The 116,756-nt window shown below is 43.9% G+C and overlaps 3 protein-coding genes across 9 annotated transcripts; 1 reads left to right on the plus strand and 2 right to left on the minus strand.

The window, feature by feature from the left end:
- The first annotated feature begins 4,116 nt into the window (after positions 1-4,116).
- Positions 4,117-51,654, plus strand: NPC1 (NPC intracellular cholesterol transporter 1). The gene is made up of 25 exons (XM_060121822.1): positions 4,117-4,257; positions 14,974-15,096; positions 16,020-16,126; positions 18,068-18,243; positions 24,492-24,659; positions 25,227-25,476; positions 27,271-27,344; positions 27,903-28,273; positions 29,706-29,932; positions 32,662-32,762; positions 34,952-35,054; positions 37,714-37,903; positions 38,356-38,538; positions 39,314-39,428; positions 41,210-41,337; positions 41,433-41,573; positions 42,976-43,065; positions 43,469-43,659; positions 43,977-44,092; positions 44,744-44,873; positions 46,853-47,053; positions 47,942-48,173; positions 49,148-49,261; positions 50,079-50,241; positions 50,846-51,654. Exons 1-25 carry the CDS (start codon positions 4,201-4,203, stop codon positions 50,926-50,928), a joined length of 3,834 nt encoding a protein of 1,277 aa, XP_059977805.1. The 5' UTR covers positions 4,117-4,200; the 3' UTR covers positions 50,929-51,654.
- On the minus strand, positions 51,350-72,392 carry RMC1 (regulator of MON1-CCZ1). Of its 5 annotated transcripts, XM_060121823.1 has the most exons (20): positions 72,196-72,392; positions 71,431-71,507; positions 68,676-68,760; positions 67,774-67,830; positions 66,554-66,640; positions 62,726-62,866; positions 62,317-62,420; positions 60,652-60,741; positions 60,456-60,561; positions 59,642-59,753; positions 56,726-56,770; positions 56,422-56,475; positions 55,662-55,790; positions 55,072-55,178; positions 53,514-53,633; positions 53,124-53,201; positions 52,720-52,824; positions 52,565-52,633; positions 52,248-52,473; positions 51,350-51,515 (listed from the first exon to the last, which is right to left on the minus strand). In XM_060121823.1, exons 1-20 carry the CDS (start codon positions 72,295-72,297, stop codon positions 51,436-51,438), a joined length of 1,974 nt encoding a protein of 657 aa, XP_059977806.1. In that variant the 5' UTR covers positions 72,298-72,392; the 3' UTR covers positions 51,350-51,435. The 5 variants fall into 5 exon arrangements, with proteins under 5 accessions (XP_059977806.1, XP_059977809.1, XP_059977808.1 ...); XM_060121826.1 differs by lacking the exon at positions 60,652-60,741; XM_060121825.1 differs by lacking the exon at positions 53,124-53,201.
- Positions 72,393-74,169: 1,777 nt separating this feature from the next.
- RIOK3 (RIO kinase 3) lies at positions 74,170-109,931 on the minus strand. Of its 3 annotated transcripts, XR_009544315.1 has the most exons (16): positions 109,711-109,931; positions 101,907-102,022; positions 101,145-101,290; positions 100,944-101,051; positions 100,648-100,757; positions 98,833-98,976; positions 98,029-98,156; positions 92,380-92,577; positions 91,012-91,171; positions 89,216-89,296; positions 89,038-89,127; positions 88,034-88,141; positions 86,810-87,065; positions 82,921-83,090; positions 76,413-76,578; positions 74,170-75,271 (listed from the first exon to the last, which is right to left on the minus strand). XR_009544315.1 is itself a non-coding variant. In XM_060170207.1 (13 exons), exons 1-13 carry the CDS (start codon positions 109,771-109,773, stop codon positions 86,958-86,960), a joined length of 1,560 nt encoding a protein of 519 aa, XP_060026190.1. In that variant the 5' UTR covers positions 109,774-109,931; the 3' UTR covers positions 83,379-86,957. The 3 variants fall into 3 exon arrangements, 1 of the variants encoding a protein (XP_060026190.1); XR_009544316.1 differs by lacking the exon at positions 76,413-76,578 and having other exon boundaries at positions 74,170-74,584; XM_060170207.1 differs by lacking the exons at positions 74,170-75,271; positions 76,413-76,578; positions 82,921-83,090 and having other exon boundaries at positions 83,379-87,065.
- Between the last annotated feature and the right edge of the window lie 6,825 nt (positions 109,932-116,756).

Here is a 116,756-nt window from a genome sequence, read left to right on the forward strand (position 1 = left end):
AAAATAATTCCAGATGGATCAATATCTTCATGAAATCATTAAAACTCTAAAGGAAAACATGGAATAATTTTTTATAACCCTGTAAACTAGTAAATTATTAAAAGTTTCTGCACTGCATTTGCTATACCAACAGGTGAATTTTCTTAATAAATAGTTTTTACAAATCAATATAAAAAAACTAACAGAAAATGAAGAATACAGAAAAAGAAATAAAATTTATAAGTGTATGAAAAGATTCTTAATCTCACTTATAATTAATAAAATACAAATTAAAGCATCATAATATTTTTTAAAATAAGAAACAAAATAATTAAAATCACAGATACTATTTTTCACCTAACAGAATGGCAAAGATAAGTGTTGGCAAAGAGGTGGAATCAAGTACTTCCATATGTTGTTAGCAAAGGTGTCAATTACAATCTCTTTGGAGGGCAATTTGGCAATAATCAAAACTAAAATACACATTTCGTTTGATCCAACAATATATACATTTTTCCGACAGTTCTATTTGTATATGATTGTAAAGATTTAGGTACAAGGATGTTCACTGCATCACTGTTTCCTGTAACAAAAGTGACAAACCAAACATAAAACAGGAGATTGATTAAATAAATTATGTAATGGATCAAAAACTATTAACAGACTATTTCTAGCCTTGCCCTTCCATCTGCTAGGTAAAAAGAAATTTGTTTTGGGTCAACGTTCTCATCTCTCTCCCTAAGGAAAATGTTCAATAGCTTTTAGACTTCTGTGATGCAATACCATGAGGAAAGCAGAGGGCACAGAAAGATGCAAAGCTTTGTGGAATCCAGACAAGCTCAGGAATGTGAGGAGGCATAAGAAAAAGAAAGGTGAATTTATACAATATTACTAGAGATATACAAACCCTTCCCATGTTTCAGAAATGCAATTTTGAGGCTTAAGTCATTTTGAAATACTTTTTGGTGGTGAAATCTATTTCATTGACTTAGGCACAGCTCTGAGACTGGCCTACAGTGCTAGCTTCAGAAATGTCATATACAGACAATGAAATCCATAAAGCTAGTAAAAGTATTGAGGTGGAAAAGCATATTGCTAAATGTAAAAAGTAAGCTGTAAACTGTATACCGTATGCTCCCACTTGTTTAAAAAGCCCATCCATATATTATTCACGTACATGTTTTTGAATACATAGGTGTTTTCTGGAGGATGTTTCTGCACATTTATAAAGATGCATACATGTAATAATTTCATTGACCCTCTTGTTTTGTCCTTTATTTTTATGCAATCAATGCTGAATGGTGTTTATAATGACAGTGGTATTGAGTATTATTTAAACAAAAAGTCTCTCTTAGGACCTCAACCGTGTGTCAACTGAAATAAAAATGCACAATGTAGGACTTCTCTGGTGGCACAGTGGTAAAGAATCCACCTGCCAATGCAGGGGACACTGGAAGATCCACATGCCACGGAGCAACTAAGCCCGTGAGCCACAACTACTGAGCCTGTGCTCTAGAGCCCTCGAGCCACAACTACAGAAGCCCACGCGCCTAGAGCCCATGCTCTGCAACAGGAGAAGTCACTGCAATGAGAAGCCCACGCACTGCAATGAAGAGTAGCCACCCCCCCCCCCCGCCCCTTCAACCCCTGCTCACCGCAACTAGAGAAAGCCCATGGGCAGCAACGAAGACCCAACACAGCCAAAAACAAATAAATCTATATTTTTTAAAAAACGCACAATGTAAATGTTGTGAGTCAAGTTTTATTTGGGGACCTTACTGAGGACCAGAGCCTGGGAGACAGCCTCTCAGAGAACTCTGAGAAACTGCTCCAAAGAGGTAAGGGAGGAACCAGGATGTATGTGAACTTTTCTGCTTGGAAAAAAACTTGTAATCAAGCATAAAAAGATCACTGCTAATCACAAAGAACGGACATTTCAAGTTAATGATTTTAGTGCTTTTCTAAGTAGGGGAAGATGAAAGAATCTAGGGTCTTTTTGAAATTTTTCCTTAGCTACGTATCTTAGCTACCTAGTGGTCAGTATATCCGATGCACAGAATACTTCCAGTTTTTCTCCATCCTGAATTCCCCTCAGGGTGCACACATTAGCAACTGCAGTGGTTAAAGGCTTAATCCTTGTAGAATTGGGATGGCAGGCAACTTTTTTTTCTTTATGAGTGAAAACAATTTTCAGAGAAGAAGAAAATACACCATGATGTGACATAGATTATCCATAATGATGGAATTATATATGACTTTTTTATTCTTGTCTGTAAACTTTTGTGTATTTTCAAAGTTTCCACCATGAGCATGGATTACTTTATCAGCAAAACAAATTTCTCTTCAAAATATGATAGTTTATTTTTAAAATATATTCTAGCCTTTTGGATATTGTCAAAGCTGTACAAAAAAACAGAACCAGAAAAAATATATATAGCTAAAAGATCTTTTAGTTACTATTTTGGTGAATAGTAGACAATTTGTTGGGTATCAAAATTTCTGCCCATCCCGGAAATGTTTCATGTGGTGCTTAAAATTACCTTTATTCAAGTCAATTATTTAGTAAAGGTTGTTTGTTTGTTTCCCCCATAAGGACTTTGCTAATATTGGAAGGGTAACTAACCCACCAGGATCCAGGGAATACATTACAGAGGTAGTTCTTGAATTGGAATGTGAATTGGAACCACCAGGAGGGCTTGTTAAACTAAAAAGGGCAGCTTCATCCCCTAGGCTTTCTGATTCGGTGGGTCCAGGGGGGACCCATAATTTGCATTTCTAACAAATTCCCAGGTGGTGGTGCTGCCAGCTGGTTCAGTGACAACAATTTGAGTATCTCTGCATGAAGCATACTACCTTATCATCAGCGAGAGCACCAGGCACCTGAGAGCAAGCAGATGCCTGAGGCCAGGGGGTCGTCATGGCTGAAGGTCCAGAGGGAATCCCTATAGTTTCAGTGCCCAGCCAGACAGGTGGACATTTCAGGGCTGAGGAGGTGGGGAGGCAAATTGGTAACTGAATCAGAGGCTTTGTAGAGTAGGGATGGGAATGTCACCTGCATCATGGTCCTACCTTCACTGGGTTTGTTTATTGCTACAGATGGATATTTAGTCTTTTCATTGTAAATTGGCTTCCACTGTGCGGAGAAGAGATACATACATGCATTTCCTTACCTTCAAAATGGAAATCACTGATGCTTCTGAGTGGTTTTAATAAGGGAAGGAAAATGTTACCAGAAATACATATAACAAAAATAAATGTAAAAAGATTATAATAAGTGTAAGACTTAAAAACGTAGATGCTTCTTTATCTTTGTTACTTCACTTCACCTAGAACTTAACGGACTCTGGTCCCACCTCTGGGTCAAACCTCCCCCCGGGCTGGTGGCGGGCTCTTCTGACGTCCGCACATTCCCTGCCACGCTTGGCTCCGCCAGCAGATGGTGCGGTTCTAGCGCTTTTCCAAAAGTGGGCTGAGAGGACAGAAAAACAGAGATTGGGTAGCTCTGAGGCATCGTCCACAGCCACGCACTGCCCGTGGAGCTCTCGGATCACAACACTGTCAGGCCACTGCGTGGCGCCGCCCCCCGCTTTGCTAGAAGTGCCCAGGCATGGATTCCTTTTGGGTGACTGGGTTTGGAAGGAGAACTTGCTTAGGGTGCTAATTGGACCCGCTGAGAAGTAGGGTCTTAAGTGGGAAGATAGTCCGCACGCAATCCCATGTGCTAAAACCTCGCCCACCGTCTCCAATCGAGGAAAGACAAAAAGGGGAGAAAGGAGTTAAACCATCAAAACCACACGCCGTTGGGACAGCTCCAGAAGTATCCTTCCCGGATATGCTCAGGGGCCCGGGTCTGCGAGTCCCTGGCCTGAGGCTGCGCTCCCAAGCGCCGCAGGACGGAGAAGTGCCGAGCTGGGACTGGGGAGGGCGCTGTGGGATCCGGCGGTCGGGTCCCGACTAGCCCCGCCCCTGTCCCGCTCCCCACCCCGGGCCGGTCCAGCCCCAGGACAGGTCTAGGGCGGGTCCAGGCAGTGCCGGCAGCGGCCCCGCCCAAAAGTGGGAGGAGCCGACGACGCCATCGTCATTCCTGACCTGCGCGCGCAATCAGCCGCAGCTGGCGCTTGTTCCCTCCCTCAGGCGGCGCCAGACCCCGACAGACTCGGACGCCGATCGGAGCCTGGCAGCCTACCCTCGCTGACGTCTGCAGCCCGGCGCCAGGGCAGCATGAGTGCGTGCGGCCCGGCCCTCGGCCTCCTCCTGCTGCTGCTCTGCCCGGCGCAGGTGAGCGGCCGCCGGCGACCCGGGCAGGCTGTGGGGGACGTGGTGAGGCCGCGAGGCGGGGAGGGCTGCGGGCTGTGCAGAGGCTCAGGCGCCTCCGGCCCCAGAGAGGACCAGCCGCGGGTCCAGCGGATCCCGGGGAAGTTGGTCTAGCGATGGAGCCCCTGGAGGTCCCCCCACAGCTCCCCGGTGCCTTTCTCCGGCCACGCGGTTTTCCCTGTGGTCTGGAAGACGGTGGCAACTGGGGGCTGCTTATTTGACCTGTTCGGAGCTCCTTTCACCTGTGGTCACCTCGTTTCTGGATTTAGGGTATGGGGTGAAGGGAGGAGGAAGAACATGGGCGGAGAGGAAATAGGGTTCGTATTATTTAACCTGCCTTTCCCCCCTTAATTCTGCCAGAGGCACGCGAATTCTTTGTAAATGTGTTTAGAAGATCTGACCACTTTATTTCTTCTCCTCCTCCCCTAAAGGTGAAGGAGGGAGGGGAGATAAAGTTAGCAATCCGTCAGGCCCCAGATTGGAACAGCCCTAAGTACTTTACAGAAGGCAGCTTGGTCTTCTAAAGAGTGCAAGTTACTTCTTACCCACTCCCTTTACGTCTCTAGAAGCTGAGGCCGACAGGTGCGCGGGTTAATTGGATTTCGCAATACCAGCCGTGGAGAGGAGGGGCCTGGAACTCCCTGGGTCGGCTTTCCCCTGGTTTGGTAGAAGCCCTGGGCATGAGCGCCTCGCTGCTATTTGTGTGTCTACAGTTTTATCCTTTAAAACTGTGGGTGTCCGGAGGGATGTCTAAGGATTTAGTGCTGATTAAACCAGATCCGGATGGGAATCCCAGGTTCTCGTGCCCACTCATAGGTGTGTCAGTGATGAGGGGGCAGTGAATCCCAGGGGAAGGCAGATCAAGGGGTTTCCTGCACCAGGAAAAGCTCTCCTGAGGCGTCTGCATAGTTCTCAGCAGGGGGGTAGGTGTGGCTGACCGGGAAGGGCCTCCTGTGTGTGCGTGTGGGCGTCGCCAGGGGTGTGGGCTTGTGGAAGAGCACACACCTGGTGGGGAGGGGAGGCAGAGGAAAGCAGGTTTCGGGGAGGTGCTTTGGAATGGGGTCAACCGGTAGACCGCCTGCTAGCTCTGTGGCTTTGGGCTCATTACTCTTTCAAGCCTAACTTTTTCTGAAGATAAGCAATTCCTCATACAGTTATTGCGGTCCCTCCATGCATAATAATGTTTGGAGAGATCGCATCACTGTAGTAAAAACTCAATAAATAGCAGCAGTTATTTGCTTTGAAAATACAGCTATTCAGTTTCCCGAGAGTTTTAGGTTAGGATCTAACAGGCAGGCTTCACATGGTTAAGTAGCTTTAATTTATCTCTGAAATCCTTTTACCTCAAGGTAGCAGCCAGGGCTGATGGTAAATGAGTGCCTCTCCTCCTAGGACTTTTGGGATAGGTCAGGGGTTGGTCACAAGTTTCTTGCAAAATGCCTGGAAGCCTTGAGAGGGTTTGCAAATATGAACTGGAGACCCTCGTGTTGATATTTTTAAGATTAGCTCCCTCATGTCTGCAGAGGCTTTCAGTACCTGCATTTCCTCACACCTGAGATGTGATGGGGGGGGGGGGCGGGCGGTTCCCGCTTTTAGAATTCTCACCAGTGATGAGCAGCTCGTCTGGGTTGAGTCTGAGCACCAGTAAAGTTCTGTCACGGAATTGCAGACTAACTGTCCTTCATAAAGTCTGAAATACCTTTGTGGGGTGGGGGATTTTTGCTTTCCTTAACTTTTAAGTTTTACAGATGATGAAATCACATTACTAAGACTGCGTGGTTTTTAAACCTTGTGCTCATCCAAATAATGTGTGCAGTTTTGAGAAGTAGTACGCATCTCTCCTGACTGTAATATTTATAAGCTTTTTCTTGAGGGACTTGCACCATAATGAGGCCTGGGTAGGAATTAAGCCATTAAAACTGCTTTTCCTGAGGAGATCGGGAATGGGTTAATCTTTCAGCCTGAGAGCATTGAAGAATAACTTTCTGAAACTGGAGCGAATGTGGGTAATCTTCCCCAGTCTCTCCCATTCCTTGATTGATGCTGTGATCAGTTATTTTACTAACATAAGTAATCAAGGGAAAATGAGGCTTTTTATTATTAGCAAGTGGGCAGAAAGAAAACGCCTTGCTGAATAGGTCTTTGTATTCCTTCAGTGTTTGTCATATTACCCAGAACAAAGAATCCTCTTTCCTGGGTAACCCTTCCCCTCCCTCCACTCCTCCTAAAAGGGGTGCTTTCAGGGGTGTGTTACAGATGACACATTACCTGTGCGGAAGCCTGGAGTGGGCCGTCTCTAACCTGATCTCAGGTGCCTCGTCTGCTCTTTCACCTACAGATCTGTGAAGGGCACCAGCTCTCCAGCCAAATAAACTACTTGCTGTCAAAACCCTGCCCATCTTCCAAGGCCCAGTTCAAAAGCATCTTCATCTGTGACATTGTTACTCTGTTCCCCCAACTAGAATGCCTTCACTCTGAAGTTCTCAATCTTTGTTTAAACTGCTCCAGCAGCAGCAGCGTTTACGGCCTGGCACAAGACTTGGAGTTAAAAGACCTGGTGTGGGTCTTGACTCTTCCTCTTACCAGGAGTGATCTTGGGCAAAGGCAGTCTCCTCCTCTGTAAAATGGGGTTAACAACTTCACCTACTCCTCAGGGTGCTTGTGGAAAGACAGAGAAATATTGTTTGAATGAACTACCGTGCTGCAGGCTCCTTGAGGGCAAGCACTATATTTACCATCTCCAGCAGGGCCTGAATCAACAAATCATTGGCCTTCATGGATGTGGGTGAGGGGATAAGATCGGTGAGGCATTCCGAGGCTACTAGAGATCAGAATTGGATTTGCCTTTGTTGTCTCCGTGATTGCAAAGATCAACGGTGGCCCGACAGGCTTTCCTTTGCTTGGAACATGCTTGTTATTTTCAGTCTTTAGAATATTTGCTTTGGCAAGAAAACTTTAAAACACACACACACACACACACACACACACACACACACACAAACCCAAAAAACCCCTGCTCTCTCTGATGCAAGTGTGCTCTTGGGGGATTTGTGAGGGAATCTTTAGAATTGGGCCACGGAGGAACTCAAATTACCGTCATTCAGTAATTTCATAAATGTGAAGTGAGTGCAATGTAGGATACACTAGTAGATCGAAAGAATCACCTAGTCAGAAAGTGGTCTGTCTACAAACTGTAAAGTGCTATGTAAAAGTTAGTAATTACTATCCCTGTCTTGTTCATAGTTGATGGGAGCACGAGTGGATACACAAAAAAATTACAATGCAAAGAAAAGTGTGCTCTAATAAAGGGACAGAATGTGATGGGGAGTCCATTTTTGGCTGAGTGTTGGAGGGTGAATTAATGCTTACTGGGCGGATGAAAGGAAAACTGGAGAAAATAGGGGGGAAAGTTACCCAATTGTTACTAAAAACCATTAAACTGTACACTTCAATGGTGAATTTATGGTATGTAAATTATCTCAATATTTTTAAGTGGCATCCTGGATTACAAAAGACTAAGGAAAAAGGAATTACCTAATTTTTGCATAGTACTCCATTGCGATGACACCTTTGGTCTTGTTTTAACCTCCCAAGATTCCTTAAGATAGGTGTGATGCTGTTTTTTCTGTTTTACAGATGTGGATATTAAGGCTGAAGTTTGTCTCAAGGTCATAGTTGGTAAATGGCAGACTGGGGCTTGAGCCACTGTCTTCTGACTTCCGGGCTCTGCTTTATTCAAATTCAGAATATTGCTGCCAGGTTATTCATATTTAGCAAGCTCTGTTGAATGGGTGTTTAGCAGATGTTCTACTTGGCCAGTAACGTTCAAGGCATGTTGCTGGCTCCAGTGTGGCTTCTCCAAAAGCCTGTGATAGATCAGGGGTGGATTTAGCCTCCTGGCCTGACCCTTGGTTCAATTGTCACGTTGTGTGAACATTCCTTAGGAAGACACCTGCGGACAGTATACACCCCCATCCACTTTCATGGTTTTGATTTAGCCTTGTGGCTTTTGGATTATTTTTCAAACTTGTGAGTGCGGGAGCTCAGAAATGTCTAAGACTAATTAATAGTGTGACCTTAGGCAAGTCAGTTAAACTGCAAGCTGGAGGGGTTATCTGTAAAGTGAAGATTGGCTGAGCCCATCTAACTCGAAAAATATATCTAAAATACCCATCTAAAGGCATGCCTGGTGCTCACACAAATTATCCTTTGTTATGTGGATACGTCTACCCCAGGTTGGCTATGAAACAGAGTTCCAGAGAATTCCGTCAATAAAAGTCAGAGTAGACCAGCCTCCACCCCAAATGTCCTGTCATATTTGTTTGGTCTGCATACCTGACCCCAAAGGACACAGTAGGCAGCTTAATCTCTGGACAGGATTCTCTGGGCCATCGCCTCCTGGGTTATCCTGACTGGCCAGGCCAGCCCCTCAGCTCCACCCCTCGCCAGAGCTGCAGCTGGGTGTGTCTCCAGGTTCCATCGTGAGCTTTACTCATCCAGGACAGCAGCAGAGATGAGGGGCCCAGGCCCTGCACTGCATCTGCATGGGATGGCCAGGTACAGGCCTGGGGCTGAGGACAGTCACTGGTCCTGAGAAAGTGAGTCAGGACTTGACAGCTGCCTAGAGTTGTATGTAAATGGTAGTCATTAGTCCTGCAGCTGAACAAGGCTGTGTGGAAAGAGGGACACCTGTGTAGGATGATAGTGGAGGGGACAGCCCATCCCTAGCACATTGTCACAATCTAAGGATACGTCCATGTACAAACTGAGCTGAAGTTTGAACAGTGCAGCAGCTGATGGGGTGGGTATGGAGGTGAATAGGAGGGAGAATGCTTAACTTGGCATTCAAAATCTTGTTTCTCATTACTGGTTTTCTCACTTATGAGCCATGTGACCTCAGAGAATCCTCTCTGAGCTCCAGTTTCCTTACCTGTAAAATTCTGTGATACTACTATTCCATGGGGTGTCTGAGAAATAAACGAGGCAATGAGGGAGAAATCACTCAACTTTGTGCCTGGCACTCAGTTGATGTTCATTAAGCATTTGAACATGAGTTAATATTCACCCTGGAGTATAGAATTCTGTTGCTGATGTTCAGAGCTTCTCCCTGTGATAAGATGTGCTTTCAGGGAGCTCCCAATTAGAGTCTGTTTAGCAGCTGCTAGAGTTGCTGACACGTAGCAGAAGGGGCATTTTTTTTTTAACTTTCCTGAACTATTCCTATTATTATTGAAAGATGCTTCCCTGTGCAGTCATATATCCAATAATTAAACTCTAGAGCATGTTGTGAAATAACCATGTGGCCTAACCTTTAAAAGCAGAGATAGCCTAGGCTTGTCACTACTAAATTCTGGGTTAAAGCCAAAGCAACTTCTTACGTAATCCAGTCAAGCTCCTTTAACTCATCTTGTACGTTTTGACAGTTTCTGAATGAGTGAACACTGGATGAGATACTATAGAAAATTTCAAAGGAAGTATAACACCTGGGCTCTGCCCTTTAGGATTCTGTGGCCTCACAGGGCATTCGAGACCTAGGCAAGAAAATACTCTTGCAACTTCTGCCTTCATGCACAACTTTGTGATACTCATAAATTCTCCTTGATCTTAGAGCAGGAGCCAGCAAATTATGACCTGGCTAGAGCCTGTAGCTGTGGATAGTTTTCTTGGGACACACCCACACCCATCTTTTACCCATTGTCTGTGGATACTTTTGAGCTACAGCAGACAAGGTTGAGTATGTAGCACAGAGACCTTAGGGCCCACAAACCTATCATATTTAATATTTGGTCCTCTAAGGAAAAGTTTATCCACTGTGTCCTGGTGGATCCCCAGGGGAGCTTGTGGAATGTAAGTCACAGAGAAATGGTTCGCCTGAGCTCTGGGTGCAGGACACCTGCTGACTCAAGCAGTGAGGATGGATGCCCGTGAGCACCAGCCAGGTGCTGCCTGGGGCCAACCTGCCTCTGCCCAGGACAGCTCATCCGACGGGGGAGCACCATGACCAGATCCAGGTGATAGGAGTCAGAGTTAAATTTAGTGGAGGCGGTGAGTCTTGGGGGAGGCTTGTAAACGGGGAGGCCGTTCCGAGATGGGGGTGGACTGAAATGTGTGGAGAAAACAAGGCAGGGCAGACACGGGCTGGAGTCCGGCCTTGGGGACCCCGAGAAATACATGTAGAGGCAGTTCAGGTAGAGTCAACAGCCAGTCACGGAAGGTAGTAGAGATTATGTAAAAGTTACTGCATTTGTGTGTGTTTACGTGGATATATCTCTACAGGTTTGCCTGTGGGAGGGAATTGAAAGCCCGGAAGACCTAGATCTAATAAGTTAGCATTGGTTAAATCTGAGGAATGGGGTGGCAGTGGAGAGGTAAGGGGGAGCTTCCAATGTTATCTCATGTACACCTGTAATGTTTGAATATTTGTGATGGGTGGGTGCTCTGTAATTAAGGAAAATAAAATACACTCATTTAACATTTTAGGAATCAGTCAAATGTTTAAATGCTTAAATAAGACAGTTCTTGTGGTCATGAATAGCTCTGTAAGACTGGTCAGTGCTCATGAGATGAACTGTGAAGAATCATCATTCTTTGAACTTGTCCCCCACTGACCCCAAGTGGAGCTTTGACAACACCGGTTATTAGAGACTCTGGCTGTGTTGCATGACACTCAGACCCATGGTGTTTCAACTGACGGTCACCCTTCTCTGTTTAATCTCAGTGTAACCAAGAACGTGCTGTCTGCAGTCCTTGCCACTGGGCTTTTCTCTTACATGGTGAAGGGCATCCGAGCTCATGTATTGTGATAAAATACACATAAAATCGACCATTTTAAGTTAAAGTACAGTTCAGGGACATTAGGTACAACACATGTTGTGCAACACATGTTGTGCATTTTAAGTTAAAGTACAGTTCAGGGACATTAGGTACAACACATGTTGTGCAACTACCACCGTCCATCTCTAGAGCTGAGCTCACATGCAGTCTGGTGCCCTTTGGGCTCTGTCAGACCTCCAGCCTTGGTGGGTTTATTTCAGTATCGGGCAGGATATGTCCTTCCCCAGGTGAGTACCATTGGTGTGAAGTCAGCACCAGTTGTTCTTGTATCAGAGCAAAGGCAGCTTTCACCCAGACACCTTGCTTCCCTGAGAAAGGAAGTACGTGGCCTGTACCTGAGCCCTTGATTGCTCGGCGTGCCCTTAGTCTTGGTGTCGGCTTGTGCTGCCCTGACATTCCAGGACATCTCCCAGGGATCTTGAGGTGAGCCATTGTCTTCGTTGATAAAGTCCGACCGCTGGGCCGTGGCACTTTGGAGCCTGGAAACCCCAGTTGTTCGGATGTCAGCTAGGTTCTTGACAGGCTGCATAGATGAGCTCAGTCTAGTGAGTGGTCCGCTGAGGAGTGACCCTCGTGCAGCATAAAGAGTAAGAGCTCCAGCTTGCAAACCAGCCAGGCCTTGGGTCGGGTCTGGCTCTGCCATTCTCAGATGTGGCCTCAGATGGGTCACTTTACCTGTGTAACCCTCAGTTTCCTCATATGTGAAATGGTGTTATTTTAGTGGCAGCCTCACAGATCTGCTGCGGGATTGAGGTGACAGGGGCACCCTTATCCAGTGCCTGGGTGCCGTGGGCGTGGTGTACCCCCATGGGAGCAGACCACGTGGTGGGAGGTGATGAGGTGGACAGAGGATGGCTGTGGGCTCGCAGGGAAGGGGTTGGGGGGGAAGGGGTGAGGGAGGCTGCACCGGCGAGGCTTCCTGGGAGGTTGGTGGGAAAGGTACCTGGGCCTGAGCCCCTGATGAAGAGGGCCTGGCGATGGAGGAAAGACTGGTTTCCTTTTGAGCACCTGGGCTGTGCAGCAGGCGGTTGGAGGTGCAGCTGGAGAGGAGTTGGGGGTGGTCTGACTGAGCGGGAGGGTGAAATGGAGCAGCTTCATGGGCAGGAGCAGGTGAAGGGACCAAAACAGAGATGAGGTTGAACACGTGGGTGAGGAGGAAGCCAGGTGGTGGAGGTCCCCAGGGGCCTCGGCACCAGCGGGGCCTGCGGTTGAAGGAGATGCTCGGGTTTCAGCTGTAGGTGAGCCGAGGGGAGTCGGGGAGAGAGACTCGAGGTGGGGAAGAGGCCTCCCCACCTGTGCAGCCGTGTGAGTGAGTGCACAGGCGCACCGGCCTGCACAAGGGATGGGTGATGGACCCCCTTGAGGGAGGACCTTAATTATAGGGTTGATTATATCTTATTGAGAGTCTGTTTCTGGAACTAGAATGTTCTGGTTTGAATCCTGGCTCTGCTGCTTTGGGACAAGTTATTTAGCCTCTCTGCCTCTGTTTGCTCATCTGTAAATTGGGCATAATAGCACCTCCCAGGACTTTCCCTGGCGGTCCAGTGGTTAAGACTCTGCGCTTCCACTGCAGGGAGTACGGGTTCTATCCCTGGTCGGGGAACTAGGATCACGCATGCCGCGTGGTGTGGCCAAAAAAAAAAAACTTCCCTCGTGCATTTGTTGTAAGGATTCATTGGGTTAATATGTAAGAACAGTTAAAACAGTGCCTGGCACACAGCGAGTGGCCTGTGAGTACATTTGGGCCCCGCCGGTTCATGCTTCTTTAGGTAGGTGACTTGGGAAAGCAAACCTAAGAGCAGTGACTCAAGCCCAGTTTTTTCCTGGCCCCAAAGAAACCACGAGCAGTTTATTTTCTTCAGGTCTTTGGATCCTCTTTGGTGAGGTCCCAAACAGTTGGAAGACATTAAGAATAATTCCTTACGTTTGAGTGGTAGTGCTTTCTAGTTTCCTAAGCACTTCCTCCTTTATTCCCGCATTCAGTGTTCACACCAGAACTGTGACGTAAGCGGGGTTTTGAGTGCAGTTCACAGGTGGGAGACTCCTGCTCTTCTCAGCCAGGTTACCTGCTCCAGGTGCAGCCAGGCTCAACATTTATTGAGGAACCCAGGACTCCTGATCTCCCGCCCCTCAAGCTCAACCCTCAGCCCTTCCTCCCTACCCCACCCCCCGCCCCATCTCTTCTACTTGGTGGGTGGAAACAACTTTGCTTTGAAACAAATGGTGTAGATTATAAAGGATGATCTTGTAAATAGGGACCAAACAGCATTGGGTCGTCTTTATTTTCCCGTAGAGTGCTAAGTGCTGAGGAAGGGGAACTTAGACTCCAGATGTCCGTCCTGTTAGTCCTGCCAGAGTTGTGCGTTTCTTTGACTGGATTCCTGCCACTCCTGTGGGTGACGTGCCAGAGTGCCCCCTGGCCGGGACCTGCTTGCCCTGTTGGTCTGTTGAGAATTCTGTGAGGGGGAGTCCAAGGGACGTGTCCCTTGTGTGTAAATTACGGGTCAGTATCAGCAGTTGTCACCCCTCCGCAGCTTATTTGCCTTTTCAAACTTCAGTAGATGGATAATGACCTTTTAGTGGGAAACCCAGAGTTTTGGAAAGGGCAGTACTTTCTCTAGATTCGCTAGGTTTATGGACATAATCATGAGTCTTCTTATATAGAAATGGTGGAATTTTGCAACTTCTTGCCAGAGGTTTGGGATGTGGTGTTGTTAAATGCTTGTTGCTTCCTCATTTGTATAATTTCCCTTCCTTGTGGCCTAAACATGTGACTTTTAATGAAACAAGATGGGGTAAGTCATAATTTCTGTTTTAAAAAATCTGAAGAATGAATTCAGAGACAAGTCATTTGGGCCCTTAGATTTCCTCTCAACACCCCTCAACCTCCTGCCTGTTTTTCCTTTCATGTTTTCAAGGCCTGTTGTGGGATTTGTGTCTTGATGCCGGCGACCAACACAGCCCAGCTTAACTCCTTGCAGTGTGCGGCCCATGTGCCACTGCCCCTGGAGAGAATTCACTCTCTTGCTTCTATGCCGATTTTTTTAAAATGACTTTTCCAACAGGTATCTTGGGATCCATGGTTGCTTCTCAACAGTCCCTGTTTCCCTACACGATAGCTGATTGCAGGGTCATGCCGGCCGTGACCCTGGCCAGCTTGGTGGAGCTCGGTGGCCTTGCTGATGGGATGAGTCACATGGTGCCCTCCTCCCCGCAACCCCACCGTGTGACTCACGTGGGGAATAGGAGTGGCTCTTGAGAAATCTTTACACAAGAGGTTTTATGTTTTTAAGATTCTGAGGGGATTTTCCTTAAAGTGAGCACATGTCTTGCCTTTTACTTAAATCTCGAGGACAAGGTATTCATTCTTCTCCTCCTTACGGTCTTTTCTTCACATTACTCATGGTGTGCTGATATTAATTAACCTTAACAGATACGCAAATGATCTTTCATTATTTAGACCTGACACAGTTCTTTATACAGATGTGCAAAAATAGAGCCTTAGTAATCACAGACTCACATACTATCTTGCTTTCTTCTACACTGATTGTTAGTGACTCTTATGTGGAACTGTAGCTTCCTCTTATTAATAAATAATAAGGAAGTAGAAATCATGTAAATAAGGAATTTCTGTTACCTCCTTCGCTGACTGACTTGACAAGTCCATTTTGGTCTATTTTAATATTTGTCAAAATGTTAAACTAACCAGTGCCTCTTGCTGTTACTTGGCTTTGCAGGTAACCTTGGAAGCTTCTGTGAATGGGGCTTGAGTGGGTGCCCTTTGCTGTTGAACTTTGTGTTATCCCTGAGGCCCTAATGAAGCGAGTTTTGGGTTGACTTTTGTAGGTATTTTCACAGTCCTGTGTTTGGTATGGAGAATGTGGAATTGCATCTGGAGATAAGAGGTACAATTGCAGATATTCTGGGCTACCAAAGCCGTTGCCAGAGGACGGCTATGACCTGGTGCAGGTGAGTGAGTTGTCTTGGGCATTGGGAACACAAAATGCTAATCAGATATCCTCTGCAATTATACCTTAAATATTACCGTGGGGTGGGGATAGAGATGAAATGAATGGGCTTTTCTCATCCCAAACTCTTATCTGTAGCACAAAGAAGGTAACGTAACTCCAGAGGCGTGATTTTGGGGGGCTTACTATACCTTGCTCATAAAGGTTCCCATTATCAGGTTACTACTTAGGGACTGATCTTGGTACCTCAGATGTTGCTTTAGCAGCTTCTTCAAAATACACTCAGAGTTAACTCTTTTTGTTCCTAGATTTCAGGACTTGAGTGGACGAGGCTGCTAAGTGGCTGTGACTCCCTTGTCCTCTGTTCACTTTAGTGATTCCTCCGGTTTCCACCAAGAGCCTATGAACTTTGGCTGCTACCAGGAATCTGTTTCCTGTTGTCTCTTTCACCATCCCTGATACACAGGGATATTAGAAAAGAACTGGAAATATCCAGGTGGAAAGACTGGTCTTAGAGGCTGCAGTTGACACGATAGTGGGTCACCTGGACTTACTCCTTTCATCAGAATTATTAAAGGCATTTGACATTCCCTGGAGTGACTGATGGAAAGAGTAAATAGCATTCTGGTTAAACTTAACCAAATAACCTAAAAAGAGGTAAAATGATTGTCAATGGAGGAAAGTGAGCTTCCCAATTAGAAAAAAAAAATTAAAATGCCTCTACTGCCTCTACTTTTGTGAATCCTTAGTTATAAACAGTAAATATGATAGCCTTTTAAAAGAATTCTGCAAGCACTTTGCATATAGGTGTCTCACCCTTGTGTACCTAAAAAGGGCAATATGAATAAAATGGTCTTATATTTGAGGAATGCTTGTCCTTATTTAACTGTGCTCCTCTGATGTCCGTGCTTTCTCACCCAAAAGGAACTCTGTCCAGGGTTCTTCTTCGGCAACGTCAGTCTTTGCTGTGATGTTCAGCAGCTTCGGACACTGAAAGACAACCTGCAGCTGCCTCTGCAGTTTCTGTCCAGGTGGGTTGACCGCCAGGCATGCAGGAAAAATAGGTTTAAAAGTTAGCTCTTGTTTTAAGAATGCTATCTTATGACTTCTCAGAAATAAACAGTAACTTCTGATAAAGTAATAATTATCAGACTCAGTTCTCTCTTTACATTCAGAGTTGCTACTTGGTTTTCCTGTGAGATGTCTTCATCCCAAAGGGGACCTGCACTGGGGTCTGGGTCCCTTCAGACTTGAGCCCCTTCGTGCTGTGGGGAGGAGAGGGGTTCCTGCCCATTTCTCTGACCTGAGACCCTCCTCCGTGCAGTCCTCTGCATTGCCTCCCTCCCCTGCTTTGTGCGTGGTTCTCTCTTCCTATGGCGACCCAGGCCTCATAGAGCCGGCCTTTGGTAACTGCTCAAAGCTTGTTTTGGCAGAGTCGGCTGGTTTTGTCAAAATTAGTTTGCCATCCAGTGTGTTCTGTGTGACCGGGGCAGTGAAAAGGGCTTCGTAATACATGTTCTCTAAGCTTACCCAGCAGTTCTCGAATGTGCAGAAGAACCAACTGGTGGTGGTCTTTAGATCAGCATGCTGAGCACCCTGATAAAGGCAGATGGGAAGGACATGTGCTTCTCTATGCAGGTGTCACTGCAGGTGACAGGGCACAAGTCGGTGTCCACTCGGAAACTTAGCTTCTTCTCAGATTTTCAGTCGGCAATGTAGAGTGAAAAACCATCTGTAAATTGTTCTCTGAGGACAACAAACAATATAATAGATCAGAAAGTTGAGACTCTAATCAGACCAGCTTATCTTGTGGAAGGAAGCCTAGTCGATGTTGCTGTAGCCAGATTGGAGCTGTCAGTTAGCCAAAATATAGTTATCTAGCACCTGCTCTACGTGAGGTATTATGGGCGTAAACATCAAAAGATAACCAAGTTTTCCCCGTGTTGTCAGAGGTAGCAAAGCTTTATTTATAATAGCAAACAGTGAGATGCTAATATGGAATACTATGCAGCTGTCCAAACTGATGATTGTACAGATTAAATGGAGTAACATAGAGGTTTGTAATTTATGGAAAGTAGTAGAAAACTGTGCACCCCAAGAGCGAATTCTGTTTGAATGGTGTAATTGTCGTTCCTGTTTGTCACAGTAAAGCACGGAACTCCTGAAAGCAAGTCAGTGTGGGTGTCTGCTCCTTCACTAGACCAGAGGCTTTGAAGGCTGGGACCACAGCTTCCTTGTTCTGTATCACGTGTGGTCGTCTGGATGCGTTCAGAATAGAGAGGAATCCTGATTGGTTTTGTTGCAAGAATGCAAGTCTGATGAAGCAATAGCTTTTACAGATAACGGTGAACCAAAGAGGAGAGAGAGGTCTTCTGCCACATAACTGGTCAACATTAGAAGCTTAAACTTTGAACCTGGAAGACAGCAGACAGTTGTGGTTCTTAAGAAAACCCAGGTGCTTCTGAAATGCATGCAGCCAGAGGACACCACTGCTGTTCTCTTTATCTTCTCATGTCACAGGGAAATCCTCTTGTGTTTAGAGAGAGCCTAGGATTATCTGGGGATCGGAAGAGAGCCCTTCAGTAGGTTATAAGATGAAAACTAATGTGTAAATCTCATTTTTTCCCTTTTTTCTTCTCAATCAGAATTGCCACCATGATGCTTCTAAGTCCTTCTAACTTCAAGACAGAGAAAACATGTCTGAATTATAAAGTGCAGAATCAGAGAGCATTTGTCTCTTTTTGAAATTACATCTGGGCAGCACAAATGTAGTAATTAGGGCAGTTTCTAAAGAGGTGTCTTTATTTTAACATGAGGTTTTAGGTTTGGAATTGCTGGGTTTAATATGTCCTCATGGTAATCCATTTGCCATTTTACAATAAATTTTAAACATTCTTTGTCTATTTTAAATCATTTTTTTGCTGGCCCTATTATCCGTGAAAGCATACAGAGCAGTTTACTTTTCCTTTTAGATGTCCATCCTGTTTTTATAACCTAATGAACCTGTTTTGTGAGCTGACATGTAGCCCTCGACAAAGTCAGTTTCTGAACGTTACAGCAGTGGAAGATTATGTTGATCCTGTTACAAACCAGACAAAAACAAACGTAAAAGAATTACAATACTATGTTGGAGAGAGTTTTGCCAATGGTAAGTAAACTTTTAAATTATTCCTCTTTTATATTTGGTATCAGGACAGTGGATCAAATTGTCCCTTTTTGTTGTCCTGTCAACTCTGTGAAAATGACAGTTTTTAGTTCCATTGGCCTTGAAATGTGAGTTGTTGCTTTGCTTGTATCCTGGGACTTGAGCTACAACCTTTTATACAATCTCCTTAAAGTATTTGCTTTAACTCCTTCCTAAGTATAAGTTCCCACATGGAAATTTTTAGTATGTGCAAGCTTATTTCTATACATTTTAGAAACCATTGGAACTTTGGTTCTAGTGGACATGAAAGGCATAACTTCATGAATTACTGCAAGACTGAGGAGATGGGGTGGAAGGTAGAACTAGTTGGCAGAGGAGAGATTTTTGACCTTGAAGAAACAGATCACGAGAAGAGAAAGTAAGCAGGTGTAACAAATAGGAGAAAGGGTACCCCAGCAACTAGAAATCATAGAACAATCTGAAAAAGACCATGTCATGTTTGTTGAAAATGACTGAAATGAAAGAATTCTACAAGAATAGGACACTAAAGAAAAAGAATGAACAGATTAGAAATAGAACTATAGGGCTTCCCTGGTGGCACAGTGGTTAAGATATATAACAGGCAGGCAGTGGTTAAGAATCTGCCTGCCAATGCAGGGGACACAGGTTCGAGCCCTGGTCTGGGAAGATCCCTCATGCCACGGAGCAACTCAGCCCATGCACCACAACTACTGGGCCTGTGCTCTAGAGCTGTGCGCCACAACTACTGAGCCTGTGCGCCACAATTACTGAAGCCTGTGTGCCTAGAGCCTGTGCTCCGCAACAAGAGAAGCCATTGCAATGAGAAGCCCACGCACTGCAACGAAGAGTAGCCCCCACTCACCACAACTAGAGAAAAGCCCGTATGCTGCAACGATGACCCAATGCAGCCAAAAATTAAAAAAAAAAAAGGAATCGTCATTTAAGTAGATTAAAAGATTAGATGCAGCTGAATAAAGAATGTGCCCCAAAACAATAAATAAAATAAGAAAATAATTCATCAAAGTTGTTGACTATAAGAGCAACATATAAATTTAATTATAATCATCAGTTAAAAACGTAACAAAAAAACTTACTAGAAAAAAGATCCCATTCACAAAAGCAACAAAAAGTAGGATACCTAGGAATAAATCTACCAAAAGATGTGACGTAAAAGACAGCCTGACAGGATGAAGAGAGATCATTCTGTGTAGAAACAGAACCATCCATGTGGACAGTTGATACCGGTGTGTTGTTACAAATCATTAAGGGAAAGAGTGGGCTAGTTGATAAATGGAGTGAGAAATTAATTATTCATCTAATTTTTATTTTTGATTAACAAAGTAAAAATCCTAATCTTGGAAATTTTTAGGAGTAAATATAGAATGTCTTTATGACTTTAAGGTAAGAAAGGATTCTAGACAAGAGAGGAAAAGCAGAAACCAGAAGTGAAAGGATTTATAACTACAGATAATTAGCATCTGTAGCAGTCAGTGAAATGCAGATTAAAACAGTGAGCTACCATTTCATGTATCAGATTGGCACAGATTTAAAAATTGGTCAACTCGAAATATTGGTGAGGATGTAGAGGCAGAGGAATGCTAATATACTACTCCACTGGTAACTGTAACTTGGTGTGAGTGTTTGAAAACCATTTGAAAAATAGTTTTGCAATACCTGGTAAACTTGAAGATAAATAAACCCTCACCGCAGAAATTCCACTTAGAGGTGCCTACCTTAGAGAAACTCTTAATGCATGTAAGGAGGGAGAACCATATAAAAACGTTCATTGTAGCATTTCTGTGATCATGAAAAATTGGAGACATCAAGAGAATGAGAAGACAAGCACAGACAGGGAGAAAATATTTACAAAAGACATAATCTCATAAAGGACTGTTACCCAAAATATATGAAGAATTCTTAAAACTCAACAATAAGGAAGTGAACGACCTGATTGAAAAGTGGGCAAGAGACCTGAACAGACACCTTACCAAAGAAGATACATGAATAGCAGACACTAAGGGCTAATTAAGAGGAGAACAGATCAGTATACTGGAGCATAGTCATAGTCTGTTATGTTAAAATGGATGAATTAGGATTGTGTCAGTCACGTGAATGACACTTAAAAATACTGAAAGTAACAGAACATATGTAGTATGTTTATACTAAACAGTACTACATATTTATGGATACAATATATCATAAAAGTACACAAACGTGCGTGGGAAAAATAAACATCAAACTCAGGATTGTGATTACCTTGGGGAAGGGTGGATGCCCATAGGAAGGGATAGTGAGGGAGCTTCAGCTATATGTATAATGTGTTTTTGTTAATGTTGAGGCAAATGTTGTAAAATAGTAAGATCGGTAGAGGTGGGTGGCAAGTACATGAGAATCATATTCTCCATATTTTCGTATCCTTGAAATATTTGATAAATTAAAACCTGAAAACCAAATGGTTAGCTGGAAGATATGAGGGAATTACTCAGAAAACAGCATAGAGATATAAAGTTCTGGAAATCATTAAAAGTGACATATGGGGGTAAGAGAGCTGGGGAGAGACAGTAAGCAAAAGGATAATGGCTGGGGATTTTCCAAAATGGATGAGAGATGAATCTTCAGGCTTATGAAAAGAAAATGAGTCCTTAAACCAGATAAATTAAGAAGAAATAGAATAGGGGCTTACCTGGCAGTCCAGTGGTTAAGAGTCCTTGTTTATACTGCAAGGGGCGTGGGTTTCATCCCTGGTCGCAGAACTAAGATCCCACATACTACATGGCGTGGCCAAAAAAAAAAAAGAGAGAATATATATATAAATCAGTTGTATTTCTATTCACTTGGAATGGACAATCTGAAAGGGAAATTTAAAAAAAAATTCCATTTACAGTAGTATCAAAAAGAATAAAATGGACTTCCCTGGTGGCGCAGTGGTTGAGAGTCCGCCTGCCGATGCAGGGGACATGGGTTCGTGCCCCGGTCCGGGAAGATCTCACGTGCCGCGGAGGGGCTGGGCCCGTGAGCCATGGCCGCTGAGCCTGTGCGTCTGGAGCCTGTGCTCCGCAACGGGAGAGGCCACAACAGTGAGAGGCCTGCGTACCGCAAAAAAAAAAAGAATAAAATACTTAGGAATAAATGTAACAAAAAAAGTGTGAAACATATTCTAAAAGCTAAAGAACATTATTAAAAGAAATTAAAGAGGATCTTTATAAATGGAAAGGCATCTTGTGTTCATGGATCAAAGACTTAATATTGTTATAAGATGGCAGTACTCCCCAAATTGATCTACAGAGCCAGTGCAATCCCTATCAGAATCCCAACTGACTTCTTTGTAGAAATGGACAGGCTGATTTTTAAATTCACATGAAATTACAGGGGACCCAGAATAGCCAAAACAATCCTAAAAAAGAAGAACAAAATAGGAGGAATCACACTTCCCAGTTTCAAAATTTACTAAGCAACCAGTGGAAATCAAGATGGTATGGTACTGGTATAAGGATAGGCATACAAAGAAATGAGACAGAATTGACAATAATCCCATACATCTATGGTCATCTGATTTTTGACAAGGGTGTCAAGACCATTCAATGGGGGAAAGAATAGTCTGCAACAAGTGGTCTTGGACAACTGGATAGCCACATGCAAAAGAACAAAGTTGTACCCTTACCTCATACCATGTACAAAAATTAACTTAAAATGTTTGCAGCAACATGGATGGACGCATTATGCTAAGTGAAATAAGTCAGACAGACAAAATTAAATACTGTATGATCTCACTTATATACGTGGGATCTAAAAAATACAACAAACTAGTGAATATAACAAAAAAGAAGGAGACTCAGATATAGAGAACAAATGTGGTTACCAGTGGCGAGGGGGGGCAGCATATAAACCCGGGGGAGTGGGAGGTACAGAATATTGGGTATAAGATAGACTCAAAGATGTACTGTACAACATGAGGAATATAGCCAGTATTTTGCAGTAACTTTAAATGGAGTGTGACCTTTAAAAATTGCATTTAAAAACTTAAAATGGATCAAAGACCTAAATGTAAGAGCTAAAACTAGAAAACTCTTAGAAGAAAACATCAGGATTAAAAATTAAAAAAAAACAAAACATCAAGATAAATCTTCATGACCTCAGATTTGGCAATGAATTCTTAGATATGACAGCAAAAACATGAGCAAACAAAAGGAAGAAATAGATATCTTGGACTTCATCAAAATAAAAAACTTGGGCTTCCCTGGTGGCGCAGTGGTTGAGAGTCCACCTGCCAATGCAGGGGACACGGGTTCGTGCCCCGGTCCGGGAGGATCCCACATGCCGCGGAGCGGCTGGGCCCGTGAGCCATGGCTGCTGAGCCTGTGCGTCCGGAGCCTGTGCTCCGCAACGGGAGAGGCCACAACAGTGAGGGGCCCGTGTACCGCAAAAAAAATAAATAAATAAAAAAAAAACTTGTGCTTCGAAGAACACCATCAAAAAGAGGCGAAAACAATATTTGCAAATCATGTATTTAATAAAGGATTTGTATCTAGAATATACAAAGACTTCTGAGAACTCAATAAGTAGATAACCCAATTTAAAAATGGGCAAACGATCTGAGTAAACATTTCTCCAATATGTTATACAAATGGTCGATAAGCTCATGAAAAGATGCTTGAGATCATTAGTCATCAAGGACATGCCAATCAAAACCACAATGAGGTACCGCTTCACACCCACTAGGGTGGCTAGAATCGAAAAGATAACAAATGTTGGCGGGGATGTAGAGAAATTAGAACCTGCATACACTCTGGTGGGGATGTAAAATGGTGCAGTCACTTTGGAAAACAGTCTGGCAGTTCCTGAAACAAACATAGAGTTACCATATGACCCAGCAGTTCCACTCACAAGAGAAATGAAAACATATGTTCATAATAGGTGGAAACAACGAAGATATCCATCAACTGATACATAGATAAACAAAATGTGGTACATCCATACGATGCAATATTATTTGACCATAAAAAGGAATGAAATATGGATCCATGCTGCAACACGGATGGACCTTGAAAACATCATGCTCAGTGGTAGAAGCCAGTCAAAAGACTATATTATATGATTACATTTATATGCAATGTCCAAAATAGGCAAATCTATAGAGACAAAAGTAGATGAATGGTTGCTTAGGGCTTGAGGGGATGGAGAGATAGGGAGCATTAGTTAAAGATACCAGGTTTCTTTTTTTAATGTGATGAAAGTGTTTTAAAATTGACTGTGGTGGTGATTGCACATATCTATGAATATGCTGAAAGCCATTAGATTTTAACTTTAGATTGGTGAATTGTATGGTATGTGAATTATCTCAATAAAGCTATTTAAAAAAGGAATCCATACCTAAATATAGCTCATGAAAACTATAAAATTCCAAAGACAAATATCAAGTAGAGAAAAGATAGAAATCACTTCAAAGCAAGTAGAGAAAAGATAGAAATCACTTCAAAAGAATGACAATTGGAGATTTTCTAACCAGCAATGATAGAGGCCTGAGGGCAATGGAATTATCATAGTTCTAAAGAAGCTACTATCGCTCTAGCTAAATTGTCTTTCAAGAGTGAGGATAAAACACAATGAATTTATAAGTATCTCCTTAAAGTTTGGGGGAAGAAGGTCCTGGGAAGTTTCTAACAAGCAGGGACTGGTAATTGAATATTAAGATAGGACCCATTACCACTGCTTCCTTATGTGCAACATGTCATTGACATTCTTATTTCGTGTGTTGTCTTTATGCATACTAAAATAAAACCCAAAAAGAGAGTGGTATTGGGGTCATTCACATGTGAAGTCTGTCCTGAAACCAATTTTTACCCTGGAAGTGCCGTCATTCTCCAGCTGTAGAGTTTCCTGGAACCAGCTTTGCTGGCTGAAGAGACACTGAGGTCCTTAGCTTCTCCTTGCTCGGCCTTCAGTATGCTGTTGCATGCACTGGGGGTGATACTGGGATGACGTAAGCCTTTCCTGTCTTTGACTTTTAAGTTGCTTGGAATCTGGCCTGATGTTACTTGTAGGGTGACAAGCTGGTTTCAGAGGTGACCTCCGTTCCCGCCCTTAGTGTTTACTGTCCCGAGTCCCAGCCCAAGGCTCCTGCTTGCAGTGTGTCTGGATTTCCAAGGTCACACGTGAGAGGCCTCCGGTAAGATCTCATCTGGTGAATTAAGGCGGCTCAGCTTCAGTCTTTTCCCTTCCTCCCCTGCCAGCCATGTACAATGCCTGCAGGGACGTGGAGGCCCCCTCGAGTAACGAGAAAGCCCTGGGGCTGCTGTGCGGGAAGGAGGCCGAAGCCTGCAACGCCACCAACTGGATTGAGTACATGTTCAACAAGGACAACGGCCAGGCGCCTTTCACCATCACGCCCATCTTTTCAGGTGGGGATGAAGACCTCCACGTTTGGTGTATTGTACTTAGGATTTTTTTAAAGCCCAGGAACCTTAACCTGCAGTAGGAAGATAAATTCAGATCACTAGGTCCTAGAGTTTCCTCCAGCAAGAGAGGTAACTAGAGCATTTATCCTGCCCCTGGTTGGTTAGGGGCTGGGCATGGGAGTGGAGATAGAAGAATTGCCTTCAGGTGTTGCTACAGAATTGAACGAATAAGCTGTTTATTAAAAAAAGCTTTTTCAAAAGCTCTGCCATAGCATTAGACTAGCTCCTCAGTGGAGATAAAACTTGATTGGAGGTTTACCGTGGAATGTGGTGGACTTGGATCTCGGTGACAAACCCTATGCCCAGAGTTATTGAGGTTAGCTTAAAATTTTACAGGACTAAGCAGCAAAACATAACTTGATCACCCAGAAACCTCCAGTCCTTTTTATTCTTCCATTTGTGTTACTTTCAGTGTGCTTATCATTGGGTTTAAATATAATTTAACACAAGCCTTGTAGTGTTTGCTTTTTTTGTAATGGAGATTCTCACTCAACACAATCCTTCCCACAGATCTTCCAGCCCATGAGATGGAACCCATGAACAATGCCACCAAGGGCTGTGACGAGTCCGTGGATGAGGTCACGGGGCCCTGCAGCTGCCAGGACTGCTCGATCGTCTGTGGGCCCAAGCCCCAGCCCCCCGCCCCTCCTGTTCCCTGGAGAATCCTGGGTCTGGACGCCATGTACGTCATCATGTGGAGCACCTACATGGCATTCCTGCTCGTGTTCTTTGGTGCATTCTTTGCCGTGTGGTGCTACAGGTAATCCGTTTTGTTTTTCCTCCAGGACAAGAAGAGCAAAATTACCCAAGTGGCACTTCTAGCTTTCGCTCGGTAGACTTTGGTTCATTAGAATAGGAAACGAATATCTGCATGAAGAGCGTTCCATGAATTGCTTGTGCCCTGCAACTAGTCAATAATCAAAAGCCTATTTAGCTGTTGAAACATTGGAAGTCAGTTTCATTGATTTATTCAAAATGGCATGTGATTTAAAGCAGCCGTTCTTTAACACAGAGTCTCATGAGCCAAATCTGATTCACATCGTTTCAGATGCAATACTGTATCCTATTCAAATCCTTTCAGATGCGATACTGTACTTTTTAGACATCTGCATCTTGACTTAGGACAGCACATGTTTTTTTTAACTTTTTATTCTGAAATAATTTTAGACTCACCAAAAGGGTACAAAAATAGTAGAGTTTATTTATATCCTCTACCGGCTTCCTCTAGTGTTACAACGCACATCACCCATGGAATATAATTTAATCAAAACCATGAAAATAACATTGGTATACTGTTGTTGGCTAAACCACAGTCTTTTTTCAAGTTTCACCAGTTTTTTCTCTAACACCCTTTTTCTGTTTCAGGACCCCATGTCACGTTCACTTTTTGTTTTATTCATCTCCTCCAATCTGTGACAGTTTCTCATCTTTCCTTTTCTCTTATGGCCTTGACACTTTTGATGAGTGCTGGTCAGTTATTTTGTAAAATGTGCCCCAGTTTGGCTTTATCTGATATTTTCTTGTGATTAGGTTGAGGTTAGGTGTTTTTGACAATATCACAGAAGTGACGTGTCTTTCTCAGTGTATCATATCAAGGGCTTATGATGTCAGTATGTCTCATCACTGGTGAGGTTAGCCTCGATCGTTAAGAAGGTGTCTGCTGGGTTTTTCTACTACAGTAATGGTGAAGTTACTATTTCTCCCTTTGGAGTTGATAAATATCTTAGAGGAGGTATGTTGAGACTATGTTAATACCTTGTTTCTCCTCAAACTGTCGCCCACTGATTTTAGCATCCATCCGTGGATCTTGTCTTCAACACTTATTTCCTGTGGTGTTTGCCTGCTGGTGCCTTTGTATTTCCCTCGTTCCTTCCCCATTTACTAACTGGGCTTACTCTGTACAGAGTTATCCTTTCTCCTCTACTTATTTATTTATTCAGTTACGTTTACATCATGGACTTTTAAAAAAAATTCTGTGGTCTCTGTTCAGTATCATCATTTATCTTATTGCTCAAATTTTCCCAGTTTCAACCACTGGGAGCATCTTCTGGTGGCTCCTATGCTTTTTTAAGTATGCCCCACCCCCACCCCCAATTCTCAAGCTTGTTCTTATTTTCTGGAATCACAAGATGTTCTCTTATTTTCCCTGCTCCAGCCCTAGAAGCATCCTCTTCTGCAAGGAGTCCTGGTTCCTTTCATTGGAGAGTGGTGTTTAGAAACCAAGATCTAGGCACTAGATGTGCTCATTGCTCCTGCAATATAGTGTTTACTGTGTTTTTAAAGAACCTAAAACTTTTAAATGTAAATGAGGGCTACAAGGTGAAATTATACTTTATTATTATTTTTTTTAATACCCTCATAAATTCTCCTCTGAGACTGATGAGCAGAGAGACCCAGAGCAAGAGAACTTAAGGGAAGGCAGGCACCAATTAGGGAGGAAGCAAACAGGATGAGGAAGTGAGCTTTCAATGGGAAAGCTCGTGTGGGAATGTCAGAAGAACAGCCTCACTGTGCTGAGGTCCACGAACACGACTTGCATGCTTTTATTTTCCAGAAAACGGTATTTTGTCTCCGAGTACACCCCCATTGATGGCAATATTGCTTTCTCTGTAAATGCCAGTGACAAAGGTAGGCACGTTGGTACTTAACTAAAAGGGTTGGGACCATTTTGGCACGAGAGTGTTCATTTCCTCAACAAACGTTTATATGCCTGTTCCAGGAGAGGCCCTGAGCTCGTGCCGAGGGTCCTTGCCTTTGTGGCACTAACAACCTGGTCAGGGTGGCAGATCAGAACCACGCAGTTAATAATTGCAGTAGAATGATCCTGGCCTGGGATGAGAGCTGTGGAGGCGCCAGCGTGGCGGGCTGAGAGCCGGGGTAGCAGGAAAGGTTGGAGGGAACTGCTCTGGACAGAGTGCTGAGAGCACGTTGCTTTTCCGAGGCTTGTGTGTGAGCACCGTTCCTCTAGGGGTGGGGATAGGTGTGGGCAGGTGAGCAGGGCCGCTTCCAGAGCAGACAAGTAGCTGGTGGGGGGCGGGCAGGGGATCGTCCTGTGCACGTCCCGGTGTGTCCTGTGTGGGCGCTAGTCCCGTTATGGGCAGTGGTAACTGATGCTCTCCCCGTTCCGACTTTCAGGAATGGCTTGGCTCTTAACCTCCACCCTCTCTTCCTATCCCGCTCTTCCAGGGGGGCCGTCCTGCTGTGACTCTCTGGGTGCCGCCTTCGAAGCCCGTCTACAGCGGCTCTTCACACGGTGGGGCTTGTTCTGCGTCCGACACCCCGGCTGCATCGTTTTCTTCTCCGTGGCCTTCATCGCCGCCTGTTCTTCGGGCCTGGTGTTTGTGCAGGTCACGACAGACCCGGTGGACCTCTGGTCTGCGCCCGGCAGCCAGGCGCGCCGGGAGAAGGAGTACTTCGACACACACTTCGGACCTTTCTTCCGCACCGAGCAGCTCATCATCCAAGCCCCCCTCACCCAGCCGCACATGTACCATCCCTACCCCTCTGGAGCCGACGTGCCCTTTGGGCCTCCACTTGCCATAGACATCTTGCACCAGGTAATCTGCTCTTTGCAGAAATCAATTCCGGGGGACGCGGCACTTTGTCAGCTGTTGACCAGTTTACTTGATGTGGGTTTGGGGCTGAGTGTGGTGATTTATCTTGTGAACCTTAATGATAAAGGTAAAGGCGCTTTTCACTTACTTTTCAAAAAAGTGATAGCTGTTGAATTTAATGAAAAATTTACTGTAGACCGCTTTGGTATTTATTTCATACAGATGGTCTTGCTTGAAATTGAGATGAGCATTTCTCTTTTGAAACAGAATGTATTTATAATTCACCTAGGAACTTATGGATTTTTTCCCGTGATAATTAAAAAGTAATACACCAGGACCCAAAGGGATAAAGCCTCTTACGCTGTCCTGGGGACCTAGGAAGGAGCTGCTGGATCACTGCTGATCCGCCTGCAGGAATGAACTTAGTGTTGCCTGAATGTGGGCTCCCTGCCTGCATTTGGTGGGAGGTGCATTTGGAACGAGATCCATCCCGTGCTCTTACAAAGGCTTTTAAACCTGCCCGTTCTCCCTTATCACACTTATCTGTAACTAAACTGCATCCGCTTATTTTTTAATGAACAGTTGCACAGTTGCATGGTTTTTCCTTTAAACATTGCTGTTGCCCTACAGAATGTCTTGATGGCTTGAAAAAACATCAAAATATTCTCAAGACTTGAGTAGGATCTTTTTTCCACCCAATGACTGTCTGTTGCTTTTTCCTAGCTTGTTGCAAAAGGTGCAAATGTTGTCATTTACCTCCTGGAATATATTCTCTATTAGAAAGTACGAGAATATACATAAATAACCATAGTATGGAGGAAGGTGGTATTTGTTGGTGAGGGGAGGGAGTGTCAGGAAGATCAGGCAGATGACCCCAGGCTGCCCTCTGTGGCCTCGTGGGTCCTTGTGGAGAAGGGTGGGAGGGCAGATGTTCGTGTGTCCTGCGCTGGGATCTGACCTGTCGTGGTGCCCCCTCCTCTCTCTGGGTGCCTGTAGGTGGGGTCTCCATCCCAGTTTGCTGTTCCTCGCAAAAATATGTTTGTTTTCTTTTTAAGATTTTTTTTTTTTGATGTGGACCATTTTTAAAGTCTTTATTGAATTTGTTACAGTATTGCTTCTGTTTTATGTTTTGGTTTTTTGACTGTGAGGCATGTGGGATCTTAGCTCCCCAACCAGGGATTGAACCCTCACCCCCTGCATTGGAAGGTGAAGTCTTATCCACTGGACCGCCAGGGAAGTCACCAAAAATATGTTTTTAAAAAAAAAAATTTTTTTTTTTTTTTAACCGTCATGTGTCTCAGCCTTCCCTGTCTCAGGAAGGATTTTCGCCAAACCCTCTTTACCTTCTGACTCCTCCAGGCGATAACGGTTAGTCAGCCTCTGAGGGAAAACTGATACATTTCTGGGTTTGTTTATTTTAAAAATCATCCTTCAGGTTCTTGACTTACAAACAGCCATCGAGAACATTACTGCATCTTACAACAATGAGACTGTGACACTCCAGGACATCTGCTTGGCCCCCCTCTCACCGTATAACAAGCACTGCACCATCATGAGCGTGTTAAATTACTTCCAGAACAGCCATTCCGTGCTGGACCACAAAGTAGGAGACTACTTCTTTGTGTACGCGGATTACCACACACACTTCCTGTACTGCGTTCGGTAAGTGGCGGGGACAGTCCTTCCTTCATTCCTCCAACACTGGAGCCCCTGCTGTGGCCACACGCCGTTGAAGGTACTGGAGCCCCAGCAGGGATAAACAGGGGGATCCTCCCGGCAAAGCCTTCCTTCTAATGAAGGGAGGCAGAGGGTGAACAGTAGCCGCTGGCCCTGACGCCGGGTTGAGGCGGTGCCAGGTCGAGGCGATGCAGTGGGGAAAGGAAGCTGGGCGAGGGCAGGGAGTGCAGGGGGCATGCCGCTCTCGGTGCAGCGGAGACCTGGTCAGCAGAAGGGAAGACGGAGGCCTGGGAGAGTTGGGGTGAGGGGGTGGGGTTCCGTGTAGACGGGCAGCAGGTGCAAAGCCCCTGGGGCGAGGCATTCATGGTGTGTCATTGAGGAACGGCAGGTACCGCTCAGCCCCTGACTCCCGCCTGGATTGATAACACATAGTTGCACCGCCCCAGGCATTCCTGAGCTGGTTAAATAGTGCAAAAATAGAAGCCTGTAGTGCTTTTTCTTGTCTTTCAAGTATAAATTTATTTCATGATACTGAGTTTCTAAAATGTGCAGCATCCCCTCGAGGAGTGGGGGCTGGATTAGAGTGCAGTTAGATCGGAGGGCACTGAAGCTGCTTCGCCTCGGAGGCTCGACTGGCTGGGCAGGGTGCGTGTATGGTTTGAATTAGACACAGAAGCCATGCTTGGTGACCTGTGAGGTGATCTTTAGGCCTGTCCCGCGGCAGGAGGAGCGGCTTGCGGCTTGCGTCTGCCGTCTCTGGATGCCATCCATGTACCTTGGCCTGATCTGGCCCAGAGACAGTTGTTCAGCCAATCAGACCACCACTGTGGCTGTTTCTTTTTTATTTTTTTGCGGTATGCGGGCCTCTCACCGCTGTGGCCTCTCCCGTTGCGGAGCACAGGCTCCGGACGCGCAGGCTCAGCGGCCATGGCTCACGGGCCCAGCCCCTCCGCGGCATGTGGGATCTTCCCGGACCGGGGTACGAACCCGTGTCCCCTGCATCGGCAGGCGGACTCTCAACCACTGCGCCACCAGGGAAGCCCTGGCTGTTTCTTCATTATGGAAGCAGAGAAATTATTCCTTGTCACCTGTGAACGTGCTGCTCAGTTAACCACATCTTGACAGCTCTAGCTTCTGGCCTGGTTTGGTGACCTTAGGTTCCGTCTCTTTTTGTTACTGTAATATGACTGACTCTAGATGGTTGGGCTGTGTTTACTCTCTTCAGGATGTCACATCTATAAACACAAGCCCGTGAAACAATAAGTGTAGCCCGTGTACCCGAAGCAGTGTTCTCCGAAGGACAGGTGGTACAGGGTGGCCACTGGCAATTGGAAAGAAAGGTTCAGTATTATTTAACTTTAATATTTAAAGAAAAAAGTTATTTTCTCTCTGTTTGTTTTACAAAATAAAATATCAACAGAATTTTGGCCACAGGGGAGACACATGAGATGGGTGTTTTGCCTGAGGGGAGCGTGGTTCACACAGGTGTGGAAACACCACCGTGAGCACCTCCTCTCCTGCGCGGCAGAGGTGTGTGTTGTCTGTGGTTCCGCTTGTGCGTCCCCAGCTCTCAACTCCCTCCTCACCCTCCACCTTTCCCTGGGCTGTTCCGCCTGGGGGCACGCAGGCCCTGCAGGAGCCCGGCTAGCCCAGAACCAAGCACAGACCTCCTGCTTCCCCCGATCACATGATGGCATCAACGCCTACCGCTTACGGGCTGCCTGGACTCTTCCTCACGTAGCCCGTATGGGTTTTAACCTCAGCATGAGCCCTCAAGCCCGCAGTGTTGCAGCAGAGCCCCACATGTATGGGTCGACAGGGCTCAGCTTCTATGCAGCCCTGCAGCCCTGCCGTTTGCCCCCAGCAGTGACCTGATCCCAGGACCTGAGCCCGTCCCTTGTCCCTCGGCACTGAAGGGCGGTGGTTCACATTATATACGAGGACCTTCACTTGTGCCCAGCGTCCGCCTGACTTCTGTGCTGAAATGCTGGTTCCCTGTCACCGGTTGTCTGTCTCTCCTGCACTGCTGGCGTCCCTGGCCTGGTCTCCCTGCTTCTTTCTTTCCTACTTCCAGACCTCCTTCCGCTTTGCCACCCGAGTTATCTTTGTCAAACAGCTCATGACCTCCCTTTTCCCCAAATCTGATCGTTCCCTAGTGTCTACAGGATAAAAATCCAAACTGCTTAGCATGGCGCCTACCCCTTTTTCCCACTGCTTCCCTCTTCCTTCCTAGCCCCACCCCCTGCCTGGGAGGCCCCCCTTCATGGGTACCCCATGCTCTAGACCCAGGACTTCCTGTGGTCCCTCAGGCCGCCGTCCACTCTATCCTTTCCTGTACCTGTCCTCACGCTCTTTCTTCTCTTCCCACCAGTGTGGTGTGTGGAAGCCCTCACTTCTTCCCTCCCAGGTGAATCCCCCCTCAGCCTTAGAGACCTGGCCTGTACAGCTCTTTTCTTCATGGTGGCGGTTTTCCCCACGTATTAGCGCCCCCCTCCTCTGTGCACCAGGTGACATCAACCACATTGCACTGTATGTGCCTGCCTCTCAGTGATGCTGAGCTCCCACAAGCAACTACTGAACTGTTATTATTCATCCAAGGAACCAACCTCAGGCCCACATTCCTAATCCGCCGCATGACTGCTGCGTAAGCGTTTCGGTCTCTGTGGCGTCTTAAGGTTGTTCTAATTGGGTGGTGTTTTCTGCATTCTTGGCAGGGCTCCCGCCTCCCTGAATGACACCAGTCTGCTCCACGATCCTTGCCTGGGGACCTTTGGTGGACCAGTGTTCCCGTGGCTTGTGTTAGGAGGCTACGATGGTGAGAGAAGCTTCTACTTTCCCTGCTAGATAAAGTAGTCTTGGTTCTGTCATTAACAGTCAAGTGGTAATTACGAAGATTTCATCAATCGAGCACTCTTATTATTTACCCAGTATATGGGGTCCCAAATATAGTATCTCCTTCAGCTTTGGGTTTTATTGTGCATTTGAAGGAAGTGGTGTTAGCCATTTTTAGGTTACTCTTGGGAAAGCTGTTGACAGCTAAGGACGTTTTCCCAGAGTAATGCCATTGTGTACATCCACGTAATACGTTGCTCAGTTTCAGGGAGTTCATGGAACCCTTGAAACTCGTTGAGAGAGCCCCTGTGGAGTCTGTAGCCCTCTGGTTAAGAACATCTGTAATGGGGGAGAGATAATATGTGAGATGGGGGAAAAGAAACAAAGTGGATAGATTTTTTCCTTCTAAACCAGTTGGCTAAGAACTCAAACACTTTTATAGTGGGAGAGGCGGTTGGTTTGCTCTTTGCTGGTTCCTGCAGCACCTTGGAGCAGATTCTATCAGGTGTGATGGGGTAGTGAATCATGTGACAGCTTTGGCATCTGAAGCCTAATTACAGGCAGCCTAACAGTTTTTCTCCAGCCTAAAGAAGAAGCCAGATGTTCTCCTCATCCAGTGGGAAGGGAGAAGTTGTGAGCTGTAACTTTTACTCTGCCTTATGTAACACCGTGTGGTTTCTAATCAGTGGGGAAAAGATGGTGTCACCAGCTGGGTAGCCACAGCCGTCAAAATTAAATTTGTTCTCTACCTTATTCCCTCCACCAGAGTAAATTCCAGTGGAACAAAGACTACAATATAAGAAGTGAAACTACTAAAGTACTAGGAGAGAATGCAGGGTGAATTTTTTAAAATAATTTTTAAATGGAGAAGGCATTCCTAAGCAGGACACACAATGCAGAAGCCACAGAAGGAAACACTGATGAATTTGACTGCATGAGAATTTAAAATTCCTGTGTAGAGAACAAACAAAGTTTAAAAAACAAACAGCAAACTGGAGAAAAAAAAAAGTTAGTGTACATAACAGACAGCATTTCCTTAATACGTGGAGAGCTCTTGGGGAAAAGAGAGATGGTCAGCCACCCAAAGGAAAAGTGGGCAGAAGCCATATGAGTGTTAACAAAGGAAGAAATGCAAGTGGCTTTCAGTTATATGGGGAAAATGCTGAACCTCACTCCAAATTAGTGAAATGCCTCTCACTTCAATCTTTTACATAAGAGATTAGCAAAGATCTAAGTGTTTGATAAAATCTTTTGTGGATGAATGTGGGGAAACCACATTGTTGGTGGAAGTATAAATGGTTACTGGAATATAAGCTCCGGGAAGACCGAGATTGTTATCTCCTTTGCTCACTGATGTATCCATAGTCTCTAAGATAATGTCTGGCACAAAGTAGGTCTCAGTAAATATTTTGTTGAAGAAAGAAATGAAAAACAGGAGGCCTCTTTGGAGGGCAGTTGGGGGGCATCTATCAAAATTAGAAATGCACATATTTTTTGATTCTGTGATTGTACTTATAAGAATTGATTCTACGAATTACATTGTACATATTGGAAATATCAGGTTATTCTTTGTAGTAATTCTGTATATAATACCAAAAAGATTTGCAAAGATAGCCATCAACTGGAGATTGGTTAAATTATACTAGGAAATATCATACAGCAGAAAAAAGAATAAGGACACTCTCTGTGTACTAAAACAGAGCATTCTCAGGATATGCCTTTAAAAGCAGCATTTGCAGAAGAGTGTGTCACTGCTTGTGTAAACAAGGAGGGAAGGGGAGACTGTGCTTATGCACGTGGACCGTGGCTGGAAGGAGTCACAGTGCCATGGTGTGGGGAGGAGAGCTGAGACACAGACGGGGACTGAGGGAGGAGAGAGGCTTTTCCCTGAACACCTTTCCGCTCTGTTTGAAATTGTCACCATGCACGTGCCGTGTAGTAATGATGATATGAATGACAACTGTGCCTACTTCCACACGAGGGTCCTTTTTCTTCACTAGCTGAACTACACAGGCACCAGATCTCCTGTTGTGTTCCTCGAGTTCAGGTGTGTGTAGGCTTCAGCCCCATGAGAAACCAGGCACCTAACTGGCTTGTGATTTTCCCCTCGTATTGATCTAGTTTTCTGCACGCTTGTAATCTGCTTTTTGATGTCACCTTTTTCCTTTCTAGATGAAAACTACAATAACGCCACAGCCCTTGTGATTACCTTTCCTGTCAATAATTACCGTAACGATACAGAGAAGCTCCAGAAGGCCCAGGCCTGGGAAAGAGAGTGAGTTGCTCACAGGGTCTAAACAAGCTGTCCTTTCTGTGGGAAGGTGGACCGTAGCAGAAAGCATTTACAGTTAGTTCAACTACATTAACCAACAGTAGATCTAAGTTATGCCATTTTTTTCACTTGGTACTGGTGGTGCTATGAAAAAAAAAATCTATTAATAAATTTACCTATAAACATTCTTTTAATACATATCCCTGCAACAAGAATGCAAAAGTATCTATGCAGAAATGTTCCTTGCATTCTTTTCTAACAGCGAAACCTGAGCAAGCTGAGTGTACGTTAGTAGGGAGAAGTACAGTAGAATATTATTTCGTCATTAAAGATGGTGAGACAAATAAATGGTTCAAGATAGTGACTAAAAACTGCAGTCAGCATGTTTGGACAAATATATGCTATGCATGCCATCCATGCCTAGAAAAGATATCAAACAAGTGACCTGGGAACCGGTTAGCTGTGGTATAACCTCTAGAGAATGGGAAGAGGGGACCGAGGAAGACAGGGACTCTGAACAGCTTTGTTGGGATATAATTCATATACCATACAGTTCACCCATTTAAAGCGTACAGTTCAGTAGCTTTTACTATATTCACAGATGTGTGCAAACATCACCATGGTCAATTTTAGAACATTTTCTTTACCACAGAAAGAAATCCCATCTCCTTTATTGGTCACCCTCCTAACACCCAGCCCTACCCAGCCACCAATCTACTCTCTGTCTCTAGATTTTCCTATTCCAGACTTTCATAGGAATGGAATCATGTACGTGGACTTTTGGGTCTGGCTTCTTTCAGTTAGAATAATGTTTTCAGGGTTCATCCAAGTTGTAGCCTGTGTCAGGACTTCGTTCCTTTTTATGGCTGAAGAATATCCCATCCTATGGATATACCACATTTTGTTTATCCATTCATCAGTTGATGAACATTTGAGCTGTTTCTACCTTTTGGCTATTAGGAATAATACTACAAACATTCATATACAAGTTTTTGTGTGAACATGTTTTCATTTCTCTTGGTTGGTATATATCTAGGAGTAGAATTGCTGGATCATACGGTAACTCTGAGGAACTGGCAGACTTTTTTCCAAAGCGACTGTACCGATGGGACTTCCCTGGTGGTCCAGTGGTTAAGGCTCTGCTTCCACAGGTTGGGGAACTAAGATCCCACGTGCTGTGCGGCGCAGCCAAAAACAAAAAGTGACTGCACCATTTTACATTCCCACCAGTGTATGGAGGTTTCAGATTCCCCACACCTCGCCAACACTTGTTATTATTTGACTTTTTGATTCTAGCTATCCTAGTGGGTGTGAAGTGGTATCGCATTGCAGTTTTTTTGTTTTATTTTGTTTTTTCGGCCACACTGCACAGCTTGCGGGATCTTAGTTCCCCAACCAGGGCTTGAACCGGGCCACGGCAGTGAAAGCACCAAGTCCTAAGCACTGGACCACCAGGGAATTCCCTCATTGCAGTTTTGATTTGCATTTCCCTGATGACTAATGAATTTGAGCATCTTTTCATGCACCGATTTGTATAACTTTCTTTGGAAAAATGTTTATTCATATCCTTTGCCCATTTATTTCACTGGGTTATTTGTATTTTTATTATCGAATTATAAGAATTGCTATATATTCTACAAGTCCCTTATATATTCTACAAGTCCCTTATCAGATGTATGATTTGCAAATATTTTCTCCCATTCTCCAATCTGTGTTTTTGCCTTTCTTGATGGTATCCTCTGAAACACAGAAGTCTTTAATTTCAGTAAAGTCCAATTTATCTATCTTCTCTTTTGTTATTCGTACTTTTGGTGTCATAGCCAAGAAACATTGCCTAACCCAAGGACCTGGAAATTTACACCTGTGTGTTCTTCTGAGAGTTTTATAGTTTTAGCTCTTACATTTAAAAGGTCTTTTATCCATTGAGTTAAGAGTTAATCTTTATACATGGTGTGAGGTAAGGGTCCACCTGCATTTATTTGTATATGGCTCTCCAGTTGCCCCAGACCATTTGTTGAAAAGATATTCTTTCCCCCATTAATAGTCTTGCCACCTTTATTGAAAACTAGGTGAAGGCAGATACATATTGGCATATTTCTGGACTCTTAATTCTGATCCTTTGATCTGTATGCCTGTCCTTGCCTTGTGCTTGTAACCACACTGTCTTGATTCCTGTTGGTTTGTAGTAAGTTTGAAATTGGGAAGTGTGAATCTTCCTACTTTGTTCTTGAAAGAGAAGATTTGGGCTATTCTGGGCCCCTCGCAATTCCATGTGAATTTTAGAACAGCTTGTCTTTCTACAAGGAAGTCAGCTGGGATTCTGATAGGGATTGCATTGAATCTGTAGATCAACTTTTAAAATTTTTGTTCCATGAGCATATGTCTGTAGTATAATATACTTCCTTTAGAAATCATTTTTAGTAAAAAAAGAAGTGAGACCATGAAGCAGTTTTTAAACTTGTTCTAAACCTGTTTTAAATACTGGAAAACTCAGCATGTCTGGAACTTCGTAATCTGGAAGTGTCCTACCTTCTACTTGCCAGTGTAGAAGGTCCTAACGAGGTTAAGTGTGGCTTTTGTGTCGTAGAAGTTACGAAGAAGTTCCTTACTTAGTTGTCACTAAGTTTTAACTAAAAATACAAAATTTTGCTTACCCTTTTAGGTTTATTAATTTTGTGAAAAACTACAAGAATCCAAATCTGACCATTTCTTTTAAGGCTGAACGAAGTATTGAAGATGAAATAAACCGTGAAAGTAACAGTGATATCTTCACTGTTCTAATCAGCTATGGCATCATGTTTTTATATATTTCCATAGCCTTGGGGCATATCGAAAGCTGTAGCAGGTTTCTGGTAAGTGGGGTGTGTAGGTGTGTGTGTGCATGTGTGTGTGTATGTGTGTTAGAGGGAAATGACAGTACACAGCGTGATGGCATGTTTTTGCCTCTGCTTAATCCTAATTCATTATGTTCAAAACTACCTTAAATTGTCCTGTGTTTTACTTGTTTGTCACATTTTCTGCTTCCTGCATCTGTTTTCTTCAGTTCCAATTTCTTATCTTCAACTTAAAGTTTATTTCACATAATCCAGTTTTTTTTCTAACTTGCCATCACCTAAGAATGTAAGCTGATAAAATATGTTGCTAGGGAAGACCTAGACAACTTTTCATATCTTGTCTCAAACCGGGAACCGTACTTTTAAATCTAGATGGGCAATATCCAGGTAAAGAGGTGAAAATGAGGACCTTTTAGGAACAGGACAGAAAACACCCTAAATGAGGATCTATGTCTTTGTGGCGTCTCCAGGTGGATTCGAAAATCTCCCTGGGCATTGCGGGCATCCTGATCGTGCTGAGCTCGGTGGCGTGCTCCTTGGGCATCTTCAGCTACATTGGGATCCCCTTCACCCTCATTGTGATAGAAGTCATCCCATTCCTGGTGCTGGCCGTGGGAGTGGACAACATCTTCATTCTGGTCCAGACCTACCAGGTGCGTTTCAGAGTCTCACAGCGACTGACCAAGTACCAGGCTCCACATACGGCTGTTCAGCTCCATGTGGAGTATTTGAGTGTGACACGTGGAGACTTCGTTTCCGTTCCTCTGTGTTGCTTATTGGTGCCTGTAACTTGTTCTGGACATTTTGAGACCAAGAAGATTGAGACCAACATTCTCTTTGGTTGGTGGCATAGATATAAAGTGAGAATTTGGTTTTAAAATATGTGCAACATGTGTGCAAAAAGGGCTAACACGCTTGTAGAAAATATTTTGGGCACAACAGCTATTAAAATGATTCTCAATATAGTGTAAAGAATGAGGGATTTGTCAGAGGTGCCACTAAAAGGCAAAAGGTCAACACAGGACCCACTGATGTAAAAAATGACGTCAATCCGTTGGTTTTCCCAGGGTCCCTTGTCCTGTAGCGCTTACCTGGGCAGAGACCCAGTGGCATGTAGGAGTGTTATTTAAAGGTCCAGCCACCTGCAGCCTGCGTTGCTTGTATTTTCCTGATAACCTGATTCAATCCTTCCTTTAGATTCTCACCTGTTACCTGGCTCCGGGCTTCAGAAATATCCCAAATGAATCAACATGAGAAGTTTGGGGTCCTCACTGCTTTATTGTATAAAGTTCACAAACAACAAGTAGATGCTGCTAATCATTATTTTTTACCATCAGGTTAACACAAGGCACCAAAGAAGCAAAGAGGTGGCATTGTAATTGAGAAACTTTAATGTCGCGTGTTTAACTTTTTTTTTTTATTTTTAAGAGAGATGAACGTCTCCAAGGGGAGACGCTGGACCAGCAGGTGGGCCGGGTCCTGGGAGAAGTGGCCCCAAGTATTTTCCTGTCATCCTTTTCAGAGACGGTAGCATTTTTCTTAGGTAATTACTCTTTGAATCTGCCAACCCTGAGGTTTGCTGAGCCTGGGTGTATCAGTATATGACCCTTTGCGCTCTTTTTTAAGTTTTATTCTGTGATTGGAAAGTATCAGAGTGGACCACGAGAAAAATTGGTGGCAGTATCTTGGATGCCATTAGCAAGTGTCTTCTTTTTTTTAACTACATTATTTATTTATTTTTAATTTTTAATTTCCTAAAATTTTGGCCACACCACGGAGCATGCAGGATCCTAGTTCCCCCACCAGGGAATTCCCAGCAAGTGTCTTCCTTCTCACATTGTTTCAGGATGGTGTTGATGTTGGGGTTCAGATACCTGGGACTCCTGCCCCTGCCCGTTTAGGGCATCCATGGCAAGTGCTGGGGTTTGAAAATAGCACTCTTGAAGGACAGCCACAGGGTCCTTCCCGTCACAGCACTCTCGGCAGCAACTCCAAAATCACAGGCGTTAGCTCGCAAGGTGTTTGCCACTGTTCCGAAAGGCAGTCTCCCCGCCTCTGCGCACACGTCTCACTGGGAAGCAGCCTCGTCAATGAGCAGGAGTTCTTCAGTCTTCCCTCAACGCAAGGAGCCCGAATAAACTGGCACAAAACCCAGCACTTCTGTATTCTTTCATGTGGAGAAATCGGCAGCCTTACTAGCAGGGCACTGCCCACCCCCCTGTCTGGCATGTAGTAAGAGAAAACTGATCACATCCTCTGCAGAGGATGCTGATTAGAACCGCCCAGTAAGTCCAGGGAAGACACACGATCCGTGGGTCCCAGTGGAAATGCCTGCAGGGGCCACCAGGTCATCTTACAAGGGGCCATGGGAGGGACGTCGTAGGTGTGGTCTTTGGACACAGACACGCCGTTAGCATATATCATCCCCCGTCTCCACGAAGCAGTGCACTGTGAAACAAACCTGTGGCTCTTGTGGTTTCTCTTTATGGATACAGATGCAAAACGGTTACTTCCTCTTTTTCTATTATAAAAAAAAAAAACAGTGCAAGTATGTTGGTGATAGCAGCTGACCCTGGGCCTCAAGGTTGGAGTGACTTTGGGGGGACAGGAGGAGCAGCAGGGACCGTGGCACCCAGAGTCTGGGGTCCCATCTGCAAGAGGCAGCTATGTGTTGCTGGCCCAGTGCTGCCAGGTCCAATTTTTTTCTCAAGCGACGCTGTGAATCTAGATTTTTTTCCTCTCAAGTGACACTGTGAATCTCATTGTTAAATATTGGCTATTTATTTTTTAAAAACTGTTTTTAAATTCTAAAATGGGTTTATATATATCTGGCCCATGGGCAGCCAGTTTTCAGCTTCTGAGTCTTAGCCTGGAGGACGCTTGGAGCATCCTCATTTGTAACTAAACCGAGAGACTGACTGGATGTATAATAGCATATGGGAAATACCATCCCTCTTGTGGACTGAAGTGTAGCAGGTACTATAAGAAATGGCCTGTGTTAATGGATCTCAAATGTGAAAGTGCATGCATTTGCTTGGAGAGCTTGTTAAAGTATAGAGTTGGGATCATAGAATTCTGAACAGCAGAATTGGGGTTGAATTCCCATTGTCTTGATAAAGTAGGAGGGGGCCCGGTCCCTGGAACCCCAGGTGGTTCTGGTGTGACACCCGCAGATTGTGGAGAGTGCCTTTGGGTGGGAGGATTGGGGGGATTATTCTTGTAGGATTGGCCTGCTCTGGTGCCGCGTGTTCATACGTGCACGTGCCTGTGAGGCCTGCTGAGCCCTCAGCTGGGAAGGACGTGGCTGCTCTCTTCTCCCCGCAGGAGGCCTGTCCGTGATGCCGGCTGTGCACACCTTCTCTCTCTTTGCGGGGATGGCGGTCCTCATTGACTTCCTCCTTCAGATTACCTGTTTTGTGAGTCTCTTGGGGTTAGACGTTAAGCGGCAAGAGGTAAGTTGTCATCAGGCGTGCAGCCTGTTTCATTTGAGTCTAGAATCTAGATGAGGCGGCTGGAGGGTGACCTCTGTTCCTCTTCATCCCCTCAGAAGAACCGGCTGGACATCCTCTGCTGTGTCGGGGGCGCGGCAGACAGAGCAGGCATCCAGGCCTCGGAGAGCTGCTTATTCCGCTTCTTCAGAGACGCCTATGCTCCATTTCTGCTTAAGGACTGGATGCGGCCCATTGTGGTAGGAGCCTGTCTGTGGTTTTTCTCCCCAAAGTTGTCACATGCCTCCTAAGAAGTCAGAGTGCTTGGGAAGGATTCTGACAGCTGTTAAGTGTGTGTGTGTGTGTGTGTGTGTGTGTGTGTGTATATATATATATATATATATATATATATATATATACACATACACAAGAATGCAGAAGCAAATATATACAAATATAAAATATTTTTAGCAGGCAATATAAGCAAGAGTTTCTGTCTTAAGTTGGTTGTTTTGTTTTTAAATAATTACAGATTCATAGAAAGTAACAGAGGTAGTGCAGAGAAGGACCCAGCTGCCCTTTGCCAGTTTCCTCCCAAGGTCTTACGTAATTGTAGTTCAATATCAAAACCAAGAGTTCGACATTGGCACAATGTATGTGTCCAGTTCTGTGTCAGCTTATCACATGTGCAGATTCGTGTTAAGCACCAAGATATAGATCTGTTCCATCACCCTCGTCCTGCACCTTCAGTGTCACCCACCTCCCTCCCCTGCACTGTCCCTCATCCCCAGTAACCATGCAAGAGCGTTTTGTAGTACAGTTTACACACTGGATACAGCCAACAGCTATAATCTATCACATCTCCACTAAAAGAATGTAAATTCATTCCAGTAAAAGTAATAGTGGGCTTCCCTGGTGGCACAGTGGTTGAGAGTCCGCCTGCCAATGTGGGGGACACAGGTTCGTGCCCCGGTCCGGGAGGATCCCACATGCCGCGGAGCGGCTGGGCCCGTGAGCCATGGCCACTGGGCCTGTGCGTCCGGAGCCTGTGCTCCGCAATGGGAGAGGCCACAATGGTGAGAGGCCCGCGTACCGCAAAAAAAAAAAAAAAAAGTAATAGTAACACCTAACATTTATTGAACACTTAATATCTGGTATTGTGCTCAGAACCGGGTACTACGCTAAATTCTGGATTATCCCTAGAATTTTCTCATTTAATCCACAAAATTATCTGATGTTACAAGTCTTATTTTTCCTGTTTTATTGAGGAGGAAATAGAAGCTAAGAGAGGTTAAGTGACTTCCCCAGGGTCACTCAGCTTGTAAGTGGCAGAGCCAGGATTTGAACCCAGGTGGCTTTACTATTGAGACCGTGACCTCGGCTACTGTCCCAGACTCCTTGTTTTCTTAGCGTGTCATTTAAACTTGCTTTTCGTTTAGAAAAGTCCTGTTTTGTGTGTTTAAGATTTGATTTAGGGAGTTCCCTGGTGGTCCAGTGGGTAGGACTCAGCGCTCCCGGTGCAGGGGGCCTGGGTTCAATCCCTGGTCGGGGAACTAAATCCTGCATGCAGCCATAAATAAATAAAATAAATAAATAGATAAATAAATGATTTATGTTTTTAATCATGACAACTCTAACTCTGTAACTCACTTCACATTCTAGGTAGCGGTATTTGTGGGCGTTCTGTCATTCAGTATCGCAGTCCTGAACAAAGTAGAAATCGGCTTGGATCAGTCTCTGTCAATGCCAGATGTAAGACGCTTTCTTTTTTATTCTAACTCATTTAGCCCATGGTGAATGCATTTTTCAAAATACTCACGCAGGTGTTTCAGCTGATGTCCGCTTCTAAACGTGGGTGCTGGCAGGCTCTCCCGCATTGCAGGAACCTCGCCAGAGCTCTGCCCATGAGGCCCGGGCCTTCTGAGCTCACAGGCCTTGGGCATGGCTGCAGAACACAAGCAGCCGGTCTTGACCTCGTGAGGTGCCCTGCTGACGGTGGGACCAACTGGAAAAGCCCCTGGGCCCAGGGTGGGGAGGGGGCGCTGGCTGTGGAGGGAGTCAGGAACCTGGGCTCGAGGCGTCTCGGCCGGGAGCCCCCCTCTCGCTTGCACAGGACGTTCACACTGTGTCCTGTTGTCCTCTCTCTCTCTCTCAGGACTCCTACGTGACGGATTATTTCCAGTCCCTCAGTCGCTACCTGCACGCGGGCCCGCCCGTGTACTTTGTCATGGAGGGAGGGCACGACTACGCTTCTCTGAAAGGGCAGAACATGGTGTGCGGGGGCCTGGGCTGCAATAACGACTCGCTGGTGCAGCAGATCTTCACCGCCGCCCAGCTGGACAACTAGTCAGTACCCCAGCTGCGGACGGGCTCCTGGCCCGGGACCTCGGCCTGAAACCTCTCTCTTAAGATAGCTTTTCCTGGAAAATCTATCTTGCCAAATGTGGGTTGAATCTAGCTTTACCTGAGCAAAACCTTTTAAAGGGCAAATTTACCACCTCACGTTCTGAAGCTTTTCCCGTTAAGCACTAACGTGGTTTGTCTTCTGACTGGGTGGCATTAAAAGGTCTAGAAAAGGAAGTTTTGGATTTCAAGAAAAGGGACTGAAACTGAAGACTTCCCCCTTGTGGGGGCATCAGTAACCCTTTCTCTCCTTTCTCTAGTACCCGGATAGGCTTTGCTCCCTCGTCCTGGATTGACGATTATTTTGACTGGGTCAAGCCACAGTCGTCTTGCTGTAGAGTCTACAACAGCACGGATCGGTTCTGCAACGCATCGGGTACTTGATCCTTTTCCAGATCTTTCCCTCTTTTCTGAAGAACTTTAACATTATAATTTAAAAGTCATTTGCATTTTGCCTCCACGTCCACCTGTTTGTCTGCCATTGCTGCATCTCATTCCCCTTGGCATCATCCCCTTCCTCCATTGTGCACTCTGGGGATACCTTGTTGTCCCCTTTCCAGCCCCCGATGGGGCTGCAGGCTGAACAAGGCCCAGGTCAGGGGACCCTGGTTTTCAGGTTTGTCATCTTTTCCCGACAATGCTGTTGGTCTCTCTTGATTGGTATCTGGCCGTAGCTTCTCATGGGAGTGCTTTTCTTTGTTTATCACTATTGCCATATGGTTTTGTAAAAGTGTTGAGTCTGTCCTAGGATTTTCTTGATAAAAACATGGACGTCCTGGGCTCTGATAATAACATACTGAGGTTGTCCTTAAAGCAGGAAACCTGCTTCAGGGAAGAAAATTTGTACAGCCTGTGTTAGATGAAGATGGGACCTCAAGTTTGACTGTGAAAACCATGTGTTTGAAGCTTTGGGATAAACAGAAGGATTCAGGAAAAGAATTCCCGTCACTTCTTTATCATTATTTTTAAATGTTTTAATATGGAGACCCATCCTTCTCACCGTGGCTCCCCCAACCTGTTTGCACAGTGGTTGACCCTGCCTGCGTCCACTGCCGGCCTCTGACTCCAGAGGGCAAGCAGAGGCCTCAGGGTGCAGACTTCATGAGGTTCCTGCCCATGTTCCTCTCCGATAACCCGAACCCCAAGTGTGGCAAAGGGTAAGTGACACGGAACCCATTCAGCTTTAATTTGCACTGGGAAGCTGGGGAGGGCTGGGGTGGGAATGGTGGGTGGGAAGGTCCTCTTCTCTGCCACTCCCCACCCTGTCCCGCAGAGAAACCAAAACGCCTTTAAAGAAAACTCCTCATCTTAAAAGAAGATGGTTCTGGAGAACTTAGGGGCAGGATAGGAATAAAGACACAGATGTAGAGAATGGACTTGAGGACCCGGGGAGAGGGAAGGGTAAGCTGGGATGAAGTGAGAGAGTGGCATGGACATATATATACTACCAAACGTAAAATAGGTAGCTAGTGGGAAGCAGCCACATAGCACAGGGAGATCAGCTCAGTGCTTTGTGTCCCACTAGAGGGGTGGGATAGGGAGGGTGGGAGGGAGATGCAAGAGATATGGGGATATATGTATACGTATAGCTGATTCACTTTGTTATACAGCAGAAACTAACACAACATTGTAAAGCAATTATACTCCAGTAAAGATGTTAAAAAAAAAAAAAAAGAAAGAAAACTCCTCCTCATTCTGACCCGATTCCATCCTGGCTTGAGCATTCTGTCTCACACTCCCCTCCTGGCGGCATGAAGGACACAGTCCTGTGCAGACCACCGGCAGGGCAGATTGTGGGGAGGGATGCGGGCGATTCAGGATGTGAAAGGGTTTGTCCAGTTGTGTCTGGAGCATATGGGGCACTGCAGCTCTGCTCTGGTGACATCACCCGGGATGAAGGTTTAGATTCTTTTTTTTTTAATTTTATTTATTTATTTTTGGCTGCAGTGGGTCTTTGTTGCTGGGCGCGGGCTTTCTCTAGTTGTGGCGAGCGGGGGCTGCTCTTCGCTGTGCTGCTTGGGCCTCTCATTGCGGTGGCTTCTCTTGTTGCGGTGCATGGGCTCCAGGCATGCGGGCTTCAGTAGTTGTGACCCACGGGCTTAGTTGCTCTGCAGTATGTGGGATCTTCCCAGACCAGGGCTCGAACCCGTGTCCCCCACATTGGCAGGTGGATTCTTAACCACTGTGCCACCAGGGAAGCTCTGAAGGTTTAGATTCTTTTAGCCCCACTGTGCTTCTTGCCAGCCTGTCTGTACATGAGGTTATGGGCTGTCTGACTCCCCCATCTAGCCAGGCAGCCAGCTACTGTGGGAACAGGATCTCTGGCCCAGAAATAGCAAAGATGACTGAAGTCTGGAGTTGGGCGGATTTGGATGTTTTGGTAGGAAGGTGAGTGTCCAGGTGTACATTAGGTAAACGCTGGACATCCCTGTTCTTCGTAAGAATACATAATGTGACCAGAGTCCCGTCAGTCATACATCTCACGTCTGTGTTTTGAGACCTAGACTAGGTACCATGGGAGGCCTGTCCCTAAAAATAAAGAAGAAATGAACCCCGTAGCTTGGTCTCCTGGCAGACTGAATGCTCGGCTACATAAAAGAAGTCAGAATGAATTCAACTCGTAGGAGGGCAACAGACAGGGAGCCTCCTGTGTGCCAGGATCGTGCCAGGCACCTCACTGACACTACTTCACTGACTCACCACACAGCCCCATGAGTAGGTGGTGGTACACCCTTTGCAGATGATACTGCAGCCCAAATTTAGTAATTCTGCTCAGGGTTCCAGGGCCGAGGTCGACCTCATGGCGGTCTGACTTCAGGGCCCTTGTCCGTTTGCGCCTCCTGTTACACAGCACTGCTGAGCAAACCCTGTAGAAGAACACACTGGGCTGTGAGCAGAACCAGCTACAGAAACAGTAGCGGCTACGCATCAAAGAAACCAAAGCAGCAAAGAAAAGCCAGTGTGGGAAGGAATGAGCTAAACCTTCATCGCGCCTTTTCAGGGGCTTCCCTGTCCCTGAAATTGACAGCTGGTCTGATCCCTGAGTCCAGGGTCAGGTGACACCACTCAGCCTTGATGCTCAGATTCTGCAGGTACGGCATGAGGTGTTGCCTTTGATACCACTGTCTTCTCCCAGGGGACACGCCGCTTACAGCGCGGCAGTTAACATCCTCGGCAACGGCACGGGCGTCGGAGCCACGTACTTCATGACCTACCACACGGTGCTCAAGACCTCCGCTGACTTCATCGACGCCATGGAAAAGGCCCGCCTCATCGCCAGCAACATCACCAGAACCATGGGCCTGGAAGGAAGTGATCACCGTGTGTTCCCATACAGGTAACGTGTGGATTTTGTAAATGAGGGTGTCCTGGGGAAGTGCCCACACCCTGGGGTTCCCTTGCTGGGGGGGCCGACACTCGGTTTTCCTTCTGAACCTGGCTCCATCCTGAGCACAGGTGAAGCCTGTCTCAGGAAACGGCACCTGGGCCAGAATCTGAAGCACCTACTGAGGTCTCGGGGCTGGAGCTCACACCCTGCAAAACAGGCGGGGGGCACGGGTCGCGGCACCTGGGGAGCAGCTTCACAGAGCGGGCCTGGCAACTGATCGCTGGGGACAGTGACTTTATGGAGGTTTCTCTTTTTTCATTTATTGTTTTCCTTTTTTTTCCTCATAAAGAAAATATTTTATGAAATACTGAATTTAGAAAATATAGAAAAGTAGGAGAAACAAGTGATTTTCCCCCCAACCCCTGTAATCTCACTGAAGGGAGTCTGGACCTGTTCCTGGCAGGAGGACAGCCTGTTTTCCTGTGGAAGGAGTTCTTGGAGTGGGTGTCCTGACTCCTTAGAGGAGCTGGTTAACTTTGCTGAAAAAGCATTTTCTTCTCAGGCCCTGCATAGACCCCGTTTGGCTGGGGTTAGCCCTCAGGATAGACCAGGGCTTGTTTTCCCAAAATACCACGGAATATTCTTTGTCAATAAATGCCTATAAAGTTGGGCACATGAACAAAAACCTTATATAAAATACATATCTCGGAGGCCCTTCTTTGGGTGTCAGTGGCCAGAGGTCCAGCTTAACTGCTGGAGGTGAGTCTTGCACAAACAGGGAGGTTTTGTGTGAGGATGTCTCTCAAGGTAGTTTCTGTTTTGCAGTTGTGGCAGGATGAGGAGTAAAGATTCCGGAAGCAAAAACAAGCTGTAACAGAACCTTCTCCCCCTCTCCAGCGTGTTCTACGTCTTCTATGAACAGTACCTGACCATGATTGACGACACTCTCTTTAACCTCGGTGTGTCCCTGGGTGCCATCTTCGTGGTGACCGTGGTTCTCCTGGGCTGTGAGCTGTGGTCGGCAGTGATCATGTGCGTCACCATTGCTATGATCTTGGTCAACATGTTCGGCGTCATGTGGCTCTGGGGCATCAGTTTGAATGCGGTTTCTTTGGTCAACTTGGTTATGGTGAGTCCTGGTCCACTCAGTTTGTCCCTCACTCCTTATGTCACTGCTGTACATTGTTTCTTGGGGTGAGAGATCAAGGCCAGCTCCTGCTCTTGGCGCACATGGTCAGGTGGGGTCAGTGGCAGGTGGAGTTGGACGTGGGTGGTACGTATAGCAATGGAAATGTGAGGTCATGGTCTGGCTTAGGCATTCTGCCTTTAAATTATTATTCTGGGGCTTCCCTGGTGGCACAGTGGTTGAGAGTCTGCCTGCCGATGCAGGGGACACGGGTTTGTGCCCCGGTCCGGGAAGATCCCACATGCCGCGGAGCGGCTGGGCCCGTGAGCCATGGCCGCTGAGCCTGCGCGTCCGGAGCCTGTGCTCCGCAACGGGAGAGGCCACAACAGTGAGAGGCCCGCGTACCGCAAAAAAAAAAAATTTATTATTCTGAAGGGTGCTTTGCCAAAGTATGTAGCCTGATGACAGCATGATGTTCAGTTTTCAGTTAGAAAAACTGCCCCTTCTCAGTGGAATTTTCTGACCAAGGCCTTTTGCCTTCCATGTGGTTGCCAGGTGCTTTTTAATAGTCTTGAATATGTGCACATTTGAGAAAGTATTAACAGAAAACAGACACAGTGCATCTGCTCTTCAGATACGAACTGAACGTGGCTTCAGGGGGAGTGGTAGTGAGGCCCAGCTAAAGAAATGACAGTGTGCTGGCTGGCTGGGGGTTGGGGGGAACTTGAGAGGTTTCAGCTGTTTCTCCGTAATAGAGGCAGATCTGCTGGAGGAAACTGTGCCTGGAGGGTTCCACACGCTTCCTGGGACAGTTTAAGTTGGTGTGATGGGAGCTTTGTCTTGTGAGTTAGAGGCGGTGCTCCGGGCTCCTTTACCTCCCAGGTGCCCTGATAACCACAGATCCCAGGAAAAGGGGTGGTTGCTTTTACTGTTTTTAACTGGAGAAGGGCAGTTGTAAAGGAAGCACTTTATTTCAGAGCTGTGGCATCTCCGTGGAGTTCTGCAGCCATATCACGAGAGCGTTCACGGTGAGCACGAAGGGAAGCCGCGTGGAACGGGCAGAAGAGGCGCTCTCCCGCATGGGCAGCTCTGTAAGTACAGCCCGAGCAGATGACTCGGGCAGATACCTCACCGCGAAGTACCCAGCTTGGTGACTGAGTGTTTCTCAGGAGAAGGAACTTTAAGATTCAGTAGGGAAAGCAGAATTTGTATCTTTTACTTAGCAGCAGCTCCTAAGGATTATAGGTTTTCAGGCAATTCATGAAATAGCTGTATCTTGCATAGAGCTCCACCCTGAAATTCTTTAGAACTGTTACTGCTGGAGACTCCTTTGCAGACGACAGTATGGCTGAAGCAGTAAAACAGAGAAGTTTGATTTGAGAGCTGTTTAAAACCCAGGCCAGCCATGTGTGCTGAAAAGCAGGGGAGCTGCCATGCTTGGAGCCCAGTGTGCAGTTTGTGGTTCACATTTGGAGAATCTTCTCAGGCTAAACCAGGATACAGGACTGAACTATGAGCCAGTTACTTTACCACCAGACAACACTGTTACAGAGTAACAACAAAAAGTGTGTAATAAGTAGCATTGCCTAAAAAAATAGTACATACCTTAATTGAAAAATAATGCTGTTGGAAAAATGGCACTGATAGACTTCAGGGCTGCCATGGGGTCTGTGCAGAATACCTTTTATTTACTTTTTACCCTTATTACACCTTTTTTTCCCCTCAGATTCATAAGTAGCAAATAAAACAATTTAGGCAGAGCCTAATGCTACTTAACAGTAAATCTGAAAGCTGGGGTTCGGTCCCCCATTACTTTGGACCTTGGCTTTTAAGAAATCCCTCTATGAGGAAGTGTTCAGTTACGGTAGGTGATAAAAGTTGCTTCTAACCGCATCTCTCTTCTCTTAGGTATTCAGCGGAATCACACTAACGAAATTTGGAGGCATTACGGTTTTGGCCTTCGCCAAATCTCAAATTTTCAAGAGATTTTACTTCAGGATGTATTTCGCTATGGTCTTACTGGGAGCCACTCATGGATTAATATTCCTCCCTGTCTTGCTCAGTTACATAGGTAAGAGTTTTTATTTTTAACCTAGTGGGATGGAGGAAGCATGATACTAAAGGAAAAGGATACCTTGAAACATTCTTTTGAGGTATTTGAATGTACTTATACTGATGGTCATTTGATAAATAACACTGAGTAAAAAAACTTCTAAGAGAAGAACTCCAATCCTGGGGCTTCCTGTTCGTCCATACTACTTCATTAGAAAACTGGAGGCCTCGCGTTGTCAGATTGGAAGTGAGTTTGTGCGTCAGCAGCCCAGGGCTCCTCCCTGCTGAGGTGAAGGACACGCGTCCAGCCACAGCCCAGCGGTGCCCTGGAACAGCTCTCATTTCCATTCGCTGTTCTAGCGGAACACTGCCCCTGCTGGTCACCTCTAATTTGGAGTTCTCCTTAGGATCTTTTTGCCTCTGTGGTCACTTCAGCTTCTGTAAATGACCTGTGGCTGAAAGAACAGTACTAATTTGCTTGATATATAGCTTTGTGATTAAGAAAATGAGGGGGGTTTTTTCCCCCTTAATCTCTGGGGGATAGGAAGTTGTGTTAGAGTAGAAACTATCTCCTTTTCTCCTAAAGAAATGATCCCAAAGTTCATTCTTTTTATCCCTCACAGGACCACCGATAAATAAAGCCAAAAGTTTGGCCGCTCAAGAGCGACACAGAGGTACAGAGCGAGAGCGGCTCCTCAATTTCTAGCCCGCTCACGGGCTTCGGAGACTCTGTAGGTCAGGTAGTCGGTTTACCACTGGACAGCAGCTGCGTTGTCAAGGCTCGGTTGAACCCTGAGTGCGAGCAGATGTCAGGCTATTAACAGCAGCAGCTTCGGCCATAGCGCTTGTAAACTCAGGAATGCAGACTCTGCCTTGAAGCAGTATTACTGAGCCTGGAGGTAGCCCCAAGACGCTGGAGCGCCTTCCGGTTCTCCAGGAACAAAGCCTTGTTCTCGGGCAGGCAGAAGGGACCGCTAGGAAGGCTGCTCTCTGCTCACTGACAGACACTTTCTAAAGGCCAATCAATGCAATGTTTCTCCTTTTGTAGGAGTAAGCCATCACACAAGTTCTATACCATATTTTTAGTAACATTTGAGGATATCGTAGATATACTTTATTACAACATCTTGTAGTTTAAAGAGCTTTATTAACGCAATAAATTAACTTTGTACACATTTTATATATATATAAAAAGAAAAACTAGCAAGTGACCTCAGAACGTCGTAGGCCTCATTAGAGCTTGGTCTCCAAAAACCTGTTTGAAAAAAGCAACGTGTTCTTCACAGTGTTCTCCTGTAAAGGAAAATACAGATTTAATCTGTTAGACAAGGCACGAAAGGAGGAAAACGAGAATGAACACTTTGCAGCTCCTAGATGTGGATACTGGGTTTTAACTTCTATTTTTCTTTCATAAAATACTTTGTTTTCCTAAGCTCTTGAGTTGTCCTTTCTGTTTACCCAGCTTGTGCCATTACAGAACCTTTACAGCCCCCAGCAAACTGCCCTCTGCCCTGAGAGACGGGGGAGAAGCAGGGTGATCAGTGAATGCTGGGAGCCCTGGAAGAGTTACAGGTTCCTCCCCATCCTAAGGAAGAGGGTGCTTTAGATTTCATAACTTTGGAGATAAGAGTGATTAACCAATGCTTTCTGCCTAAAACTAAAACATCAACAAGCCCCAGGCCATTACAACCCTCCGCAGCCATTTCCTGTCTTGTTCCTAATTCTTCAGAAAGGGCCATTCCAGGCCCAGATGTCAGACGGAGCTGGGCCCAGGCCACCCTACCTTCCACCCCGACACCCCACTGCAGTTCCAGAGCAGAACTCCAGTTCCGTCAGCACCTTGAATCCACTCTCACTACAACAGGCTAAGGATTATGCGGGCTGGTACAAAATTTTGTTTTTTAAAAACTAACCCGAGAGTTCTCCAAACCAAAAGGCTTCTCGCCCCCCCAGCTGCCAGTGCTCTCCTGCTACTGTCCGAGTCTCTGGTCGCCCCAGGTCTTTTCCCTGCAGCTATATTCTCACCTGGTGTGAAACTAGGGTTCCCTCGCAAACGCTGGTTTCGCTGTTCAAAAAACCGGAATATAGTGTAGAAAAGCATGTGGTCTTCAGTCTGCTTTGCAGCATCTAAAAATTTTCGTGCAGAGATGTTGTCATGGCCACCAATGCCCCGAATAAACCTTAAGGCAGCTAACACTTGGTGTTTGGAAAGGAGAACTTCTACTATTTCATCATTTGCTGTGGAAAGTCGCTAGAAGTAAGGGAGAAAGAGAAATCCGGGTCAGTGCAAGTAATAGGAACATGCTTCTATGGGGTTTAAAACTCTGCTGTATCAGAGTTACCTTCAACATATCCAGAGACAGCTGATGAGCAGGAGGGTAAAAACTTTCCAGGGAGAGCAGCAGACAAGCCTGGAAGACCCATTTTCAGATTAGATTTGCCGTATGTTGAAAGGTCAAATTTTAAGTCACAAAAGTAAAAATTGGGTGGTACTTACCAAAGGCTTCGAGTCGCTGAGGACATGGTACTGCAGGAACTGGTGCAGCGTGTAGAATAGGTTGTGCTGGACGAGCGTCTTGATGACAAGCTCGTGCAAATAATGCTGAGACAGAGACAGAAGGAGAGATGGTGTCCACGTCGCCCAACTACGACAGACTAGAGGCTCAGTATGCCGAGGACCACGGCTGCTCTAAGTGACGGGTGAGAGAACCCAACCTGGCCTGAAACTGCTCATTCCACCTGAGAACGTGGGGTCACGTGAGGAGGGTCACTGAGTCTGAGGCAGGTGTGCAGACTCTTGTGGCGTACAGAGAGTCATCTCAGTTAGGCACTGACAGTGCTTTTACTTGAACAATCCCCTGCCCCTCTAACGTGGGACCACAGATGCTGGCTTGAAGGTACCTGTACTGTGATCTGAAACTGGTTCAGAGAGCGGATATATTCCATGAGCACGGCTATCATGAATTTCTGAGGCATCTCCTACAGAGGGGAAAAGTGTTTAGAACCAGAGTGGCAGAGGAGGCTCCGTGTAACAGCTCCTTGTTTATCCGCCCCCCTGCTTCCAGGGTTCTACTTGGCTGCTTTTGCACAAACCCCTCCAGAACCTCCCGAGTCGGGGATCATCTTTAGGCCTGTGTATTAGAAGCCAAACCATAAGCATTCAGTCCTCACCCAAGATAACCCAGTTACTCTAATCACATTCTGAGTTCTACTCGTTTTCCTCAGTCCCCTTCAAATGAGATCTTTGTTTTGGGAACCTTCAGTCCAGAAGGGGCGGCGAGCCTCCCCTACCTTCTTCTCCGCAAACGCCGACAGCACGTGGGTGTACATGTCAGACTGGTCGACCACAGCCTGGGTGCGCGCCGGCCTCCTGAGGAATGGGCCGCTCCGGCTCTGCCCCGCTTCCAGTGCCTGCACAATACATCACAGACGGGACCTCAGTCGTCTTCCGGCACATGGCGTGCTCGCAGTTAATCCAGAAAGGCTGAACCCCTAGATGCTGGGAGCCTAAGACGTGAGCAGAGGATGACACTTACTTCATTACTTGGACAAAACTCTTTCCTGTGCTGGCCGGGGAGGAGTTTAGGAGGTCAGGAAAGACACCAGTGTTCACGGATGGAACTAAGAAGCCTAAGTCATAGTTTTACCGAGACTTTTATTTTTTTAATTTTTGGCTGCACCGCGCCACATGCAGGGATCCTAGTTCCCACACCAGGGATCGAACCTGCGCCCCCTGCAGTGGAAGCACAGAGTCTTAACCACTGGACTGCCAGGGAGACTTTTTTTTTTAACCTCTTAAAATAACTCCCTAATTTTGTTAATCACAGACCACCTAGCATTTGGGTTATCCCTGAGTAGCTGAAGGGGATGGGCGTTCTGGGGTTTTTGTTATTGTTTAAAACCACTTCCATTTTTAGCCTTTGGACTAATCAGATTCTTGAAGTGGAATCATTCATTCCACTTCTCCTGAACTTATTTCTAGCTTCAGAAGATACAATAACAGTACAGCAGACCCCGAGAAGCCATCCTAATTTTTTCCAGCCCTTCACAACACGCACTTGAGCCCACTAGAGGAAAAGCACAGTGCTGACGCTGAGTCACCACAGTCCTGAGGGGATGCTGACTGGGTGCCAGGACACGTCTTATTCTTTATAGCTAGTACATCCTCAAAGGAAAGGAAGAACAAGCAGCAAAATGATTATATTTCTGATTTACTGAGTCTAGGCTCTGGATTGGCAGAAAGACATATAAAATAACCAAACTGCGACTGCTTTTTTTATCCATAAAATAAAGGCAGACCAAGGAGCTATCTACGTGTAAGATCAAACATAGATTAAAAACAACAAAAGCGGGCTTCCCTGGTGGTGCAGTGGTTAAGAATCTGCCTGCCAAAGAAGGGGACACAGGTTCGATCCCTGGCCCGGGAAGATCCCACATGCCGCGGAGCAGCTAAGCCCATGCTCTGGGCCACAGCTACTGAGCCTGCGCTCTAGAGCCCGTGCTCCGCAACGAGAAGCCACCGCAATGAGAAGCCCGCGCACCACAATGAAGAGTAGCCCCTGCTTGCTGCAACTAGAGAAAGTCCGCGTGCAGCAACAAAGACCCAACACAGCCAAAAGAGAAAATAATAATTTTTAAAAAACAACAAAAGAAGGTGAAGACATTAAGTGATGTTCAGCCTCTAGCTCATGGGACACAGGGACTCTGATTTACGTTCCCCCTACGGCCGGCCACCTTGCCCTTTGGCACACAGCAAACCTCAGTGGTGTCATTCTGTCAGAATCTTGTGTCATAATTACACAGACAATATACCCGGGGTGGAGCAGGGAGGAGGCCCTCGTCAACTTACCAGTGTGTAACTCTGCTCGGCGTCCAGGTACTTCTTATACTCCTGGTTGAGTTTATCAAAAACAGTGGCTATCACAGGCAGCGTTGCTCTGTCTGACTCTGTCAACACTGGAAGGAGTCAGGGTTCACACAGGTCGGCCAACCTTGTGTGAACTTTAGAACTTAAACACACTGTGAGAGAAATGACTCATTTCCGGGGGCCACCAGGGCATTCGGAGAAACGGTGTAGAGACTGGGGCACAAGGGCTCTCGCCAGCCCTTGCCGGTTACTAACGTAGCTACGGAGGGCGTCAGAAGATTCTCAAAGTAGGTATAAATGTCGTGAGTGACTTGGATTCTGAAACAGGTTTGTTTTCAAGCTGGGGAGGGCAGCCTCTACCCTCACGTGTGCCCATGTTTAGTTTAGTCTTTGCCCAGGAAATGTCTTGTAGAGACAAGTCATTTTTATACTGAGCAGCCTTTCCAGGGGGTTAAATAATCCACTTGTCACTAAGCCAACCGGCTGCAGACAAGATAAAAATGTGGCCCGTCTCCCAGTGGGCGGCGCAGGCAGTGTCAGGAATCAGACCGCAGGGTGAGGACCCCACTTACTCTGCGAGCACACCGACAGGACGACGGTCTTGCATTCCCTTCTCTGGAGGAGGAAGTCCATGAGCCTGCCTTTATCTGGCAAGAGGTTTACTATGGGCTGAAGTTTCACCTGGAGGTTCCAGAGGTAACCTGGATTGAGAGGCAGCAAATTTAATAGTGGGACGCAAACCAAAACAAAAGCCCCAAAGCTGGTTCCCCTCAACATTCATGGGGGGACGTGCTGCAAAGCACAGCCAGTGGCTGCTTCTCACGCCAAAGCACAGGCTGTGATGTTCAGGACACGTCTGACGACAGTGGGACTGGCAGCCAAAGCACCCCTGCGTGTCGGCAGACTCCTCAGAGTGACCCTCCACGCGCCCCCGTGGAGTGTCTACTGCATACAGACAGGCGACCCCTCCCCGCACCTGACCAACCCCCTTGACCCTGAAGGGAGAACGGGTGTCTGCAGGGCACGAACTTTGGTCCTGGGCTCCGGTTTCTCCTGCTCTGGCTCATTGGTCACAAGGCAATTCCTGAGGCTCCCGAAGGAGCTCCGTAACTCAGCCGTCCACCAGCCCTGAACCTCCTGACGCCCACACTGCCGGGCAGGCGGGCAGAGCCCTTCTCAACCGGGGCTCCAGGAGAGGAGAACCAAAGGCTTCACTGGAAATGATCTGAGTCACCCCTTTCTCAACCCTCCCAGGGCTGGCACCCCTCAGGACGGACGGGAGACTGCCAGCAAGCCCAGCTTCCTAACAGCGTGACCCCCACCACGACCCACCTTGGCTCGCACTGATGATGATGTCGGGTTGAAAGACAATCCAGGATGAAGAATCTACGTTATAGGAAATTCTAGACCAGGAAGAGATGAAGACAAAAGGCAAACCCAGCTCCCGTTAGCATCCTCCCACCCTGTTTGCTGAGGCCGCCCTAGGTGCCCGGCCCTTGATGGGAAAGAAACCCCACAGGCGCTTCCCACGACATTATTCACGCCTGACCGGGGGCTCGGACCACCCTCAGACCCCAGTGTAAGGAGAGGTGACAGCTCCCCTGTTGTTCCCAGCCAAGGCCTTCGGAAAGGATACAGAGTTTACACGGGATGGGGGACTGGCTGGTCACGGGAGCAGGACCTGCAAAGAGAGGAGACGCGTGTGTGTGAGGGCTGGTGACGCGGCCAGAAAGCGCTGCCAATCCTGGGACGTAAAGGTAACGCTTAATGCTTCCTTCAGTAAATGTTCATTCAACTGTAGTTAAATAACGAAGAAGTGAACTGTCGTGTCCACTGATAACACCTGTAAGGAGGAAGCGGGAAGTCGAGAACCATCCATGAAGATGTCTCGCCAAGGAGAAAGCAGGTCAAGGTTCAATTCACAGCGTTTTCTTTTTTACACACATGCACATTAAAGAACTGAGAAATTCACCTGAGTGATTCAGAATCAAATACTCAGATAATTCACTGAGACTATTTCAAACAAAGTGTTTTGTGGCTTAATTATCTAAATAATGAGCTCAATTCTCCACTGCACAGTGTAGGTCCAGGCAGAGATCTCACCTGGGAAGCAGACCCCCCCATAAAACCCTCACGTGACAAGGACTCACAACTACCAGTGACATTGCTCGAGTGTGTATGTCTGGGGGGGAAGCCCGCAGTAACCTTGATAAATACGGCCTGCAAACTGAACATGACTATTCCTAGTTCTGTTCCAGCTACCCAGGTACAATCGGAAAATAGGTTTCAGTCGGCAGGTTGGAAAAGGTGGTAATTTTGCACAGACCCCCCAGTAGAGGACAGGGCCAGACCAGACAAGCTGAGGCAAAGAACACTTGCGCTTGGAACCTACGAGTGAGGGTCCTACACGTGGGCCTTGACTGGCTACCCATCACGTTGACTGAATGCTTTGGTTTTGAAAGCCCCCAGGTGATCCTAACGTGTAGCCTACTCGAGAGCCACTGGTTGAACAGACCAAAACCAGAAGGGGAAACGAGGGAGGCTGGCTCTTCCCCAAGTTGCTGGTCTCGTCTTTCAAAATAGTCCAACAAGCTCTTCCTGACCTGCGACAGTGCACCTGTGACAGCACACCTGCAACAGCTCAGATGGGCAAGATACAAAGATGCTACAAACCTGTGAGGGGCTTGGAGTCTAGCAGGAAAAACAAAAAGTCATTAACCACAAAAAACACTTTGCCAACCCACTCTAGAAGCCCAGAGATTCACAGACTCTTGAATTCTTATTAATCTCTGGGCTCTTGTTTTAGCCACACCTGGCCTTTGCTTTATATCAACAGCCAATCAGAACCTGACTACCTTCTTACTGGTCCTAAACAACTGGAACAGAGCTGAAGGACTGAAACGTTTATAGTTGTTTCTGCCCCAATTCACCAGCAGTTACCTTCATGCTGAGTGAGCAGCAGATACAAGCCAACCATTTGACACAATCTACTCTTCTAAACATCACTACCCTGGGAAAAGGAAGAAGCTGGAAAGAACAGAGGGCCAAGAGACCTAATCAAATGTGCGAACTACAGCTGGCCCTCGAACAAGGCGGGTTAGAACCGCATGTATCCACTTATACAGGGATATTTTTTCTTTTTTTAAAAATTTATTTATCTTTGGCTGTGTTGGGTCTTCATTGCAGTGCACAGGCTTCTCACTGCAGTGGTTTCTCTTGTTTTGGAGCACGGGCTCTAGGTGCACGGGCTTCAGCAGTTATGGCATGTGGGCTTCAGTAGTTGTGGCTCGCGGGCTCTAGAGCACAGGCTCAGTAGTTGTGGCGCACGGGCTTAGTTGCTCCGCGGTATGTGGGATCTTCCCGGACCAGGGCTCGAACCCGTGTGCCCTGCATTGGCAGGTGGATTCTCAACCACTGCACCACCTGGGAAGCCCAGGAATATTTTTCAACAGTAAAACCCACTGTGGTTGGTTGAATCCTTGTATGCAGAACCTCGGCTATGGAGGGCTGACCATAAATTACATGTGGATGAACCCCACTGTTCAAGGCTCCACTGTAGCTTATTCTCACACCCTGCTCAGCTTCTGGCTCAGCTGGCAAGTTTTCCTGCTAAACCATCAGCCAGGGCCTGATCTGATTCTTCCCTGTGACAGGTACCAGGATATCCTGCCAGCAGGCGAGGCTGACACACCAAAGCTATCTGACGGGGATTCCTTTTAACAAAACACTCCTCCCAGAGTTCCAAATGTGTACCATCTGACTATGGTTTACACACTGAAACCTCAACTAGCTTACTCTAGACTCCAGTCTCCTTGAAGAGAATATGATTTGAGTTCTACCTTAGAATCGATTACATTGGGAAAAAGCAAAAGGAACCAAATGGTTTCTTTCCCTTTTTCTGAAATCCTGACCCTCTCTCTTCTCTGACTTCCTACTGCCACCTCTTCGGGTTGGAGGAGTGGTTCAGAATAACCTCAGAACCACAGCCTAAGTACTTACTGTGACCATCAGTCAAGGGAAAACGCAGTATTTATTATAATTATGACGCAGAATGTGAGAAAGATGAGGAAAAGCGATCCCAGGTTAAAATAACAGCCATGAGCAACCAAATTTAACCTCAGGGCCACAGAGCACAGATCAACAGAAACGTCAAGGTCTTATTCAACATTAAAAAAACCTCTGGGCTTCAATGGGTAATCACAACTCTCCATTTTAAAGCTCAGAGAAGAGAATCGTTCTATTTTCTTCAAAGGAAGAGTCTTCTCTCTTACAAAACACTTTTCACGAGACTTCCCTGGCGGTCCAGCAGTTAAGACTCTGCACCTCCACTGCAGGGGACGCAGGTTTGATCCCTGGTCAGGGAACTAAGATCCCACAGGACCAAAAAATAAAAAAACACTTTCACAAGAACACAATTTTAGCTTAAAGAATCAGCAGGAGTATCATTTAAAAAACAAAACAAAAAACAGAATCACCCCTTGCAAAAGCAAACAGATCTGGGAAGCCCTTTATCTGCTCCCCCATCCATGCACACACGGAGATTCCCTTTTACCTGCCACAGGGATCTGATAGGGCTGAATGGATCGAGCTGGAAGCACCGGGTGATGGAGGGTAACGGTGCCATCGAACTCCCCCCTCAGCTTGATATCAAATATCACTGATGTCTGAGGGGGAGAAAGACAAGACGGTGATATCAGACAAACCACGGTTCCACCCGTCCCTCTCGTGACCTCACACCTGCCGTTTGGGGTCAGCTGAAGGAGCCCCGTGTCTGCGTTCCACCCCTGCATGCTGGTTCTTATTTGAGGAGGGACCTGCTGGAACATCCCAGCTCTCTTGTACATGTCTATCAGCTCTCAGAAGTATTCCTGGAATCTATGACATGCTGCCTCTGAAGAGCTCCATCTTTATTAGTTATCGACACGGGTGTCACCAGCCTCCAGGAGGCAAGGAGAGAAGTGGCTTGTCTCCCACCAGACACCCAGCTGATGGGGCAGAAGCAGCAGGATCATTCTAGTTCTTTCTCTGTGGCCACAGAGCCTCAAAACCATCATCATCTGCACTCACAGAGGAAGTACAGGGCTCATGTGCTCACACCACACACTGGCTCGGCAGGGAATCCCCAGCTTAGATGATTCGACCAAATAATTGTTCCAAAGTCCAATCTCCTCACATGTGTTACTTTGTGAAACAGTTTTTAATTATGTTAGTCAACTGGTAGGGTTTTCCTAAACCATCTAGAAATCCAAACCCATTCCACCTGGAAGATCAAAACTTTGAGCATAAAAAGCACTTTCTAGTCTCTTTCAGAATATTTTGTCCATTTTCACAGCTCTTTCAAGCAGGACACCCCCCAACACTCGTACCTCCGTGTCCTGATGATGAACGACCACCAGGTTGTCCACCACGTTCAGGGCGAACTTCCCTGTCCGGTTTAACTTCAGTATGTGCATCTTTTTACAGGCGCCTTCTCTGTAGGACAACAGAAAGGTCAAAAAATAGATCGACAAGCTTTAGTTCATATTTTACAATCGGAGAAGGGGAAGAAAGCATTAAATATACCGTGGTAGGTGATATAGGACTACCTCCGCTCCAGTACTATTGGAGGTCCGAGAATGATGCCTCAGGAAGAGAACATATAGCTGTCCGTATCTAATCACAGAACAAAGAGACGTAAGTCATGCTGGCTGTTTGACGTCCCTCCATTCTAACTGCAGAGTTATAAGGCCATAGTTAAGTAAATTAAGAGATATTTACTTAATGGGGTATTTCGCAGCCAACAGAAATATTTGCAAAAACAGTGCAGTTAGCTTAAAAATAAAAAAGCCTATTACAAAGTTAAGTGAAAAGGGGGGATGCAAAACTAAATATAGCTTGGGCTTCCCTGGTGGTGCAGTGGTTAAGAATCTGCCTGCCAGTTCAGGGGACACGGGTTTGAGCCCTGGTCCGGAAAGATCCCACATGCTGTGGAGCAACTAAGCCTGTGTGCCACAACTACTGAGCCTGTGCTCTACAGCCCACGAGCCACAAGTACTGAAGCCTGTGCACCTAGAGCCTGTGCTCCGCAACAAGAGAAGCCACCGCAGTGAGAAGCCTGCACACCGCAACTAGAGAAAGCCCACGCGCAGCAACAAAGACCCAACGCAGCCAAAACTAAAATTAAAAAAAACTAAACTAAATATAACTTGATCACAATATTTCAAAAGAAAAACACAAACTTCTGCAGAATGACTTATGCAGAATGTCCAAAACTACTGGAACAAAATACATGTTGTCAAATAGCTGCCCTTGAGTAATATGCTAAGTCCATTTTCTTTTTCACTTTCTGTAATTTCCCAGTTTTATATAATGAGTACATTCCTTAATCACAGGAAAATATTATCACTCTTGACTTTTAAGCCTCATCTGATAAATGTTGCCATGACCAGTTCCTGCATGTACACTTTTATTCCAGGAGTTCACATTTTGCTGGGGCTACCTCAGGGACAAGGAGGAGACTGGGGGAAGGGTCTCCCCCTTTGCAAGGACTGTTCTCATTTTATCTTTTTCTAAACCAGGATGCTGCAGATTTCTTAAAAAAAAAAAGCATTCTAAATGCTAAAAAACTTTACTGTTTGGAAACCACTGTTTTAGGCCATAGAAGAATCAGAAGTAATTTAGGAGCAAACTGTTTATATTTGTTGAATATGGGTATATAGGAGATTCTTTGTATCAGTTTCTATTCTTGTGTGTTTGAAACTTTCATAATAAAGTTTTAAAATTTGAGATATCTGCATTTCCAAGTGAAAATATACCTTCCTACATAAGTAATTCAGGTCTACATTTGTTAGATCAAAAATGTAAACTGTGTTTTTCTTTAGAACAAGTATGATATATTTTAGCTAAAAAATAATGTGTGATAAGTTTTGACTCACTGACTGAAAAGAAATTTCTAAAACTAAGAAACCTAAGAAATAAATTGGTTCAATGTTCTCATTTTATCAGACTAGAATGGTGAAAAATTCCCTAAGATCACAAAGTTAATAAAATCAAAAAAGAATGTCAAGAAGATGACGGGCTTTCTACATTCCTAAGATCTGGGTACAAAGCAGGGAAGGCGGAGTCCTTATCCTGTGTTCCAAGGCTACTGGAGCACGGGCAGCCCTGGAGTTCTTACAACATGCTTCTTCTATCATGATATCCCTGAAAGCAATTATGAGAAGGAATTCTCTCAAAGAACAGACATACATCGTCGCCATGGCAATGTCTCTCTCTGAGAGGCTCAGTTTAGTTGACTTAGGTGCAGCTGGTAATTCGATCTCAAACTTGGGCAGCTTTGACATAGTGCCAGCCTGTTTGGGGAAGAAAAAAGTTTTAAGAAAAGCTTATTAAACCCCCTCTGATGTTTTAGCACTCCCCACATCAAATCATTGAGGATATACACGCACTATGTCTTTCCATCCTTTCCAGGGTCCCAGGGGCCTGTCCCAAGAACTCATTCTTGGCGGTGATGGGATGGTACGGGGTGCCCTCTAGTGGTCGGAAGTGGCAAGGCTCTTGTTGGAGGAACGTGCCCCTTTGAAGTTACTGGATCAGTTAGGAGGTTAGAGGAACGCGGTAGGAGGGGAAATTTTTTTAAAGGGAAGCTGACTCTTACCCGGAAATAGAAGGGCTGCAGCACATTTCCAAGCACCGTGGTGGACAGCAGAATCACAGCACTCTCGGGACAGTACATGTACCAGTTCACATTGATGTTCTGGCTCTTCAGGAGTTTCAGATTCCGTTTCTCTGGTAATACCTGATGCAAAGTTCAAGAAACAGAGCCTTCATTTAAAAACAGCAAATGGGGCTTCCCTGGTGGCGCAGTGGTTGAGAGTCCGCCTGCCGATGCAGGGGACACGGGTTCGTGCCCTGGTCCGGGAAGATCCCACATGCCGCGGAGCGGCTGGGCCCGTGAGCCATGGCCGCTGAGCCTGCGCGTCCGGAGCCTGTGCTCCGCAACGGGAGAGGCCACAACAGTGAGAGGCCCGCGTACCGCAAAAAATAATAAATAAAAACAGCAAATGGGGAATTCCCTGGTCGTTCAGAGGTTAGAATTCCACGCCTCCACTACAGGGGACACAGGTTCAATCCCTGGTTGGGGAACTAAGATCCTGCATGCCACGCGGCTTGGCCAAAAACAAACAAACACAACAGCAAAGTGTCTGAAGACTGGGACTTCACTGGTGGCACAGTGGTTGGGAGTCTGCCTGCCAATGCAGGGGACATTGCATTGTCCCTTCCCAGGTTCGAGCCCTGGTTGGGAAGATCCCACATGCCACGGAGCAGCTAAGCCCATGCACTGCAACTACCGAGCCTGCTCTCTATAGCCCACGAGCCACAACTACTGAGCCCGCATGCCATAACTACTGAAGCCCGTGTGCCTAGAGCCGGTGCTCTGCAGCAGGAGAGGCCACTGCAATGAGAAACCAGCGCACAGCAATGCAGAGTGGCCCTCGCTCACCGCAAATAGAGAAAGCCCATGCGCAGCAATGAAGACCCAACGCAGCCATAAATTAAAAAAAAAAAAAAAAGTCTGAAGACTGACACAGTAAATGAAGAAAATAATAAAAAGCAGAAGAAAAAACCCAGTAGGTTAAACAGAAAAAAATAATCATTTTTATTTATCACAGCTACCATTTATCCAGCCCTGTGCTTAGCGCTTCCAAATCTTAGCTCGTTTACTCTCTCCACAACGCTGAGAGCTGGGCATCATTAGGCCAATTTGAGGGGAGAAAATAAGGCTCGGAGAGGCGAGGGGACCTGCCTCCCCAGTGACGGCCTAGGCAGCCCACTTCACTGCAGGGCAGGGCTGAGCCTCCTCATTCCCAGGCACCGTCCACCGAAGGGCAGGGAGGAGCAGCATCCTCACTGTCACGGAAACGGTCAAAACAAACCCGTGCCCCTGGAGCCACGTGCACCGAACCAGGCACCACCCAGCCTGCAGTCTCAATTTGAGGCTGGGAGGGGCTCCCTTCTTCTAACAGACGTGTTCATGAGACTCGGCATGCAAACCTAGTATTTTATAATCAAGGCACATTTCAAATATACTCTCAATCTTCTGATACATTAAGGAATGCTGAATACAGCCCCAAGATGTTAATGCTCCCAGAACACTGCCCTGCAGAACAGACCTGGAAGTCAGGGTTGGGGGCGTGGGTTTCTCGATAATCCAGGTACAATAAAATAAAGATGTGATAGAGTCCTCTTTCTTTCTAACTTATTTCTTGAAGATCTGAAAACCATCTAGATGACCTGAATGGACACTTTTCTACTACTGAGAACAGAAAGCTATACTTTTAAATGATTGCCCGAGGGAACCCTTCTGTAAAGCAAGCAGTCATTTCCTTGCTATCATAGGTACAAAATTCTATTTCTGTACGTATGGGATTCGTGTAGTTTTTCTTTCCTTCTGCTGGTCAGCTAAGGTTCTGATTACAGCCCTACAGCAAAGCACCACAACATTCACTTTGCACACTGTTACACAGGTATATCTCCTCCATTAGTACATTCTAAATTACACTGCTTTCGTTAGGGAAACAAAGATAACACCTGAAAGAATACTAACACTCTCCACATTGGCTCCACTTAGCAAGATCTCAGAAGCTTTCCCAATAGGTCAGGCAGCTAGAACATACTAGAAGATAAAGAGGAAGGTGCAAAGTAAAATCAGTAGAGTGAAAAGGCAACCTACGGAACGGGAGAAAACATTTGCAAATCATCTATCTGATAAAGGGTTAATATCCAGAATATATGAAGAACTCCTACAACTCAACAACAAAAAGAAATAACTCAAATAACAAAGCACTTGAATAGACATTGTCCAAAGCACATGCAAATGGCCAACAAGTCATGAAAAGTTGTTCAACATCACTAACCAGAGAAATGCAAACCAAAACCACAATGAGACACCGTCTCACAACCAGCAGGATGACCGCTATCAATAAAACAGAAAACAACTAGTGTTGGTGGTGATGTGTAGAAACTGGAACCCTGTGCTCTGTTGGTGGGGATGTAAAATGGCATAACTGCCATTGGAAACAGTATGGAAACAGTACAGTAACCCCTCAAAAATTAACAACAGAATTACCATGGGATCCAACAATCCCATTTTAGGGGTATATACTCAAAAGAATTGAAAGCAGGGTCTCAAAGAGAGACTTACACACTCGTGTTTCTAGCAGCATTATTCACAATAGCCAAAAAAATGGAAGGAATCCAAGTGTCCATCAGTGGAAGAATGGATAAACAAAATGTGGTGTATGTATAACAATGGAATATTATTCAGCCTTAAAAAGGAAGAAAATTCTGACACATGCTATAACATGGACAAACCTTGAGGGCATTATGCTAAGTGAGATAAGACAGCCAGAAAAAAACAAACATTGTATGATTCCACTTATATGAGGTAGAGGTCCTTAAAGCAGACAAATTCATAGAAACAGGGGAAAAACAGTGGTTACCACGGGCTGGGAAAGGGGAAATGGGGGAGTTGTTGTTTAATAGGTACAGAGTTTCAGTTTTACAAGATGAAAGTTCTAGAGATCTGTTTCACTACAATGTGAATATATTTAACGCTAATGAATTGTACACTTAAAAGATGGTTACGATGGTAAATTTCACGTTATGTGCTTCTTATCACAAAAAAAATTCTTTTTAAGAGGAAGAGGCAGTTCAAGAGGAAACACAAATGTACAATACACAAAAGGTGCTTACCTCCCTCGTAATGAAACATACAAATTAAAATGGCTTTCCACCTCTCAGACTGGCAAATGCCTACAGACTTATAACATCCAATTCTGCTAAAGGTTTGGAAAATGGAGATTCCTACATTGCTAGTGAGAATGCAACTTCTAGAAGAAATTCAGTGATATCTTTTCAGCTTCCTAGATGTTTGTACCTAGGCTATAATTTCCCTTCCAACAATTGCCTCACCTAAGAATATAAAACGATGGTTACAAACCCGTTCACTGCTTGAAATCACTGTAGCATTGTTTGTAATCACTAAAAAGTGAAAACAAGCATGAAGTTCAACAGGAACTGGTTAAACGGTAGCAGGTCCACACGACAGAACAAATATGGAAAGACGTCTAACGACAGCTATGCCAAAAAAAATAAATAAAGCCACAAGTCTATATACAACATAACCATTTCTGTAAAATAAACAAATGTTGCTCCCTGTGTAGGAATGAAATGGAGGAACATGCATCGAATGATTCCTAATGGTTACTTCTAGGGACTATGGGAGACTTTTACCTTCCACATATCTTGGTAACATTTCAATGTTTTACAAAAAACATGTATTACTTGTAATTAGAAAAAAAGAATAAAAACCCAAACGGAAGACTAAAGCTCTGGAATCTCAAAATATCTATCTAGTGCTGAATTCAAAGGCGGCCAAACACGATCACAGACCTTTCTCTAGCGCATGTGAGTGATACAGTACCTGGTAAAATTCGATTCCTTGATCTGTGATGAAGACAATTTCAGTAGAACTGGTCCAGCAGAATCCTAGTATGTTGGCATTCTTGGTCTGAAAAGAATTGTAAAAGATTCTTTTTAATTAAAAGAAAAAAAAATGTATGTATAATTCTCTTCAAAAGCTTAAAATACCTTGTTGTTTGTATTGCTCTTTAATAAAAGTTACTGAGATTTGATTACTTATGAACAAATCAAACTTTCTTTTAAATACACCGCTCCCAGATTTTCACCTGTAACGCCTCACTGAGGCACTTGAATCTGAAGTCCTTCTCATCAACAGGACAGAGAGAAAGGCAACTGCCCAGCACTCACCGATACCAACCTCTACTTTAGGAATCAAAGAACAGCTGACACTCTGAGTCAAACACATCATAAAGGCTGGCGTTATAAAAGTATAAAGGCCTAAAGGTTCTCTGTGGCTCTTGCCCCAAATGGGGTTGGAGGCCTTGAGCCCCGTCCCAAGTCAGGTGGTGAACAGCAGCAGTGGGAGCCGAAGGGCAGCTGGGCCAGGGCTCTGCTGTACAGAGCACCTGGAGCTCTGCCAGGGGCTCAGGCATTTGCAGATGGGCCCCTCCTTGCTGAGGGACCCACCTGGATCCCCAATCAGCAAAACCGTCACAAAAATGAAAAAGCTATACCCTATCCACCTGCAGCTTCTGCGGGTTTCCCCGGTGCCGCGGTGCCGCGATGCCCGCTGAGCTGAGCCCTCACTAGCCTAGCTCATCATAGCCGGCAAATCTAATTAAAATGGATTAGAATCTCCACCGAGGGAAAGAAGGGAGGGAGGGAGGAGGGAAGGGGAAGGACACGAAGAGCACAAGTCGAGAAAAGAAAACATCGTCAGGAAAAAGGGAAAAAGAACTCCTTTTCCAAAAACCTCCAAAGAGGCTGCTATCACCGCCCAGCAGAGAAGGGCAGGGGCAACAGGAAGACGACAGCCACCAAGTGCTGACGTGGCTCGGTGTTCAGCATCCTGCATCCATTTAATTCTTCCAGCTCCATCTTACAGACGAAGAAACAGGCTTTAAAAACTTTAAGAAGTGTCCAAAGTCAGAGCCAACGTGAGGCAGATCCCAGCATTCAAGCACAACCTGCTTCCAAGTTCGTGCTCTAAATGACCACGCTACCCTGCGCCTCCACCCCCGGAGCTAACGCTCACCAGCTGGGAGAGGATCAGGCCCATACCTTGCACTCCTGAGTGTACTCCAGCTGAGAACTATCCGGGGTAAAATTAGAAAAATCCTGGAAAACAAAAACACACACGAGGAGAAATGTGGATTGGGCAGCATACTGCCGACCTACTTTGGTATACAATGAGACAAGAGAAAAAGACAAATAAATTTAAAAAGTGATCAGAAAAAAAACCTGACAAAACCCAAAGACAGGAAAAATAAAAAGACTGATTTGGACAATCTGCCCCCTTAACAGCAGCAGGCCGACAACTGAGTTTTTTTAAACGAGTTAATCCAAATACTGTCGGGGTTTAGAAACTGATTGAGAATTCATTCCTCAAATGGTTGATTTCAGAGAAATGGGTTGCTGTATTTTACTAGGGGCTTTCCAAAAATTTTAGTAATTAATACTTGACAGAAGGAAACAGGATTCTGCCTCCTTCCCGACAGCTTTTCCTCTACTTCACGAATGGCGATGGTGAAGATTTATGAAGATTAAAATGCTGACAGGCTGCTCCAGCTTTGAATATCTGCTCCTATTAGGTTGAGCATTCAAAGATGAGAGAAGTGAATAAATGGAGTTACTCTGGTAAGCTTAACTCACAAAGTCTCCAAAGATATGCTTCGCATAACCTATGGTGCTGGCTGTCAATCAATACGAAAGATACCTGAGGTTCCAACTTACTTTAAAAAAAAATTAAGTAAAAAAAAACTAAGGCCATAAGTATGTACCCATTTAAATGTCTTTCTCACCTTCAAGAATCCAAAGGCTCAAATACAATGCAGCATAACTATAGCTTCCATGACATTAAAATAATAAATGGTTCCTTTAACACTGGAATTTTGCAATTCATTCTCTTCCAAATGTACTTCTAATGTCCTTTTCTTCATACTGTATTTAAAGATATGTCTTACCACGGTCTTTGAGGTCCTCTGAACAGCCAATATCTTATTTTCTAAGGAAAACTTAATGCACTTCACTTCTCCTTTGTCCTCCATTCTTTAAAAGAAGAAAGAGCAGGTTATGAGTTACACTTCAAAACTGCATTCTAGCATCTAACATTTTGTGAGAAGAAAACAGGCAAGTTAAATATTCAGGAAGGGACTTCCCTGGTGGTGCAGTGGTTGAGAATCTGCCTGCCAATGCAGGGGACATGGGTTCGAGCCCTGGTCCAGGAAGATCCCACATGCCGTGGAGCAACCAAGCCCATGCGCCACAGCTACCGAGCCAGTGCTCTAGAGCCCACAAGCCACAACTACTGAAGCCCATGCGCCTAGAGCCCGTGCTCCACAACAAGAGAAGCCACCGCAATGAGAAGCTCACACACCGCAACGAAGAGTAGCCCCCGCTCGCCGCAAATAGAGAAAGCCCACGTGCAGTAAGGAAGACCCAGTGCAAACACACACACACACACAAAATTCAGGAAGCAGCAAATCTTAGTTTAAAATTAAAACTATGTTTCTGAAGCTATCAGTAGGACTGCTTTTCAAAGAACAAAGTCCAACTGGCAACGGGTGGCGTGAGAAATCGACAGAACTGCAGGTAACAGCGACTGAGGGGTTGAGAACATTGCACTTTCACCTGAGCCTCCCTTTAGGCGTAACTAAGTCCAGACCCATGCAGTAACTTTCTCCACACACTGCCGCCTTCCCTCTCCAGCGCCCTCACAGCAGCACTTTCTTTTTTCTTTGAGATGCTGGCAGCTGTGAAATATTTATTTACTTATTTTATTTATTTCTTTTTTTGTGGTACGCGGGCCTCTCACTGCTGTGGCCTCTCCGGTTGTGGAGCACAGGCTCCAGACGCGCAGGCTCAGCGGCCATGGCTCACGGGCCCAGCCACTCCGCGGCATGTGGGATCTTCCTGGACCGGGGCACGAACCCGTGTCCCCTGCATCGGCAGGCGGACTCTCAACCACTGCGCCACCAGGGAAGCCCTACTTACTTATTTTTGATTGACGTACAGCAGTGCTTTTGAAAGGAGTCTACTCTTTGCCACTCAGTACCCAATGGGCTGCACCGCCAGGTGGGCTCCACCTCGGGTCTCACAACTGCCTCAATCGGACGTTACATGGGAAGTCAAGAAATGGACCACAGAGGAAACTCTCAGAGGAAAGGGGATGTTCACTGTCCTGACTGGTGATGGTTTCATGGATACACGTGTCGAAACTCATCAATTGCATATGTCAAATATATGCAATTAATGATAATTAGACCGCAATAAAGCTATTAAAAGTAAATAAGATGTTTTTTAAAAAGAGGGTTAAGTTCAGTATCTCCCCCCCCAAGCCTTCCTGAGCCCCTTAATCTGGATCATCATGGCCTCACCCTCACTTTCCACACCCAAGAGACCACCAAGTCTTACCCCAGACCTTCTTAAGCAACCCTTGAGTGCCTATTGTTTGCTGGTCTACAGTGCCTTCAGGCTGGTCTTCCCTGCCTGCTCAGATTATAGCAATTGTCTCTTAATGGGATCCCTGACTGACAGGCTCCCAGTAATCAAGCTTCAATGCTGCAACAGTGCGCTCTTTCCAAACACTGATCTCATCATGCCACGCCCCACCTTTACCTTCAGGAACGAGATAAAGCCCGAAATCCACAGCAGAATATAGTGGCCAGAGGTCACACCACCACCCACCCCTTCCCTGCATGAAACCTCATTTTCAGTCACACAGACTCGGAGTCCCCCCAACACGGTGCCTGCATACCTTTTTGTTCCCTCCATCCGGAAGCCTCTTCTCTTCTCTACCTAGAATCTTGTCTTTCAAGCCTCGCTCCACTCTGAGGCCTTCCCCCGCCTGGGCAGTGGTCTTCCCCAGCCCACCCCAAGACAAATGTCCATCTCTTCTCCGTGGCCACATTCTGAACAGAGCACTACTACAGCACCTACCACAGTAAACTGTATGAGTCCACTCACCTGCCTTCCACTCTAAATGTATGACTTTTCTAGAAGGGAGCCAAGCTAACTCAAAGCCTTCCCACACCTGATGCCCAGCACAGAGGCTGCAATCAGTGTTTTCCAAACAAATGATGATCAAAGAAAAAGAGGCTGCTTCATTTTCTGCTTCAAAAACTGTTTCCTATTTACACAAGCCAATTGTAAAATGTAAAATGAGGGCCTACACTGTACTTTCCCCTTCTGTAATCAAAAGAGTTAAGGTGACCAGATAGTTTATCATCCAAACTGAGATATCTCTGAAAGTAAAAGAGGCTGCTATTCATTCCCCTTAAGTATAGTGGAAGCTGAGATTTTAATGCACTTTATTAGATGGGAAACACTGACCTAGGAATCTTCTGCACCTCCCAAACGCTCTGCAAAGACCCTGGGCCCAGAGAGGAAGTGAAGGCCCTCCCCTCAAGAAACCGGAAATAGGCCCATCAACGCACCCAACCGGCTAATTTCAAGTGTCAGGAAGTAGGTGCCCTGCGCTGGAGTATCTGGATCCCAAAACAACAGGGAAGGCCTCCACACGTTCACTCTGCAGGAGGTACTGAGATGTACCACCAAGGCTGCACAGCTCCCTTTTCCTACAGACTGGGATATGCCCCCCACTTCAGCCCTCTTAGTGGAGACAAGGACAAAATTTAAAACAATCTTCTGAACGACAACAGAAAAACACCATTTTGTTTACATGCTGAAATATTCTGAAAACGTCAATACAATCGTTACCTAAATGAGATGGGATTCCTGTCATCTGGGCCTTTAACTACCACTCCAGTAGCTCCACCGGATCGAACAGCAAAAACCTGAGAGGGAAAAGCAGCAACGTTTTAACGGCCTGAACATTTAAAGGCTTTAGACCTGCAACGATGATTTCTGCTACACCCTACCCTTGGTTCAACTAAACTAACGTGGCGCATAGCAAACTGCAGAGGCTTGGTGTCCACGCGAATCTTCAGAAAAAAGAGAGTAGAGACCAAAAAAGTCTCCCATACGGAGAGAAGCCCGCCGAGCGAGGCTCCAAGTTTTAATTCATTTCGGCAAAGGCGACGCCGCGGCACTTGCGCACACCCTGCTCCTCCTCCCCGCTGCCCCCCGCACCCCGCCCCTTTACAAAATTCCGAGAATAATGAAAATCTCAACGTCTAAATCTTTGAATGCAAGGGAAACTAATGACAAATACAGACAACAAAAGGAGCCGAGGAAACACCGGAGTGCTACCAGCTGATCACACCGGCCGAGGGGCGCAGGGTCGGCGCGGGGGCTGGGGTCCGCCCCGCTGTCACTTCGTGGGGGGGGGGAAAGCCCCGGCCGCGGCGGAGCCTGATCCCACAAGAAGGGACTGGCGCGGATCCCGCGCCCGCACGGCAGGAGAGGCCCCAGGCCTGGTCCCCGGGCTCCCGGCCCTAGCGCGCGGGACACCTGGGGGCACCGGGGGCGGCGGGCAGGGCGCGCCGGGCCGCGCGGGGGAGTAGGGCGCGGGCCTGCCCGCACCTGCTTGTTGGCCTCATCGAAGAAGACGCAGTTGACCGGGTTCGCCTTCTCGAAGTGCACCGGCCGCTCGCACAGCTCCAGGTAGTAGTCCTCCTCGCCCATGGCGGGCGCCGCAGCGGCGGCGGTGGGCCCGGGGGCGGCCGCCAGCGTGGAGCTGAGCTAGCGGCACCCGGCGCTGGGAGTCCGGCAGTGCGGCGGCGGCGGCGGCGGCGGCGGCGATCTCGCGGGCTCTGAGGCCGCTTCCTGGTGCCACGCCCCCAGCACTCCGGCACGTGACTCGCGGCGCCGGCCCCCTGGCCAAGGGAGGGGGGCTTCCCCCACCCGCCGAGACCAAGGCCCGCTCTCCGTTAGAGGTTCCTCCCTTTTCCGGGAGGGCGGGGTCCCAGTGCGGCCCACCCGGCGGAGGGCCGAGGGCCGAGGGCGGAGGACCGAGGGCGGAGGGCGGAGGGCCGAGGGGTGACCCGGAAGCCTGTCGGGTGCCGAGGGAGGGCGTCGGCGCCCTGGATCCCAGCCGCACCTTCGCTGACACGTTCCGGGCCTGGCTCCCACTCCGTTCCGGGAGGCTTGATCAGGGCCACGTACTCGCGCGGGGCAAGGCTGCCCCCGGGTCAAGGGAAAGCGCATCTTTTCTCTTGGGAGGGCTTCTTGAGCCTGCCTCAGAGGGAGCTTAGTAAGGGAGAACAGTACTGTGGTCAGCACCTGGTTGCTGTGAGCTTGCAACAGGGAAACCTAGTTTAGCTTGCAGGTCTGAAAGCCTCTTTTGATGGCTTTGATAGTTGAGGGGGAGGGCGGGGGTAGGTGGGGGTAGCTCCTCATTCAAGAGATAGAAGAGAGAGATGGGAGGGAAGAAGGGAGGATCACGGATGATGCCCTAGGTGTCCATTCTCGACAACCAGATGGATTTTGGCACCATTCTCCAGGATACAGAGGCTTGAAAAGTTTGGCAGGGAAGTGGGAAAGATCAAGAGTTGGGTTTTCAACATGTGAATCCAGAGAAATGACAGCTAGACAGATGGATATATAGGTCTGAAGCTCATCAGAAGAGTGACAAACCTGGAGATAGAAATTGGGAGTTATTGGAATATTTGAAGCAGTGGAATTGGGTGGGATCACCTGAGACAGGGACATAAAGGAAAACACACACACAACCAGCCTTCAGAGGCCAGGACCAGGAATCAGCAAAGGAGGACAAGCAGAGCCTGCCAAGAGAAGTAGACAGAAAACCAGGGAGAGGGTTGTTTCTGGAGATGCGTGTGGAGACTGTTTCAGGAAGCGGGTGCTGTCCGCTTTGACAAAGGCGCTGGGAAGTCGGCTAGAGAGAGCACTGAAAATGTTCCAGAGCAGGACCCTACTGAGCCTTCCTGGGATAGACCCCCTCCCCCATATCCCCTACTGAAGCTCCTCTCTGAAGTACCCAGAGAATAGTATCTCATGCATATTTCCTTAGTTTTTCAGATGCTGCCCCATCAATTTGAACAAAACACCGCTCCTCAGGGTCCCCAGAGACCTCCATGTCACTATGTTTGCGAAGATTTTTCGGTCATTGTATGTTATTTCCCAGTAGCATTCAGTGCCTCTTAATCACTCCCTCACTCTCTTGAAACTTTGTTGATATTTATTTTTGTAATTATTTGATTATAATCCGTTCCTGTTGTACTGTGAGATCCGTGAGAGTAGGGCCTGTGTCATTTGTATCACAGTCTCTCAGCCCTTACATCAGTAGCCTACTTCCTTATCTCCCCTTGGATGTCTCAAAGCACCTGGAAATCAACATCTCTAAAATAAAACTCCTGATCAACCCCCACCAGGGTGTTCTCCAAGGGTCCCCTAACCCAGTTAACAGCACTGTTACCGAATTGGTTGACTGGACCCACTCCGGGGCCCTAGCCCGGGTGAGACCCCTTGTCTTGACCACAGAGGAGGCTCTTTTTCCAATCAGATTCGCGTAGCCAACAGTGAAACCGATGCTGAGACTGGAGCAGCACAAGCTTTGCTTTATTCAATGGCCAGAGAATGGAGAAGCAAGAACCTAGTTTGCAAAGCAACTTCTCAACCCAATTTGGGCAGAGACACCAAAAATATAGAAGGGTCGAGGTAAAACGGAGGGAATTGGAAAGAGTGGGAGGAATATTCATGAGTTATTCAAGAACAGGGGTCTTATTTGGACCCAGAACTGATGCAACTCTCCTTCTCAGTCCTTCTGTGGGCTCTTCCGGTTGTTGTCATGGCAGTTGTCAACTGTATTGCTGCTGGTGGGCGTGGCATTTAGCTAACATATTATCATGAGCATGTAATGAGGCTTAAGGTCCACAGGAAGTCAAATCTGCCGCCATCTTGGGCCTAGTTGGTTCTAACCAGTTCTTGTTTTTCTTCTCTTTGCAGCTTTCTCCTGAAACTCAGATACGAGTAATTGGTTTCTAGTCGAGGGAGGGGCAGGGGTGTAATTCTAGGGTAACAGCCTTGGTAACAGCACCTCCATCCACCCAGTTGCACAAGCCAAGAAGCTGGAGTCCTCCTGGTCACTCCCCCCCTCTCACCATCCCCATGCCCCAACACCAACAGGCCATCAACTGGGAATGAGAAAAGTCTGGAGATTGAAGGGGCTCCCAAGGGAACCCAGGCTTCTCCACAGAAGAGCATATTTTGAACACAACTCCTACAGGAATGTTGGCCAAACACAAGCAAGGGAGGCAATAGTGCACTGTGGTGGCAGGGGGTGGGGCGCTGGGGGATGAGGGCTGCTCTGAAAAGACTGTCGTGTCTCTTTGACTCTGGGTATCTTATCCCTTTTCCCTGAGAGGTAGCTTCAGTCGATTACGGCAGATTTTTGCTCCTGACAGACAACGAGGCTTAATTCTTCTGCAGCTTACCTTGGATCTGCAAGCAGCATTGAGATCTGCCCGGCTGTGGGCAAGAGGCCCAGGAACACAGTGATCTCGACAGTGGCTGTGGCCCGGGAAATGCTGAGCACGTGGGCAGCCACTGCAGGCCACACAGAAACCAGAGGATCCAGAAATGCCCTGGGCAAACCAAGTCTTTGCCTCTCCATCTCTTTCAGTCACAAACTTATTTTTTTCTGTAGAGTTCAGCATTAAAGACAATTTGAATATTTGTCCCATACTCATATAGGATTCCCTATTCTTCCCAGATTTAAAAAAGTTATCTTTTCATTGGGAAACAACAAGACTCTTTAAAAATGGACCAGCAGACATTTCTAGAGTTTTGAGGTTCCACATGTTACCAGGACTTAAATCTGTTGGTGCCCAGCATCAGCTTGGAAATCACCATGAATGACGGGCCAGCATGAGAACCGGGAGAGTCTTCTCTGTCTTGCGTCCCCTCACCCCCACACCTGATAATTACTTCTGTTACCAGAAAGTTCTTTCCGTGAATTTCCTTTGTTACTTAGGTAAATGTTTCCTTCCTCATTTCAGTTATTTGTGTAACAGTTTGTTTCCGTTGTTTCTTTTAAAGATTAAATTGAAGAAGGGATACAAAGCTCTACCTCCGTGTTGGTGTCTTTTCATTGCTGCCACACTTTTTCTCTGCTCAATTTGATTTTCAGAGAAAAATAAAACTTCATTATACAAATCAGAATAATTTTAATATCTAAAATACACTTTTGGGCTTCCCTGGTGGCGCAGTGGTTAAGAATCCGCCTGCCAGTACAGGGGACACGGGTTGGAGCCCTAGTCCGGGAAGATCCCACATGCCGCGGAGCAACTAAGCCTGTGCGCCACAACTACTGAGCCCATGCACCACAACTACTGAGCCCGTGCTCTAGAGCCCACGTGCCATAACTATTGAAGCCTGCGCGCTCTAGGGCCTGTGCTCTGCAACAAGAGAAGCCACCGTAATGAGAAGCCCGTGCACCACAACGAAGAGTAGCCCCTGCTCGCTGCAACTAGAGAAAGCCCGCGTGCAGCAACAAAGACCCAACGCAGCAAAAAATAAAATTAAAAAAGAAAATCCTGGTTTCCTTTAAAAAAATAAAATAAAATTCACTTTTATTGGGAATTAAAAGTTGTATTTTTAAAAAATTCATTAAACAATTTCAAAGTATTGTTCTTTTAACTGTATTGCATTGTTTTAGAAGATAATTTGAGCCAAAATTTTCTAAAAACTTGATTTTACGTTGAAACCCATGGAAGGACAGTAGGCCTCTTGCCCACCCTGCTTGCGACTCTCCTGGAGTAAAAGCTCACAGGAGGGCTTACCTGGTGGCGCAGTGGTTGAGAGTCCACCTGCTGATGCAGGGGACACGGGTTCGTGCCCTGGTCCTGGAAGATCCCACTCCACGGCTGGGCCCGTGAGCCATGGCCGCTGAGCCTGCGGGTCCGGAGCCTGTGCTCCGCAACGGGAGAGACCACAGCAGTGACAGGCCTGCGTACCGCAAAAAAAAAAAAAAAGCTCACAGGAGAGTTTGAGCTCAAAGACTTCTCCCAAGACTGTCTGGTTCAATGGCTCCATGAACCAAGCAGTTGGTTGTCAGAATCAAGAGTTAAAATAATCAACAAAAACATGCTGTCATTCGAAAGGAGTGCATTATGGGGGTTAAAATAATTCCAATAGAACAGAAGATATCGAGTGAAAAAAAATCTCCTCTTATTCCTCCCCCACAGCAAGTCTCAAGGCCACAGTCCAGAGGAAGCCACTGTTACTAATTTCTCTTTCTAGCTCTGATGATAACACCGTTAACTCTCAGATACTGACCTTGTTTTATCAGCTTCACACAGTATATGTTACTTTCTGCTCTGAAAAAGATGAGGAATTTAGCACGTTGGTCTGCCTCTCACCTCCCTTTCCCCCATACTTCTCAATTTTTGTTACTTGCATTATTTTTAGTTCTAGAATTTACTTGTGTAACTTTATATACCAAAAAAGGTTACCTAAATAAGAAAGGTGTTTTGCTACTTCAAATATCTAGGAGTGACTCTTTAACCACTGTGAAAAAAAACACTAACATGGTATCACAAAAAGAAAACGACAGTTCTCCAGAAACCAAACTTAAAGTCATAGAAGTTTGTGAATTATTATTTATATTTAGCAAAAAGATTAGGATCTTTGTTTTCATTATTTTTGGAAAGCAGGAGATCTTGTATCTTCCCTGAAGGTGCTGGAGAACTACCAAGGCAGCTGGAGCCCAAGAAGTCATGATCCAGGGGAGCAGGGAGGCCCAGAGAAGAGAGTCCAGCGTTGCTGCCACTTCGTTCCACAAGGAAACTGCTGCTTTGAAAGCGATGGCTGAGAGGCTGAGGCACTGAGCGGAAGGGGAAAGATAAGACGCTGAGAAGCTGAGCAAAATGTATTTTTAGATACCTTCGGGGCTGCGGTGGAGGAGCGGTGCTGGTACCCACTAGGCTTTCAGTGATGCCCTAAAGGGCATATCTACCCAGGAGGAGGTAAACTACAAAATTGGCAGAAGGGAAAACAGGGGTGGCCTCCAATTAGCTCAACCCCTAATGGGGTTAGGGTCACCTGCCCAGCCCTGACTGCCCCAGTGTTAGTGAATCAGCTGTAAGTTCATAATTGGTTTATTTTTTTCTTCTTTCTTATCTTACTGTGGGCTTGTGTTTTCCAGAGCGACTGAGAGCTCAGTGTAACTCCTGGTGTTTAAGATAAGCAGCTTTACAAGCTTGTGTTCCTCCCATAGTAGCTTAAAAGGTGCTTCTGACAGCTTCTAAAACCTAAACACAAAACACACAGGCTCTTCTGTTTTTCTGAGTTTTGTTTTTGTTTTGTCTTGTTTTTTAATTCTTTTTCAGGCTTTATGACACATCTGGAAGGATATGTATCAACATTTTTATATCAGTTCTCACAGCCTGTGACTTTCACTTTTGTCTTTGACCTTTTCAAATTCCCTTTGGTTTTTACAATGAGTGTAATTTTTATAAAAGGAACTATCTTTAAAAGTTTGTGTGCCTATATTTACTGGCAAATCTTGACTATCACTGTTTCACAACCTGCTTTTCATTTTGTATTTCGTGTGTGAATTCATGTTTCCTTACATATATGTATTTGCACGTATATGTGTATACAAGAAGTGTAAGGAATAGTATTGATGGTGGCTGTCTTGTACTGTGGGTAATTTCTGTATTTTTTCTACCTTTGGCATTATTTGCATTAAAAAAATAAATGTGCATCATCTTCATAAACAGAAAAGTTTCTTTTTAAGTTTAGGGTAATAGAAGATATAGAAAAGTCGCTAACAATTAACTAATCTAACCAACCATCTCATGCCCCTCTATACCCCACCATGAGGTCATCCAGCCCCTGTATCTACAACTCAGGTGGTAAGAAGCTCATGTCCTGCCAAAGAACTTGTTCCCTTCTTGAACAGCTAGTAAAGACTTGTTTTAAACTGAACCCGATTGCATGTAATTTAAACAAAAAAGTGACCTGATGTAACTTCTGTTTAAAAAAGATCACTCTGGCTGTTGTGTTGAGACTTGTTCGAAACAGGAAGAGAGACTGGCAAGAACAGAAGCAGGGAGACCAGTTAAAAGACTACTTGAACTAGGGAGGTAGCCGTGGATGCCATGAAAAGTGGTCAGATTCTAGATATATTTTAATTAGATGTGGAGCACAAAAGAAAGTTTGAGATGCCCACCAGATGTCCAAGTAAAGATGTTAACATGTTGGGTATAAAAACTGGAAAATGTTGTACAGCGTAAGTTCCCTTCCCCCACTCATTATTTAGTTAGGCATTCATTCATTCACTCATTCATTCAAAAATTAATTGAGCACCTATTGTATGCAAGACAATTCAGGGTGCTGGAATTCCAGTGAAAAAACATAAAAATCCCTCCCTCCATAAAGCTTACATTTTAGTGGAGCCTCACCTATATTATGACATATAAGCCTCATAAAACAGTATATACTAGAGTTATCTTTATTTTTTTAAATGCAAACAAGGAGACCTAAAATGTCTAAATGGGCACTTCTACATTAAGAAAAACTAAAGAGATATAACAGTCATATTCAATGAGTGAAACATGATTGAATCCCACATACAAAAAAAAAACCCTATAAAACATTTCTGGGGACAAATGGGGAAATTTGAATGTAAACTGCGTATTTATTAGACAATATATATTGGGTTGGCCAAAAAGTTCGTCGGGGTTTTTCTGTAAGATATTACCGAAAAACCCCAATGAACTTTTTGGCCAACCCAATAGAAGTATGTTAATTTGTAGACTATCCTTCTTAAGTGATCCACACTTGAAGGACAGTTCTTGGGCACAAAGAAGCATGATGTCTGCAATGTCCTTTAAATGATTCAGGAAAATAACAACGAAGAATAGAGAGATAAGCAAATGTGGTTAAATGTTAACAGGTGAATCTAGGAGACTGGCATACAACTTTTCTGTAAGTTTGAGTTTTTTCAAAATTAAGTTGGAAAACTTAAATTTCAAACAATCATGGATTCACACCCATCTGGATGGCTATTTAAAATATATATGGCAAGTGTTGGTGAGGATGAGAAAAAATTGGAACCCTTGTGCATTGCTGGTGGGAATGTAAAATGGTTCAGTGGCTATGGAAAATGGTATGGAGATTCCTCAAAAACTTAAACAGGATTACTAAATGATTCAGCAATTCCACTTTTTGGTATATACACACGAAAAAAGCAGGGACACAAACAGATATCTGTGCACCCACGTTCACAGCAGCATTATTTAGGATAGCCAAGAGGTGGATACAACCCAAGTGTCTATTGACAGATGAATGGATAAAGGAAATGCGGTATGTCCATACAATGGACTATTATTCAGCCTTAAAAACAATGAAATTCTGACACATGCTACAACCTGGATGAACCTTGAAGACATTACACTAAGTGAAATAAGCCAGGCACAAACTGACTAATATTTATGTGAGTTACCTAGAGTACCCAAATTCACAGAAACAGTAAAATTGTGGTTGCCAGAGATTGGAGGAATGGGGAGTTTAGTGTTTGATGGATACAGAGTTTCAGTTTGGGGAGATGAAAAAATCTTGGAGATGGATGGTGGTGATGGTTGCATAAAAAATGTGAACGTACTTGGGCTTCCCTGGTGGCACAGTGGTTAAGAATCCACTTGCCAATGCAGGGGACATGGGTTCAAGCCCTGGTCCGGGAAGATCCCACATGCCACAGAGCAACTAAGCCTATGTGTCACAACTGCTGAGCCTGCGCTCTAGAGCCTGTGAGCAACAACTACTGAGCCCGCATGCCTAGAGCCTGTGCTCCGCAACAAGAGAAGCCACCGCAATGAGAAGCCCACACACCACCACGAAGAGTAGCCCCTGCTCGCCTCAAGTAGAGAAAGCCCGCGCGCAGCAACAAAGACCCAACGCAGCCAAAAATAAATAAATTAAAAAATAAATGTGGAGCTTCCCTAGTGGTGCAGTGGTTAAGAGTCCATCTCCCGATGCAGGGGACACGGGTTCATGCCCCGGTCCGGGAAGATCCCACATGCTGCGGAGCGGCTGGGCCCGTGAGCCATGGCTGCTGAGCCTGCAGGTCTGGAGCCTGTACTCCGCAACGGGAGAGGCCACAACAGTGAGAGGCCCGTGTACCACAAAAATAAATAAATAAATAAATAAATAAATAAATAAATAAATGTGAATGCAGTTAATGCCACTGAACCGTATGGCTTTTTTTGGCTGCATCGGGTCTTAGTTGAGGCAGGCAGGATCTTTCACTGTGGTGCTCGGGCTTCTCTCTAGCTGCGGTGCACAGGCTTCTCTCTAGTTGTGGCCTGCAGCGTTTTCTCTATCTAGTTGTGGCACGCAGGGGCTCCAGAGTGCGTGGGCTCTGTAGTTTGCAGCATGCAGGCTCTCTCTTTAAGGCGCGTGAGCTCAGTAGTTGTGGTGTGCAGGCTTAGCTGCCCCACAGCATGTGGGTCTTAGTTCCCCGACCAGGGATCAAACCCACATCCCCTGCATTGGAAGGTGGATTCTTTACCACTGGACCACCGGGGAAGTCCCTGAACTGTATGTTTTAAAATGGTTAAAATGGTAAATTTTATGATATGTATATTTAATCACAATTTTAAAAATCAAATTAAAAAAAAAGAGGAAGGAAAAACATGATTTAATTGCTCAAACCACAGAGCTCTTAATACCATAAGTGGGTCTCAAACACAGGTCTGTTTGATTACCAAATTCCTGCTGTTAACTCCCATTCTACACTGCCTTTATAAAAAATCAATGCTCCTTTCCTTTTAGAAGATAGACATTAGGTCCTAAATCTTTTCCAGACTAACCACCTTCAAATTCTTTGGCTAATCCACATACAACATGATATGATTTCCAGCCCAATTCTAGCTGCTTTCCTGTAAGTACATTCTCATGCTTGTATCCGTTAGAGCAGCAGTTCTCAAACTTTTGGCCTCAGGACACCTTTTTACTTTCAAAAATTACTGAAGACCTCAATGAGCTTTTGTTTATGTGAGTTAAATATATTGATATTCAAAATTAAAACTGAGAAATTAAAAAAAACTCTTAAAAATAACAAAACATGTTAATATAAAGAATATTTGCAAGTAAAAAATAACTGTATTTTCCAAAACTTCAGTAAGAAAAATGGCATTTTTATATTTTTCCAAATCTCTTTAATGTCTGACTTATTAGAAGGCAGCTGAATTCTTGTATCTACTTCTGTATTCAATCTGTTGAGGTATTTTGTTTTAGTTGAAGTATATGAGGATAATCGGGCCTCCTACAGATAGGTAGTTGGAAAAAGGAGTAAATAAATGGCCTTTTCAGATCATTGTAGATATTCTTTAATACACCAATACTCAGCAAGTCATAATTTCTTAAAGGCTAGTTGCAATGTGGAATCCAAAACTGTATCAATGAATTTTTTGTACTCTGTTACATTAAAATCTATTGGTCTTTCTTGAACTTTGAATCAACCTCTTATCCACTGTATTAGTTATCTATTGCTCCAATACAAATTACCCACAAAACTTAATGGCTTAAGACCACAAACATTTATTATTATTTTTAAAAATATTTATTTACTTATTTATTTAGGCTGTGCTGGGTCTTAGCTGTGGCATGAGGAATCTAGTTCCCTGGCCAGGGATCGAACCCGGGCTCCCTACATTGGGAGTACAGTCTTAGCCACTGGACCACCAGGGAAGTTCTCACAAACATTTATTTTTTTTTAACAGTTTCTGTGAATCAGAATTTGCACATGCTTCCCTGGGTAGGTCTGACTCAGGGACCCACCTGAGTTGCAGTTATGATGCTGGCCTGGGCTGCTGTCACGTGAAGGTCTGACTGAAGACACAAAGGGTCTGGAGTTGCTCTGCAACTAATCTAAAGTTACCATCATGTTGTCTATATTCTTCTAGCTTATGGGGGTTGGTAGCGGAGACACCTGAAGTCCAAAATCCTACCTGTTGTATTTCCCTATTTTAATAACCCTGCTTAATAGTTTTTTTAGAAATTCATGGAAGCTCAAATGGTAACAACACAATTTTAATAATTCTATATGTGTAATATACTGTCTTACCATATACCATCTTCTCTCTTTAAAAATTTTCCCAAATATCTTGGATATTTTTCACCTTAGCAAAATTCTTAAATTAGCTGAAGGAGTAGGATGCCCTACCCATATTCCACCCACCAAAAACACTATATCTACCTTGGGTTTTGTATTAGTCTGCTTGGGCTACCGTAACAAAATACGACAGACTGCATGGCTTAAAAAACAGAAATTAATTTTCTCACAGCTCTGGAGGATAGAAGTCCAAGATCAAAGTGCAGGGCTGATGTCTGGTGAGGCCTCTCTTTGGGGTGCAGACAGCTGCCTTCTCGTGTGTCCTCACATGGCCTTTCCTCTGTGCTTGCGTGAAGGGAGGTCTCTGGTGTTGCTTCCTCTTCTTATAAGGACATCAGTCCTGTTGGATTAGGGCCCCTATGACTTCACTTAACATTTATACCTTTTTTTTTTAATACATTCTTAAAGGCTCCATTTCTAAATACAGTTGTCATAATAGGGGTTAAGGCTTCATATGGATTTAGGGGAGAAAACATTTGGGGACAAAGGCTTCAATTACTCTGTCCAATATTTGTTTTATCCTTTTCCGAATATAACTCAACTTCAAAAAGATGAAATAGGAAATGAGTAGTACTGTTTTTGTTACTTAATAATAATATATTAAAACTTCAAGCAATGGACTCATGTGTTTCTTCTTAAGATTTAATTTTTCAAACCCTTTTTGATATTTCCCACATTTTTCATAAATTTTGGTTCATCATTTGGCACTTTACCCAGATACCGTTCTTATGGTTTTGCATCAAGCATTCTATTTGATTATGTGTTCTTTCCCTGCCAGAAGGCATTAGAGAGAGAAAAACAGTTTAGAGCTGTAAGCTGTAGCTCACTCATTTATTCTGAAATGAATACCCCACCTTCCCCCTCCATCTGCTTTGTTCTTATCTTTCTACTATATTTGGTGTTAACTCCTCAAAAAGCTAGCTATGTTTGGGGAAAAGCTGGAAAGCCCAGGACAGCAAAAGTAAGGCTGCTCCCAAATGTAACCGTTTTATATTAATGAATTGGGAAACAAATATGAAATCGAAGAATAAAAACAAAAGGCTTTGAAATGAATAAACTGATATGCCTCCAACTATAAACTCTGAGAACTTAGGGACTTCCCTGGTGGCGCAGTGGTTAAGAATCCGCCTGCCAATGCAGGGGATGCGGGTTTGAGCCCTGGTCCAGGAAGATCCCACATGCTGCAGAGCAACTAAGCCCGTGTGCCACAACTACTGAGCCTGTGAGCCACAACTACTAAGACCGCGTGACACAACTATTGAAGCCCACGCACCTAGAGCCCATGCCCCACAACAAGAGAAGCCACAGCAATGAGAAGCCTGTGCACAGCAACGAATTGTAGCCCCTGCTCGCCACAACTAGAGAAAGCCCATGTGCAGCAATGAAGACCCAAAGCAGCCAAAAATAAATAAATAAATTTAAAAATAAACAAACTTTGAGAACTTACAATCATGCTTAAAATATATATCTTCAAAAATAGAAGTATTGAGGTTTGAAAATACAATCAGATGAGCTTTTCCCTAGCAATTTCTAAAGTGTTGGAAACTGCTCAGAAGTTTTTCAAAAGGTGCAGACAACAATTTCTTCTGATGCCCAGGGCCTAAATGAGCAACAACAGAAAATGTACTGCCTCTACCATATCTCGGGGCCTCCATCTCCTTCATCTTCCTTAGGGGTTTACCATGATCATCACTTCACCATCAGCTACCTCGCTTCATCTCACTTTCTGTTCAAAGATTTTTTTTTAAAAGAGAATATAACATTTGCTGAGGGAAAAAAATTGGCAGGGGTGTATGCCCCACTACATGCAATGATTTTTGGAATGCAAGGGACCTTTACTTTAGCATTTCTGAATTTCTATAATATTTAAATTTAAATGAGCATGCATGGGCCTTCCTGGTGGCACAGTGGATAAGAATCTGCCTGCCAATGCAGCGGACACAGGTTCAACCCCTGGTCCGGGAAGATCCCACGTCTCGGAGCAACTAGGCCTGTGTGCCACAACTACTGAGCCTGCGCTCTAGAGCCCGCGAGTCACAACTACTGAAGCCCGCACGCCTAGAGCCCATGCTCCGCAACCAGAGAAGCAACCGCAATGAGAAGCCCGTGCACTGCCATGAAGAGTAACTCCCGCTCACTGCAACTACAGAAAAGCCCACGTGCAGTAACAAAGACCCAACACAGCCAAAAATAAATAAAATAAAAATCAAATAAACAAGAATGCACATCTTACTTTTGTAAGCAGAAAAGATGATTTTTTAAAGAAACTGGCAAAAAATTATCTTGTTGAAATAAAAATTCTCTACATATAATCTTTATTTTGATAATTTATCTTATAGATATTCATATATCCACTTCCATTAAAGTGAAACAAAATATGCTTATTTCCATTTTTTTCCCCCATCTGTATTTGACTATTTAGCAAATCAATATTTTCCACTTTCTTTTTCCACTGTGTGAAAAATTTACTCACTGATCTATATGAGAGGAAAAACCTGTTTGTAATGTGAAGTAGGTCATTTAAAAGTGAAATCTAAAGATGGGAAGTTGAGAGGAAAAAAACTGCTGAAAATAGCACTGTTTAACTTAAACAGAAGGGGTAACCTGGTGCCAGGACATAAGTTAATACTTCCAAGGAACAGGAAGAATCCACACAGAGAACCAATTCTAAAATGATCTCTTCATTTTTAATTTCTTAAGAAGCATGTTCACAGCACACTCCAAGAACGCCACACAGCAACAGTTTGCTGCTACCGTCAGAGTATGTCAGAAAACAAAACAAAACAAAATTTAATGGTTAACTGTTTTTAAAATTAGTTCTTTGAAACTTCTGTAATGCCAATAATCACCAGTCATCTAAATATTTCTTTCATAGTGGTAAACATTTCAGAAACGTAATGAGTACCCCAAATCACACTTCTCTGAAATGCAATTAAAAGTTATACAACAGAAACAAAACTATTTTTCTAGAAAGAATATATTTGGCATTTTTAAATAATTTTAATGTAGAAGCTTTCAAGGGCAAAGTTCAGATTTTTACTTTCTATTATCAGACAGAAAGGTTAGGTCTTTAGTGATTCCAATCTGATTCCAACAATAGGAGGAATGATTCTGTTGCAGTGAATGAGCTTCAATCCTAACAAAGCCAATGTACTTTGGCTGCATTAAGAAGTGGAGTCCGGCCAGTACTAAACATTATTAAAAGTTAGGCCAGATAGTTCAAATTAGTTGGTTAATTTGGTACTCAACTTGTTTTATACATACTTTTCATCATTTGATGATACAATGTTTCTAATTAGCTTGCTATATTTCTCTCAAAATCAATTAGTAAGTATATAGTTTGAGTGAAACGTAAACTGAACTTTGTTTCACTGACTTCATTAAAATATGTCAAACATGGTTAAAGATTCCATTCTGTCCTTCTAGATAATTTACATTTTCATTATAAATGCAGAGCAGCTGCACCGTGAGTTACATCCTAACTATTTCACCTAAATGTAGAAAAGCTGAAAGTTAAATTTAAAAAATTTGGATAGTTGAAAAGTACTTATATATTTATCTCTTTCAGAAACCGATGATGCCTTTCCTTGCATATGAGTGTGGAAAAGAAGAATTCAGTTCATAATTCAAGATATACCAAAAAAAAGTACTTTGCTTATGTCTATTTCTGTCAGCCATTCTGAAACCAAATTTCCATTTATATCAGCTACTAAAGAGAAGAAATTTTCCTTTAGAATCATGGTCACAGTCTGGAAAAAGAACTGAGAAGGGCTAATTTTAGGTAAATAAAATATATGAGGAAAGACGCAACACAAAGCAGGGAGGTGAAAAAAGCAAGTGAGTTGTAATAAAAGCCTCCCTTGTAAACACATCTGTCCCTTCCTCCCATATTTGGAAATGTTAAAAATTCTCATCAAACATTTTATGCCACAAATCCTTAAAATCAGGTTGATTTCAGCTAGATAACCTGTAGCTGTTAAGAATTATATTATCCTATTCATATCATGAGAGGTAGTTGACATTTCAGTCTCTCAATGCCGAGCTAAAAATTCCACATACCTGGCATATGGGTTACAAGGGAAAAAAAGCACAGAAGCACCATTGTACATTCCTCATGTTTTGGTATTTCAAGTCACCCATAACTTCATTTGCTAATGGCAGCTGACAATCACCACTGTGTTAACACTGAAAGCAGTGGATATTAGTGCTATTCGTCGTATAACACTGGCGGACCTCCATCATCTTTCAAAAATGAAGCAGCTTTCCTTCCATTCTTCTGAACGTGATCTTCATTCATTTTCTCCAAAGCTTCTATCTATAAAATTAATATATTAAATCCATTTGTCAAAATCCTACTTCACAGCAATTATGCTTGAGATTGAACCAGTATTTTTACTCTCTTAAAACTAGGTCATTCCTAACGACATTGGCCTTGAATAAGAATTACAGTGTGTGACACATATTACAGTGGGTCACATACATGTATGTTTTTACTTGATTCCATTACCAGGGCTGATGTTTAGTGTCTTTATCAAGCTAGCAATTGGCATCAGATATGTTTTACTATATAACCTATACAGCTTTCAGGGAACAAGAAAAAGGAAATTCCAAAGTTGATTCAACAGCAGTAACACCCAGTAACTGTACAGAGCAACTGTACTGAACTAAAGGCTGGATTTACCATCTTCCTGTTACTTCGCTTCTGGCCTTAGACTCCAGCACAGCTTGGCCAAATTCAAGTCAATATGGGGATTTCTGGAACAGATTCTATAATCATTCTCTGCTTTGGCAGGTTGCTGGAAATAATAAGCTGCTGTTTCACTTTTCAGTTTTTGTTCAATTTTCAGAGAACTTCCCCGGAGGTATTTTTTTTTTTATTATTGTATTGTTCTGTAGGTCCATATTGTAATGACTGGGTATTTCCAAGGATGGCCACTGCTGAATCTCTGTATTCAGTTAAAGGCAGGCAGGGACCAAGTGTTACTGCTTTTTTGTGTCACACAGAGTGTTCACCGGTCAGGGAAAAAGGCATATACTGGAAATGTGTTATTTGTCCATCTCAACCAAACTATGAACTTCTTGAAGAAGTGTTTTGCTGTTATGTTTATCCTAGGGTTTAAGCCTGGAAAAGAAGGATCAAAAACAGTATCTCAAGAAAGGAAAAATCTCTAATTAATTTTGTTTTTGAGGGGATGAGAGGATAAACTTAGCTCTGGTTTTCATTATCTACTCTATCCAGGTCCCCACTAACAGCAAGGTGAAAAACAGCCTTATAACACTTACCTCAGCTAAGAACTCAGCTTCATTATCTGCCGAGATGTTTAAGCCTGAAACGGCATTGAAGAGTTCTCGTTCACTAAGGGCTTCCTTTACGCCTCCTTTCTGGAAAAACTAGTAAAGAAATATAAGAAAGTCAGTAGACTTATTAGCAAGGTTCTCCTAGAAACAACAACAACAAAAAAAACAGGGAACAGTGTACTTGTAAAACGCCAGTGAATTCCTTCCATAATTTTTAAGCTACAGATGTTTCCAATTCAAGTATAACTACACTCAGGTTCTACTTGCTTACTGTCCTCTCACACATCTGGGCTGTCGTCTAGACTTAGTAAGTTTGTCATATTGCACCTTCCATAGCTATGTATGAGTGGTATATGTAAAATTGCTTGGCGTTGCTTTGAATGAGCAGACACAAAATAATCACTAAATCCCATGAATTAACATTTTCCAGTAGGCTCAGAAAGTATTTCCAAAATAAAGTTGTTCTGTCATATTTAGGAAGATCATCTCTATCTGAATCTGTTGCTGACAATTCATTTCCTTTAGAAATAGCAAACAAATGCTTCCCAACTCTGTGATTACTGAGTTTTACCTTCCCTAATCTGTTCACTCTGCCTCAGAGAATGTGGTCAGACTATACCACTAGGAAAACTATTCTTTTAGTCTAATAACAATGGCAGTAAGCATGCAGGCTTGCTTCAGGCCATCTTCCCTTAAAGCACTGTGCATATATTAAATGTCTACTTGACTGCTTAAATATTTAGAACCAAAATAAAAACTTACTCTCTTGGAAATTTAATTCAGTGGCCCAAATGTGGGCCACGCAATCAAATTCTTGCAAAAAATGAAATCTGACAAATCAATCTTTGTCTCTTTACCTTGAAAGCAACCAGTTAACTAAACTCTTCCTTTAATTTCTAAGAATACAATCATCTTACTTGCCTTAGGAGTGAGAAAAATGTTTGAATATGTTATAGCCCATAAAAAAGACAGTTAGTTTACATGCCTACCTGTGAGACATTCCTACAGTCACGGAACAAGAACTCCAGGCCATGAGGATGGGTTGGTTCTACAGACTGACTGACGTCTATCAACCAGACCTATTTAAATACAGAGCACAGTGATTTCTGTACCTTCAGTAATTTACATCAAGTCACTTAACCTGAACGTTAACAAAATGCTCCTCACCTTCCCAGCATGCCACAGCATGTTGTACTCACTGAGGTCGGCATGTACGAGCTTACACTCATTATATAACTGCTGCATCAACTGTAAGGAGGCAAGGCAGACATTTAGAAAATGAAGGAACAACTCTAATTTACCTACACAACTAAAATGTCTATGTCACCCAATATTTTCCATAAAGAGCAAAACCAGGGTAAAGAACTTACTTCTTCTTTGTACAGTCTAGGACTGGTTTTTTGGTTTTTTTTTCTACCCTGAAGGAGGGTGTGAGCACAGTGAGACAATGGAAGGGAAGAGCACATGACACTCTACTTCCCTATCCATGTGACAGCAATGAGATCAGGAGACCAAAGGGTAGTCCTGGAATCCCACATACGTAAGACAGCTATGGTCACTAACCAGGGGACCTAGGCTTATCCTTCATAAAAGGGCAAACATCCCACTGAGAGCTCTATGGAGTGTATACAACTCCAAGGTAAAAAGTACTTCCTGCCAGACAGAGTGGGAAAGAAGTATTCTTCTTAATTAAGCGGCATTATATATTCATGACTGATGGTGACCCCTAGCCTCATAGTAGAAATCAGCATTAATGCTTTGTTTCCCAGCTTTAATAGAATCAAATAGGAAGGGCACATCACTACTTAATCTCTGCCCCAGCCACCCCACAGCCAAAAGAAGCCAGGAAAGTAGGCTTAATTTCCTTTGAATGTTTTCCAACTGAAGGCAGAGAAAGTTGGATTATCTAACTATATCTTAAAAAATTAATTTGGATAATACGTTCATATTCACATCAACTGCTGCATGATATAAGAGTTCCACGCAGAGACTGTTTTAAAAACATATGTTTTGGACTTCCCTGGTGGCGCAGCGGTTAAGAATCTGCCTGCCAATGCAGAGGACATGTGTTCGAGCCCTGGTCCCGGAAGATCCCACATACCGTGGAGCAACTAAGCCTGTGCGCCACAACTACTGAGGCTGCGCTCTAGAGCCCACGAGCCACAACTACTGAAGCCCACGTGCCTAGAGCCTGTGCTCTGCAACAAGAGAAGCCACCGCAATGAGAAGTCCATGCATGGCAATGAAGAGTGGCCCCCACTCACTGCAACTACAGAAAGCCCGTGCTCAGCAACGAAGACCCAATGCAGCCATAGATAAATAAATAAACAAACAAAAAAAACATGTTTCTCCACTATTCAATTAAGACAAAAAAAAAGACAATACAGAGGAACAACAACAATATGAGGAGCATTTCTTAAGCTTGAAGGACCCCAGACTGAATTTGGTTGCTGTCCCAAAGCATAAATAGCTTCCTCAAGACTCCTGACAAGTGCCTCCCAACTCTAATGCCTGCACAGATGGAGAAACCACCCCTTACTACCTTCTTTTTCATCATCACTTACTTTCATTGACCAAATCTGCTTCCCTCTAATTCCCCAACAGGAAAGGTATTTCCCTTCACTGTTTCAAAAAGGCACACAAACTAATGAGGCACTATATCTGCTAAATACAGTAACATCAAGTTTTAGTTAATGAAGTTTTGTCAATAATAGCTTCTGGCTTCTATGTCATTAATGCTAACAACTGAGCCCTCACTTTCTCCACTAAGATTTTCCTAAAACAACTCAAGACATACGCATATTGATATAAAGACAATTCTTCAATATTAACATTCTTTCACAAACTTCAGTTTGTCCTCGTTATATCACCTTAAAATAGTACTATTTTAGGAATTTCTTTTTTAGTTTAGAGGAAATATTGTTTAAAGCTGGTGTGTGAATGGTCTGAAAGGCACAACTTACATGAAGAGTTTGATAGTAGGCTTCTTTCATTTCTTCACTGCTGAGCTTTACTTCTTTCAATTTAGGGGCTGGAACTTGATCATAGCCAATAAAAGACATAACCAAAATGTGTTTCTTTAGTAGCACAACTGTTGGACAAGGAATTCCAGCTCTCTGCATTCTATACAGAAAGAAATGATTAAGAATGTAAAGATCAGAAGGAGAGGAAATTTCATTTATTCAACAAATATCTAACAAGGTCCTGCAATGAGGGGGCACTATGTTGTAATCTGGGGAATGTTGGAAGGCAAAGGCAGTAAGAACAGCCTCTGCCCTCATGGAGCCTGCGGCCTGGTGAAAACAACAGACAAGTGAGGAGATGATTACAGCGCAATGTGGTACATGCACTGGCAGAGGTGGGGGTAGGAGGCATCAAGGAAGAAGCAGGCAAATAGGAATTAGCCAGGTTCCAACTGTGGGGAGATGCTGTGGAGATGCACAGAGGAGTCCAGGAGCACAGTCCATGCGGGGAGTGTGTATAAATCAACGCAGCTGGATCATGAGTAGGAGGAAGGGCAATGTGGGTTTAGGCTACAGAGACAGGCAGGCTCCACATCGCAAGATGACTTTGAACTTTACACCAAAGACTATGGGAGCCGCTGAAAAATTTTAAGAAAGGCAGTGATGAGATCTTAGTAATCCAGAAAAGAGATCGGAGGACAGCAAGACCTCTTAGGAAATTATTCTAATTAGAAGTCCTACTAAGTAGAAGACTTTTGCAGCTAATAAATATAGATAATTACTTTTGAAAGCAAACATCTTTAGGAAAAACAAACTAAAATTAAAAGCTTTCACGGTTCAGATGTGGGCAGGTTTGTATGTAAGAAAGATTATTAATTTCTTGGTTGACAAAGCAAATTCCTTGATAAATTCTGCGTAGAGAATTGAGAAACAAGTCTAATAAATTAAAGCAAAATGCAATTTGACTGGTAAAACCCTGCCCTCACCAAATGAACAAACATTAGATAGAATAAACATGTTCTGAAACAAAAAAGGAAATCATTATTTGTAATATGCCTAACGGGAAACTGGAAAAGATAGCGTTTAGATATATGACAAAATATCTGCAGTTGAAAATGACTTAATTTCCCTCAAACTTTACTGAGGAAAGAAAAACAAAATGGATTTTTCATCCTACAAGTATGAATTCAGGTTATATACATGGAAATGTTTTCTTACAGAAACTCTCCTTAAGCACTAGAATTTCAAGGCCTTTCATACTTTCTATAAATGAATTTGAAAGAAAGTGTGGGTTTTTTGCCTGGCTGGTAGGCCTAATACAAACAGGTGATCACCCAAGATGACTTCTAGCACGATGATTTTCTTTACCTTGTGAGATTGTGCATTTCTTTTTCTGCCCACATGCGGATGATCTTACGTGGATTTAGTTTACTGAAGCGATCTTTAAACCTGAAATCATCTTTAATATATTTGTCACGATTCTTAAACTCATTAAGGGTTGTTTTAAATACCTTGATGGCACATTCTGTAGGTATAACTTTACTATCTTCCTTTTCATCCTCCATGCTAAGTGGAAGAAACAAACATTAAGTCAGTTCAAGTCGCCAGATAACAAAACAATTTCAAAATAAAGATTTTATGACATGAAAGTGGATCTGCCTTCTCTGAGAATGTCAAGTCTTGGGTTGGTTTTTTTTTAAGCCTTCAAGTTTGAGGTCTTAAGAAAACCCTAGGTTTTAGCTTTTTTAATAAAACACACTTTCAAATAAATTCTCAACAGTTTTCAACAACCCATAATATAATCTTCATTTAATGACTATGGAATTAAACTTGAGGAACAATGAAGACCTATACACTTTAAAATAGGCTATGGTCTGCCCGGGATGGTTCAGAGGCAAAACTCAATGGAAGGGAGCAAAAGAGTCTAGACGATGCTTAGGATGCTAATTCAACAGTCCCACAACAGCGAGCCACTGAGAGGGTCTGAACCATGGTGGTGGCAGTGCGAACAAAAGGGGGAAGGTGGAAGGAGAGACAAGATTTACCTTTGAACCTCTGAAGGGATGTTAGTCTGGAAAAGAAAGGAACTATATCTAGAGCACAGAATCTGACTCAAACTCCCAATCCCCTCCTTCTGGGACCATATTTTCCCAGCAGACTCCTCCTCCTCCAGGTAGCCTCAGAAGGCTACAGTACAAACTCTAACTGGTTCTAAGTAACGCCCTCTCTTCCTAACTGCCTTCTCTACCTAAGAAGTGTGACAGCTCCATGGCTTTAGATATCATCTAAATACAGATAACTGCTACATTTCTATCCTTAGTCTTGACTTTCTCCAGAAGTTCAGGCCCATTTATCTCATCCCTACTTGACTTCAGTTGGATGTTGAGAAGGCATCTCAAACATATCGTGCCCAAAACAGAATTCCTGATAACTGTACCCTAAACCTGCCTATCCCCAGTCTCTCACCTCAGTAAATGGTACCACCCAGCTGCTCTAGCCAAGAATCTATCCTCTCACACCACACATCCAATCCAACAGCACAGACTGTCCACTCTCACCTTCGAAACACACCTCACCTTGGAAACCTTCATCAGAGGTTCCCCTGTCCTACAGATAAAAAGCAGTCAACCAGTCACTATGACATCACCCTATTTTATCTATTTGCGTAGCACATATCTGATAGTCCTGGAAGGGGACTGAAGGGAGGGGTGGGGAGGAAGCACATTCTGTGAGAGCAGGGACCTTCCTTGTACCATACATTGCTGTAGCCCCAGCACCTAGAAGAGCCTGGAACACGGAAGTTGCACAAATACTTGGTGAATGAATGAACCAATTTTCAGGGAGACAGCCTAGAGATCCTTTACAAGGAAGAAATTCCCAATAATTTAAAGATGTTATAATAAACGTCTTTGGATTTTGAGATGGTAAGTTTCCTGTCACTGAAATAATTTAACCGTAGGTAGATGAGGCCCTATCAAAAACACCACTGGGGCTTCCCTGGTGGCGCAGTGGTTGAGAGTCCGCCTGCCGATGCAGGGGACACGGGTTCATGCCCCGGTCCAGGAAGATCCCACATGCCGCGGAGCGGCTGGGCCCGTGAGCCATGGCTGCTGGGCCTGTGTGTCTGGAGCCTGTGCTCCACAACGGGAGAGGCCACAACAGTGAGAGGCCCGCGCACCACAAAAAAAAACCAAAAACACCACTTAGGAGATCTCTAACTTGGAAGGTCTCTAGGATAAAATCTAATTTGTAAGATTAATCTCGTCATTCTCTTACTAAAAAAACTTCTGTGTTTCTCACTAAATTACACATCCCTCTGCCTAGCTTTTAAGGTCCTCCTTACCAATTTTTGGTTTGCTTACACAATTTTACATCTTATTACCTCTACATATATACCTTCTAATTTCCTCACTGACAAGTCTCATCGCCTAAATTTCAATCCTCCCATTTTCAGCACCCCTCCCCCACCCCACTTTTTTTTTTTTTTTTAAGAATTAAACTTTACAGATAAAGCTGAAGTTCCTTTTGATTATTTACCACCCCTGGTAGTTTCAGTCCCCATTCCAACTCTTTAGAGACCATCACAATCATGAATAGTAACCCTTCTAGTCTTTTTAAAAAGATACACACACATACGTAAGTATCCACAAACATACATTTTAAAAAAACCATGTATGTTACATTCTGTATAACTAAAAATTTAAACAGATGGTATACTGTATATATTCTGCAAATAGCTTTTTGCACTCAGTACTGGGGGGTGGGGAGGGTTGTCTTTTTTTTTTTTTTTAACCTATTTTTAAAATCCAGGTTGAGATCCAACTTCATCATGACCTCTTCCTTGAATGTGACCGGCAATGATCTTCTTCTGTTCTCTATTCCTATCCTGAGTTCTCACTTGTCTAACTGCGTACTCTATTATGTATTATCTTTAATGGACCATAACGGTTCTTACTGTAACGTTCTCCTCTTGGCTATACCATAAGCTCTTTGACAATAGAAAACATGTTATACACTTATTCCCTGAAAAATCTAGAACATATTACTATTCAAATAACTGTTGATTACTTGGCCAACCTGAGACTGACAGAACCCAGAAGAGCTTTATGGCAGGCAGAACTTAAAATGCCCCCCAAGATCCCAGCCCCTGGTGTACAACCCTGTATAAGCCCCTCCCTTTGAGTGTGGGAGGGATAGCCACTCCCTTGAATAGCTTACATTATATGGCAAAGGTGATGGTATAGTTGTGCCCAGCATTACATTCCATTGTCTAAGACTCAGTCTCAGGAGACTGAAGGGAGAGAGTCTCCCGCTGGTTTTGAAGAAGTAACCTGCTGTATGAAAGGGCTACATGACCAGGACCTGCAGGGGCCTCTAGGAGCTGAGAGCAGCCCCTGGCTGACAGCCAACCAAAAAGTAGAGACCTCTGTCCTACAGCTGCAGGGAACTGAACTGTGGCAAGGGAATAGGAACCCATGTCCAGAAAGGAATGCAGCTCAGCTGACACGCAGATTGCAGCCCTGGGAGAGCCTGAGCAGAGAACCCAGCTAAGCCGTGCCTGCTCGAACTTCTGATCAACAGGAACCATGAGATAATAAATAGGTGTTGTTTTAAGTTGCTAAATCTGTGGTAATTTGTTATGTAGCAGAGAAAACTAACATACACTTTAAAAAATATTTACTCTCAGTTGCTGAAAGCCGAATGCTCTCTAGCTTTGCTAATTTACAAATGCCAAAGTACAGATTACAATACCAATTCCACCAGAAGGAAAGGGAGCTCATTCATTATATCAAAGCATCATTAAGTAAAACAGAAAATGGAAAAGGCTAAACAAGGCAATTGACAAGAAAAAGAAACTTAAGAGGCCAATACACTCAAAAAAAAAAAAAACTTAACCATAATTAAATAAATGCACACCAAAATATTAAAAAGGTACTTTTCATCTTTCACACTGACAAAAAAAGTATTGTTTGATAAGACTAGGCACTGATGAGGATGAGGGAAACAGGCTCATACTGCTGGTGGTAGCATAAACTGGTTAACTTTCTCATAGGGCAATTTGGTAATACCTACTGACATTCAGAATATATGCAACCTGAGGATGTGACTAGCTCGTAGAGAAAACTGCAACTGCCCTACCATTAAAATGTAAACACAAATTTGAGATTTCTGGTCTTTGGTGTGACATACAAGAAAAAAATTTTTCTTTAATTTTTAATAAATAAAAGAAATCAAGAAACATTGCTTGCTACAATAGCCAGCTCAGAGGCCCAAACAGTGAGCAAAATCTGATACTCTCCATTCAATAAGACCTTATACTATTTAACAGAAAGGGGAAAAAAATGCATGTAGTCTCTGCCCCAGAAATTTCAAATGTTAGGAATTTAGCTTAAGGATTTATTTGCAAAAACACACCAAAGTATATGTACAAAGATATTCCTATATATTCACAAAGTAGAATGTTCTACTATAAAACTGGTATGATATAAACCAGCAATATAAAAGGATATAAGATATATTAACTGAAAAATGAAGATGCTGAATGCAGAATATAATTTCTTTTGTACAAACAAAATAAGAAATACATGCATAAAAATTTCTGGAAGGCTAGACTAAAAACTATTAATAGTGGTTGCCCTTAGAGGAAAAACCTGTGGGGCGACAGCTGGTAAGATGAAGGCTACCTTCATTTTAATCCTTTCTGTACAGTTTAATTTCTACCATGAGTAATCTTTCATTTTAAAATAATTTGTGCAATTAAGTTATGTTTGCCTGGTCTCAGGGAACGCTCAACTGAAATTTGGAAAGAGGGCAACAGAGCTTAAAGCCAGAAAAAAATAAATGTTTACTAAAATTAATATATACCAGTTATTATAAAACATGATTTCATTTACCCCCAACAAAATCCTATGAGGTAAGGGTCAGTTTTTAAATGACATTTAGTAAATTGCTCCATATCACGTTGCTTGAAAAATGTTGAGCCATTTTATCCTAAAATTCATTTTATCCCTTTCATTTCGGAACTTAGTATAATTCAATACATGATTATATGTATATGTCTCATTTAGAAAGGGAGACTAGTTAAATAATTAAGAAAAACAAAGACAAGGACTTGACCAATAATTGTTTGAATCCCCTTAAGTATAAAATAAATACCTTCTAAACCTAAAAAAAACTAGAATAATCTGTAATCTATTTTAACATTTTTGTTTATAAATAATGTTCAGGTAAAGGAATAGCTGAGATAGTAAGCCTTGCTGAACTAGTAAGACTTCAAAGCTAAGTAACCAGATGACTTCATATTCCTGGCTTAAGCACGTTCTCTCAACAACATCTACGTTTAAAATTTTTTCTCTTCCTCATACCATCCTTTACTCAACTAAACCCTCATAACAAAAGTAAAATGGGTAAGCTCTAAAATGGCATATGATCTTTAAAGACATTTCTTTAAATAATGAAAGCATTATTAAAAGGGTAGGAATTGGTAACTGATCTAAGTATGGCCCTCCCAACCTGGTACCAAAGGGTTCCACAGTGGAAAGACGTGGGTTTTGAGTCAAACTCAGGTTCAGATTTTGCTATGCCACTTACAGCTGCCTGTATGTTATGGTATAATTACAATAATGTGAAAAATAATATATTCACAGAAAAAAGACTGGAGGAGTCTACAACAAAATTATTAATGGTTATCTCTGGATGGCAGAATTGGGATGATTGTGGTTTTGTTTTTTTTTTTGGCTGCACTGCACAGCTTGCAGGATCTCAGATCCCTGACCAAGGATTGAACCTGGGCCACAGCAATGAAAGAGCTGAATACTAACCACTAGACCACCAGGGAACTCCCCTGGTTGTGTTTTTCTTTACACATCCCTATATTGCTGAGACCTCCTACAATAACACTTTAAAAATAACTGTTTGCCATGCAGAATGAACTTTGATTTTGTATAAATCCATTAATATCAGGGAGAAGGGGCTAAGCTTTTGTTGATATGATGGTATTGTATTTTGCTCATTTACCTCCCTCCGTATGCATGAAAGACAACAGATTCCTTTCCTGTACTAATACAGCCAGTGATTGTCTCCAACATTCCACAGTTGACCATTTTATACAGAAGTAAACGTGTCTTCGGATCAACTGCTTTTTCCTACAAAAGATAAAGCACTGTAAGTGAAAATAACTGGTAATCACAAAACATTTTCTGAGCCATTTCTAGTATCTAACATTCAAAATATATACTTTTTTTAACCTTTATTATTAATTTACCTAGGTGTATATACAACAGGCTCTTAAAAGAGTGCTGTCGAGATACAATTCATTTCTGTAACTCTAATGTCTTTGAAAGTGAATATCTAAAAGAACCATTAAAAATCAGACTCTAGTTTAGTCAAAATTTTATCTCCAAAGTTTAAATAGCTCTCCTAATGTACTTACCATTAGTTTGTTTTTCTAAAGTTTTAAAAATTATTCTCAGATATTATACACTATCTTTGTTAAGGTAAAACATTGTAGACTATTAAGTTATTATAAATATGTCATGACAGGAAACAACTTTTCATATGCAATGTAAACTACACAGTCCAAATTAATTATGACCACTGAAATGTTAGTTTTGAATAAGTGATTAATAACCACTACATGAAATCTGAAAAGTCAAATGGCAAAGCTACTTGGGTTTTATTTACATCTTTGATTTGAAAAGTCAATCTCATGAAAAAAACATCAAACATGAAGTTTTATCTTGTTTTTTCCCTGAACATGAAGTTTTCTAATATGAATCTTTCCACTAAAAAAACAGAAACAAAAACATTAAGAATACTTACTGCAGTAGAATGCTCCTTTTTCTCATGGAGGCGGGCACTTCGACGTTCTTCTGAGTAGGCATGTTGTTTTAAAGCATTGAAAACATGGTTTGATAGTTTTAAATCCATTCCAATTCCATCTCCTACCTGAAACCCAGGTGCAAACTGCCAAAAAGAAGAAGAAAAATTAGCATCTGAGTACTTTAAAATGGGGAAGTGAAAACAAAAAACAATGAGAAAATCAGTTTTACATGGATTGGGTTTTCTACTCAGTAGATGATAATGCTATGAAAGCAGAACCCACAGGTATTACAGAGGAAAAAGCAAAATAACTCACTGGTAAGCCCAACAGAAAGGGAAACAAGGCTTTTTAAGAAACTGTATCCCAAAGGAAGGGAAGGTTTATTTTTATTTTTTATGTTTTTTTTTTTTGCAGTACGCGGGCCTCTCACTGCTGTGGCCTCTCCCGTTGCGGAGCACAGGCTCCGGATGCGCAGGCTCAGCGGCCATGGCTCACGGGCCCAGTGGCTCCGCGGTATGTGGGATCTTCCCAGACCGGGGCACGAACCCGTGTCCCCTGCATCGGCAGGCGGACTCTCAACCACTGCGCTACCAGGGAAGCCCCGGGAAGGTTTATTATATGCATAGAAAACATCCAAACACATCTAAAAACTAAGGTATTTTAGCATATGCTTTGAACATATGCTAAAATACCTTATGCTTTTACATCAGACAAAGATACATTATATTTTGAAATCATACCAAATCTTACCAAAAAAAAAAAATTTTTTCATAGTCAATTATTTTTGAAGAGTGGGTTAAAATCACAAGCTATGCCCACACCATGACAATTATGTCCAATACGGAAGCCACTAGCTACATGTGGATATTTAAATTTAAATTGATTAAAATAAAATTAAAAATTCAGTTCCTCAGTTGTACCACCCAAATTTCAAGTGCTCAATTGTCGAATATGGCTGCCATATTAGACAGCACTGACACAGAACATTTCTATTATCACAGAAGGTACTACTGGACAGGGTTGTTCTAGAGTCAGATCTGGATTATTTCTAGAATATGTTTACTTAACAAGTATTTGTATTCTAAAGCCTAAATGTTTTATATTAACCGCGATAATTACGAAGGAGGAAAAAAACGCCATTTTTCTTTTTCTCCTTTTTTTTTTTTGCGGTACGCGGGCCCCTCACTGTCGTGGCCTCTCCCGTTGCGGAGCACACGCTCCGGACGCTCAGGCTCAGTGGCGATGGCTCACGGGCCCAGCCGCTCCGCGGCATGTGGGATCTTCCCGGACCCAGGCACGAACCCGTGTCCCCTGCATCGGCAGGCGGACTCTCAACCACTGTGCCACCAGGGAAGCCCTCTCCTATTTTTTAAAAATTACATTGTGTTTCTGATTTTGCAGGGGTAGTTCAGGCACAAGATAAAAAATTCAAAAATTATAACAGGGTATACAGTAGAAAGTATATTTATCTCCCATTCTTAACCCCCAATCACCATTGTTATCTGTTTCTCAGGTATTTTATGGAAAATAAGATGCTGAAAAATAAATGTTACTTTCAGAAGAACCATTTCTTAATTTTAGAATCAATGTAAATCAAACTAGTTTTCTTAATATTGATGTAGGATTTTATTCTGAGGTACATTATATTCTCATTAGTGGCTCAGTTCCCACGGTGTTGCTATACTGTCATCTAAAATATCCTTAGAAAGGAGGAAGGATATTTTTAGAAATTTAAAGATATTGTATTTAGAATGCTATGTTTTTAACTTATTCTAATAAAACTTTTGATTCAGAGTAATACTTCTGTAACTTACATTTTCCATTCTGGCTGTATTCTTTCTCCCACATACTACTTCATCATGTTTGGTGGTAATGTCTTTTCCTTTTCCAATAAAACCCTTTTTGGGAGTAGGAACTGGTTTTGCTAAAGGCGATTAAGACAAGCCAAGTATGTAAAAATAGCAAAGACTAAATTGCTGCATTCACTATTATCTGAAAAAGATATTTGAATCTAATAGTAAATTACCAAATGAGATTCAAAGACAAATATAAAATACTTAGTCTTCCTACATCCCCATTCTATGCCCCCAGAAAATAAAAGCACTGATACCTGGTCTGTAGGGATCATCACGAGTATCCTGCCAGTCAACCTCATCTTCAGAGCTATCACTGTCTTCATAAGGATGTACTTTTCGATAATTTTCAAAGGAAATGGAAACTTAAAAGGCAAAAATGGTTGAAGATTTATTTAGGGGCACATTGCAAGCATTTTCTACCACCCGATGGAGTTGACACAATAAGGTCATAGTACCTTTGCTATCTCCATTGAATTTTTTTTCTTCACGCCTAAGCTGTGCATCATATTCTCTGTCAAATTCCATCTGTAGCATCTGAGCCAGCATTAGGTCGCTGGAAGTGTCAATGTTTTCTCCAGTAATAAATGGTCCTTCAGCAACGCTATTCAAAATAAGGCAGTATAGACTAATATAATGTGCTTGTGTAAAGAGACGCTACCAGTTATGGGTGAGATGTGCCTTTTCAGTGTTAACTGTATTGAAGAAACAATGGAAAAGAACTTTACCAAACCCTTCACCCTCTCCTGCCCAGCTGCCCTCTGACCAATAGCAGGCACCTGTGAAAGCACCAACTAGGATTAGGAGAGCTTCAAGAGAAAGCTAAAGGGCCTATAATAAAAACCAAACAGACCCAAAATTCATTTGTTCTGTATTCTGATCAAAGGAGAGATAACATATATATGAAAAGATAAACAACAAACATTTGATCAAAACTGTACCCTACTTCATTATTTTTTAATCTATTTGATAATAGAGTTCAACTGTTGCAATGACTAAAACCCAGAGAAACAGAGTGGTTTGCCCAAGATAATACTGAACACTAGTAACAAAATTAGGACCAAAACCCATGTATCAGTGAACTCCCAAAACAGTGCTCTTTCTATTGCACTGCTTTTCTAAATGTATTTCTGAATCATTTGTCATGACAATCACTAATCAAATCCTAAGACTTATAACAAGCTGCTAGATAAAATAGAGTCTCTATGAATTTTACTCACACAACTTCCGGAAAAGCGGCAGCTTCTTCTTCCAGCTGCAATTCTTTAGCCAACTGTTCACTCATTACATCAGACAAAGAACAAGATATTGTATTTTGAGGGGTAGCCCATGGACACTATAAAAAAAAAAGGCAATTCTATTCATAATTATGAACTTAAAGTACTTTCCAAACTTGGAAATAAGGTTATCTTTTGAGAATTAGACTATCTAAATCAACTCAAAAGGAATGCTTACCTTTTTTGCAGAAATCATCTTAAAAGGAAAAATATATCCCAGCTCAAATCTAATCAAAGATAAACCTAAACTACGACAGCCAAAAGCACTCTCCAGCCTGCTTGGTGGGTATGTCCTTACAGTTGAGGGGAAGCACAGGCTACTCTAGCATCACCAACTAGCCAATGAGTTCATGTAATGCCCCTTGTTCTGATTCCATGCTCACCAAGCAACCTTTTGCTTATAGTTTGGCTTCTGGGTAGATCCTCTTACAGGAACAGGCTATATACCAACTACCACAATTCAAAGCCCACTTAGAAGTTACACTTCCTTCTAATTTAAGCAGTAAGTCTTCTACATGTAAAAAGTGTGTGGCAGACCCTTTCAAGACACCTTGGAATATGCGAAAATAAAAACAGCAATAACAAACAATGAATCCTATATTTCTGAACTTTGGAAGCTGAGAAATAGATTCTTGAAACAATACTACTAGAGCAAAGTAATACTCTGTGAGACTCTTCTAGAGCAGCCAGCCACTCAGCCCTCCTCGATGGCATCACTATCTCAGCCCTCTTGAAATACGTACAAACCGTAGGTTTACTTCACAATTCCTAATTTTTGAGGGGGGCAGGCTTTACTTAGCAGCAGCAAATGATTCCATTTGATAGTCTAGTGATTAAGACCGTTAATACTGAATAAGATGTCTAAGTATCTCTTGAAGCTGCCCAGCTCTCTATCCCCTTTCCGGTATCATCCTCCCATCACTGGGCTACTGTAAGAGCCTCCTAACTCATCTTTCTGCTTGCTTCCATTCTCCACACCACAGCGTAATGGTTTTTCTAAAACGCAGATCTGATTGGTTCAGTTCCTTACTTAAAGTTCTTTATTGTTTTAATGTCTCCCACTGCCTTTAGGATAAAATCCAAACTCATTGCTTAACTATTACTGAGAGTCTAATTTAGAATATAGCATATAATGGTAAGTGTTTTGGCCACAAATTTGTTTAATCAAGTCTAGCCAGTACAGGCCCTCTAGTTGGTCCAACGGCCTGCTGGAGTGACTCCCAGGGATAACTGGGCAACTTACCCTTGCTCAAGTTCCATAACGTTGAGGTTTAGGGATTTATTTGGTTCAAACTGTTAGGGTGAAGCACATAAGGGTGATAAATGATCATTATATTTATGCCTAAGTGAATCAGAATCAAGTTTTATCTAGTCTCACCCTGAGACTGGTGAGATGCCCCCAGCCCCCACCTATACTAGCCTATTGCAGAACTGTTCTGGCCTTGTATAAGGCCAGGCCTGGAAACAACAGGAAGGTTTCCTCATGGTGTGGTATGACTTCCACTGACTCAGATCTTGTCAGCAACTGAGCACTCTCCTGGTGAGGATTTTGAGGTCTGTAATCTTGACGCTCTCTGTAATCTGGAGAATATAGCTAATCTTTTGGCCACATGACTCTCCTGACTTGCTTCTGCATCTTCTAGGTAGAAGATAAAATGCTGCCTCTTACCAAGAAATGCTTGGTCTGATCAAAGTCCAGGCTCCAAAAGGCAAATAACTGTATTCTCTAGCTCAGAACTATCACATTTTGCAACGACTAACAGTAGCATAACAGGCACCACGGGGATACTCTCTATATTGGCTAAATACACCTAACTTACATAGATTAAGCGACACACTGGAGTAGTTGCAATATCATCCCCATTTTATAGATGCAGAAACTGAGACACAGAAAAGTTTTTTAACCCAAGATAACACTGTTGATGGAAGTGCTGAGATTTGAACCAAGGCAGTAGGGCTTAAGAGTGTTTTGCTATACTGCTTCCCTAAACACCTTGTCCTGGGATGGGAGAAGCAAACTGCTGTACTGCCTGCAGTCTAAAATCCAAATTTCTCAGTAAGGAATGCCCTTCACAGCTTGCCTAATTTATCCTTCCAGTCTTGACTCTCACCTATCCTAGACTCTGGCAACACTAATTAAATGCTAAATACGGCATAGTTTCACCCTTCCACGCCTTTCACCCCTCACACAACCCCTTCTTTCTCAAAGGTTTTTCTTCCTTCTCTATTTCACCCAATTAAGTGTCAGCTCTTCCATAGGGTTATCTCAGTTTTATCAGACAAAATTAGATCCTTTCCTTTATCTTCCCATATCAGTATTAGATAGTTAAATGCATCAGCCACAACACAGCAAGAGCCCCTTGAAGGGCAAGGTCTTCTCATTCTCAGAGTCCAGTGTACAGCTTCAGACATAAGGAGGCATTCAAGTATTTACTGAACAAGATGTGCCAAAAGGAAACCTGGAGATATCTCATGGAACTGCCAGGCTGTGCCTAGGCGGTAGAGGTCTGGTGCCTTTCTACACCCCTCCAAATGTAAAGTCCTTCTCTCCACCTTGCAGTCAGCTGCTTTGCTCACCCATTTCTTTTGTTTTGTTTTTGGCCGTGCCACCTGGCATATGGGATCTTAGTTCCCCGATCTGGGATGGAATACGTGCCCCCTGCAGTGGAAGCTCAGAGTCTTAACCACTGGACCACCAGGGGTCCCTGCCCACCCACTTCTGATGCTTCTACTCTCTTGCCAGCAGTCAATCAATTCTAAGGTGTTAAAACACCAGCGGAAAATCTCTCGGAGAGGCAAAAATGAGAGGCAGCAACTGTGTTATTTTGTGGCAGAGATTTACCTACCCCCAAGATAGACTGAATCAGAAAGGGAAACATGCAGAGACCAAGAGAGTACCAAGACACCCTAACTGCCCACTCCTACTGACCTTGCCCCTCGGAGCCTCAGACTCTAGAGCTGTACTTCCCTGCACCTCTGCTGACCGGCTCAGCTGGGCAACCTCACACTGAGACAATTTCCTTGCGTGGGATAAATAAGTAAAGACTTCCGAAAGTGTGCCAACTTCTATACTTTGAAATCAAATCCAAACTCTTCAAACCAGTAGCCAAAATCCCTCCATAAAATGTTCTGGGCTGGAGGGAGAGCTGCTGGGCAGGGACAGTCCTCCACAGGCACAAGCGGTTCACCACCCTGAGGGGGGCTTAGAAAAGGCACTGGGGGCTCCTCCCACAAATGGGCACCAGTGGGTGTATGGAGGGGAATCCTGTGTCGTCATCTTGCAACTCTTCAGTAAGTCAAACACTCCTTGTGAACAGAGAAACTCTGTCAAATGTTCAAATAATAATAAATCTAAGGAGATAAGAGTAAAAGGCCCTTCATCATCTTGCTCTATCCCAGCAATCCAACGTCCTTTCCCACTACTCCCTTCACCAGCATAAACTTCCCACTGCATCAAGATCTGATGGGAAACTCCACACAATCCTTTCCAATTAGTTATTCTGCTTTAAATGACATCTATCAAGCCCATCACTAGCTCCCTGATTCCGGTTTGCTGAAGACCCCTCACCAATCTTGTTTTTCTCTCCTCTGGGAAACTGCCACCACTAAACTCAGCAACTTGGGGTCATCACAACCACCATTCTCCCACATCTGGCTGGCTGCAGACTAGTGGGGAATCATTCCCCCTTCCTTCCACTCCTAAAGATGCATCCCCAGCTGCCCATCCCACTTTTTTTTTTAACGTTTTACTGCACACAACTATGGGGAAACGATCAAGTAAACTGAAAAAAAAAAAAGCAAACATGAAGGAGGCACATAATAAAAAAAATTCAGTCCTCAACTTGAAGCAAGTCAACAGAACCATAACCCCACAGAAAGGTCCCTTTTCTGCTCATGCATGCAGGTAGAAGACATAATCTAGGCACAATATTTAAGTGGGTAATTTTACTTCTCAAAACAAGGATCTCTGCAAAACGTGATCTGGGTCTGTACAACAACACTAATCTTTTTTTTTTTTAAACTTTCAATTTTAGAGTATTTTTAGATTTACAGAAAAATCACAAAGATTGTGTCGAGAGTCCCCAGATACCCCATACCCAGCTTCCCCATATAAATACTGTACATTTGTCACAATTAATGAACCAAATCATTATTATTAACTAAAGTGCATACTTCATTCAGACTTCCTTACTTTTCCCCTAACGTCCCTCTTCTATTCCAGGATACCTTCCAGGATACCATATAACATTTAGCTATCATGTCTCCTTAGGCTCCTCTTGGCTCTGAGTTTCTCAGACTTTGTTTTTGGCGACCTTGACAGTTTTTTGTTTTGTTTTGTTTTGTTTTTTGTCTTTGGGTTTTGTTTTGGTTTCTTTTGCAGTATGCGGGCCTCTCACCGCTGCGGCCTCTCCCGTTGCGGAGCACAGGCTCCGGACGCGCAGGCCCAGCGGCCATGGCCCACGGGCCCAGCCGCTCCGCGGCACGTGGGATCCTCCCGGACCGGGGCACGAACCCGTGTTCCCTGCATCGGCAGGCGGACTCCCAACCACTGCACCACCAGGGAAGCCCGCGACCTTGACAGTTTTGAGGAGTACCACTAATCCATTTGTTACAGCTCTTTCCAACAGAGCTACATACTTCCTCACTTTTGCCTACAGTTTGTCAATTCTCCCTGCTTGGAATACTCCCTAAAATTCTTTGTTCATAACAGCAGTTTGGGATTTTGTAACTGGGGACCCCAAGTCCCTTTCAGGGTGTCTAAGAGGTCAAAATTATTCTCATAATAGTTCTAAGATAGTTTTTGTCTTTCCCATTCTCATTCTCTCAAGAGTGTGGAGTGAGGTTTTCCAGAGTCTGTATCAGATATGATGGCAGCACTCTGGTGGCTACTAGAATGTGTGCATGTGTATTCTTATGTTTTCTAAAATTTTCAAAGGTAGTAAGTAGGCTGAGGATATAAATGTGCATTTTAAACTATTATATGTAGGATGGATAAACAACAAGGTCCCACTGTGTATAGCAGAGGGAATTATATTCAATAGCCTGTGATAAACCATAAAGGAAAAGAATATAAAAAAGAATGTATGTTGGGCTTCCCTGGTGGCACAGTGGTTAGGAATCCACCTGCCAATGCAGGGAACATGGGTTCGAGCCCTGGTCCAGGAAGATCCCACATGCTGCGGAGCAACTAAGCCCGTGCACCACAACTACTGAGCCTGCGCTCTAGAGTCTATGAGCCACAACTACTGAGCCCGTGCACCACAACTACTGAAGCCCGCACGCCTAGAGCCCGTGCTCTGCAACAAGAGAAGCCACCGCAATGAGAAGCCCATGCACCGCAACGAAGAGTAGCCCCCGCTCGCCACAACTAGAGAAAGCCCGCGCGCAGCAACGAGGACCCAACACAGCCAAAAATAATAAAATAAATAAAATTTTTTAAAAAAGTATGTATATGTGTAACTAAGTCACTGTGCTGTACAGCTGAAATTAAACACAACAATTGTAAATCAACTACACTTCAATATTTTTTTAAATATGCATTTTTAGAGATTAACTCAGTTTGTTCTTAGTGCGTCTACCGTGCTCTTATTACCCATCTTCAATTATGCCTGCTATAATCTACATATTTGTTAGGATAGACTTTCATCATATACTTCAACTAACACATATCGCAACAGATTGACGAAAAAAGGAGCTATGAGAATCCAGCTGTTTTCTATTAAGTCAGACATTAAAGAGATTTACAAAAATACGAAACAATACTACTCTTCACTAATTTTTTGTTTTGGAAAATAGTTTTTTTAAATATAAAAATGTTATTTATATTAACATAATCACTTAAACATTTTTTTCAGTATCTCAGTTTTAATTTCTGGTATGACAAATATCAATAGATATAACCAATATAAACAAAAATTCTTGGAGTCCTCAATGTTTTTTAAGAGTGTAAAGAAGTCCTGATGCAAAAGTTTCGAGAACTGCCAGCCTTTAATATTCTTTCCATTTTCCAAGACTTTCCTCAAACCTCTACCTCCTCCACAAAGGCTTCTATAATCACTTCAGCCTTTCAAGAGGTTAGAGAAGGAAATGATTAATACTTGTAGCATCTTTCTATTTGTTTTGCCTATGAAAATGCTGTCTTCTCAACAGAACATCAATAAACCCCAAGATGATTTTTTGTTGAACAGTGAAAATGAAATTTTATAGTTCTGATGATGTACACCTAAATGAAAATATGACTGATATCAAATATTTTATTACTGAATTCGTTTTGTAAGTTTGTTCTGAGGTTAGGTATTCTAAGCAACGTTTGTTTCATCTGACATTTTTACAAGCTTTACAGATGCTTACCTGGAGGAATTTAACACGTAAAGTATATATTTACTAGTATCTCTCTACTGATTTCATCCTTTTATGTCTACTGATCTTGGCCTTGTAAACAAAGCCTTGATAGAAAAAAATACGCAAAGTAACACATAGATGTAACCACATTTGCCAATGGAATATTTGATTCTCTCTACGGTTGTATGAGAACTTTTATAAAAATTTACCTAAAAGCTTTACCTAAAAGCTACTTATTTCCCCCACTTTCTGTTAAGACCTAGTCTGAAGATCTAGTAAGAGTCATGAGTGACCCTTTATATGGAACAAATGTTCTGTGTCAGCATGTAAAGAAGTGCATGAAATGGGTAAAGGTGGTCAAAAGGTAGAAACTTCCAGCTGCAAAATAAATAAGGCATGAGATGTCATGCACAGCATGGTGACTATAGTTAATAATCCTGTACTATATATCTGAAAGTTGTTAAGACAGTAAACCTTAAAAGTTCTCATCACAAGAAAAAAAATTGTAATCCTGTATGTTAACTAGACTTATTGTGGTGAGCATTTTGCAATAAATACACATAACGAATCATTATGCTGTACACCTTAAATATGTTGTTATATGTCCATTAAATCAAAAAAGAACCATTATGAAGTTAAAAAACCTTCACAACCTTAATTTGAGGAACACAAAATCGCAATTGACCCACTTTTGCTTTCAAGTAAAACCCTCCATAAAGTAGCAAAAGAATCTTTTCAACCTTCTAATGAAAGTATCATGAAAAGAAGCAGCCTGAAACCAGAAACCAAATGTGAAATAAACATTTTAGTTGGCCATTACAGGGAAAAGCTTAAACGTTAAAACCCAGGTAAATGAGAATTTCATAACCGTCTCAACAGTATGTAAACACTTGAGAATTAGCCTGGAGCCGAGGGAGGGTGCGCCTAGGATTTATCTTTTACTACTTCAAAAACAAGAAACTGCCCAAGTAGGATAACCACGCTTGCCAAGTTAAGGAAACAGCTTCCTAAACCACCTTTCTGTCGGGCTTTCTGTGTATAACTGGACTGATTCATGTGGCCGGTGAAAAACAAGTTCGTGCTTGTTTTCCGTCAAATGTCAGCACCTTTAAGCGAGTCCTGCCCAAATATTTGTTACAGAGGTTCAGAAAGCAAGGTGTAGAACTAGACAGAGACTCCAAACCGCCCAGGGTGGACTTTGGTAGCCTGTGCCCCTTCCCTGCCTCTCCCACCCCGAGCCCCGCAGCCTCGCCGCCCGTCCCCCGTTCCGAGGTGGTCTGGGTCCCGCCCAGAACTTCCCGAATCGCCTGCGGAGCCGCTTCGGCGCCTGCCACCCTCTCCGGGCCCTCCGAGAGGACCAGCCCAGGCGACTGTGGCAGGTACGTCAGGCCCGACCGCCACTCACCTTGCTGTGTGCCCAGGCCGCTGCCGGCCCGGGCTCAGGGGATGCCACTCCGACCAGATCCATGTGGGGGAAGAAGTTAGCGACGAGAACAGAGCAGAGAGGTGGCAGGACCGGGAAGCAGCCTCTGCCGAGGAGACAGGCAGCGGGGTAGGGGCGACGGGGTGCTGGTGCCGGAGCTGAGATGACAGATGGCGGCTACAGCGGCGGCGGCGGCGGCGGCAGCCGCGTCCGGAAGTAGACCTCTTCTCTTCCGCCCTTTACGCTGGAATGCTAGCTTCCGATTGGCCGCCGCCCCGGGCTCCGCGTTGGGTCACCGTTCCCCGCCCCCGGCGGACCGCACTTCCGGGCGCTGCCCAGGGCTCGGGACTGGTGGTGGCGACCGCCCTTGCCCGGGAGAGCAGCGGATGGGTGTGGCTTCCGCTGGCCAGGCTCTACCCTGTCCCTGAACCGCCTAACCGGTTGCCCGAGAGGGCAGCTGGATCTCGTTGAACGGAATTCGACTGCATGGACTATAAATAAACAAGCAAATCAGGCTCTCTGTTCATGCATTATTTCCCGGGTGAATTCTATACTGGGATGGTATGGGAGACAGAAAATGTCAGGTTTAGAGGAGAGACTGAAGAAGACGGTCGGATTTTGTTTTTATTGCAGTTGTCGGAAGGAGGCGGGGCGTGGAATGTGAAATTTTTTAAATGTGTTATGTAACTTTGAGCAAAAAGAGAACTGCATAATAAAAGATTTTGTTAGTTTTTGGTTTTGTTTTTGGCCCCGCCCCGCAGCGTGTGGGATCTTGGTTCCCCAACCAGGAATCCAACCCACGCCCCCTGCATTGGAAGCACAGAGTTTTTTTTTTTTTTTTTTTTTTTTTTTTTTTTGCGGTACACGGGCCTCTCACCGCTGTGGCCTCTCCCGTTGCGGAGCACAGGCTCCGGACGCGCAGGCTCAGTGGCCATGGCTCACAGGCCCAGCCGCTCCGCGGCATGTGGGATCCTCCCAGACCGGGGCATGAACCTGTGTCCCCTGCACCGGCAGGCGGACTCCCAACCACTGCGCCACCAGGGAAGCCCGAAGCACAGAGTTTTGATTCAGTATTTTGTAGGGAGATTTTCATAAAGTGACCAGAAAAATCCCGAATAGGTAAATCAATGAAGACAGAAATCAGACTGGTGGTTGCCAGGGCATGGGGTGGGGAGGAGGGAAACGGGGAGTGACTGCTTAACGGGTAAAGGGTTTTCTCTTGGGGTGATAAACTGTTTTGGAACTTGATATCAGTTGATAGTTGCACAACATCGTGAATCTGTTCAATGCCACTGAATTTTACACTTTGAAATGGTTAATTTTATGTTAAGTGAACTTCACCTCAGAGAGAGAGTGTGAGTGAACTCCTTAAGTGTTTTAAGGGTAGAGCAGATGCAGGTTGTTCCCAGATCAGAGGAAACCACAGTGAAACAATGGTGAGGATGAGGTCGGGAAGCTTAAGGGAGCAGGGTAAAATGCCAGCGTGTTAGATGGGTGATGCACATGGGCCTTGAAATTACCCAGCAAGATGGCAGGGCTTGGGGTGGAATTGGAAGAGTGTGAGCAGGTGCTGGTCTTCAGAAGATGTGCAGATTGTAATCCAGAGGGGTTGGTAGATGCTGCTGCTAGGGAATCTTAGAGACAGTGACAGCGGGATGGGCAGAGATGCCAGAGGAGAGCCGTATTCCTGAGGCAGCAGGAATCATGTTTTGGGAGCTGCACTGGAGAGAGCAAAGAGTACAGACGCTCTCCCCTGCCTTGCACACTAGACAAAAATGAATAGTGTCAGAGGACACTAAGGTTTTACTCAAGACAGGGAAGAGAGAGGGTGGGCTGTGGGGACAAGGGAAGTTTATTCATCCTGAGTTGGAGTTCCAGGTTAGAACAGAGTTTGTGGGTTAACAATTTTAATGGTTGTGTGTCAATAGTTAAGGTATATACCTGATGCCACCAACTATGTGCTCCTTAAAAAGGACAATAGAATTTTACAATACTTACAGTTTACATTTACAAATATTATTAATAGGAAAAATGGGGTTTACCAACGACAGCATGTTATTGTATGTTATCTGTTTGTTTAGTCCTATGCTATTTAACAGTGAGCTCTTGAATGGTGTAACGGCCATTTTGCTGTGAAGTGGAATAAGCACAATGTTTAAAAGATTTAGTTCCAGTTTTTACTCCTATCATCTCTGTTGATAAACTCGCTGGTGATCAACAGAGATGAAGCTATTCTAGAATTTGCACTGCCTCAGCACGTGGAATCAGCAGATTCTTCAGTCTCTAAAGGGAACTGAAACAAAGCTCTTTAGTCTTTATTATTGAAATTAGTTAAGTCTATTTTGCAAGTACCTGTTTCAGGCAATCAACAAATATTTACTAACTGCTTAGGATATTCCTAAAGTCCTGTGGGAGAAAAAAAGAACTGTGAGATATGGTTGGAGAGATAACATATTCACATAACAACATTGAATGATAATACAAAACTTCTGTCTCGAAAGTGTGCATGATTAATTGCCACATGACAGCTATAGACAACAAATGTTTCAGGATTCATTGTGGGTTGATGAGATGTGGAAAGGCTTCATGGAGGAGGTGTTATCAAATTAGACCACGAAGTTTGGAGAGAAGCTATAAAGCTAGTTTAGCTGGAAGGAACAGTATAAGACTAGTGTAAGGATAGGAAAGTCCATTATATGTTTAGTGATGACTCAGTATTTTCATAAGGTTTCTAGAGTGGGATTTTATGGTTATAGGTCAGTTAGGTTCAGTTGGGACACAGTGGTTTTTGAACGTTATGCAACCCAGTGCCATTTTCTTTCTTTCTTTTTTTTTTTGGCCAAGCTCTGGGGCTTGTGGGAGCTTAGTTCCCCAACCAGGGATTGAACCCAAGGCCTTGGCAGTGAAAGCCAAGACTGCTAACCACTGGACTGCTAGGGAATTCCCCATTGCCATTTTCTAATAACAAATATTTTGTTTGTTCTCTTTACTGCACATTATTTTCTTTAAATTGATGTAATGTTCTGACTATAAAGGATAAACAAAAGGTGAATAATTTTTAATAAAATACATGTACTTGATTCCACTTAGATAAGGTATCCAAAGTAGTAGAAAGAAAGTAGAATGGTGGTTCCCAGGAGCTGGGAGAGCAGGAAAAGAGGAGTTGTTCAGTGGGTATAGAATTTCAGTTTAGCAGGATGCAAAAGTTCTAGAAATCTGTTGCACAACAATGCGCATGTAATTAACACTACTATACACTTAAAAATGGTTAAAATGGTTATATAACAAATTATATGTTGTATATTTTTAATACAATAAAAATGTGAACTTGAATATGTAAGTATGTCTAAGAGTGGATTTCTTTTCATTTGGTTTGCTCAGGATTCACTGTATCTGAGGATTCATGCCTTACATTAGTTCTGGGAAAAAATGCCTCTCACGTTCTATGTATTCTCTTTTTACTGAATTCTTTTTTTTTTTTTTTTTTTGCCTGAGTCAGGTCTTAGTTATGGCATGCGGTCTCTCTCGTTGAGGCATTCAGACTCAGTAGTTGTGGTGCATGGGCTTAGTTGCTCCGTGGCATGTGGGATCTTAGTTCCCCGACTAGGGATCAAATCCGCGTCCCCTGCATTGGAAGGCGGGTTCTTTACCACCGGACCACCAGGGAAGTCCCTGAATTCATATTAAATAGAATTAGACCTGCTCATTCTGTCCACCATGACTCTTAACCACATTTTCATATTTTCCATATCTTTGTCTCTTTGTACTGTGTGCTTTTTATTGAAGTAAAATACACATACAAAGTAATACATACACAACTATATGAATATTGCAAAGTGAGCACATCATGGAACCATCAGGAAACGGAATAGTACCAGCACTCCAGAGCTACCCCTCATGGCCACTTCCAATCCTAGCACTCTCAAGGATTGTCATTATCCTCGTTCCCTTAGTTTTGAAGTTGATGGTCTCCATGGGATGTGGTTTTGTTAGGGGGGTCTGTTTTTTCTTATAACACTTTTATTGAGGTATAATTCACATACCATATAATTCACCAATTTGCAGTGTACAATACAATGATTTTTTAGTATGTTCACTAAGTTGTGCAACCATCAACACAATCAATTTTAGAACATTTTCATCACCCCATAAAGAAACCCCACATCATTAGCAGTCACTCTGCATTTCCCCTAGCCCCAGGCAACCACTATTCTACTTTCTGTTTCTATAGGTTTGCCCACTCTGGCTATTTCTATAAATGGAATCACACAACATGTGGTCTTTTGTGACTGGCTTCTTTCACTTAGCATTTGAGATAATTTTTGTATGTTGTATGAGGTAGGGGTCCACCTTCATTCTTTTGTATGTGGATATCCAGTTGTCCTGGAACTACTGGTTAAATTTGCTCCTTGGATTCTCTTGGTGCCCTCGTCAAAATTCAATTGGTCATAAGTGTGAGGAGTTACTTCTGGATCTCACTTCTATTCCATTGATCTATATATATATATTCTTATGCCAGTATCACACTGTCTTGACTACTGACGTTTTATAGTAATCTTTGAAATCAAGAACTATGAGTCCATTAACTTTGTTTTTTTCAAGATTGTTTTATCTATAATGGGTCGCTTGAATTTCCATATGAATTTTAAGATCAGCTTATTAATTTCTACAGATAAACCAACTGGAATTTTGATGGGATTTTGTGTTGAATTTGTAGATCAAATTGGGGAATATTGCCATTTTAACAATATTAAGTCTTCTGATCCATGAGCATGGGGTATCTCTCCATTTATTTTGGTCTTCTTCAGTGTCCTTCAATAATGTTATGTAGTGTTCAGAGTATAAATTTTCACTTATTTTGCTAAATTTATTCCTAAATATTTTGTTCTTTTTGGTGCTATTTTTATTTAATTAATTAATTAATTAATTTGGCCACAGCTGTGGGGCTTGCAGACTCTCAGTTCCCTGACCTGGGATTGAACCCGGGCCAGAGTAGTGAAAGTGCCGAATCCTAACCACTAGACCACCAGGGAACTCCCCTTTTTGGTGCTATTTTAAATGAAATTGTTTCATTAATTTCTTCTTCACATTGTTCATTGCAAGTGTATTGAAATACAGTTGACTTTTTGATCTTGTGTCTTGCAAACTTTCTGAACTCATCTATTAGTTCTAATAGTATTTCTTTAGTGGATTCATTAAGATTTTCTGTATTCAAAATCCTGTCATCTGTAACAGAGATAGTTTTACTTTTTTTGCAGTCTGGATGCCTTTAAAGTTTTTTTCTTGCCTTATTTTCCTGGATAGAGCCTCCAATACTTGTTCCTGATCTTAGGGAGAAAAGCATTGTCTCTCATCATTAAGCATAATGTTAACTGCAGGTGACTTTAATTGTGTTGAGTAAGTTCCCTTCTTTTTTTCTAATTTCTTTTATGTTTTTTTAAAATTTATTTATTCATTTATTTTTGGCTGCGTTGGGTCTTCGTTGCTGCGCGCGGGCTTTCTCTAGTTGCGGCAAGCGGGTGCTGCTCTTCATCGTGGTGCGCGGGCTTCTCATTGCGGTGGCTTCTCTTGTTGCAGAGCACAGGCTGTAGGCGTGAGGGCTTCAGTAGTTGTGGCGCGAGGGCTCAGTAGTTGTGGCACTCAGACTCCGTAGTTGTGGTTCGTGGGCTCTAGAGCGCAGGCTCAGTAGTTGTGGTGCACGGGCTTAGTTGCTCCACGGCATGTGGGATCTTCCCGGACCAGGGCTTTAACCCGCGTCCCCTGCATTGGCAGGCGGATTCTTAACCACTGCGCCACCAGTCCCTGTTTTTTTGGCTGTGCCTTGCAACATGTAGGTGGGATCTTAGTTTCCTGATGAGGGATTGAACCCCGTGCCCCCTGCAGTGATAGCGCAGAGTCTTAACCACTGGACCGCCAGGGAAGTTCCTCTTTTTATGTTTTTGTTATGGAAGGGTGTTTAACTTTGTCAAATGCCTTATCTGTTTCTACTTGAGATGGTGATGTGATTTTTGTCCTTTACTATATTGATATGGTGTATTGCATTAATTGATTTTTGGATGTTAAACTAACCTTATTTCTTGGGATAAATCACTTGTGGTCAGGGTGTATACTCCTTTTTTATGTTGCTGGATTCCATTTGCTAGTGTTTTGTTGAGGATTTTTGCATCTATATCCATAAGAGATATTGATATTCTTTTTTCCTAAGGGAAATTTAGGAAGTTTCAAAAAGTGTGCAGCCACTTCTGCCGTCTTTTGAGAATTGTCCACGTGTGCTGTCAAAAAATTCATTATTAAAAAAGATTTTTGAGGAGAAAAAACCCACAAGTTATTGTTTAATCCAAGCTCCCTTCTTTGTTTATTCAAGAAACATTTTTTTTGAGCACTTAACAGTCAATTTTCAAAAAGCAAATTAATGACTATGACCCTTTGGCTTCAAAGATCTCAATTAACAATACAACTAGTTAAATCTTTTTGTGTGAATAGAAGGTCTAACACAGTCTCATATATAGCAGCTTGTTGTTTATCAATGTAAGACCTGGTAATTTCATTTTTATTCAGTATTAGTTTAGTTTGTTTTGTGGAACAGAATAATGCAGCTTTGGAAAAATCAATACTTCTGGTAAGATCTACAGCACTTTTGCTACGAATGTCAACTTCTATTTGCGTGGTTCTTTACTGTGCTGGTTGTTCCTGCTTGTTAAGCAAATTTTGTCAAAGAAAATAAGTTAAGCAATAACTAGAAAGTAATAAGGCCTGAATTGAATTTGTTCACCTCTTAAAAGAGTCCAGGGAAATCTCAGGTATATAACAACCATTTATTTCAAGCAAATTCTATTGGGCAAAAAGTTTCTTTGTAAGGACTGTTTAGCTCTGAAATAGGTTTCCTAAATATTGTCAAGGAAAAATAAATTTTTAGTTTATTTGTGTTTTATGTGGAGACAATGTATCCAGTATTTTCTTGGATAATACAGTTTGATAAGCAATTTTACATTGGGCATACAGATAAAAAAGAGTGAAGGCTTCCTGGT

The sequence above is a fragment of the Lagenorhynchus albirostris genome, chromosome 14, assembly GCF_949774975.1.
Source record: "Lagenorhynchus albirostris chromosome 14, mLagAlb1.1, whole genome shotgun sequence".
Taxonomy (NCBI): domain Eukaryota; kingdom Metazoa; phylum Chordata; class Mammalia; order Artiodactyla; family Delphinidae; genus Lagenorhynchus; species Lagenorhynchus albirostris.

Excerpts from the sequence above, each read along its gene's own strand:
- NPC1 (XM_060121822.1), top strand. The coding sequence starts at position 4,201 with ATGAGTGCGTGCGGCCCGGCCCTCGGCCTCCTCCTGCTGCTGCTCTGC. Across the intron at positions 16,127-18,067 it reads CCTCTGCAGTTTCTGTCCAG|ATGTCCATCCTGTTTTTATA; the intron begins GTGGGTTGACCG and ends TTTTCCTTTTAG. Across the intron at positions 27,345-27,902 it reads TGTAAATGCCAGTGACAAAG|GGGGGCCGTCCTGCTGTGAC; the intron begins GTAGGCACGTTG and ends CCGCTCTTCCAG.
- RMC1 (XM_060121823.1), bottom strand. The coding sequence starts at position 72,297 with ATGGGCGAGGAGGACTACTACCTGGAGCTGTGCGAGCGGCCGGTGCAC. Across the intron at positions 67,831-68,675 it reads AGAGGACCTCAAAGACCGTG|GATTTTTCTAATTTTACCCC; the intron begins GTAAGACATATC and ends TTTGTTTTCCAG. Across the intron at positions 51,516-52,247 it reads GAACCCTAGTTTCACACCAG|GAGAACACTGTGAAGAACAC; the intron begins GTGAGAATATAG and ends TTTCCTTTACAG.
- RIOK3 (XM_060170207.1), bottom strand. The coding sequence starts at position 109,773 with ATGGATCTGGTCGGAGTGGCATCCCCTGAGCCCGGGCCGGCAGCGGCC. Across the intron at positions 101,291-101,906 it reads GCCGCTTTTCCGGAAGTTGT|CGTTGCTGAAGGACCATTTA; the intron begins GTGAGTAAAATT and ends TATTTTGAATAG. Across the intron at positions 89,297-91,011 it reads CCTACTATCAAACTCTTCAT|TTGATGCAGCAGTTATATAA; the intron begins GTAAGTTGTGCC and ends GCCTCCTTACAG.